Source organism: Natator depressus, chromosome 3 (genome assembly GCF_965152275.1).
Source record: "Natator depressus isolate rNatDep1 chromosome 3, rNatDep2.hap1, whole genome shotgun sequence".
NCBI classification, from domain to species: Eukaryota; Metazoa; Chordata; order Testudines; family Cheloniidae; genus Natator; species Natator depressus.
The window spans coordinates 17,950,236-18,094,414 of NC_134236.1; the positions used below are offsets into that span (position 1 = coordinate 17,950,236).

Below are 144,179 nucleotides of genomic sequence, written 5' to 3' on the forward strand. Positions count from 1 at the left end.
TAAGGGAAATTCCCTTAGATTTTGAATACACTTTATTGTACGTTTTTGAATTCCGAATCCCCATCTAGGGAAAGAAGGCTGGATTATCCAGACAGATGTTAGATAATGTTGTTTAAATAACCCGTTAGCTTATGTCAATCCTTAAGAAACTGTGTGACTGTTAAACATGGGTTTTATTTTTCTTGACAAACTTACCTTTCTAAAATGCAGCTGTTGCATAAATGTATCTTCCTTGGGGCAATGTAACAAGCCTACTCTAAGCTGTGATGGCTAGCACATGACAGAGTCATGAAAAAATCATGGCACAACAGTTTTCATAGTTCACAGAAATGAAATGTGAATTTTACAGGGTATAAACTCCAGAATTGTTGACCAATTACTAATTCTGCAGGTCAATTCTATGTAGGGAAATGTCAGCAGTCACAGTTATAAGGCTTACATTTGTCATATGTGATGTAGCGCCTTTGGAGGATCTCAAAGCATTTTACAGATATAGGCTAAATCTGCACTTTAGGTATACGCAGGTAGCACTGGGGAACACAAAGGATACCCCTTTGAGTCACAATTCCCTCCTTTGCCACCCTTTGTGTGCTGGCTCTGCTACTGTGGCCAGCAAGTTGGAGCGGTACAACCAAGGCTCTGAGCATTCGAGGCCACCTGCTCCAGAAAAGGAGGGAGAGTGTAATACTGCTTACTCTTATGCATTTGGACCCAGACTGCAATCAGCCCATGTGCAGGCCAAAGGGAGTTCACACAACCCCTTTCTCCTTTGCACAGCCATGTAGTGTAAATCAGAATTGTTCCCTCCACTCCACCTTCCCAAAGGTCCTGGACCATTAATCAGTGAAAAAGCATTTTGATCCCATGCTTAACCAGGCACATGCAGCTGCTCTTGCACACTCAGATTGATGAGGGCATCGGGATCTGCTATAAAGTCCCATTCCCAGAGGACAGAAAACCCGTATTACACAATCCACCTTGCAGTGACGCTGCGGGGGAACTGGCGAGGGGCACATCTCGAGGTGGATGTGGTTATTGACAGCAGTTCAGTGTCAAAAATTTAGCACCACAGGGCAGGGTTGATGCTTTCACTAGGGCCACACCTTGGCACTGCTCTTGCATAGGGGAAGTGCTCAACTGCCCGTTTGAGACAGCTTTAGGGAACTTAGGCAGGGCTGAGAATCTTGACTGCAGTCTTATCGCACATCCTTGTGCTGGGTGTTAGGATATAGATAGTCAGGCCTGTCTGTAAAGGCCTATACTCTAAGAATTTAGGTGTATTCTTATCACCTAGCTAGTTATAGAGGTATAAAAGAAAGAATCAAAATCACTGTCTGCTGGTGTAAGGGCCTTCTCTTACTGTGACAGTCTGAGGCCCTGTTCTTAGGCTAAGCAGCAGAGGCAGCCCTAAGCTGGGAAGCGACCAGTCACATCCTCACATTCCAAACCAGTCACATTGAAATCAGGTGCTATTGGGCTGCTAGGAATACAATCCTGCCCTGATACTGCCTATCGCCTCCAGAGAAAGGGAAGGGCCTAGAAGATGTAAAAGGAAACTTAGTTTGATAGCATCCTGTCTGGCAAGAACTCACTTATCTATAGCTGGGATGTGAAATCCTCACTTCTGTATTGTTTTGTCATTATAGTTCCCACTTTGCTGTTGTTTATTTGCATGGTCTCTGTCTGGTTCTGTGATTGTTTCTGTCTGCTGTATAATTAATTTTACTGGGTGTAAACTAATTAAGGTGGTGGGATATAATTGGTTAAATAATCATGTTACAATATGTTAGAATTGGTTAGTTAAATTTCAGGAAAATGATTGGTTAAGGTATAGCTAAGCAGAACTCAAGTTTTACAATATAGTCTGCAGTCAATCAGGAAGTGTGTGTGCGTGGTGGGGGAAATGGAAACAGGGAATGGGGGTGGGGAAACTGGAATCATGTTTTGCTAAGGGGGGGAATGGGAACAGGGACATAGGTAAGGCTCTGCGTTGGGAAGGGGGACACTTAGGAAGGAAACTGGAATCATGCTTGCTGGAAGTTCACCCCAATAAACATCAAATTGTTTGCACCTTTGGACTTCGGGTATTGTTGCTCTCTGTTCATGTGAGAAGGACCAGAGAAGTACGTGGGTGAAGGAAAAAGCCCCCTAACACTGGGGATGTGCTTGTTATGTATTCCCCATTAGGTCCCTTTTCAGCAAAGCACTTAAGCACGTATTTAAATCTGTCCCTGCTCAGCAAAGTCCTGAAACACTTTGATATCAATGAGACTGAAGAAAGCCCCTGAAATGAAGCACATGCTTTGTGCTTTAGCAGCATAGGGATGGACTCCTCTGAAGTAGGATCTTTGTCCTCATTCTGAGGCCGGAGTCATTCGGCAAGCACACCACAGTGCTCTCATTACTGCAGGATCCATTTCCTGTTAGCCATTGAAGCTACAACCCATTTACAGTATCTCACACCTATCCTAAGCTCTGAGAATAAGGAGGTAATTTCAAAGAAGAACTTTCACACTGGAGGAGACTTTAAAGCAAAAATAAATTGCTGGTGGTATAAAGAATTTGCTTGACCAATACTTCTCTATTTCCCTTCTGCTACCATCCCACACCCTTGTAACAGTGACATCTCTCTCTCCACAACACAGGTTTCATCCTACAGTGCAGTCACAGGACCAAATTTGCCCTATGCACACGTGGGCCTAATTCCACTGAGGCCAAATGGAGTTGCACCCATTGATAATGGTGGTGAATCTGGCCCCTAATCCAGAACTGGGTGAATTTGTGAAATACCTTATGCCAGATTTTGCATGAAGTGTTCCTCTGATTGCAAACAATGTTGTCTTTGGCCATGAGTGTTCCTTTGATTGCAAACAATGTTGTCTTTGGCAACTCTCGTAATCCTGTGCTTAAGACATCAAAATCTGCAGCCCTGGAAACAATTGTGAAGCTACAAATTCAGCACTGTAATAATAATTTACAAACCTTTCATCCTGCCTGGCACTCAAAGTGTTTTACGGTAGTACTGATCCTGCAAGCCCTCCGAGTTTGGGCCTACCATTGTTGTCAATGGAAGATCACTGAGCGCTTACATGATGGGACCTTATATACATACACCACAGGAATGCAGCCACCTGTAGGGTGGAGTGCAGCAACCAACCATCTCTAATACATAACATACCAGTGAGAAAGGGGGAATTTTAGCTAAGGATATAAGGTAAGCCATCATGTTCTTATAAAAGTCCCATAGAGGGCCTTCAGTGTTAAACCAGAGCAAGAAACACTTAGGTTGTTAAGTCACATCTGACAGACCTCCCTGTAGTAATCATCAGGGTACTCCAGGGCTCAGAAGGTCAGCACTCTGAGCTAACCCATCTGGGGTTTGAACCTGTCATTCCAGGAAGTCTAGATAGCTCAAGCAAGAAATTTAAACTACTAAACCATCTGCCCCCTACAGGAGCAAGTAGGAGAGAGAGGGCTTGGATGTATATATGCATGCATTTGGCATCATTCAGAAAATTGGCAAAGCGAAACTATTAAGACCATGTGAAGTTTAGTGTAGTCTCATGGCTCAATTCTGTACAGTGCCGAGCACCTCCTCGTTGATGCTGACCGCCTTCAACTATCACTGAGATTAGGGGGAGCCCATCATAGGATTGGACCCTATGTGGAATATTTTTAAATTTCTTTTAGCATTAGTGGTCTCTTTAACATTCCACATCATGAACTTTCCATTCATATTAAATAGAAGGGATGCTTGTTAAAGAACACGCCAAGGCACAGTGCAGTCTGGGTGATGTCCACTTCTCTATGATTCATAGAGTATTTTTTCATTCTTTTGATGTATGGCTTGCAAAAAGACGCAGGTCCTTTCTCACATTCTTGGTTCAACATTTGCAACACATCAGTGAAGCAGAGAATATGTGTTGGAGGTGGGCTCACTAAACGAACCTGTTGTTTCTGTGGAAGAAATTTTGTATTTTCCTGAAAAGAAAAAAAACACATGTTTTGGAGCTGAAGACACAATAGCCCTGAACTGGTTGATTCCGTCTGGACTGGGGCTACATCACGGACCACAAAAACAACATGACTTGTGATTTGTATCACATGCTAACACAGATAGATTACGTTGACTTGCATTAGATTAGACTGTTTGACAGTGACCCCTGACTTCCATTAGAGAGTTCCAGATGTTGATGTAAATTCTGTTCTCCGTTATGCCTCTGCAAACCAACTGAGGCCTGGATTCTAAAGTCCGTGCCCAACGATAAACTCGTACATTCATATTCAGGTAGGTCTAGATGATCTAATTGTCCCGTCTGGCCTTAAAATATGTGAATACTTAGGTAGCTAAAGAAGTGACTCGATTTTCAACGTGCGGAGCACCCAGCAGCTCCCATAGAAAGCAATCAGGCTACTTATTGAGGGGCCTGAATACGAATGTGGGAGTATGACTTTAAACATCCATTTGGGAAAATTGCGGCCTGGCTTTTTAAAAATATCGGACAAATTCTGTTCGGTTGTCCTGATGCAATCTTTTTGGCTTCAGTAGATTCTGGCACTAGATTTTGCCCCAATATGTGGTTAAAAAGACACTTTTAAAGCATAATTGTTTGCTATCTATTAAGATCCCTCATTTGCTGCTTTCAGCCCAAACCTTTCCTCGTCTCCTCTGAGCTATAGTTGGATTAAAAAGACCACAGCTATAGGGACCAATTTATTCTGAGTTTAATTTAGAATGATACCTCCCTATGTATCAATTAATAAGTTAGCCTTAGTAAAACAGCTACCCTATGCCAACAGGTGCTGCTTTCAAGCAACAGCTCAGATCTTCTCACTCCTAGGTGGTGCAGTGTAACTCAGAACTATACTAACTGTGCCAAGTCATGAGCATAAGAATGGCCATGCTGGGTCAGACCAATGGTCCATCTAGCCCCATATCCTGTCAATGATTTTGTATCATCTACAAACTTTGCCACCTCAGTGTTTACCCTTTTTTCCAGATCATTTATGAATATGTTGAACAGCACTGGTTCCAGTACAGATCTTTGGGGGGCCCTGTTATTTACCTATCTCCACTGTTAAAACTAACGATTTATTCCTACTCTTTGTTTCCTGTCTTTTAATCAGTTACTGATCCATGAGAGGACCTTCCCTCTTATCCCATGACTGCTTACTTTGCGTAAGAGCCTTTGGTGAGGGACCTTGTCAAAGGGTTTCTCAAAGTCCAAGAACACTCTGTCCACTGGATCATCCATGTCCACATGTTTGTTGACCCGCAAAAGAATTGTAATAGATCGGTGAGGCATGATTCCCTTTACAAAAGTTGTGTTGACTTTTCCCCAACATATCGTATTCATCTATGTCTGATAATTCTGTTCTTAACTATAGTTTCAACCCATTTGCCTGGTACTGAAGTTAGGCTTACTGGCCTGTAATTGCCAGGATCACCTTTTTTAAAAATTCAATGTCACATTAGCTATCCACCATCATCTGTTGCAGAGGCTGATTTAAGCAATAGGTTACATACCACGATTAGTACTTCTGCAATTTCAGATTAGAGTTCCTTCAGAACTCTTGGGTGAATACCATCTAGTCCTGGTGAATTATTACTGTTTAATTTATCAGTTTGTTCCTATATTGACACCTGAATCTGGCACAGTTCCTCAGATTTGTCACCTAAAAAGAATGGTTTAGGTGTGGGAATCTTCCTCACATCCTCTGCAGTGAAGACCGATGCAAAGAATTCATTTAACTTGTCTGCAATGGCCTTGTCTTCCTTGAGTGCTCCTTTAGCACCTCGATTATCCAGTGGCTGTATTGACCGTTTGGCAGGCTGTTATCATGTACTTAAAAAAATTCTTGCGGTTAGTTTTCGTGTCTTTTGCTTGTTGCTCTCAAAATGTTTTTTGGTCTGCCTAATTATATTTTTACACTTGATTTGCCGGAGTTTATGCTCCTTTCCAGTTTCTTCAGTAGGGTTTGACTTCCAACTTTTTTAAAGGATGTCTTTTTGTCTCTAACCACCTCTTTTACTCTCTTGTTTACCCATGGTGACATTTTTTGGTACTCTTACTGTTTGTTTTTTTATTTGGGGTAATATATTTAATTTAAGTCTCTATTATGGTGTTTTTTAAAAGTTTCCATGCAGCTTGCAGGTATTTCACTCTTGCAACTGTTCCTTTTAATATCTGTTTAACTAACCTCCTCATTTTTGTGTAATTCCCCTTTTTGAAGTAAGATACTACTGTGGTGGTTTTCTTTGGTATTTCCCTCCTATAAGGAGGTTTAATTTAATGACATTAGGGTTGCTATTACCAAACAGTTCAGCTACATTCACCTCTTGGATCAGATACTGTGAGTCATGTAGGACTAAATCAAGAATTGCCTCTCCCCTTGTAGTCTCTAAGGTGCCACAAGTACTCCTTTTCTTTTTGCGAATACAGACTAACACGGCTGTTACTCTGAAACCTCTCCCCTTGTGAGTTCCTGGAATAGCTGCTTGAAGAAGCAGTCATTAACGGTGTCTAGAAATTTTATCTCTGCATCCCATCCTGAGGTAACACACACAGTGTGACATTATCTGATTACAATATGACCATATAGATCATTGTTGCAACCACCGTTATATATTTGCAGTAACTATTGTACAAAGTTTGTCAAGTAAGGTGTCTATGAAAAGGTTCTGATTTGCTGGTTATGATTATGCTATCTGTATGCACGCATCATTTTTGTATGTGAAGTTATAAGTATTGGCTCTATAATTGGATTTCAAATATTTGCCCCTGGGGTAACACCCATGAAGTAATTAGCCAGCACATCTTGGAGGAACTATTCAAATTGACAGGTTTCAGAGTAGCAGCCGTGTTAGTTTGTATTCGCAAAAAGAAAAGGAGTACTTGTGGCACCTTAGAGACTAACAAATTTATGTGAGCATAAGCTTTCGTGAGCTACAGCTCACTTCATCAGATGCAAAAACCTTTAACTGACAATGACCATGGAAGACGCCTCTCTACAGATAATGGAATTTCCTGCTGTGACTAGGCGAAAGGCATGAACATGTGACTTGCCCATGTGACTCCGAACTTCATCTTGTTGTTGTAATTTTCCACAGTAAGAACAATGGGATGCCCTTCACAGGGCAAAAGCCATAAAAGGCCCTGGAAACACCTCCATTTTGTCTTCAATCCTGCTTCTGACCTCTAGAGGAATTTTGCTACAAACTGAAACTCTGAACAATGGACTGAATGACCCATCCAAGCTGTGGATGTATTCCAGAGGCTTGACTTAAGCCAGCAGTTTATTCCATCACTTTTATAAGTCTAAACCAAGAACTTTGCCATTACTGTATGTGATTGATTCCTTTAACCAATTTTAACTCTCATCTTTCTTTCTTTCTTCTTATGAATAAACCTTCAGATTTTAGATACTAAAGGATTGGCACAAACGTGATTTTCGGTACAATCTAAGTTATATATTGACCTGGGTGTGTGGCTGATCCTTTGGGATCAGAAGAACCTATTATTTGATGAGACTGGTTGAAAAGACCCACTCATCTCTGAATCTAGTGTTTCTGGTGGTGATATAAGAACTGGACTGCCTGAGGAAACTGCCTTTATGTTTTCTTGTTAGCCAGTGTGGTGAAACAGGAGTTTAATTTTGTGGCTGGTTTGGCATATCTTATAAAAGAATAGCCACCAGTTTTGGGTTGTGTTTGCCCTATTCCTCAGAAGTTTGTCCTGAATTTGGCTTTCTCAGTTATGATCCACTAAGGCACGGTTACACACAGACAAATGGGAATATTGAAATCCTCAATATTATTGGGTTTTCTGTTTTTGTAGCCTCTCTAATCTCCCTGAGCACTTCACAATCACTATCACCATCCTGGTTAGGTGGTTGGTAGTACATTCCTACTGCTATACTCTTATTATTCAAGCATGGAATTTCTATCCATAGAGATTCTGTGGTACTGTTTGGTTCATTTAAAATTTTTACTATGTTTGACTCTGTTTTTTCACATATAGTGCCACTCCCCCAGCAGTGCAACCTACTCTGTCATTCCTAAATATTTTGTACCTTGGTATTACCATGTCCCATTGATTATCATCATTCCTCCAAGTTTCTGTGATGCCTGTTTCTATCAATAGCCTCATTTAATACCAGGCACTCAAGTTTACTCATCTTAGTATTTAGACTTCTTGCGTATGTACACAAGCACTTATAAAATTAGCAGTAGTTAGTTGTCGAGCTTCATGTGATGTAATTGAATGAAACTGTTTTTCATTTGACTGTTTCTCTTCAGTTTCTACCTGTATTTTATCAACTTCTATCCTCTCCTCTTATCTAGGATATAGAGCATCCCCTTTAATTAATCCTCCCCTAAGGGATGCGTCTGTCTGAACCATGTGCTTCTCTGCACCTGTCGGCTTTCCCTCAGGCCTTACTTTAAAAACTTCTCTATGACCTTTTTCATTTTACGTGCCAGCAATTGGTTTGAGTGGAGCCCATCGTTCCTGTATGGGCTCCTCCTTTCCCAAAAAGTTCTCCAGTTCCTAATAAACCTAAATTCCTTCTCCAAACAATTGAGACCCTGCAGTTCTGCCTGTCTAAGTAGCCTTATGCATAGAACTGGAAGCATTTCTGAGAATGTTTCTATGGAAGATCTGGACTTTAATCTCTTACCTAGCAGCCTAAATTTGTCCCCATTACCTTTCTCTTACTTTCCCTATGTCATTTGTACCTACCTGTTCCACAACCACTGGCTCCTCCCCAGCACTGCACATAAGTCTATCTATATGTGTTGAGAGGTCTGCAACCTTCACACCTGGCAGGCAATTCACCATGAGGTTCTCCCAGTCATCACATACCCAACTACCTATATTTCTAAAATCAAATCCCCCATTACTATTGCCTGTCTCTTCCTAATAACGGAGGTCCCCTCCCTGGGAGGGGTATCCTCGGTGTGAGAGGATACCATGGCATCATCTGGAAGGATGGTCCCAGCTACAGGATCAGTTCTCTCTTCTGCAGCTTGATGTTCTCCTTCCATAAGAATTTCATTCTCCTTAACAGCACAGACACTGTCAGACTGGGGGTGGGACTGTTCTACTGTCTCCCGCAAAGTCTCCTCTCTGTACTTCTCTGTTTCCTTAACTTCTCGAGTTCAGTCACTCTGGTTTCAAGAGCCCGTACTCGGTCTCTGAGGGCCACGAACTGCTTGAGATGACTGAGTTTTTTAGAAAAACCTAATCTAATGAATTTTTAAACAAACCTTAATAGGCCAGCTCTAGCTCCCAGTTATACTGCTGTAAATCTAGTCATTCCACTGCCTTCAGCTACTGGAAAATGGAACTACCATTTTAGAGAGAGAGACACTATTTGAAAAGGATTTGAAAGGACACAAAAATCCTGTCTGTTGTCCTTGTTATCACGTCGCCATTGTCACATACCTGTTTTGCCAAATAAGTTGTTTAGTGCTCCTGAGACTTGAGAGTTCATGGAGAACACGGGGGCAGACTCACCCAGGGACACTGACTGTAAGATAGAAACTGGTTTTAGTTAAAAGTCAGGAACATTTTCTGCAGCTACATTTTAAAAGAGACTGTGTGAACAGAATGCTGTTCAGTGGAGCACACAGGAGGCATATAAATGGGGTGTTGGGCAGGCTAGATAAAGGAGCTTTTTAAACCAGTGGTTCTCAACCAGGGGTACACATATCCCTGTGGGTTCATAGGGGTCTTCTAGGGGTTACAGCAATTCATCTAGATACTTGCCTAGCTTGACACCAGGCTACATAAAAAGTACTAGCGAAGTCAGTACAAACTAAAATTTTGTACAGACACTGACTTGTTTATACTGTTTTACATGTCATACACTGAAATGTAAGTACAATATTTATATTCCAATCAATTTATTTTACAATTATATGGTAAAATGAGAAAGTCAGCAATTTGTCAGTTACAGTGTGCTGTGACACTTTTGTATTTTTATGTTTGATTTTGTAAGCAAGTCGTTTTTAAGTGAGGTGAAGCTCGGGGGTACGCAAGACAAATCAGACTCCTGAAATGGGTACAGTAGTCTGGAAAAGTTGAGAACCACTGCTTTAAAGCAATCTATTGCAGAGGGAATAATGACGCTATTGAGGCATCCAGTAGCATTCAACCTATCAGCACAAATTAGAGCCTTCACTTCTCTCTGTGTGTGCTTTCTTGTGGCTTGCTCTGTTTGGACTGGATTGTGGTTTTAGACTGAATTTTTTTTGTGTGTGCTGTCACTCTATTATTTGTCTGGCATATTCTCCAGCCAGGAATATGTACATTTATGGTAATGATCGTGGACAAGAGAGAAGCAGACAGAGTAAACTTAAAATAAAGTACAAGACACAGCCACAAACAGCCTCTGCTTAAATAGCACATATGATATATGGGGTTAGACTACAGGACCTTTCACTCCAGACAGCACAGGGCTTCTGCCACTTGTGCTCAAGGAGAATTCCCATTAGCATGGCCAGTAACACTAAGGCTGACATCCTCTTTAGGTTTCAGAGTAGCAGCCGTGTTAGTCTGTATTCGCAAAAAGAAAAGGAGTACTTGTGGCACCTTAGAGACTAACCAATTTATTTGAGCATAAGCTTTCGTGAGCTACAGCTCACTTCATCGGATCCTCTTTAGGTCAGTCCTCAGCAGATGAGATTACCACAAGCATTTCAGCAAATCTGATTCCATCCACCAGAGGGCAGGTGGAACACAAACTATAAAACGATGTAGCTTACGAAAGCTTATGCTCAAATAAATTTGTTAGTCTCTAAGGTGCCACAAGTACTCCTTTTCTTTTTGTGAATACAGACTAACACGGCTGCTACTCTGAAACTTATAAAACAATTGGTACTTTACACAGGGGCAGGGAGAGAATGAGTTTATCTTGCTGGAGATGAAGGAAATTTCCTTTATGGAAAAGTCCCATAGAATTCTATAGGGCTGGAACCAACAGGGTTCTCCAGAAATAAAGAGGGGTTCAATAGAAATACTCTAAAAGCCTATAGAATTTAATGAGATCTCTGCAATAGATCGGTTTAAACTTTCTATAGCAGGGTCCTCATTCCCTATTAAATGTGATAGTGTTTTTATAAGGTTCGTCAGACTGAATCACTATGGAAAAAAGGGTGCAATTTAATAGATTTGAAACACAAGTTCGTAAAGTGATCAAGGAAGAAGATGAACGTGAATTAATTATTTTTAAGAAGGATGATCACACAGGGCCCGATCTGCTCTGCTTACTCTCTGCTTACTAGGGAAAACTTCCATTGAAAGAGGCCAAAATCTTGAAGGGTGCAACTTCCACTGATGTTGCTGGGCGTTTGTGTTGGCCCAATGGGGGCGTTACCTGAATAAGGAGTGAGTAGGGAGTGTATAATTTTAGTTAGGCTAGTCATTTCTGATTGGAGTGGCTCACTGGATGAGTTTCAGATCGAACACTATTATCCAGTCATAACAACAACCCAACCAGAGGCTGCAGATTAGCAGGCACCAGATGAACAATGACATATTTTCATGGAAATGTTCCCAGTCTGACAGGAGACTGACAAACGCTGTTTGCAAAGAGTCTGTAGTGAAGGTGTGTTGGTGAAGTCCTCTGTCAACCCACAGAATAAGTCCAGCACAGGCAGGCACAGCGCAAGCTTTCCTGTACTGTCTGGACAAAGTGCCTTAACCCTTTATGTGGCGGTATCAGCTCTGGGACTGCAAGTGTATTTCATCCTGGGATTCTAACGTGCCCGCCAGTAAGGGTGCTAATCTGTATCAACTGCAGCAGTGGCTTCACGACACATATAAATCATTCTTCTGTGCATAAACTCCATAGTCTCTCATAGGCCCATATTTCTATGAATTTAACCGTTTAAAAACGTCAGGGCCACAGGAACGGCCATACTGGATCAGACCCATGGTCCATCTAGCCCAGTATCCAGATGGTACAGAGAGAAGTGGAGGAAACCCTGCAGTAGGAAATTATGGGATAAATCTGCCTCCAGAGAAAGTCCCTCCTGACCCCCAATAGTCAGGGCATGTCTACATTGCATCTGGGAGTGAGCCTCCCAGCCCAGGCACACAGATTCATGCTAGTGGGGTTCTCATAGTTCTGTAGACCTCACAGCTTGGGCTGGAGCAAAGGCTCTCAAGCTTGAAGGGGAGGAGGTTGGAAGGGGTGGGCACGAGAACCTGAGCTCCAGCCTGAGCTGCACTGTCAAAGCAACATCTACACAGCTGTTTTTAGCATGCTAATGCGAGCCCCACTAACACATGCCCTTCGAAGCTGTCGTATGCCCAGAAGCATGTGGCTTTCTATCCCTTCCTGTTTGTAGTCAGTGGGCACTCCCCCCAGAATCAGGCACCCCATTTGTTTCTATGGTCCTGTGTGTGTCAATAGTAGAGCTGGTTGAAATGTTTTGAATTTCAAAAAAATCAACCAAATTTCAAAGTTTCAAAGAAATTTTGAATATAATTTTTAAAAGTAAAAATATTGATTAAATTTTCGTAACTCCATCTCCCACATTTTTGACCAACTATAGATCAAAATATTTTGAAAAAAGGGGGAGATTTAAAAAAAATAATAATTAATTTCTCCCAGCTCTTTTCTTTTTTGAGTAGTTCTAGTAAATAGGTATGAATATAAAATATGATTAATGATTAACATTGATTAAAAATACATCTGAGGCACTGCAGAGTATTAATAAAGTAACTATGAAATCCATTCTTAGAGAGGATTAACCTTTGTTTGCTGCGTACTCCATCTTGCAAATGAATATTTGTTCAGCAAGGCTTCTAATACCTGTGGTTTGCAAACAAAGTAAATCAGTAAATCCATGCAGTCAATTCAAATAATAAGCATATCTTTGTATCAGGTGTAAGACATTATCTGAATTCTTACCTTCTTGTCCCGGAGAGTTCCAAACACCAGAATGAATAATCCCTATAAAAATATGATATTTAAATATAAACAATATATGCATTTGTCCACATTCAACCACACTAGAGCATTCCCCTACACCATTTGTCTGTCTTGACTATTTAAACCATAAGCTCTTTAGGGCAGGAACCGTTTCTTGCTATATGTTTGTAAAGAACCTAGCACAATGGGGTCCTGATCTTGTTTGAGGTCTCTAGGCATTGCTGTAATATAGATAGTAATAATAGTTCAGCTCACAGAGGTGACACAAACCAACACAGGCAAGGAATTTCTAGGTTATGGATGTCATTGTGTCTTTAAATCATCCCGTTGTTCCTGGGTACTGCATGAGAAGATGGCGAGCAGTTAAATGCCCTGTTCTATAATGCAGTAGTGCTTATTCAGTGTTTCCACAATATTAACTGCCATTCTTTTCCAGGCTGTTACTGTGTGGTTAACATGTTGCTATCAAAAAGTAATATGCAAAGTGACTAGGGATGTACAATTTTGAAGACGGGGGGGAAAAAAGCATTTATTTCTCTTTTTGTTTCAGAAAAGAAATGAAATTTTGTGAAAAATTGAAATATCTGCAGTAGTTACTTGCTTATCAAAACTAAACTTGATTGACTTCTTTAAGAATGAGAAATGTATTATGTATAATTTAGTTAGCCTATAAAAAGTACTGTTTGGTATACTGATGAAATAAAGAAGTATACAGTTTATTGTTTTGATTCAGATAATAAGGACAAATACATTTAGCATTAGGGATGAGCTGCAGCTGTACACTTAGGTACTTAGGTGCATTTTTTTGCCTAGAGAAACATTTTGTTCATGTAAAATACTTATTAGTTATTATTAGAAAATATTTTGAAGGCAAGAAGGGCAGCAGTAACATTATTTTAACATTACTCTACAAATTATTTCACTGAAATGTTTCATATAACAGTTCCTTTTCAATTGTCCCCCCAAAATTGACAATTTTTCCATACCGGGCCAAAAAATGGACCCCCCCCCCAAATATCTTTTCCAAATGTTTCCTTTTCCCCCCAGACCTGCACCTTAGTGACACAATAATTCTGATAGTTATTTTCAATTTTATAAAGCATTTCACCCAGGAAACCTGAGTGGTTTACACATGTGAATTATTATTTGTTAACAGAACTGGGTAGAGAAAGGTAATTCCATTTTATGGAGAATTTGATATTTCAGAATTTGTTGGATGTTTTTCTCATCTGCAAAGAAACCAAAAATTTCAACATTCTCAGTGAAAGGGAATATGGTCCCAGCTCTAGAGCCGTCTGCCTGATGGGATGCCATGGAGCTGTAGACCCTGAAAGCCCTGGGCAGAATGAAAAGCAGAGAGAGGACTAGAACCCAGGAGTCCATACTCCCAGGTTACTTCATTAACTGTTAGAACTCATTCTGCAAGTAAAAATCTTAGCTCATGATTGGCAGAAAACAGGGTTGGTCCATTTCAGTTGTTTACTTCCCACTTATTATTATTATAAATTGATGAGCAATTATTAGTATTGCTCATCAATTTATTGTGTCTTTGATGCCTTAGACCTGGACTGCTGTCCTACAATCCCTAATTATTTGGAAGTGATAACCTGCTAAAATAACACTGGAGGAGACAGAATCTGATGGTATCTCAGGCTATGTAATAAATGGGAATACATCCTTCACCATACTGAATCTTGATCCCATGCGCAAAGTACAGCTGTTTGCGCAATTTGGGGAAAGAATTACCTCACAACTTATTGGCAGAGACCTTGGGAGTAGGGGTGTCACCTGCATCTGTGACCAGTCAGTAAGAAACACAATCTATTTCCTGTAACTTCAGGAGCATGAGCATCTTTAGTCCTTCCTGTCTTCTTTTTCTATGAGTCTGTGTTAAGTGGTCATGAAAAATAAAGCAGTGCATACATGATACTCACTTGGAAAGCATTGAGGAGAGTAAATAGTATATGGAATACTATTGAGCTGTCTTTGCTAAGGGTTGCGAGTCCAAATCCCCAGGTAAGGCCTAATAGTGGCGTCAGAGTGGCAACATTTTTGATGGCTTGAATCAAGGAGCTCCTCTCCTGCTTGCTTGGCTTCTCTCCAATGGCAGGCCTTAGTATTTTGACTAGGATTACAACCGCAATGATTGAATTCACAGCCACAATGATCAGCGCGGGTACAACGAAGGCAAGGAGAGCTTTGCTTTTCTCCCAGTTGAGCCAGCAGGCATTTTCCCTTCTGTAAGCATCATGCGGCTGAGTGACAGCTATGGTGATGACTGATATAATAAGAGGGCACCCATATCCCAAAGAGAATGCTACAGCTTTCTGGATGGTCTTGCTAGTGTCATGTAAAATGAAGACCAGGCGATAGAAGATCATGAGGCCCAGGGCAAGCATCCAGAAAAAGACACTGAGGTAGAACAAGTGGATGAAAAAGGTGGCAGCTATGCAGACATTCCCATTCACTAGCTTCTTTGTGTCTTGTAGGGAGGCAGAGACAATGAACCAGATGTCTGCAATCAGAAGAGACACAGCTATGTTCAATATACAGACGTGACGCATGTAGGAGGTTCTGTTTTTGGTCACATATTTCCATACCAGGGATTCAATTAATATGCAGATCATCAAGCTCGCTATGGAAATGCTCAGGCCGATGTAGGTAATGTAATCTAGTGGGGTTCCAGGAGCGGTCAGCTTCAGGTCGGGCGACATCAGAATTGAGAATGAAGTCAAGTGACTGCAGGTGCAAATGATATTGTCTCCTTCATCCTTCAGGTGACAACCGGTGTCATCCCATCCTCCTGCATTACCAGAGAGAGAGAAGTTCCAAAAGACACACTGGGGCTTTTCCAGGGAAGAATTGCTTTTGGCAAATGTCAGAGAGATCTGGAAGTCCGGAGGGAGCGTGCTGTTCATTGTTGTTGTCATCATCACCAAACTATTCACAACCTTACCTGTCTCGTTGGGCTTGGGCAGAATATCTTTGAGGGTTGAGAAAGCCACGGTGATGATGGTCGAGTTTGGTTTCAAGTTCTCAGTTTCATTTCTTCTAATTAGCACATTACCGCTCAGGTTTGCTGAACTGGGGAAAATAAAGTTCTTATTATAGTCCAACATACTATTTTCTGTGATAATGATACCTTGCAGCTGAAGGTTGGTGTTGGTGATAGAAGGAATGATATTATTAGCTGGCTGGAGGGACCGGGAAAATCTCTCCACTGATTTCAGTAACAGAGAACTCTTCTCTGTCTGCTGATTGTTCAGATCTTTCCAGGCAGGTATTGTGGAACTGTTGACAATAATGTCCACTGTAGAGAGGAAATTCTGTAATAAAGACAAACATCTGGTATTAATTAAGTTCTTTACGATCATTGCTACTATCAATAATAACATCTGAAATTTATCTTTCTAGCCTGGCCTCTCTCCTTTTGCCCAGTCTCAAGCAATCCCTCAGACATTTCCCCCAGGATGTCCCGTCTCCAGTCAGGGTCACTGAAAGCAGAGGTGCTCATCTTTCCTTCTAATACTGCTACACTTTTGCCTGGCTCCAGTCCTGGCTCCCAGGTTTGCATCCTCTGTGTTATCTCTGACTCCAGTCTCCCTTCTGCTCAAACATCCAGTCCATTTAGCTGGTGTAAATCAGCAAGTCTCTTGTTGAAACTTGCCATTTCTTCCAGCTAGATCTATTACTAAAAATCAGCCCTGTCCTCTCTAACTCCACTTCCTGACTATTCCTTGTTCATCTCTTGCAATTCATCTGTTTTATTGCCAATTCGTTTCCCTTGCCTGATCACAACCCCTCCACATTTATCTGCTTCATTTTTCCCGTACCTGCTCCTAACCTGTCATTCCTCAACACCCACCTCTGCCATTCACACATACTCTTCACCTCAGCTGCCTCCCCGGTTTCCATCATCTCGGTTTCACTCACGCCCCAGATAACTCATAACCTCTCTATAAACACCATAATTTATTAAAGAAACAATATCCCAAGTCCTTCCTTTATAAATCTAGGGGAACCATCTTGATTTGAGTAACTCTGTGACCATACCACTGTAACCTCTGTACTCCTCCTTTTCTCCACTATCCCTACTGTTTATCAGACTCACTTGTGTATCATGTCTAAAATGAAGACCAGAAGCTCTGTGGCAGAGACTGTCTTCTATGTTCTGTAAAGTTCCTAGCACACTTCTAGATGCTGTACAGATAATAATCTGTTGTTCCAAACATGTCACCCTTTCATGAATCCTTTCATGTAAAAGCAAAGCTCCTGGTCCTCACCTTCAAGGCCTTTCATAATCTTGCCTTCATCTGTATCTTTGTTCTTATTTCCTCTTACCTTATCACTCCCTCAACTCCTCCCTAATCCACGTACTAACCAATCAGGGAGTATATTCCCATCTGATGCAAAGGCCAAAGAGCCAATCAGCTTCTATAAGGCTTAACTGTAACTTACTGTCATTGTGTGTGGCTCTGCATCTGTTGGGATGGTTGAAACCAAATCCAGAATGGTAATTACTGCCCCCAGGTTTGCAGATGAATTGTTTATTTCTTGTTGTTCCTTTATCGTAATATTATGAAGAGTCTCAAGATATGTGGCTAGCTGTTCTGCTGGCTGGGGACCAGACACCAAAGACTAGAATGGAAATTAAACACGATGTTACATATATGCAATGCACCTTCAGTCAAGATACACAATGAGTCCATAGGGAAAGACGTGTAACTCCTGCACCGGTCTAGTTGGACGAGGAACAGGGTGACTGCAGGTGATTTCTAGAAGGGAAGACAAAGGATGCAGCAGCAGGACTGTTGTTGTATCCAATGGACAGTGCAGATTAGAAAGGGGGTTATGACAAAAGCAAAAATGGGAGTGGTCCTACCAACCGCTCAGCCAGACACCATGCTGTGGGAATTATTCCGAGCCAGGGACTAGCTGAGAGCAAGGGATGGCTTGTGCTCTGGAGCTACCTGTGAAGTGATGCCATATGTGTGGGGTGTGTCTGCAAATAGAGGGCCACTGTTATTGAGCAATGTAAAGGCTATGGCAGGACAGAGTCATGGTCACCATCCAGCCACTGAAATATGAACAGAGGGCAGGAACATGCTCATGGGAGTTGCAAGCCAACAATGCTCACTGGCAGCACTACGGTAGAACAAGAGGCAAGAAGCAAGTGTTGTGCTACTGTTGGACAGCTCTGGAGAGAGGCTTGACTTTGTCATAATTGCCCTCCTTACTTCCTGTGAAGGCTCTGTGTTGTGGTGACCCTCTCTCTGGCTGTGGAGTGCCATGAATGCTCCATTCAGAGTTAGTCATGGTATGTGTACTATATACCCTCACCTACGGCAGATAAAAGCCCTACTACTTCTAACAGCTAAGGGTTATTCACCCTTAAGGCAAGTGGTAGAAGCCTATGCTTATGGTCCCAAGGTTGGTTATGTGTGATATAGCACACACATTGTGATGATGAGCATGGGATAAAGCCTTGATTCAGGACAGCACTTAAGCACATGCTTACCTCTAAGGATGTGCTTAAGTCTCATTGACTTCAATGGGACTTAAACACATGCATACTTTTAAGCACATACTTAAGTGCTGTCCTGAGTGAGGAATGCTAGTGAGAGAGCTGGACAGTAATGTCTGCACAATAGGTAAGTATCATGCAGACTAAGCCAGTGTTTTCAGGTTGGTAACCCCTTATTCAGCATCAAATATTTGCATTACCCCCTTATATTCACTATGGAAACAAGCACAAAAAGTGTATCTACAATAACAGCGCTCAGACTCTATAATTTATTTGTGTGTGTGTTTCGAGAGGTTGTCAGAGAACAGTGGACCCTGCAAGCTAAGGGTGTGTGGAGAGTGGGGGAATGAGATTTTCTTTGCTTTAGACTGTAATAGAATTTTCAATGCCTCACAACCCTGTTCCTTCGGCTGGCTTGATAAGCACTGCAGTTACTCTGCCGCACTCATAACTCCCCGTAGCCCATGGAACAGGGGGTTTATTACCTAGCTTTAAAAGAACTTTTAATTGAACAGTTGCATTTTTCCAGTATTGAATGTCTTTTTAAATGGGTAAAGCACTTTGAGCAATAGAAACAAGTTGAAAGCACCTTCTACTCTTTATTTAAAACTACTGAAAAAACAAGAGAGGAACACGAAGTTGTTACCTCAGCACTACTGAGCAGTGTGCTTATTTGGTCAGATATGCAGCTCTTTCTAGCAACTTCCCAGTTGGTGTTGTTACACACATAGATTATAGTCCCTCTGACAGGGATGCTCGTGCCATTCACATCTTTAGAGTCTGGGCATGGTTTTATTATCTGTGCTCCTTGCTGTCCCACACCAATGCTGTTTGAGCACGTAACTTTATTTTCTGTATTAAGAAAAAGAAATAAATGGATGACAGGGAATAGAATTCTCTAATTTCTCTGTATTTTCCTTATTACAGATAATTTTCCTTCTGGATATATATATATTTATATATATATGGATATACATACGTATTTCCCTAGCATTCCTCACTGTAGTATTGTATCTGCATGCCTCACAAGCATTAATAAATGAAACCTTGCAACGCTTGAGAGGCAGAAAAGTTGTCTTATCTCCAGGATGGAAAAATCAGCATTGAGTAATTTACCCAAGGTAATTTACAAGACTCCTGTGGCAAAAATGAAAATAGAGCCAAGATCTTCAACCTAGACCTAGGACCTTAACCACAAGATCATCCTTCTTCCTAAAACAATCACACAATTTTCAAAGCACTGTGCAAGCAAGGACAAATTTATTAGCAGACATGGGCTCAGGTTTGAAATGTTTGTATCCACAGCTGACCTATCCCAACTTAAGAGGTGTTTGGATACAGCATTTTGATTTGGGTTTATCCTTAATTATAACCCACCCTTAGATATAAGTTTTGGGAAGCTGTTTGCCTGCAAAAGCATGCAAAGATTTGCTGTTGTAGTGGATAAGAATAAATCACAAGGATGGGTGAATCTCTCCAACCTTTCTTCTGAAGCCTGAACAGAAGTTTTTCTGATGTTCAGCAAGATTTGGTTTAGGACCCGATCCACTCATGTTATTAATTTATTTTATTTTCATTTTCATGTACCTCAGCACTTGTGGGTTCCAGGTGGGAGCAGAAATGGAAGAGCTAAAATTCAACAGTTCTCATAGATTTCAAGGCCAGAAGCTACAATTGTGATCATCTAGTCTGGCCTCCTGTAGAACACCGGCCACAGAACTTTCTCAAAATAATTCCTGGAGTATATCTTTTAGAAAAACATCTGATTTTCATCTAAAAATTGTCAGTGATGGAGGATCCACCAGGACACTTGCTCAGTTCTTCCAGTGGTTAATTATTCTCACGGTTAAAAATTTATACCTTATTTCCAGTCTGAATTTGTCTAGCTGCACCTTCCCGCCATTGGGTCATGTTATACTTTTCTCTGCTACATTATATTTGTACCCCATGTAGGTTCTGATAGACTGTAATCAAGTCACCCCTTAGCCTTCTCTTTGTTAAACTAAATAGATTGAGCTTCTGGAATCTGTCCAGAACTATAAGGCATGTGTTACAATCCCTCAATCATTCTCATGGCTCTTCTCTGAACCCTCTCCAATTTATCAACATCCTTCCTGAATAGTGGACACCAGAACCGGACTCAGTATTCCAGCAGCTGTTGCACCAGTGCCAAATACAGAGGTAAAATAATCTCTCTACTCCTACTCATGAGTCCCCTGTTTATGCATTCAAGGATTGCATTAACCCTTTTGGCTACAGCGTTTCACTGGGAGCTCATGTTCAGCTGATTATCCACTGTGACTGCACACATCTTTTTCAGAGTCACTGCTTGCCATCATGCAAACTTGGCCTACATTCTTTGTTGCAAGATGACATTTAGCCATGTTAAAATGCACATTGTTTGCTTGTGCCCAGTTTACCAAGAGATCCAGATCACGAGTCTATATCAGTGACCTGTCCTCTTCATTATTTACCACTCCCCAATTTTTGTGTCAGCTGCAAACTTTACTGGTGATGAAGTATTTCTAGCTCAAATGAAAGTAGGGAGTACCAAAAATCTTATGGAAAAACACATCTTTTGAATTTCCAGCCCAATTTTGCAGACTCCTGAAAGTTTAGAAGGTTTGAATAATCATCCAAGCCCCCAATTTTTAAAATTTGTCTGGGGAGGAGAACATCTCTGAATATGTGTTTGTACAACATCTAGCTGATGATGGTGTCTAAATGCTACCAGAACACAAACCATAAATAGTAATAAGGGCTTGATTGTGAACCCCTTACTCGCACTGGGAAGCAGTTACTCTCACAAATAGTCTCATTGACTTTGATAGGATCACTTGTGTGAGTAACTATTCACCAGTGTGAGTCAGTGTTCACAGTCGTCCTCGAAAGCTGTTTAAATACGTGCTATATTAACAGAAGAAGAGGGGACTGAAATTTCTACTGTAATGCACAGGTTTAGTGGTAGGCAGTGCAGCTACAGCTGATCAAACAATGGAATTTCCATCCCAGGGGAAAGTCCATATGTCAACATTGTTTACATTCCAAATGAGAATAAAAATTCAAAATATCAAAACTTTCTGTCAAACAAAAAATTGCATAAAAACTCGATTTGGAAATGTTGAAAGTTTAATTTCAGGTTAACATTAATCTGTGTCTGCCTGACCTGCTGCGAGCTGTAATTTTGGTATCTCAAGTCACCATTCTCCTGTATGGGGTGGGCTCCTAGGCCAGACTACATTTCCTAAGTGTGTCCTTCTGGGTGAGCTGCTGTGGTGCATCATGGGAGTCCCATGACCATGATGCACCATGGGTGATGTAGTCTAGCTAGGGAGTCCAGCCTGTGGGGAATATTGGGGACATGAAGCACCAGAGCTATAATTCCTATGAGGCACCAAGGCAGCTCAGATGGCTGCAGAGATCAATGTCAAACTGAGCCAAAACAAAACACCTTGTTTTGGTTTTCAAAATTTCAGCAAAATTGACATTTTCTTATGACAACCATATTTTCTATCAAAAACCATTTAGATAGAAAATTACCAACCAGATTTAACCAAAGCATATGCTGCTGCATTTAAGCAACCTCACTGATAGGTTTCAGAGTAACAGCCGTGTTAGTCTGTATTCGCAAAAAGAAAAGGAGTACTTGTGGCACCTTAGAGACCAACCAATTTATTTGAGCATGAGCTTTCGTGAGCTACCGCTCACTTCATCAGATGCATACTGTGGAAAATACAGAAGACGTTTTTATACACACAAACCTCATTGATACAATACATGTCCTTTGATTTGGCAAATACGTCAGGATTATACATTCAATTGCTGTATATAATTACCAAGATTTCTTCTTACCTGATATAATACTTAGGCTCATAGTTTCACTTTCAACCTTATCTTGAATGCGGTTAACAAAGGTACAATATGCTGTGACATCCGACTGCAGGTTGCAGCTTTCTGTGTAATTGTATGTGTAGCACACTTGGTTTCCTTGTGTTTTTCTCACTACAAAGAAAGGTTTTAGGTGTGTTAATGTAATCATGGGCAGCAGGTATTGAAGGCCAGTGGAGGCTAAGCCTCCCCTAACCCAGGCCGTGGCCCCACCCATGCTCCATCCCGAGACCCTGATCTCACCTCCCCTTCTCCCCTGAAGCTGGCGGGGGTTCAGTTCCAGCTGGTGGCCTGGAGCTCGGGGATCAGGCTGGTGGCCAAGGGCAGTGGTGGCCAGAGATGGCTCGAGCCAGCCCGGGGGTTGGGCCAGCTGGGGCTCCTCCGGCCCCATGTGGGGGTGGTGGCATGTGTGTGGTCAGGGCTCTGGCAGGTGGGGCTTCGGGCAGAAAGGGCAGGGCCTGGGGACTAGCCTCCCTGAAGGGGGGGGCAGGTTCACCCACTTCCCGTGAATGCAATAGTTTGGTTCTGTAGCTAGAGTAGAACAGGAAGTGCTTGTGAAAACCTCCTTTCTCAGCCTCTTAAAGAACGGCTCTCTCAGCCCTTCTAGGGATAGTCTCCTACTGTTCGAGCTCATGATCTTCTGCTGCTTTTGCTCATTCCTTGCTACCTTCTTATGCTGTCTCTTCTGTCTACAGACTGAGACATATAGTTTAAGCATCCTTCTGGGCTTCCACTATGAGAGCAACTTTCCCCCAAAGTCCTTTATGGTGCAGCAACAGTGGCAGGGGTAGCCACTTTCATGCACCTCTTTCATTTCTGCTCTCCCTGCTTCTGCTGAAGCCTTTCAGTTTAGGTTAGGATTTTTAACTCTTCATCTGGTGACTCTCAGGTTCTGCACTGTTCTCAGTTTATCTTTCAGTCATCCCAAGAGTCTTCAACAGTAACCTCTCCTGTGTTGTTCTCTGCATCCTACTCACAAGCCTAATGATCCCCCACCCACAGTCTCCTCCTGCCTTACACGCCCTCCCAGAAACCTCAGGCCAGCACATTGTATCCTTTAGTAGTCTTCTAGCCAAGGAAGGTTAGATGCAATTCCCCTCAGAGCCTATCCACAGCGATGTTAAATTAATCTAAATGTCAGTCTCCAATAACTGATTAGCTGAATTGCTGAGGGTGTATGTAATTTCTGGGAATATTTTTAGTCAAATTAATTAAACCTTTGACTTTATTACATTTCTGTTCTTGCTTATTTTAGCTACAAGCAGAGTACAAATTCATGGCAATTGCTGACTGATGCAAAGAGAATGCTCTGTATCTGCATAATTAGATGGTTATTCCTCTCTCTTTTCTAATCTCATGATATTTGTTAATTTTTTGAGCCACTCGGGAACTTCGACTGTACACAATGTGCTAAATAATTGGTAGAATGTATAACTGCACTAAATTCAAAGACCTAGAACCACAGACATTTACACTGGAAAAGTTCTTTTGTCCATATGCTTGGTGAATATGGGATAATTCCTTACATTGTGTTCTTGAAAGTTTTGTCCCATTTGGTTTGGTTTGTGGAGTTTTCACCGCTTTGAGAGGCTGTTCCATCGTCTAGTAGACATTACTAACAGGAAATGTTTCCTCTTACTCATCTTAAATATGCTTTTGCTTAGTTTCATAGCTATTACCCCTACACACTTGAGCCACCCTTAACGATGTCTCTTTCCTTGGAGTTTACGCATTTTAAATGCTTGGGAATGGCTATCATATCAACCATATCATAGCTATGCATCCAGTTACATGGACCCACATGAAAAATATGATCCTAAATTTTGAATGTAAAATAAAATAAATGGCTAGAAAATGTTGGCAAACTGATGAAACCTGATATGAAAGTCACTGGTAGAGAGTAAAGACAGAATCCCAGCGAGTACCTGTAGGACAGGGGTCAGCACGTCCCTATGGCCCGCCGCTTCCCGCAGCTCCCCGTGGCCAGGAACGGTGAACCACGGCCACTGGGAGCTGCGGCGGGGGGGCAGGGCCTGTGGACAGTCTGTGTAAACAAAATGTCTCGTGGCCCACCAGCGGATTACCCTGATGAGCTGCGTGCCAAAGGTTGCCGATTCCTGTTGTAGGACTTTAACATAACCACATTTTTGATCTGATCCTACACTCATGGAAGTAAACGGCAAAACTTCCATTAACTCCAATAGAATCAGGGTCAGACCTTTTAAGACTAAATTATGAGAATGTGCGACCTGCACTATGGCATGAACAGAGAGATCTTGGGTTCAAAATGGTGACAATCCCAAATTAGACATGATGTAATGATTAAGGGGAACAAAGCACAAGGATAAGAAGAGCCCAGATTACAGTAATGAGACTGCACATTTTAAAAAAATACTTATAATTATTTGCTCACTAATTGTGGGCATCATAGAAGAAATGAATCTTAAGGGGGGATGTCCACAATTATCCACACATTCAATACTATTTTCAGAGTAAAGTGTCAACTTCCTTACCACCCTTAAATTCCATTTGTCGGACTGTGAACGTAACATCATAGTTTTCCATTCCGTCTATGCAGCACTTTAGGACCTGAGAAACATTGCATCGGATAAATCCTTGAATGGGATCCCGTACAATATTCTGCTTCAGAGGCAGAGGAACAATCTCAACTGTTGTACTAGCAGAACTTGGCAAAAACTTCTGAAAGAACGTGCAAGTATAGGTGCCTGAAAGCAATGAAACAAAACTAGGCCTCAGTTGAAAGCCACGGAATGCAGACTGTGATGTGATGAATGGTAAAATAGCTGTATTACATTTTTATGAATATGGTATGTCTCTGTGTGGTTGTTTATGGAGGCTTACTTGCTATGGAGATAGATCAAAATGGATTGCTAAACACACCGAGCAGGAAAGGTAAAACAACGACCCAGATCAGGAGCATCCCTGCAAGCACTCAAGCACAACAGCCAGGTTAGTAGATGCCTACTGGATTGTGCACTGCCCAAAACAAAGCTGGAGAAGGAGCTGGTGGTGCTCCCTTTATATGCAACAGCTGGAGTACTCACGAAGGATGTGAAAGACAGATTCTAATCCCCACTCTGCCTGCTTTGGAGGAGGAACTTGGACCCAGGTCTCCTACTTCTCAGTTGAGCATCCTAACCTCTGGGGTTGGTTCTCTCCATCTCTCTTCTTGAAGCTGTTCCACTTTGTATGAAATACTTAAATATTAATTGTGCCGGAGACAGACCATGAGACTGACGATATAGCCTGCTGGTTAAGGCACCCACTTGGGAGATGCCAAGTTCTAGCCCCTGGTCTATTGATTTCAATGGGAACCACTTGTGTGATCAAAGGTGTGCATGTGTTTAAGTGTCTTGCAGGATGGGGACTTAGGTGAAGTTCTAATTTTCAAATGATTGGTAATGTCACCTATCTTGTCATTCTGACTGAAACACACAGTGATGTGACGCCTTCACTTACCATTCCAGGCCTGAGTGGCAGCCTTCACTGTGAGCACGGACCTCGCATTGCTTGGGGATTCCAAGTTACAGAGGTATAGCCCAGAGTCTATAATTTGAGACTGGATTTGCCAGGTGACATTATTGCAATTGCTCACTTTGCTGGTGCATGTTAGAGAAAAATTGTGTCCCTGAGAAACTTGAGCTTTTGTGTTTGAAGATATTTCTACATTTGCTGAAAAATATAAGATAAATGACACATTATTGTTATTTGTCATTTGCATGTGGCCCAATAGGTAGGCAGGGTGCCATATGGAGAGAACAGAGACACAGTCCCTGCCCAAGGCACTTACACTCAGCTATGTGCAATCAGATTCTATCAGCATTCTGCGAAGGCTCCTTACCTACTCGTAAATACGTCACTTTGATGGCTTTACTTCTGAGGGCGCCATGCCCTGTGCTCACATCACACGTGTACGTTATCTCAGGGTCAGACTTGTTTGGGCACTGAGACTGATTGGCTTGGAGAGTGTACTCAGTACAGTTTGGAGTGAAACTGACGGTTCCTGTATTGAAATAAACAATCCCAGAGCTGTCAGTCTACCTCAACCACAAGTAAAGCCTGTAGATACAGGACTTGTCCTACCTATGCAAACCCTAGGTGTAGGCACAAGTTTTGACAGTGAGACATTTTAAACTCACCCACCCTGAAGTCCACATTCAGCCTTTACTTGGGCAAAACTCACAGTGGCCTCGTAAGGACTTCAGGATTGGGCCAAAGTGCCCATATGGAGGTGGCTCTTAATACTTGCCAATTACCTAAGACACCCATTGGCCCAGTTCTACAATCCTTACTCATGCTGAGCAGCACATACTCCCATGAGTAATCCCACTGAGTCCAATAGCACTGTTTGGGTGAGTGAGGACAAGTCACTGTGAATAACGGTTTCAGATTCAGGCCTCAGAGAAGTATTTGGAGTCAGATAATCTCAGTATTGGCAGATTCAAGGTGTTTCTTACAGTAAGCAGTGGAAAGTACAAAGAGATACTGCAAATATTAAACTCATCTATTTATCTTAGGGGAAACTAACATTTTTAAGGGCCACCCTGTAACTGTATTTTCGATGTCAAGAGAGGAGGGTTAGACATAATGGGGAAAATTTACCAAAACTGCCTATCTAAATCACATCCACAGAATCTGAGTGCGCATCTATTGTGCAGGCAAAACTCCTGGTCGAAATCCTGACCCCACAGAAGTCAAAGGCAAAAGTCCCATTGACTTCAGTGGGCCAGGATTTCACTCTGTATGTCTGAGTAATTCACAAGTGCATAAATCCCTGGGTCCAAGTGCAATTCTTTGAGGAGGTCAACAAGCATGTGGACAAGGGGATCCAGTGGATATAGTGTATTTAGATTTTCAGAAAGCCTTCGACAAGGCTATTAAGCAAAGTAAGCAGTCATGAGGTAAGAGGGAAGGTCCTCTCATGGATTTGGAACTGGTTAAAAGATAGGAAACAAAGGGTAGGAATAAATGGTCAGTTTTCAGAATGGAGAGAGGTAAATAGTGGTGTCCCCCTGGGGTCTGTACTGGGCCCAGTCTTATTCAACATATTCATAAATGATCTGGAAAAAGGGGTAAACAGTGAGGTGGCAAAATTTGCAGATGATACAAAACTACTCAAGATAGTTAAGTCCCAGGCAGACTGCAAAAAGCTACAAAAGGATCTCTCAAAACTGGGTGACTGGGCAACAAAATGGCAGATGAACTTTCATGTTGATAAATGCAAAGTAAAACTTCGGAAAACATAATCCCAACTATACATATAAAATGATAGGGTCTAAATTAGCTGTTACCATTCAAGAAAGAGATCTTGGAATCACTGTGGATAGTTCTCTGAAAATATCCACTCAATGTGCAGCGGCAGTCAAAAAAGCAGTCAGAATGTTGGGAATCATTAAGAAAGGGATGGATAATAAGACAGAATATATCATATTGCCTCTATATAAATCTATGGTATGCCCACATCTTGAATAGTGCATGGAGATGTGGTCACCCCATCTCAAAAAAGATACATTGGAATTGGAAAAGGTTCAGAAAATGGCAACCAACAATGAGTAGGGGTATGGACCGTCTGCCATATGAGAGATAAATAACACTGGGACTTTTCAGCTTGGAAAAAAGACGACTAAGGGAAGAGATGATAGATGTCTATAAAATCATGACTGGTATGGAGAAAGTAAATAAGAAAGTGTTATTTACTCCTTCTCATAACACAAGAACTAGGGGTCACCAAATGAAATTAATAGGCAGCAGGTTTAAAACAAACAAAAGGAAGTATTTTTTCATACAATACATAGTCAACCTGTGGAACTCCTTGCCAGAGGATGTTGTGAAGGCCAAGACTATAACAGGGTTCAAAAAAGAACTAGTTTAGTTCATGGAGGATAGGTCCATCAGTGGCTATTAGGCAGGATGGACAGGGATGGTGTCCCTAGTCTCTGTTTGCCAGAAGCTGGGAATGGGCGACAGGGAATGGATCACTTGATGATTACCTGTTCTGTTCATTCCCTCTGGGGCACCTGGCATTAGCCACTGTCAGAAGACAGGATACTGGGTCAGATGGACCTTTGTTCTGACCCAGTATGGACGTTCTTATGTACCTTTGTGCATTTACAGTTATTTAGTTTGCAGTCATACTTCATATTAAAGTTCCATTTCTATACAGTTAATAAAAGGCTAGTAAATGATTAATAGGTGTTTTAATAAATGGTTACTCCTTTGCTATAGGTTGTTATAGAGTCCAAAAGGGCAACTGGTTGCTTAAGACTTACAACCATTTATAACACCATCTACTGATGTGCTTATAAAAATCTATACCATGTTCTGCTGGTGTCCGTAGCATGCTTATGCTATACACGTCTATTCATTATTTATAAATCCATTCGAAATGGAACTTTAATATCAAGCATGATTCATTTTGCACAGGACAGTTCACACTTGCATGTGGGGTTTTGGCCCCAATCTTTAGCTGTGCTGCAGCTGTTTTGTGCCACACCGTTTGCTTGCCAAAGCTGAGTACACGGCCCATGGAAGGTACTCTCGGTATAAGGGTGACCCTGAAGTTGTGGACAACCAATAAAGGGACTTCTACACCTCATACCCACCTTGCTGTCAACAAAGCAGGAAAAGGGGGAGATGCACTTTCTGAAAGATGACTAGATATCAGCATGCTGCACTGATCCTGGGATAGGTTTCCAGCCCTCTGTGGCAGTTATGGGGTGGCAGAAGTTAGAGCAGCCCTCACGCGGCTCTAACAGTGCACAGCAATGGCTACAGTGGCACTAAGACAATGCAAGTGGGAACTTCATCTTGGCTTGGCATAGCACCCACTGACTTGTGGTCTAAGCATCTGGGGAGTCCCCGAGGATATGGCCCTTTTGTGCATGAAACAGCTGCATGTGCCTCTTTTTAGCTGCAAATTAGGAGGAGAGGTTTAGGAAAAAACTGGCCCATAGTACGGGAGACTGAATATTTTCTGTCTTACCCAAAATATTTGTTGCTCTATTTGGTCTCCAGTTAGTAGTAAAGGATTGTATATTTCCATCAACGCAGCAGCTCAGCGTTACTTTGGTACCGTCACATACAACTTCAGTGTCCCCTGATTGCACAACGTTTATTGGAGCTACTGTTATATTTTGTGTTTCTTTAAATGACAATGTGTAGTCCACACTGCTGCTCATGAAAACACAAGTATAAGGACCTGTAAAGGAAATGCAATATTACTGCTGAGAACTCTTTCTGCCTTAATCCCCTAAAGCAATGAAAAATAGATTCAGCTATTCACCCACTAGACCTAACCTCCCAGTCCAATCCATGTTACCTGGCTCCTTAATACTGAGCTCTAATATATCACCTCTTTTCAAAGGGCTCTCCAAACATTAACAATTTAATTTGCTATGGAACTCTAAGCTGTTACTTTTTATTATAATATAATAAATGCACTATGCTGGCAACACCATTCAGAAGCTAATTCATTAAAGAAAGTCATAGGAAAATGATGGGGGGAAAGGCGCATTTGCCCGTCTGTTTTAAATAAATAGAATCATTGCATTCTTCTTTGTTCTTTTGCCTATTGCAAACAATACACTTCCATATACAGATTTTGCAAGAGGGACACAATCGTACCAGTATCATGCTGTGTAACTCTGGTAATTTCCAGAACTGACTTTGTAATTTCTTCTATAGTTATTGTACGTATTGAATGCCGGATGCTATTCAAGATTTCATGTCCAGAATGATACCAGGTCACGTTCCCTGTATCCACCCATGTCTTACAATTCATTTTTACTGTATCCCCCTGGAAAATGTCCTCAGGGGACACAGAGAAGTTGGTTTGACCTGGAAAGGCAAAGAGAAACCTGTAGTAGTATTTATTTATTTATTTTATTACTTCAGCTGACATTTACCTAGTGCCTCCCATCTCAAAGCATTTCACAAATTATACACATTCGGTGTCAATGATATGCAGCCACCTCTGGGGTGCAGGGCATCAGCTATGCAGATGACTGGTGCATAACACGCTGCCCAACAGCAGAGTGGAAATTCTAGCCAAGAGCACTAGTGCAAACCTCAGCTCTCATTACAGGAGCTGTGAGATTTGCAATGTGCAAAGAGTGGACAGGTACTTGGGGCCTGAGATGTTGAGCAGCCTCAATTCCGATGGGCCTTGGTTTGTAACGTCTTGCCTCATTGACCCCTTGCAATGAACAATACAATGTTCAATTTATCTCTCTGGGAGAGGCTAGCTTGGGCTTCATTGCTGTGGTGACAGGGTTCTTGTTGTCAATAGGAGATGCGGTGCAGCACAGTGTAGGACAACTGGCTCGTTCATTTCCTCCATGGGAGCTGAGCTGGTCTGAAAGTCTGGTCTCAAGTGTTCAGTAGTGTTAGGCAGCTCTACAAATGGTTGTTACCGTTATTGTTTGTATTACAAACGATTGTTCACAAACTTTAAAGCAAATTCATAGCATGCATAATAGAGCTTAAATCTTACCTGTTATTTCTAATGAATCAGGGATTAACATATATGATGTATCTAGTGAGTGTTGAATGTTTCTGCTGGCATTTTTGATTTGGGAGACTGTTGCTGGGGCAGCTTTGATCTCATAGTCCACAATAACACTTCCAGCCCTAAACAGAGCCAAGAATTTAAAAAAGAGTTTTGATTCAAGAATGTACTAATACCTGGCACTTAGGTAATGTTTCCTATACTCAGCTCTGTGACCAACCCATTAACTAATGAATCTCCACAACCTCTCTGTGAGAAGTTTACAAGTTTATTTACCTTCTGCCTTCCATTGGGTGAAATTCACTCCTGTGCAGAGGGCCAGCACAAGTTGTATGGGTGAATTTGGCCCTATTTTCAGAGCTAAAAGTGCTGCACAGACATCCGCACAGGGATGAATTTCACCCACAATGCTTCATATTCACACTCATTTAGGGGAATTCCATTTGTTTGTGTTTTAGTGGGCCTGTCATACTATTATCCCAATGCTGTGTATGGATTCCAACCACAGTAACTGTGGGCCATCTCATTCCTATGCCTCGTTTTGTGTCTCCTGAAAGGGGGAAAAACAACAAGAAGAAAGAAGGGCTCACATCTTCTGAAAAAGAAAAACGACCCAAAGGCGGTTTCCTTACCTGAAACTGGTGACTCTCGCTGATACGAAGCCAGGCAAAGATTTGTAGCTAGCTGTAAACTGAAAAGGAAGAAATATATTGCGCCATGTGAACTCTCTGGACATTTTTGCTGGAAGTCATTTGTTGGTAACTGAAGAGCGGGCTTGATTTCAGCAAATAGGAACGCGGAATGTAAGCTCTGATACAGTGGGCCCGAGGCTCTTTTCACTTACTCTCTGTGATGGAGATTAGCATGAGGACAAATAATCTGACATTTTTAGTCCCCGTTATCCTGAAAGATCCCTATAACCACTTTACTGTAGATCTGCATAAATGAAGTCGATAGGAATTTTGCCATAGGTTCCCAATGGGAGCAGGAACTGGCCTTCTCTATCTGCCTTATGTGTTTATGCGGTCTGCATTACTGTCGTATCAGACTCTTTAATGTATTTATCCTCAGAGCAACCCCATGAGGTAGCAAGTGCTATTATCTCCATTGGACAGACAGGAAACTGAGGCACAGAGAAGCTAAAGGCCAGACCTTTAAAGGTATTTAGGCTCCTCAAGGTGCAGATAGGTGCCTAGTGGTCTTTCCAAAAGCACTGACGTCAATGGGAATTGGGCACCTAAGTGCTTCTGAAAATCACACCAGGTGCCTAGCTGCATTTTTAGGAGCCTAAATACCTTTAAAAAATCAGGTGCTACGTGACTTGCCCAAGGTCACACAGGCAGTCTGTGGAAGAGCAGGGACTTGAAGCCCGGTTCAGGATAGCGCCCTAATCACTGGGCCATGCTTCCTGGCCCTATACGAATAATTTGACATTCTATTAAATGCCATCACTTGGCACCAGCAACACTATACCAAGCTTTTCAGGAGGAGAAGGGAAGAGCAACTTCTCCAACTGAAACTGTAGGCCACCGTTGTAGGGAGGCTGAAGGTACCTGCCCAGACTGGAATTTGACCCGAATTAATAGTTCTACTCTTGTGAAAAGTTTCATTAGACGTTTCATTCACTGGGACCTCCATTTGATCTCTCTTCTGGAAGGTGTCACCTGTAGCAGTGCAGTGTCTCCTCGCCCCATGCCGGGGCACTGGCTCATTGCTGACTTCGGATATTTCTACACGGCAATCCGAGACATGACTGCAGCTTTGGTAGGCACGCCTGCTAGCTTTACCAGAAGCGCTGTCTTTCTAAGCTGTGGGGAGGGGGAGGGGCGGGGGTGCTCAACCCCCCGCTCTGCCCCAGCCCCTGCACTCCACCCCTTCCCACAAGCCCCCACCTGGCCCCACCTCTTCCCAGCCCCGCTTTGCCCCGTTCCGTCCCCTCCCCTGAGCGCGCCCCACTCTCACGCCTCCTTCTCCCCCCAGCGCCTCCTGCACGCCACTGAGTAGCTGACAGCAGCGGGCGAGAGGCACTGGGAGGGAGGGGGGGAGTGCTGATCAGCAGGGCCGCTGGTGGGTGGGAGGTGCTGGAGGGAGGAGCTGATCCGGGGTCTGCTGGTGTGTGCTGAGCACCCACTGTTTTTTTCCATGGATGCTCCAGCCCCAGAGCACCCTCAGAGTCGGTGCCTATGAGCTTTACCCATGCTGCCATGCCTAAAACTAGCAGCACAGAGGTGGAGACATGGGCTTCCCCGATGAGAGACCATTAACTGACTTCTATAAGCCACTAAGCAACATTCAGTCCCTGCACCAAATAAAACTCTGGATCCAAACACACCCAAACCATTGGGCTGTTTGAAATGCAAATGCGGATTTGGAGCTGAATGTTTCAAACGGCCTTTGTCTTCATAAGGGGTTGGAAGAAAGCCCTGGCTCTGAACTCTTTCAAACTTTGTGTTATTCTGGATTGGGACATTGGGACTTGGCTCTCGTCTCTGCCACTGGACCAAGCTAGGGATCATCCAAACCAGCAGAATACATCAAATGTGAAAGGCGCTGTCATCCATTACCAGTCACCATACATATGTCAAGGGCAGATAGAGTGGCTTAGCTGATAGAACACTGGACTAGGTTTCAGGAGACCTAATTTCTATTCCTAGCTCTGCTTCTGTGTGACTTCGGCCAAGACGCCTCATCTCTCTATGCTTCAGTTTCCCTATCTGTAAAATGGTCATAATGACGCTGACCTCCTTTGTGAAGTGCTCTGAGATCTACAGATGAAAAGGGCTGGATAAGAGCTAGGTTTCACTATTATTATGTCTGACCAAAGCCAGAGTATGTTCCCTGATTGCTGGTCTTTTGTACATCTTATAGATTTGTTGTGAACTCCCTTAGCATCAACCAGTGCAGTAGTGTCTTCCTTCTTTCCCACCGACCTACGAAAGATGTTCCCATCACTCATCCCACAAGCAACCCGCACTCATTTGGACATGAACAGCCCACAGATTGTATAGACAATGGTTCTGCAAATTAGATTGTTTTTAAAAGCCAAAGACGTACTGCATTTTCCAAGTCTTTTTCGTATGTCTTATACAGTTCAGAAGAGGAATTCTTGAGAGCATCCTGGAAAACTACACCAAGTCTGACTGATAATTTTAATGTGATGGTAGCAATGCCTGCAGCAAGAAAACAAAACTACTTTGAACAAGAAAATATTCACAATCAAATTCTTTCAAAGTGAGGTCTGCCCCAAACAGAACTCTGGATCCAGACACACCTGAACCTTTGGGATGTTTGAAATTCAGACCTATGGCTTGTCTACATGGGATGTTTCCGCATAGCAAGCTTGGGTGTGAAGCTACCGCACATTAGCTTGCTGTATAGCAATGTCTTGTGTGGACACTGCTACAGTGCACTGAGATGCACTTTGGCTGCTACTACGTGTAAAGCATAGTAAGTCAAAGTGTCCTCCAGGGTTTGTAGTGTGCTGTAGCAGTATACACATGAGAAGTAGGGCAAGCTGGCACACTGTAGATTTACACCTTGGCTTGCAGTACAGTAATGTCCCACATAGACACGCCCTTAGATATAGCTCCATATATCTCAAATAGCTCCTGTTTTCATAAGGGATTGAACCACACCCTGGATCTGAACATTTCCAAACTTTGGGGTTATTCTGGATCTGGAGATGAGATTGGCTTACAAATCATGAAATTAAAAAAGATTCATAAATTCATAGATATTAAGGTTAGAAGGGACCATTATGATCATCTAGTCTGACCTCCTGCACAACGCAGGCCACAGAATCTCACCCACCCACTCCTGCGAAAAACCTCTCACCTATGTCTGAGCTATTGAAGTCCTCAAGGCGTGGTTTAAAGACTTCAAGGAGCAGAGAATCCTCCAGCAAGTGACCCGTGCCCATGCTACAGAGGAAGGCGAAAAACCTCCAGGGTCTCTTCCAATCTGCCCTGGAGGAAAATTCCTTCCCGATCCCAAATGTGGCGATCAGGTGAACCCTGTGTATATGGCAAGATTCACCAGCCAGATACCAAAGAAAGAATTTTCTGTAGTAACTCAGATCCCACCCCATCTAACATCCCATCACAGGCCATTGGGCCTATTTACCATGAATATTTAAAGATCAGTTAATTGCCAAAATCATGTTATCCCATCATACCATCTCCTCCATAAACTTATTGAGTTTAATCTTAAAGCCAGATAGGTCTTTTGCCCCCATTGCTTCCCTTGGAAGGCTATTCCAGAACTTCACTCCTCTGATGGTTAGAAATGTTTGTCTAATTTCAAGTCTAAACTTTCTGATGGCCAGTTTATATCTATTTGTTCTTGTGTCCACATTGGTACTGAGCTTAAATAATTCCTCTCCCTCTCCGGTATTTATCCCTCTGATATATTTATAGATAAACATTGGGTTCTTCTTGTTTGCCTTCTGGGTTTTTTGAGCATTTAGGGCACACTCTGGTCTCATTTTCAAGCTTTCCTCTGTAACCACAAGGACTACAAATTTACTTTTTGTAATGAAAGCTGACATTACCACATAATCACCTGCTGCAAGAAGCTGGAACTATAAGAAAAACACTAAATAGCCTAAAAAGAATGAAGAGTCCTTGTGCACCTTAGAGACTAGCAAATTTATTTGGGCATAAGCTTTCGTGGGATATAACCCACTTCATGCCCAAATAAATGTGTTAGTCTAAGGTGCCACAAGAAGTCCTTGTTTTTTTTACTGATACAGACTAACATGGCTACCCCTCTAAAATCTGTCACTAAAGAGCTTGAGATTCATGATAAAATCATGAGTGTTGGCAAGATTGCACCATGATCTGAATGGGGCCACTTGGATCAAGATGGAGCTTTGCATGCTGGGAGATGTAATTCGCAGGAAACACTTTCCTATTAAAAATAACAGCTACAGTAGGCCCCAAAGTATTGTGCTTGGTCCATGAGTCACATTTTAGCCAGCCCCACTGATGTGTAAAGATCACTCTCTCTCCTGATTAAATTTCATACCATATGCTACTAAGTGCAACTTACCTGCAGGCTGAAGCTGACAATAGGGTCCTTGAGAAGGCAACTCTGTGATACAGTCACAGATCTCCTCTTGTGTTGGGACGGTACCAGGACAGATTGACTTGGCAGTGCACACTGCAGCTGGCCATCCGTACCCACTTTCACAAGAACAATGGGTCTCATTATTACTGATGAGACTGCATACTAGTATAAAATAGAAAGTCTGTGGTAATGATGCATTATTCATAATATTTTTCACAATATTTTCCCCTTAAGTATATTTACCCTACTGGATGTGTATGCGAAAGTTTATACAATATGCTGTGCATCTTAGATGTTCACTAGCAAGATAGAAGCCTGAGTATCTGATGCCCTGAGAATCCTGTTATATGAATCATGAGCAGCTAAATAAGAGGTGGTGATACTCTCATTAGGGGCTAAGTTTGATTCATTACTCTAAGGGCTTGTCTATACTACCCGCTGGATTGGTGGGCAGCGATCGATCCAGCAGGGGTCGATTTATCGCGTCTAGTCTAGACATGATAAATTGACCGCCGAGCACTCTCCTGTTGACTCCGGTACTCCACCGGAGCGAGAGGCGCAGGCGGAGTCGACGGGAGAGCGTTAGCTCTCGACTCACTGCAGTGAAGACACCACGATGAGTTGACCTAAGAACATCGACTTCAGCTACGTTATTGACGTGGCTGAATTTGCATAACTTAGATCACTCCTCCCCTCTAGTGTAGACCAGGCCTAAGAGTTTTCTTTTAAATATAGAGCATGGACTGAAAATTACCCTGTTCCAATCTCTTGGGTTTGTTGTGTTTAGTCTTGGATCAGTGTGTTGAAATAGCCCTGCTGATCTATGATAGCAAGGATAGTTTTGCAGTCAGAGATTTCATAAACTACTGGGCTAAAAGCAAACACCGCATAGCATCAAAACTGGTTTCAATAACGTGTTGTAGTGTTTGTTTCGAGTGAGATATTGAACCATAAAATGACCCCATTCTGATTGCTATCTTGAACTTTAGAATGCAAAGTCATTTCAAAGGGCACTATCAGAAAAATGCTGTTGACACATATACTTCATATCATCTAAAATCTTAAGTCCTAGTTTTCAAACAGCATAAACCCATTTTCTTACTGTTTATGAGACACTGGCTGCTAAATCAAAGTTAACTTTCAATGACATAGCATGAAGTATTGACAAAATGTTTTGAATAAACTAGCTCACAGACAAGAAACACTTGGCAAGATGAACACACGTGTTTAGAACCAGTACGCACATCCTTCCACTGCTCCTGGATCAGCGATTTAAATAAAAAAAAAACAGGTCCTGAACTATTGTAAATACATGTGGTGTTTTATATTGTTTCATATTTTAACTATTCAGAATACTATATAGCTGCAATTTTGTATAACAACCAGTGGGAAAATAAAGGTTCTTCAATTCTTTGCCCTTTAATAATGTCCTTTGGAATTACATCGGAAAGAAAATTAGCCCATGAAGTGTGTGTCCACATGCTAGGGTCAAAGCATAGCCTCTTAGAGTGATTTACATTCCAAATGTCATTAGAGGGAAGTAAACACTTTGAAAATCAGCGCTGCAGCTTCCTGAAACATAAAAGTAAATCAGACTGCTATTATTATTGTGGTAATAAAGCCATAGTAGAACGTTTTAGCAGAGGGTTTCTCAGGCTCCCTCCCTTCCTTCGGCACAGAGAAGCATTCAGGCCTCTCCTAATATCAGTGTTTTGTAAGAAGGAGAGGTGTGGAATGCAAAGACCAGAAAGTGCTGTTATCTATGAATTTTTCTGTCTTGCTGGGTCCTTCCCCTCCGTAGGTAACAGAGACAGCTCTGGATTTGTAAGCCAGGCTCTGTCCCCCTCTAGTGGCACCTAGCCCTGCTAGAGATTGATGAGTCTGCTACAGCCTTAGCTAGCTAAGAGCCATATGGCTTTTAGTTCATGCAGTAGAGGCTCATATACTAAGCTTCAAAGGTCTCAGGTTTAATCCTGCCCGCTGACAAGTGGAGTCTGTCGGCATTACGTGTTCACTGATCGCTATGTGAAAATGTGAAGGCAATCGAATTATTGACAAGCCACTGCATCGTGCAGGACATCAAAAGAGTGACCTACTCACCTGTAGTAATATTGAGGCTTGAAATGTTCATTGCTGCATCTGAGGTGTTTATTATGACTGGAAAACTAAGATTCTTGAAATAATCTTTGACGGATTCCAAGAGAGATGAATCTGTAGAAATGATCTCAATGTCAACCTTGTATTCCACAGGAGAAAAGCCAAGTGCAGCCACTGAAAAGAAAAAGGATGGATGTGTTAGGGTTTATGATAATAACTGAAAGACTTCCAGACTAGCACCTGTGCTGTCTATTCAACAAGAGCTAATGAGAGGTTTCACCGAGCCAAGAGCCAGGGTGGCAGCTGGGCTTCAGGCAAGGAGCTACATGAAGAGCTCTCAGTCCCCCCACACTGCCTCTCTTCAGTTGGTGGACGCGCTCCTGATGTGGACACGCCCACCAAAATGAGGAGGGGAATGTGGATATCAATTAATTAGTGTGGTGGCTGAAAGTCAAGCGAACATAGGTCGACTTAGGGCTGTAGCGTAGACATGCCCTTAGTGTGCAGTGGAGATATACACCAAGTGACCAAGGATAGAAAAGGGAGGTGGCATAAGCCATTCCTCAGGGGAGGAGCTACATAGTAAAATGTGTTCAGACACTTTCACCTTTGATTGGCCACAGGTTTGCACCACAATGATTCACATGCTTGATCATTGCCACTCGCTATGTCTAGGAATGACCCAAGAGAACTGTTCCCCTGCTACCTACAGGAAACCTGCTCTAACGCCAGTGTTAACATACCCTGTCGCTTCTGCCTGTGCAGGTCTGTTGGGATGTTCTCTTCTGTTCCATATTTGCTGCCAGGCTGAAAAAAGAAGGCAGTTGTATGAGCTTTATTTTATTTTATTTATTATACCTGAGCTGGTGAAAACTGAGAGGACAATTGAACTCTGCCAGTTTGCACCAGCTAAGAGTTTGGTCCATCATCTTTTGTACATGCTTACACAGGTCAAAAGCAGCCAGTGATTTCATGCTAATGCACTTACATCTCCTTATTTTCTTCTTGTTATTACTGATTACTTGTACACTCCCCATAAGTGTGTCCCAGGGTGAAATTCACTCCTCTGCAGAGGCCCAGCACAAGGCCTCTAAGATGCTTGAGTCCAAAGACTTTATACATACATACTTTATAGAATGGATATATGGAAATTATCCCTGTCTCAAAGAGTTCACAATCTAATTTTAAACGTGACATGACCAATGACAGTACCACACAATCGGGGGGATGGGGCAAGGAGTGACAAGGGTTACAGTAATAAGATCATGCTGTTACTCACTATGTGATTATATTGAAGGTTCCATTCATTTTACTCTCATGATAATTTAACCCATTTTTTGTAGGTAATCATTGTAGGTAGATCATTTTTGGTCATCATGATTTCTGATAGCAAAGTAATACTGTGTATTAAAAGGTCAATGTGAGTAGGCTTGCTCCTGCTCTCATTAAAATTGATGGCAAAACTCATTGGCCTCACTACAAGGAGGACTGGGCTCATAATTATATGTGCACTATCAATTGAAATGTTTATTAAAGGGATATTGCAACTATGAGCAACCGTGCAAGAGTTGTTGTTTTGTAACCTGAGAGCCTCCAGACTGTCAGACAATGAGAGACAACCAACACACAGAATCCCATCTCGTTTTGATTACAGTTCAGCTCAAACCAGCTCCTGTCCATCACCTGGAAGCTTTGTGAAAGCAGAACACTAGGGAAGGCTGTACCCACACTCTAGGGACAAAATTGGGTGAAAGATGTCAACTTAGGGTTACAGAACTTCAAAATAAGCCTCCCCACTTATTTTTCTAAGGTTCTTCTATGGTTCTGGTATCTGAGCACCTCCCAGTCTTTAATGGATTTCTCCTTACAACAGCCCATGAGGTACCAGCATTTTACCAGTGGGGAGCTGAGGCACAGAGACGCTAAGTGACTTAAACAAGGTCACACTGGAAGCCTCCGGTAGAGTAGGCAATTGAATACAGGGTCGCCAAAGTCCCAGGCTAGTGTCCTAACCACTGCACCATCCTACCTCTTGCCACTTTAACATTTGGCCATGAGAGTTTGAAACGCATACAGTCATTTGTCTAAGCTGCTAGGGGAGCATGTGGATCGAGCAAGAAGACGCTGCCTATGAGGTCCTCCCACCCGAGTCTCCCTTGGGCTATGGATTCAGAAGATGGGTTAGGACTGACCCTGCTGTAGGACCTTTGAGGCCTGGTCTACACTACAGAGTTAGGGCAATGTAAGGTAGCCTACGCTGACCTAATAATGTCAGTGTCTACACTACAAGGTCCCTCCTGCCATCGTAACTTGCCTGCTATGTCAACTGAGGGCTGATCTACACTACACAGGTCAACATAAGGCAGTTTATGTCGACCTAATTAGTTCAGTGTCTACATTACAGCCTTGCTCCTGCCCATGTAAGTGCCCTCCTACACTGACATAATAACTCCACCTCCATGAGGCGTAAGCCTTATGTTGGTGTAGTTAGGGTGATGCAGTGTCTGTTAGACACTGTGTCCCTTACATTGGCTGTTGGCTGTCTTGTCAATTTCACGGTGGGAGCCCCACTGGTTTCTCCACCCCCCCCAACCCCCCCCCCCCCGCCAGCTGGGCAGCCTTGTCAATTTCATGGCTCACCAAGCTGTGAAATTGCTGATGCTGCCCTGCTCCCCAGGGAGAAGGCGGGGTGGGAGGAGCCAGAGCAGCTGGACCATGCTTTCTGGGGGTGAGAAGCCCCGGGTGGCTTTCCCCACTCCCAGCAGGGAATGGGGAGTGGAAGGGAGGCAGCCCACTGGGAGCCTGGGAGCCTGTGGGGCTGCAGGGCTCCTGGCAGGGAGCTGCCAACAGAGCTGAGAGACCCACCTCTCAGCTCCACACACTGCCCCTCTTAGGTCAGCGGAAGCGCCCCGGTGAGGATGCGCACCACTGACCCAAGGAGGGCAGTGTGGACATGCACCACGGCAGTAATTACTGCTGTGGCTTTAAGTCAACCTAATATAGGTCAACTTACATTTCTAGTGTAGACGTACCCTTAATAACTCCACCTCTGTAAGAGGCATAGCGGCACAGAAGCTAGCAAACAGAGCTGTAAACAGGGGAGTTTCAGTGGGAATTTGTAAGGGGAGTTTGTCTTGTGGTGCTTGTTTGGGGTTTGAGTTTGCTGTGGGTGGTGGTGTTTTGGTGTGGTTTGTGTTTCCCAGATTAACAGGATTTAGGTGGGAAGGCTATGACAGATACAGAGGCAGAAGTGGGAGTGACTCATGTAGTGGAAGACACAATGAAGATGACTGGATGTGGAAGCTGTGGTATGTACATGATCCTGGAGGGGGTACCTGGTAAGAGTTTTGTCTGCATGAAATGCCGTCTGATAGAGCTGATGGAGGAAAAGATCCGAAGTTTGGAAATGCAGGTGCAAAGTCTGGTTGAGTTTAGAAAGGGGTTTGAGCAGATTATGGAGCAAAGACATGAGGTTTCGGAAGGGAAAAGCTCAGACTTGCAGATGGAAGCAGGACTGAGGAATTCTGAGGGGAGACTGGGTGAGGAAAGTGGTCAGTGGAAGCATGTGACTAAAAGAACCATGCAGAGGAAAAGACGGGCTAGTGAAGGAGAAATAGAGCTTAAGAATAGGTTTGCAGAGTTGGAAAATGAAGAAGGGGCTCAGCAGGTAGTCACTGAAGGTGGAAGGGCAAGAAAGACGAGAAGAGCGGCTAGTCCTATAGGAAAAGGGGAAGAGTCAATGGAGACTACACCAAATATGAACCCCAGAAGGATACAGGATGGGTTGAGAGGATTACAAGGGAGAATAGGAATGGAAAGAACTTGCAGCCAGAGGGAACAGGGGATAGACTGGAGAATAGCACCGTCACCAGGAAAAGGCAAGTCTATATGATCGGGGACTCTTTGTTGAGAAGAATAGACAGGCTTGTAACCAGAGCTGATCCAGAGAATAGAAGGGTGTGCTGTCTTCCAGGTGCTAAGATACGGGATGTAGACCTGAGGTTGAAAAGGATCCTAAAGGGAGCAGGAAAGAATCCCCTAATTATCCTTCATGTCGGAACAAATGATACGGCTAGATTCTCGCTGGAAAGTATTAAGGGAGACTATGCTAGGCTGGGGAAGACGCTTAAGGAAATAGAGGCTCAGGTGATCTTTAGTGGGATTCTGCCTGTTCCTAGAGAAGGGCAACAAAGGCGTGACAAGATTATGACTATCAACAGATGGCTTAGGCAGTGGTGCTATAAGGAGGGCTTTGGGATGTATGGCCACTGGGAGGCATTCATGGACAGAGGACAGTTCTCTCGGGATGGACTTCATCTGAGTAGGGAAGGAAGTAGACTTCTAGGATGGAGGCTGGCACAACTGATTAAGAGAGATTTAAACTAGGAATTTGGGGGAGATGGTTGGGAGATGTCCAGGTAATCTCCATGCCGGATTTTAGCATTGTGAGGGAAGAAAACGAAGTAAGAAAGGATACAGCCGTGGGTAGGAGAATGTATATAAGGAGGAAGGGCAGTGTGGCTAGCAGTCTAATAGGTTATACTGGCTGTAGAATGACCGTGCCTAATAGGGTACAGAATGTGAGGGAGGCCAAACAGCAAAAATTAAGATGTTTGTACACCAATGCGAGGAGCCTAGGTAACAAAATGGAGGAACTAGAGCTACTGGTGCAGGAAGTGAAACCAGATATTATAGGGATAACAGAAACATGGTGGAATAGTAGTCATGACTGGACTACAGGTATTGAAGGGTATGTGCTGTTTAGGAAAGACTGAAATAAAGGTAAAGGTGGTGGAGTAGCATTGTATATCAGTGATGAGGTAGAATGTAAAGAAATAAGAAGCGATGGAATGGATAAGACAGAGTCCGTCTGGGTAAAAATTACATTGGGGAAGAAAACTATTAGAGCCTCCCCTGGGATAGTGCTTGGGGTGTGCTATAGACCGCCAGGATCTAATTTGGATATGGATAGAGCCCTCTTTAATGTTTTTAATGAAGTAAATACTAATGGAAACTGTGTGATCATGGGAGACTTTAACTTCCCAGATGGAGGACAAGTGCTAGTAATAAAAATAGGGCTCAGATTTTCCTAGATGCAACAGCTGATGGATTCCTTCATCAAGTAGTTGCTGAACCGACTAGAGGGGATGCCATTTTAGATTTGGTTTTGGTGAGTAGTGAAGACCTGATAGAAGAAATGGTTGTAGGGGACAATCTTGGTTCGAGCGATCATGAGCTAATTCAGTTCAAACTGAACGGAAGGATTAACAAAAATAAATCTGCAACTAGGGTTTTTGATTTCAAAAGGGCTGACTTTCAAAAATTAAGGAAATTCATTAGGGAAGTGGACTGGACTGAAGAATTTATGGATCTAAAGGCAGAGGAGGCCTCCATGTCTAGTTGGCAGCCGGTGTCAAGTGGAGTGCCCCAGAGGTCGGTCCTGGGGCCAGTTTTGTTCAATATCTTCATAAATGATCTGGAGGATGGTGTGGATTGCACTCTCAGCAAATTTGCGGATGATACTAAACTGGGAGGAGTGGTAGATACGCTGGAGGGCAGAGATAGGATACAGAGGGACCTAGACAAATTGGAGGATTGGGCCAAAAGAAACCTGATGAGGTTCAATAAGGATAAGTGCAGGGTCCTGCACTTAGGACGGAAGAACCCAATGCACAGCTACAGACTAGGGACCGAATGGCTAGGCAGCAGTTCTGCGGAAAAGGACCTAGGGGTTACAGTGGACGAGAAGCTGGATATGAGTCAGCAGTGTGCCCTTGTTGCCAAGAAGGCCAATGGCATTTTGGGATGTATAAGTAGGGGCATAGCGAGCAGATCGAGGGATGTGATCGTTCCCCTCTATTCGACATTGGTGAGGCCTCATCTGGAGTACTGTGTCCAGTTTTGGGCCCCACACTACAAGAAGGATGTGGATAAATTGGAGAGAGTCCAGCGAAGGGCAACAAAAATGATTAGGGGTCTGGAACACATGACTTATGAGGAGAGGCTGAGGGAACTGGGATTGTTTAGTCTGCAGAAGAGAAGAATGAGGGGGGATTTGATAGCTGCTTTCAACTACCTGAGAGGTGGTTCCAGAGAGGATGGTTCTAGACTATTCTCAGTGGTAGAAGAGGACAGGACAAGGAGTAATGGTCTCAAGTTGCAGTGGGGGAGGTTTCGGTTGGATATTAGGAAAAACTTTTTCACGAGGAGGGTGGTGAAACACTGGAATGCGTTACCTAGGGAGGTGGTAGAATCTCCTTCCTTGGAAGTTTTTAAGGTCAGGCTTGACAAAGCCTTGGCTGGGATGATTTGATTGAGGATTGGTCCTGCTTTGAGCAGGGGGTTGGACTAGATGACCTCCTGAGGTCCCTTCCAACCCTGATATTCTATGATTCTATGATTACTTTAAATCAAAGCTGCAGAAGCTATCAGAAGCCTGCATCCCAAGAAAGGGGAAAAAATTCATAGGCAGGAGTTGTAGACCAAGCTGGATGAGCAAGCATCTCAGAGAGGTGATTAAGAGAAAGCATACAGGGAGTGGAAGATGGGAGGGATCAACAAGGAAAGCTATCTTATTGAGGTCAGAACATGGAGGGATAAAGTGAGACAGGCTAAAAGTCAAGTAGAGTTGGACCTTGCAAAGGGAATTAAAACCAATAGTAAAAGGTTCTATAGCCATCTAAATAAGAAGAAAACAAAGAAAGAAGAAGTGGGACCGCTAAACACTGAGGATGGAGTGGAGGTCAAGGATAATCTAGGCATGGCCCAATATCTAAACAAATACTTTGCCTCAGTCTTTAATAAGGCTAAAGAGGATCTTAGGGATAATGGTAGCATGACAAATGGGAATGAGGATATGGAGGTAGATATTACCATATCTGAGGTAGAAGCGAAACTCGAACAGTTTAATGGGACTAAATCGGGGGGCCCAGATAATCTTCATCCAAGAATATTAAAGGAATTGGCACATGAAATTGCAAGCCCATTAGCAAGAATTTTTAATGAATCTGTAAACTCAGGGGTTGTACTGTATGATTGGAGAATTGCTAACATAGTTCCTATTTTTAAGAAAGGGAAAAAAAGAGATCCGGGTAATTATAGGCCTGTTAGTTTGACATCTGTAGTATGCAAGGTCTTAGAAAAATTTTTTGAAGGAGAAGGTAGTTAAGGACATTGAGGTCAATGGTAAATGGGACAAAATACAACATGGTTTTACAAAAGGTAGATCGTGCCAGACCAACCTGATTTCCTTCTTTGAGAAAGTAACAGATTTTTTAGACAAAGGAAACGCAGTGGATCTAATTTACCTAGACTTCAGTAAGGCATTTGATACTGTGCCACATAGGGAATTATTAGTTAAATTGGAAAAGATGGGGATCAATAGGAAAATTGAAAGGTGGATAAGGAATTGGTTAAAAGGGAGACTACAGCTGGTCCCACTGAAAGGTGAACTGTCAGGCTGGAGGGAGGTTACCAATGGAGTTCCTCAGGGATCGGTTTTGGGACCAATCTTATTTAATCTTTTTATTACTGACCTTGGCACAAAAAGTGGGAGTGTGCTAATAAAGTTTGCGGATGATACAAAGCTGGGAGGTATTGCCAATTTAGAGAAGGACCGCGAAATCATACAGGAAGATTTGGATGACCTTGTAAACTGGAGTAATAGTAATAGGATGAAATTTAATAGTGAGAAGTGTAGGGTCATGCATTTAGGGATTAATAACAAGAATTTTAGTTATAAGCTGGGGACGCATTAATTAGAAGTAACAGAGGAGGAGAAGGACCTTGGAGTATTGGTTGATCATAGGATGACTATGAGCCGCCAATGTGATATGACCGTGAAAAAAGCTAATGCAGTCTTGGGATGCATCAGGCGAGGTATTTGCAGTAGAGATAAGGAGGTGTTAGTACTGTTATACAAGGCACTGGTGAGACCTCACCTGGAATACTGTGTGCAGTTCTGGTCTCCTATGTTTAAGAAGGATGAATTCAAACTGGAACAGGTACAGAGAAGGGCTACTAGGATGATCCGAGAAATGGAAAACCTGTCTCATGAAAGGAGACTCAAGGAGCTTGGCTTGTTTAGCCTAACTAAAAGAAGGTTGAAGGGAGATATGATTGCTCTCTATAAATATATCAGAGGGATAAATACTAGGGAGGGAGAGGAATTATTTAAGATCAGTACCAATGTGGACACAAGAACAAATGGATATAAACTGGTCATTGGGAAGTTTAGAGAAATTAGACAAAGGTTTCTAACCATCAGAGGAGTGAAGTTTTGGAATAGCCTTCCAAGGGAAGCAGTGGGGGCAAAAGACCTATCTGGCTTTAAGATTAAACTCAATAAGTTTATGGAGGAGATGGTATGATGGGATAACATGATTTTGGTGATTAACTGATCTTTAACTATTCATGGTAAATAGGCCCAATGGCCTGTGACGGGATGTTAGATGGGGTCGGATCTGAGTTACTACAGAAAATTTTTTCCTGGGTATCTGGCTGTTGAATCTTGCCCATATGCTCAGGGTTTAGCTGATTGTCATATTTGGGGTCGGGAAGGAATTTTCCTCCAGGGCAGATTGGAAGAGGCCCTGGAGGTTTTTCACCTTCCTCTGTAGCATGGGCCATGGGTCACTTGCTGGAGGATTCTCTGCTCCTTGAAGTCTTTAAACCACGATTTGAGGACTTCAGTAGCTCAGACATAGGTGAGAGGTTTTTCACAGGAGTGGGTGGGTGAGATTCTGTGGCCTGCGTTATGCAGGAGGTCAGACTAGATGATTATAATGGTCCCTTCTGACCTTAGTATCTATGAATCTATGTTGATATAGCTAGGTCGATGCAGTGGCAGAATAGACACTGTGTTGCTTGCGTCGACTTAAGTGGTCTCCAGGAGGCAACCCACAATGACCCACTGTGACTGCTCTGGTTGCTATTTTCAACTCCTCTGCCCAGCAGCTAGGTACACAGGAACAAGCTCCTCCCCCCTTACAGGACTGCTAATTTTTTAATTTTCATTTCCTGTTTGGTCAGTGTGGAGAGCTCACCTAGCAACTGCCCAACTGAGCATACCAGGCCCATGCTCCAAATGCACTCCAGCCTACAGTACACAGGAGGTGGTGGATCGCCCGGGTCTGTGGGGAGAAGAGCCTGAGCAGACACAGCTCAGATCTAGCTGTAGGAATGTGGACATTTACAAGCAGATCTCTTGGGTCGTAGGGGGAGAAGGGCTACTAGGGCTACTCGCAGCAGTGCCGAGTGAAAGCCAAGGAGCTGCGTCAGGCCAGAGGAGACCAGCACTGAGCACCCAGAGGCCGCAATTCAGCAGCATGCAGCATCTCCAGTGCGAGCCCCCTCCCGCCACCCGCCCATGCTGCTGGGGGACAGAGACTCATCTGGCTCTGGCAAGGGAGTGGGGCCGAGTGGATGGAGCCGGGGCGGGGAGTCTGGACTCCTGTGTTCTCTCCCTAGCTCTGGGAGGGGAGTGGGGTGTAGGGGGCTTGTGGGGGGGAGGTATATCATTCAGAGATCATAGAAAGAGGTGCATTTGCAAGGTTACATTACTTCACTCACAACATGGTTCAGACCAGGGTGCTAAAAACACAGTGGCAGGCACAACACAGGAAAGCAGCATACATCTCTGAGGGGTCATTATTAAAACAGTCTTTCAAAGCCTTCCTGAGCCGTATAGCTCCCTGCTGAGTTCTTCTTATAGCCCTGGTATCTGTCTGCTCAAAATCAGCAGACAGCTGATCCACTTCCACCCTTCATGCGGCAGAAACTTCTCTCCCTTTGTTTCACAGATATTATGAAGCATGCAGCAGGCAACTATAACCATGAGAATATCTTTTTTCACTGAGGTCTAACCTAGTGAGTAGACAGCTCCAGCGCCCCTTCAAACGGCCAAAGGCACATCAACCATCATTCTGCACCTGCTGAGCTGATTGTTGAAGTGCTTCTTGCTGCTGTGTAGGTGTCTGGTGTCCAGCTTCATGAGCCACGGGAGTAAGGGATAGGCTGGTTCTCTCAGGATCACTATGGGCATTTCAACCTTTCCAGTGGTGATTTTTGTGGTCCGGAAAGAAAATCTCTGCTTGCAGATTTCTGAACAGGACTGTGTTTTTAAAGATATGCGCATCACGCACCTTCCCGGCCCATTCCATGTTGATGTTGGTAAAAACATCCCCAGTGAGCCACCAGTGCTTGCAACACCATAGAAAAGTATTCCTTTCTGTTTTTGTATTCTGTGGCAAGGTGGTCTGGTGCCAAGATAGGGCTATGCATGTCCTCTATCGCCCCACTGCAGTTAAGTAACCCCATTGCAGCAAAACCATCCAGTATCTCCTGCACATTGCCCAGAGTCAGAGTCCTTCTTAGAATCATAGAATCATAGAATGATTGCAGAAGGCAATCGTAGCAGAAGGCAATCAATGGTCCTGCAGACTTGGATCATAGCAACCCCAAAGGTGGACTTCCCAACTCCAAATTGATTCACAACTCAACGGTAGCAGTCTGGTGTTGCCAGCTTCCACATAGCGATCACCACTCGCTTCTCCACTATCAATGCAACTCTTATTTTGGTGTCGCTGCACTGAAGGACTAAGGAGAGCTCCTCACAAAGTTGCTGGAAAGTGGCTTAGTGCATACAAAAGTTCTGCAGCCACTGCTCATCAGCCCATACCTGGATAATGATGCGATCCCACCAGTCAGTGCTTGTTTCTCAGGACCAGAAACAGCACTCCACCCTGTTCATCTGCTCTGCGACTGCCAACAGCAACCAGGAATTGTTTGTTTCCATGACTTCCAGCTACTTGAAAGGAAATTGCCATATTCCAAGCAGCAGCTCCTCTGGTTGTTCTGGAAATACTGCAGGATCAGGTGTGTTGTGTTCACCATGCTCACCACAGTGGTGCAGAGCTGTGCAGGATCCATGCTTGTCTAGAGATGGCAGATACATGGCTATGCTAGGCTTTTGAAAACAGGCATGAAATATTATGGGATGTAGAGAAAACTGCATCATGGGACGTTCACGCCATGTTCCCAGTCACCCCTGAGAGAATGTTTTGCCCCCATGAGGCACTGCAAGCCCTTCCCATAACACCCGGTACTAGATTCTGGCAAGTTGCACCGTGGGATAGCTACCCATGATGTACTTCTCTCTGCATTGATGGAAGTGCTACTAGTGAGGACACACTCTGCTGACACAAGAAGTATAGAGTGGACATAGGGTATGTCTACACTATGAAATTAGGTCGATTTTATAGAAGTCAATTTTTAGAAACTGATTTTATACAGTCGATTGTGTATATCCACACTAAGTGCATTAAGTCGGCGGAGTGCGTCCTCACTACCGTGGGTAGCATCGACTTACAGAGCGGTCCACTGTGGGTAGCTATCCGACAGTTCCTGCAGTCTCCGCTGCCCATTGGAATTCTGGGTTAAGCTCCCAATGCCTGATGGGGCAAAAAGATTGTCGCTGGTGGTTTTGGGTACATGTCATCAGGCCCCCCTCCCTCCCTCCATGAAAGCAATGGCAGACAATTGTTTTGTGTCTTTTTTCCTGGGTTACCTGTGCAGACACTATACCACGACAAGCATGGAGCCTGCTCAGCTCACCGTCACCGTACATCTCCTGCATGCTGCAGATGCGGTACTGCATTGCTACACAGCAGCAGCTCCTTACCTTCATGACGGACGGTACAGTAGGACTGATAGCCGTCGTACATCTCCTGGGTGCTCCTGGCAGACCTTGGTGAGGTCGATCAGGGGGCCTGGACAGACATGGCATTCTCCTCTTAGAGCACCAATGGGAGCCAGAGACTCCAGGTCATTCTCTTGGAGATTTAGTCCTTCCTGGAATATCATGCGAGCTGGAGGCTTCTGCCTCAGGCTGCTCTCCCAGCCAGCAGCATCGCGCCGTCGCACCTACTCCAGCCTATCCCTTGCTCCCATGGCTCATGAAGCCTGGACAGTAGTAAGGAGCAGTTCAACTATAGGCTGAGCAAGTGCAGAATGGTGGTAGAATGTGCCTTTGGACGTTTAAAAGCTCGCTGGCGCTGTTTGCTGACTAGGTCAGACCTCAGCGCAACCAACATTCCCATTGCTATTGCTGCTTGCTGGGTGCTCCATAATATCTGTGAGAGTAAGGGGGAGACATTTATGGCGGGGTGGGAGATTGAGACAAATTGCCTGGCATCCAATTTTGAGCAGCCAGACACCAGGGTGATTAGAAGAGCACAGCAAGGCATGCTGTGCATCAGAGAGGCTTTGAAAACCAGTTTCATGACTGACCAGGCTTCAGTGTGACAGTTGTGTGTTTGTCCTTGATGCAAACCAGACCCCTTTGTTGATTTTAATTCCCTGTAAGCCAACCACCCTCCCCTCTTTGAAATAAACTAACTATTGTTTTGAAACCATGCATTCTTTATTAATTAAAAAAAATGAGATAACAGACAAGGTAGCCTGCATGGGGTGGGGGAGGAGGGAAGGACAAGGCCACATTGCTTATTGTAGCCACACTAAAAATAAAACTGTTTGAATGACAGACTTCTGTTGATTGGGCCATCCTCTGGAGTGGAGTGGCTGGGTGCCTGGAGCCTCCCCCTCCATGTTCTTGAACATCTGGGTAACCAGACTATGGAACATGGGGAGGAGGGTAGGTGGTTATGCAGTGGGGGTCTGTGCTCTTGTTGGCTTTCCTGCAGCTCCAATGGACGCTTCATCATGTCTGTTTGCTCCCCCAACGGACACTTCATCGTGTCTGTTTGCTCCCCCATTAGGCTCAACATCGCATCCTGCCTCCGCTCTTCGTGCTCACTTAATTCTTTCCTGGCCTCTGCAACTGAATGCCTCCATGCATTAAGCTGTGTCCTATCAGTGCAGGAGGACTGCATGAGCTCGGAAAACATGTCATCGCGAGTGCGTTTTTTTCACCTTCTAATCTGCGATAACCTAAGGGACGGTGATGATAGGGGGAGTGTAGAAACATTTTATGCTCTACGATTCTGGGGGGACTTCATGGTCACCTGTGCTGCTGAGTTGGCCATGCTGACCAAACAGGAAATGAAATTCAAAAGTTCCCGGGCCTTTTCTTTTGTAGCTGGCTGGTGCATCAGAGTTCAAAGTGCTGTCCAGTGCAGCCACAATGGAGCACTCCGGGATAGCTCCTGGGGCCAATACTGTCAATTTGCGTCCGCACTACCCCAAATTCAACCCAGCAAGGTCGATTTTAGAGCTACTCCCCTCGTCGGGGAGGATTACAGAAGTCGATTTTAAGAGCCCTTTAGGTCGACGGAATGGGGTTGGTTGTGTGGATGCAGTCATTTTTAAATTGACCTAACACAGCTAAATTCAACCTAACCCTGTAGTGTAGACCAGGCCCTAACTACTGTGGTGGCTGTATGTCGACTTAAGTCGATGTAATTTTGTAATGTAGACATGCCCTGAAACAGGAATGCCAGCCAAGGTCTGAGGAGCCCAGTGGGGGACAGGGAGAGGGAACTGGAGCTGAGGATATGGGCACTTAGCTGAATTTTTTTAAAACCTTGGGGTCTAGTTTCCCCCACTGAATAGCAGGAGTGCAGGGTTTTATCAGCTCTCTCTGGATCCCCCTCAGGGGAAGGACTGGTAGCATCCCAGTCAATTGAAAACTCTTTGCTTCAGTTTAGGTAGAAGATCAGCCACCTATTTCTCAGGCCATCACTAGCATGCTTTAGACAGGGGCATGATGGCACAAGGGACACAGAGTAGCCGAGTTCATGCAGGGGTCTGCCAAGTAGAGTACAGCATGTGTTATTTTTATATCAACCCTAGAATGCACTGGCACCGTTCCTAGTGATGGGCAAAAAAACACAAGTGGCAACACAGAGGCAGGAAGTTTGCATCTTTGCCAGTTTGTGGAACTTAATTCAAACCTTTATTTACAGTGCTGGTGAATAGCTTGGCACCCCTTAAGACACCTCATCACACAAAGGAACCATATGGTGTGTGATTAGAGCTGCTTCCTCCTCAGATTACATCAGTCCTGATTGTAAAGATTCCCAATGCATATTTTGCTGCACAAATAGGGATGCAAGCCTTTCTCCTGGCCAAATTTCAGCTTGAACAGTTACATGATGCTTACAAGTATCAGAGAGGTAGCCATGTTAGTCTGGATCTGTAAAAGTGACAGAGTCCTGTGGCACCTTATAGACTAACAGATGTATTAGAGCATAAGCTTTCATGGGTGAATACCCACTTCGTCGGATGCATGTAGTGGAAATTTCCAGAGGCAGGTATAAATATGCAAGCAAGAATCAGGCTAGGGATAATGAGGTTAGTTCAATCAGGGAGGATGAGGCCCTCTTCTAGCAGTTGAGGTGTGAACACCAAGGGAGGAGAAACTGCTTTTGAGCTTTTGATGCTTACCTAAGTCCACTTCCTCCCTTAGTTTGAAGCTGTAGAAAGAAGTCTTAAGTTCCTCTCCTAAATGATTGTGGTTTTGCTGTTCACTGTTAAACAACTGCCACGTTGCACCAAGAAGTGGCTGCAATTCAGGAACTGGTGAAGTTGGCTTGTTTGCAAAGCATTTTGGGACCCTTCTGGATTGCAGATGCTATATAAATATTAGGTGTGGTGTATTGAAAAGTGGGTAAAAATTGCAAGCTGTCACATTAAATCCTAAAGGGTTGCCTGGTCCTACTTGCCCCTAAGGAAAGTGTGTGATCTATGTCCTCTGCAGAAAGCCAGCCTAGAGCAAGGTGCGGTGAGTTGGGCCTCTCTGCTTTAGGGAGCAGGTGGCTTTGTCTCTCTCTGTTTTGAGGTTCTTGTCTTAGGGTTCTGGATTCTAAAAAGTAAAGCAGTGTTACATCACAACCTTCCTGAAAGAGCACTTTATGGTTTTTATCTATCTTTTTTGTGTGTATGCTGTGAACATAACCTAGGATATCAGATATTTTTGTTCAACATACGCTCTCCGCCCAAAGCACTGTGGTTAAGGAACAGCTTGCAAAAACAAAACAAAAAGAGATACTTTCTCCCTCTTAGTCATCAGCTGTAGGAAGTGATGTGCTGGTGGAACCAGAGAGCTGATGCTTTTAGCTCCTGATCTTGGACAACCTATTAACTCAGTAAAGCCGCTAGAACAGAAGGGGGGGAAAATCACTCCTCATCACACTAAGGTAATCAGGTTTAGTGTGGGGAAATACATAGAGTTCAGGGGGAGAAAATCAATGCCCCAACCCAGTCCACCAACAGCTGTCTATGATAACCCCTCTATGCAGAGATTCCCAAACACTAGGTCCAGCCATTGGCTCCTCCTCTGTCTTGTTCCTCTAGGTTCCTCTCTGCTCCATTGTATTCAGGACTGGTGCAAAGTCCATCTCAGTGGTACAAAGGGGGTGGAGAGGTCAGTCTCTCTCTCTCTCTCTCCTTAAAACTGCTCCAGTGAAGAACAAACCCTCTCTCTAGGCACTCTTTCTCCGAAACACAGTGGGAATGGCAGGTTCCCATTGCACATAGGTGATCTGGAAGTTACAGGCCAACACAAGGGGCTTCTGTGCCCTGTGTGTGGTGCTGAATCAGATGAGGATCTGCACAAGAATGTGTGCTGCGGAGTGTATGTGTGTGTGTGTGGGTCTATTGGCCGAGAACCCTACAGCGGGGTCACAACTGGCCACAACTACTTCTCCCTGTGGGCTATCTTCATCTTATTATTTATTTCTAGTGCAACTGTATGTTGAGGCCCCACTGGAGATCCCATTGTTCCAGGCCCTGTAGATACACAGACAGAGCAAAAGGCAGCATCTGCCTTAAAGAGCTTATAGTCTAAAGAAAGGAAGTATTATGTGGTCTAATCATTAGCATACTGGATTGGCAGACATGGGTTATAGTCCTTCTCCCTACCCTGACCAGTTGTGGGACCTGGGGCAAGTCATTTCACTTCACTGTTTCTCCTCCCACCCTTTGTCTTGTCTATTTAGACTGTAAGCCCTTCGGGGAAGGGGCTGCCTGCTACCATGTGTATGTCCAACACCTAGCACACTGGGGGCCTGTAGGTGCTGCCATAATAAATATTATCCCTATTCGCCAGGTGGGAAATGAGACACAGTAAAAAGACATTTTGCACAGGAAGATGATGGAAGAGGTGAAAATTGAACCCAGATCTGAGTCCCAGCTCTGTTTTAAACAGGAGACACCATTATCATAGCAGCTGATGCTTATGTCCAGAGATTGCCCCAGCGCCTGCTTTCAGGGTACCAGGAACCGGATTTTTGTCCACACAACTATTGACATAATTCCCACCCAAGCATAGCTCACGGGGCGAGCATTTAAACCAAGCTATCTACGCCACTGATAGCCTAACATGGTAAGAAGGTAGGAAATATGACATCTTGCTCAGTTTACACTGAATGTGTTGAGTTAGGGCTTCACTTACTGGTCGCAGTGGGTTATTTCTGCAGTCATTGGAGCAGGCCATTTAGCTGTCTATGCATTTATAAAGGATGGCTACATTGCAAAATCTAGCAGCTCCTCAAGTTGTTCTCATTTGACCCCGTGGACAGGGCACTATAGGAGACCTATGTTCAGATCCTGGGTCTCCTGGCTGACCTTGGGCAAGTCTTTATGGGGATAATGACACTGATCTCCTTTGAGGCAGATGGAAGGAAAAGTGCTATATAAGAGTTAGGCGTTATTATAAACCAACTGAAAACCACCATAAAAGTTACTTACTGAGTGATGGATGAATGGATCAAAATTAAGTTCAAAATTAACTTCCATCGAAGCGTGGGTAGATGTGGTGACAATTAGAAGTAGGAAGCAGAAGACTTTAATGCCCAGGGACAGCATTTCACCCAATACTTTATTGCAGAACCTGAATGAAAAATACAGCAAAAGGTTAGGAATTTTTCTATCTCCTACCACATGACTTTGTCCTTCAACTCCCTTTCCCAGGGTATCCTAGCCCTAAAAGTCTCCCCAGCCTTTTTTGTGCTTGTAGTATTTCTCCCTAAAATGTGCCCAGCTCTGAGAGCTCTGCTTCCTGCCAAGGGAGAGAAAGTCAATCCTTTCATTGTTGTTATGCATACTGGGGAGCACTTAGAGGTGCTGTTCAGGGATTGGCAGGTGCTGTACACAATGGATAAAGGAAAAAATGGTCCCTGCCCCAAAGAGGTTACAGTCCCAGGACAAGACGGAACGTCTGGTTTTTACCAGCAAAGTGCTATGAGTGCCATTCTCATGATCAGCATAGCAGTTACTAGCTTGTTGAGACAATGTGGTCTCATGGCTAGAGAAGTTGAGTGGGACTCAGGACTGCTGGGTTCTATTTCTGACTCTGCTGTGCACCCTTGTCTGAGTCACCTCACCTCTTGTTTTGCTTCTGTTTCATCTGCCACTCTTTGGATATGTTTATACTACCCGCCGGATTGGTGGGCAGCGATCAGTCCAGTGGGGGTCGATTTATCATGTCTAGTCTAGACGCGATAAATCGACCGCCGAGTGCTCTCCCATCGACTCCTGTACTCCACCACCACGAGAGGTGCAGCCAGAGTTGACCAGAGAGAGGCAGCAGTCAACTCACCGCAGTGAAGACACCGCGGTGAGTAGGTGTAAATATGTCGACTTCAGCTACGTTATTCACGTAGCTGAAGTTGCGTAACTTAGATCGATTTCCCCCCACCCCCGAGTTTAGACCAGGCCAAGTTTTGTTTATTTAGACTGTAAGTTCTTCAGGACAGAGACTGTTTCTTACTCTGTGTGTGTATGTGTATGTGTTTGTACAGCACCTCGCACAATGGAGCCTCTAAGCATTACTGTAATAACAACAATAATGTTCAGGAACAGTGAGGAGTTTCAAAAAGGTCTCAGCTTCAAGCTAGAGTTTATATTCACCCTTATGTAAAGGATGAACATAAGGCCAATGCACCACTTTCAACGTGGTATGTGTCCGGATCTTCTTCCTAGACAAGGAGGAAATGAGCCAGCTTTCCTAGAGAAGTCATTTGTAAAATAGAGAAGGACGGCATTGTGAGGGGCAGGAACAAAACTCACTCCCAGTATAAAGGGACAGGATGTGAATGAAGATACAACAATTAAAACCCAGCAATTTTTCAGATTTCTAACACCAAGTTTGTTGGGTTCATTTAATCAAAGAATTGGAAAAACGTCGAGGAATTTTTTTTTGTACAAACGTTTGTTTCCTTCTAAAGGCTCTTTTCATGGGGGTGGGGGGAAAGCTTTTCTATGAAAAAAATGAGCAGCTTATTTTCTTGCTTACACCAGTTTACATCTATATGAACTCCACTGACTTCAATGGCCTTACTCCTGCTCTACACTGGAGTAAGCAAGAGGAGAATCAGTGTAATCGTAATGAGTTTGGAGCTATTGGGCCAAATTCTGCTCTTTTGTTGTTGTTGTTTACTGTTTGCATTACTGTTGTACCTATGAAGCCCAGTCAGGGACCAGGGACCCATTGTGCAAAGTCCTGTACAAACACAGAAAAAAAGACAGTCCCTGTTCCAAGGGACCTACTATCTAAGTATAAGAAAAGAGACAACAAATACACCTCTACCCCGATATAATGTGACCTGATATAACACGAATCCGGATATAATGCGGTAAAGCAGCGCTCGGGGGGGGGGGGCAAGGGCTGCGCGCTCCGGTGGATCAAAGCAAGTTTGATATAACATGGTTTCACCTATAACGCGGTAAGATTTTTTTGGCTCCCGAGGACCACGTTATATCAGGGTAGAGGTGTAGATAGACCCTGATGGGGGAGCCCAAGGAAACAATGACAGGCAGTGATCTCTGCACACCAGCAGCCTAGCTGTTGTTAGCATCATGGCAAAAGAGATTTTTGAGGAGAGAATTAAGGGTGGATAATGAGGTCGCTTTGCAAACGTTTACGGGGCGCCTCTCCCAAGTGCGAGGGTCAGTGTGGGAGAAAGTACGAAGGCACTTGTTTGATAATTTAATAAGTGGGCAATGGACATGGTCTCAAGTTGCAATGGGGGAGGTTTAGATTGGATATTAGGAAAAACTTTTTCACTAAGAGGGTGGTGAAACACTGGAATGCGTTACCTAGGGAGGTGGTAGAATCTCCTTCCTTAGAGGTTTTTAAGGTCAGGCTTGACAAAGCCCTGGCTGGGATGATTTAACTGGGAATTGGTCCTGCTTCGAGCAGGGGGTTGGACTAGATGACCTTCTGGGGTCCCTTCCAACCCTGATATTCTATGATTCTATGATTCTATGACATTGGCATCATGGGCCAATTGGCAGCAGGAGCTGACATTTCCATAGCAAATGAGAGATGGTAGGTAGGTTAAGGATAAGCTGTGAGGGGGGGCCCTGAAAGCGAAGTCAAGTAGCTTATGTCGGACCCAATAGAAAAGGCCAACCAGCAGAAGGATGCAAAGAGAGGGGAGACACGGTCAAAGTGTCAGGCTACAAAAATGATCCTTGTAGCAGCCTTCTGAGTGGATGTGAGAGGGGCAAGATTGCATTTGTCAAGGCCAGAGGGAAGGATGTGGCACTAATTGCAGTGTCAGATGACGAGAGCCTGGAGGACAGTTTGAGCTGTGTGGATGTATAGAAAAGGCTGTATCTTGATGGTGTTCTGCAGAAAGAAGATTTAGACGTAGCCTGGTATCATGACAGAGATCTGAGCTGAAGATGTGGCCCAGGTGATGGGCCTGAATGACAGGCAGGATGGTGGTGCTGTCCATAGGGCTTGAGAAAGGAGGATGAGGGAGGGTTTGGGGAGAAAGATTACAAGCTCTGTTTTAGCCATGTTGAGCTTGAACTGACATCCAGGAGGAGAAGTCAGCGAGACAGGCTGAGGCTTTAGTTTAGACAGAAGGAGGCAGGCCTGCAGTACAGAGGTAGATCTGTGAGTTGTCAGCACAGAGAGGGCAGTTCAATTTGTGTGTGTGGATGACACTGCTCAGGGATAAGCTATAGATGGAGAAGAGAAGGGACCAAGGGCAGAGCCCTGAGGAATCCCTGCAGAAAGCTGGAGGTGGGGATAAGGAGGATCCTCTGAAGCATTTGATGAAGGAGTGATTAGAGAGGTAAGCAGAGAACCAGGAGAGGACTGAGCCACAAAAGCCAAAGGAGAACAAGATTTCAAGAATAAGACCATGGCTGGCTGTGTTGAAGTGGCTGACAGGTCAAGGAGGATGAGGGTGGAGAACGAGTTCTGAGATTTAGCTAGGAAGAGGTCATTACAGCCTTTGGTGAGAGTGGTTTCAGTGGAGTGCTAGGGTTAACAGCTGCGTTAGAGAGGGTCTAAGATGGAACTGGAGGAGAACTCCAGACAGTGATTGTACGTAGTGCAGTCCATGAGCTTAGAGATAGAAGGGAGATGGGGAAGAGGTTGATGAGGCAAATGGGGGCCAAGGGAGGTTAAGATGGGAGAACTACAGCATGTTTGTATGGGGAGGGGAAAAGCCAGGGGAGAATGAGAGGTTCGGAAAAGAGTATGGGAGCGGATGCGAGTGGGCATGGGGGAGACCAGGAGACAGGATGGGGTCACAGGGGCACATGGACAGATTACAGTAGGAGAGCAGCCAAGAAACTTCTGTGTCTGTGACAGGGAAGAAGGAGGAGAGAGTTGTAGAAGGCGAAGGGGGAAGGTGGGCAAGTGAGGGGAGGGGGAGATTGTGTCCTGTTTTGCCCATTTTCTCTTGGAACAAATTGGCGAGATCCTGTGTGGAGAGAAAGTGGAGGCAGGAAGAGCAGAGGGTTTGAGGAGTGAGTCAAAGGTGGTAAAAAGGCAGCTGGGATTGCAGGCATGAGATCTGATTAAGGAGGAGAAGTGGACTTGTTTAGCTAGGAAGACAGCAGAACTGAAGGAGGAGAGAATGAATTTGTAGTGTAGGAAGTCAGGCTGGTCATGGGATTTCTGCTTCAGATGCTCCTCGGTGTGAGGGCAGGAGCATAGGAAATGGATGCTGGAGGAGAGCCAGTCACATTGATGTAAATCCAGAGTAACTCCACTGGAACAGCTCATAATGGGGTTACTTTGGTAAAACAGAGGTGGTGCCAGTGATGCTCAACTATATGGACCCACTTGCCATTCTGTCCTATGGATGGCGAGGAGCTGCTCTCCCGAGTGGATCCTTCTTCCCAGACCCCATGGAAATCCTTAATGCACAGCCCAGTGCCTCATGCTGTGCACCAATACCAGGATTTAAAGCCGCATCCCTCACACCAAGCCGGAACCTCCGTTCAATGCTGATTCCAGGGGAAGAGTGCCCCCTGCTGACTAACACACCCCACTACATGAAATGTTCGGAAGGTGTTTGGACTCTCCCATCCCGCTGTCAGGCCCACCACACCCTGTGGCTGCAGGCCAGACAAATCCACATGGAAACATCTGCACTCTTTATAGTACTTTATGAAAGACACTCTGTAGTCTGCATGCAGATTCTATGAGTCCATACTCCCAAACTCTTTGAGGTCTATGAAGTATAGGGGAAATGTACGCTGTTAACTGTAGGCACATTCATAAATCCTCAAAACATAGAAGAGAAGAATATTTATTATTACTACTAATAATAATACTTAATGATTTGTATTGTTTTGGCACGCAGTGGTCAGGGCTCCATGTGATATATAAACATATAACAAAGAGCCATCCCATGCTCTGAAGAGCTTACAGTCGAAACAAACCACAGGTGGATAAAGCAAACAGATGGTGAGAGGAAACAATGAACCAATACTGATCATCATGAAAAATAGCGGTCGCTCTGAGCATAGACAGTGCCTTGTGAAATTTTGCATTCCCCATTGCTCCATTCACAATCTTGTGTGCAACTGCAAACACTCTGGGTCAGATTCTTTCCCCAAATACATCATCAGGGCAGCCACATAACTAAGAGCAAGTGTCCCATTAGCTGTATCTTTAGTAGGGGCCTTTAGTAGCTTGCCAAAGGAGACATGCGTTAATTGTGTTGCATCTGAAGAAGTGGGTTTTTTACCCACGAAAGCTTATGCCCAAATAAATCTGTTAGTCTTTAAGGTGCAACCAGACTCCTTGATGTTTTTGTGGAAACAGACTAACACAGCTACCCCTCTGCTACTAATTGTGTTATTATTCAAATATAAATATTTATTTATGTATTAGGTAAACAGTGAGGTGTACATTTTAATTATACAGTATATCTAAACAGGTTTCTAAATTTATCTTTTAATTAAACAAATTGTTTCAGTGCAGGATGGTACAAAGAGCTTTCATACGCTTTCTTGCTTGCATATGAAAGTGTAGTAAGAAATTATTAGAAAGATTATTTTCCTGCTTAACAAGCGCATTGTTTTGATATTCTCTATTATAATGTTTCCTTCCAATACATTACATTTTATAGCATGCCATTAATAACCATAGATCTAAAATTCCCGGGATTACACCAAATCTGAAATTAAGCAAAAATTAAGGCAATGGTATACAAGCAAGTTAATAGCGCTATTGGTTATCACAGCAAAAGTTGCCTGTCACATCATATCTTTTGTGCTGGGATAGCATGAAATGAAACTTAGCACAAAAGTATTATTTCTGCAAAACATGAAGCTTCTCTCTCAAGCAGCCTGTTGGGTCTGTGGTAATGCCTCTGTAGGTTTGTGTTTCAAGGTAGCTTTTAAGTGATCTCAGCAGTGATGGTGTTTTATATGTACATTATAAAAAAACAGTGGATAGAGGTAATAAAACTTTTCTGAGCCACTGTGTCAGCATGACACTTATCGTGAAAGAGACTAATGCCCTTGGAGACTGAGAGCATGATGGGAGAACATAGTAAACTTCAGTAATTTCTTTCTTTCTTCTTTCCCCTACCCCAGACATTCCCTGACCCCCAGAATTGTTTAGATCTAACTCTGCTTAGTCTTGCCCCAAAGGCAATTAAAACAAGGTCTAAACAATCTCTAACCCCTTTAATTTTGGGTTCCCTAGTCCTTCCTACTTCCTCTCACAAACTTTCTTTCTGTGTTTCTCGCATTGTGAAGGCAGGCAACTAAAGTCCTAACAGAGTTGGGCAGAAAGTGATTTCCTGAACAAAATTTCTGCAAAACCAAAAAGTTGCGTCTGTCAGAATTTCCAGCAAAACATGGCAGCTGTTCACTGCAAAACCGGGAACTAGAAACATGAGCTCCTTTTTGATTTTCAGCAACCAACACTGATAATCCAACAACACATCCAACATTTTCAAGAAAAGCCAGACAGTTTCCACCCATTAGAACAAACCCCCAATTTTAGGTTGAAAAAATTTTTGGTGGGAAATATTCAACCAGCCCTCACTCCAAGGTTGATGCAGATGCCTTGGCTGGAAAGGTGTCTGTACTCTTTCATCCGCACCATCTGTAAGCTGCAACAGCTCATAAAGCAAGAAAGACCCAACGTTGCTGCCAGCTCTGTCTCCTGCACTACAGCATAGAGGTTTGCTGTCAAGTCACTGGCTGAAAACAAATTTGGCTTGAGGATACAAAATAACCGTAGAAATCATACACCAGGGAACCAACCTGAGCTGGGAGAGGATAGTCTGACTTTCCATGAGCTGAGAGCCGCTCTTCTTCATTCCCAACCTCGGAGAGTTTGTCAGAAGCGTCGCTGAGTCTTTAAAGTGCCTCTTACAAACCCAGCCTAATGATTCTTTCAGATGAAAAGGCTGTAAATGAAACCCAGGTGTGTAATCTGCTTTACCTGTCCGGTTTTCCCTGGGGAAAGCTCCCTGAATTCCACTCACGCTTCCACTAGCTGTCTGCCTGCTCCCAATGCAGGATGTTCAATGAACTGGCCGGGTTGTCATTACTGCATGGAGCATGGCTGGGGTTTGTGGCTGGGACTCCTTTCGAAGCAACCTGAGTGGCACTGTTATAGTAGAGAACACACCAGGCATTTTAAGGCGTTGTTTCCTGGTACCTCTTACCAAGTAACTATTATTTTTTTCCCTACACGTGACCCAAGTCTCCAGCCCCTTTTCTGCACATTGCTCCAGCAAGTGGCCTAACTTGTTCTGCCAGCATTAGTCATACTGTTTGTTTGGATTAAACAGTGTCATGAAAGTGGTAACTAATCTGACAAACATGAGGGCTGGCCAGCTGCCCTTGGGTGCTCTTCTTTATGAAATTGCAATGGAATGATATTTACCACCTTTGATTTAATCGCCATGGGGAAAGAATATGGAAGTTACTCTGATATGCCAGCAGGCCGGTTGCTTTTCAGAGATTCACAGAGTTCGAGCAGCCCCATATGTAACAGGAATATTTACAGGTACATGATACATAACAGCAGAATTGCAGGCTGCGATGCACTACTGTCAGCAAAGCCTATGTTTAACAATGGCCTAACCCCAGCCTTCCCAGGGGCTCATGCTTTTAGGGAACAGGTTGCCAGGTGCTTACAAAGCTCTGCCTAATGTACACACAAAATGCAACTTTGTAACTGGACTCCAAGTTCATTTCATAAGCACCTGTGAAAAAAACTGCACCATTAAATCCAATGTCAAAGCATTGGGTACGTACTCAACAGGAGATGCCAGGGCTGGTGGCCAGTCACGCCTCCTAATCAGACTGCTAAGTGGTTTTTTCCTTGCCTCATTCATAATTTACAGTCACACCGCCGGAGGCTGTTATCATGCCAGCTTTTACAACTTCAGAGAGATCTGGCTGGGTCACTATTTGGATGGGGGAAGCCAACAGAAATTTCATGCGCTGCAGGAAGGGTTGTTAATGAGTCAGTAGGTGATAACCTGGTCTCTGAGTCAGCTGGTATTATTTGTAAGCATTTCTGTAACAGTCACAGGGCCAAGGATTATAACTGGTCGTGCTGGGTGCTGCACAAACACAGATAAAGTGACAGTCTCAGCCTTAGAGAGCGTAAACTGAAAAAGTGCAAGCACAGAGGAAAGGCGGGGGCTGCGACATACCAGCAAGTGAGCATGGAGTGGTTTAGCCCAGCTTTGTTAGTTTCACGGTGTGCTGGTGTTGGGAATTAATAGTGAACGGAATGCTCAGCATGGCATTTGGGAACACAGCGCTGCCGACAGCCCCTACCTTCACCACTGTGCAAACCTGGGGCAGTTTCACTGTTGGGAGCAATAGTAACCTGCCCTCCATGCTCTGTGAGCCCAGTCATAAGGGTCAGGTGGGCAAATTGCAGCATGGCCGCTGTGACTGCAGGGTTGCCAGGGGCGGAGGAGGTTAAGGAACTGGTCTAGAAGGGCAGCCAAAGTGGTTGCTCGGAGAGCTGTAAGGTTGGGAATGGCTTTCCCCATGAACATTTGGGTACCATACATGGGCAAGAGGCCCCATTGCTTGCCCCCAAGGGTGGTGCGTAACGGAGGCCGAGAGAGGCTAAGCCTCCACAAACCTCATATTGCCGGGAGGGGGGGCAGTGGAGGATTTGGGGCCCCTGGAAAAATCTCCTGCTTCCTGCCGTGGCCCCAGGGCTGCAGTGGGGTCACAGAGCTTTTCTGGTCTCGGGGCTGCAGCACTGGAGCAGGGGGAAGGAGTGAGCAAGGGGCGGGGCCTCGGCGGGAAGAGGCGGAGTGAGGGCGGAACAGGGATCGGAACAGAAGCAGGGCCGTGGGGGAAGGGGCAGAATGGGGGAGGGACTCCGGGCTCGGCACTCCACTTTCTGAGGGGGAAGCAAAGGGAAGCCACAAAGGCAGTCATGCAACCCTCCCCAGCAGTATGTTTTGGGTGCCCAGGGCAGCCAGCAGAGAGGTCAATCTCTGTGAGGGAGGGGGCGGGAGTGGGGAAGACCCGGCTGGTGGCTCCTACCCTGTGCTGGGCTCAGCTGCTAGTCCCGGCTGGGCAGGGGAGGATGGGACTTCCTCTTCCCCTGCACGGCATCCAGGGCCGGGTCAGACCCAGCCCCAGATTTCTCCCCCAGCTGCAGGAAGCTCTTCAAAGTCCCCCACCACCATCATCCCCGCATGCTTCCTGCACCCATCGTTCCTCAGCTGCAGGGGGAGGGATCCCCGTACAGGGAGCTGCTCCTGCATCTGCTCAATCCCCATGCATCCAATCATAGAATCATAGAATATCAGGGTTGGAAGGGACCTCAGGAGGTCATCTAGTCCAACCCCCTGCTCAAAGCAGGACTGATCCCCAATTAAATCATCCGAGACAGGGCTTTGTCAAGCCTGACCTTAAAAACTTCGAAGGAAGGAGATTCCACCACCTCCCTAGGTAACGCATTTCAGTGTTTCACCACCCTCCTAGTGAAAAAGTTTTTCCTAATATCCAACCTAAATCTTCCCCACTGCAACTTGAGACCATTACTCCTTGTTCTGTCATCTGGTACCACTGAGAACAGTCTAGAGCCATCCTCTTTGGAACCCCCTTTCAGGTAGTTGAAAGCAGCTATCAAATCCCCCCTCATTCTTCTCTTCCGTAGACTAAACATCCCCAGTTCCCTCAGCCTCTCCTCATAACTCATGTGTTCCAGTCCCCTAATCATTTTTGTTGCCCTCCGCTGGACTCTTTCCAATTTTTCCACATCCTTCTTGTAGTGTGGGGCCCAAAACTGGACACAGTACTCCAGATGAGGCCTCACCAGTGTCGAATAGAGGGGAACGATCACGTCCCTCGATCTGCTGGCAATGCCCCTACTTATACAGCCCAAAATGCCATTGGCCTTCTTGGCAACAAGGGCACACTGTTGACTCATATCCAGCTTCTCGTCCACTGTAGCCCCTAGGTCCTTTTCTGCAGAACTGCTGCCGAGCCATTCGGTCCCTAGTCTGTAGCGGTGCATTGGATTCTTCCGTCCTAAGTGCAGGACTCTGCACTTGTCCTTGTTGAATCTCATCAGATTTCTTTTCGCCCAATCCTCCAATTTGTCTAGGTCCCTCTGTATCCTATCCCTACCCTTCAGCATATCTACCTCTCCTCCCAGTTTAGTGTCATCTGCAAACTTGCTGAGGGTGCAATCCACACCATCCTCCAGATCATTTATGAAGATATTGAACAAAACTGGCCCCAGGACCGACCCTTGGGGCACTCCGCTTGATACCGGCTGCCAACTAGACATGGAGCCATTGATCACTACCCGTTGAGCCCGACAATCTAGCCAGCTTTCTATCCACCTTATAGTCCATTCATCCAGCCCATACTTCTTTAACTTGCTGGCAAGAATACTGTGGGAGACAGTGTCAAAAGCTTTGCTAAAGTCAAGGAACAACACGTCCACTGCTTTCCTTTCATCCACAGAGCCAGTTATCTCATCATAGAAGGCAATTAGATTAGTCAGGCATGACTTGCCCTTGGTGAATCCATGCTGACTGTTCCTGATCACTTTTCTCATACTCAGCCCCTCCCATCGTGCCTCACCTCCCCCTGCACTGAGGCACCCCGTCCAATAAGCTCCACTCCCCTTGCACCTGGACCACCCTGACAAGCCACCCACACCCAGATCCCAACCCCACTGAGCCCCAACCAGCTGAACCTGGATCCCCACTCCACTGAGCCCCACTCCCCCAGCATCTGGAATCCCCACTGAGCTCCCCCCCCCAGACTCCGTCCTGCTAAGCTCTATCCCCCCCCACACACACGTGGTGCATCTGCCACAGAGGGGCATGGCCCTGGGGTGTTTCTCAGGCAGGCCTGGTCCTTGCACTGTGTCAGGGTTGGGTGCAGCATCACCACTGAGTCTGTGTCCCGGGGCGGGAGGAGCTGCACAGTGATCTCCCACCTCTGTGCAGCCAGTGGCCTGTGCTCCCCAATGCCATGCTAGAGCCTCCACATTTATTTGACTAATAAATTTTGCAAAATTTTGCAGAATTTTAAAATATTGTGAGCAGAATTTTTATTATTTTTTTGGTGCAGAATGCCTCAGGAGTACTCCATGCAGTCCTTGCGCCCAGAAGAATGCAAGAACTATGATTGTGATGGGCCCTTACATGGAGGTTGTATGGCGAGCGACTGTTTCATGCACCTCTCCAAGTACACCCCACATCCCCACAGTGGATCATCATAATCTGATAAAGTGAGGGGGATAGCCCACTGACTCACCCTACTCCTTCTTCCTCACTGAGAACACTTCAATCTCCCTGGACACTCAAAAACAGACTCCAACAAGAAACTGCAGAACTGGAATTAATTTGCAAACTGGACACCATCAAATTAGGCCTGAATAAAGACTGGGAGCAGATGGGTTACTAAAAAAAGTAATTTTCCCTCTGCTGAGACTCACACCTTCTTGTCAACTGTTGGAAATGGGCCACCTTGATTGCATTCGCCTTGTTAGCACTACAAAAGTAATTTTCCCTCCCTTGGTATTCACCCCTTCTTGTCAACTGTTGAAAATAGGCCACTTCCACCTTAATTGAATTGGCTCGTTATCACTGACCCCCCCACTTGGTAAGGCAACTCTCATCTTTTCATGGGCTAGAATATATATTCTGCTTACTGTTTTTTTCACTCCATGCATCTGATGAAGTGGGTTTTAGCCCACGAAAGCTTATGCCCAAATAAATTTCTTAGTTTCTAACCTGCCACAAGGACTCCTCGTTGTTTTTAGTGTTGTCTGAGTAGCCCTGGAATATTATGAGCTCATTCCTACAAGCGCCGCGTGCCCTCATCTCCCATCAGCCTCAATAGGGATTGCCAGCATTCTGCACCTACGCCAGCAGTCTCAGCTATGCGAACAGTGGCCAATGTTCTGATTTCAATGAGGCTGTCCATTCATTATCGGAGATGCCCATCACCACGTATCTGGGCCCCTCTCGGCTACCATGCTTCTTGCCCCTGGCAGTTATTGAGCTATTTTCCCTCTCAGACACCTATGGGGAAAAGTCTATGGTGCCAGCACCTGAGGGGAAAGAAAAGCAGGGAGAAAGGAATTAGGAGAAGCTGGAGACGTAAGGCCAGATTTTTAAAGGCATGGCGGTACCTAAACATGCAGATAGGCACCTACAAGGTTTTTCAACAATGCCTCTGTACCTAACTCTCCAAGAAATTGAAAAATTAAAATAATCACACTAGGCGCCTAAATGCCTTTAAAATCTGGCCCTTACTACACAAAGGGTTGTGATGGGGGAGAGGGGGTGGGGGAGGGCAAAAAATTTTAGCTGAAGCTGAAGCTTTTCTCTTGCCTAAAAATGCAGGTTTGGGTTGACTGCAACATTTCACGCACAGGTGCCAGATTGGGGAAATTGGCTTAGTTAAAAACTAACACACCAAAAGTTTTCGAAATATCAGAATGACCCAGTCTGATGTTTCTAAAATGAAATGTTTTGATTTTCCAGGCTAGCGTCATAAGGGGACGTAGGCACCCTCCACAAAAGCAACGAGGTGAAAAGAGTGGATCCCCTCTTATCGTCAATAACACTGCAGTTAGGACACTCAGGGGATGTGGGAGATCCCGGTTCAAGTCTGTGCCCTAGAGTGTGGGTTTAACCCTTTGTCTCCCACATTCCAGCTGAATGCCCTAACCACCAGGCTCTTGGGTACAAGGAGCACATGGGCATCACTTCCTCCTTAATTTCCTTTCTTTTTCTTTTTTTTTTTTTAAGCTAAAAATGCCTGAAATTGACATTACATGTTTCATTTTGGAACGAATGAACCCTTACTTTTGTGCTGAAATGAATTTTGTTCCTACTTTCTGAGTCACTGAAAAAAGAAGGCCTTGTGGCACCTTAGAGACTAACAAATTTATTTGAGCATAAGCTTTCGTGAGCTACAGCTCACTTCATGCTCAAATAAATTTGTTAGTGTCTAAGGCACCACAAGTCCTCCTTTTCTTTTTGCAGATACAGACTAACACGGCTGCTACTCTGAAACCTGAAAAATTTTAAAAAATGTTAGTTTGGGGTTGACCCAAAACTTTTTTTTTTAAAAGTAAAGTTTGGACTTGCCCGTGAACTGAAACATCGGTTAGTCGCTCAGCGCTTGCTGTAACTGGCCATTGGATATAGAGATCGGATTTACAGCTGGTGTAATTCTGCATAGCCCATTTGGTGTCAGTGGAGGTACACTAGGATCTGGCCCAAGGTCTTTAAATCTACCAGCATCAACTTTGCATTTGTTCTAAGAGACCAGATTTCCGGAGCCGAAAGCCATAATTTAAGTGCTAACTTTCTTTAGTTGTCCACAGTTCTTTCCTGTCTGCCAATATGGAGTGGCTTTGCCTCCATGCTATTATTCATTGCCCAAAACATGACTTTTGACAGGGGTAGAATATGACTGGTGAGCAGATGTTTGTTTCAAACAGAAAACACACAATGACCATAAGAAACACACGCCCATGTACAACAATAATTCATGGGAGAATTTGCTGCAAGGGTAGGTGGGGGAAATTGCACTGACTTTAGATAACGCATCTCAGTGAGACTAACATAATATAAACAAATATTAATCAAGGATTCCAGACTCAACCACTTGATGATAAGGATTCAGGGGGTAAAAAACAGGCTGTGACTCACTTTTCTGCTCTGACTTTTTGCAAATGAGCACACGGGATCTGATTATGACTCTAAAAGAAAAGGAGTACTTGTGGCACCTTAGAGACTAACCAATTATTCCAGTGTTATGCCAGTGTAATGACAGTTGCCTGCACAGCCCTGTAGTGCAATGCTGTGGCGAAAAGGGCTAATGCGATCCTTGGATGTACAGAAAGGGGACAGTCAAGTAGAATCATAGAATATTAGGGTTGGAAGGGACCTCAGGAGGTCATCTAGTCCAACCCCCTGCTCAAAGCAGGACCGATCCCCAACTAAATCATCCCAGCCAGGGCTTTGTCAAGCCTGACCTTAAAAACCTCTAAGGATGGAGATTCCACCACCTCCCTAGGTAACCCAAGTAGGGAAGTGATCTTTGCCTCTGAACATATCATGGATAAGCCGCTAGTGTGTCCAGCTCTGGTGTCCACAATTCAAGAAGGATGTGGAAATACTAAAGAAAGTTCAAAGGAGGGCCACAATAATGACCCGGGGGCTGGAAAACAAGGCTTATCATGTGAGGCTTAAGGAGTTTAAGCCATTCAGCTCATCAGTGAGAAGCCTGAGATGTGACTTGATCACTGTATGTAGGTCCTTACACATAGAAAAGAGATCTGATAGCAGGGCCAGGGTGGGGTGGCAGAGGAGGAGAGCGTCTCAACCTTGTTGACAAAGGCATAACAAGATCCAGTGGCTGGAAGCTGAAGTTAAATAAATTCAACCTTGAAATAAGACAGTTTCTTAGCAGTGGGAGCAATTAAACATTTGAACAAGGAGGAACTGAAGTCATCATCATTTGGAGGTGTTAAGATGAGATTAGATATCATTTACTTTAATGCAGTTTCTGGAAGAAATTCAACAGCCTGTGTGCATGGGCTAGGATAGGAGGGGGTTTGGGCTGGATTTGTTTTCACCTCCATCTAAAGCACCAGAGCCTCCCCAGTTGGAGTTGTGACGCTGGTCAGGGTGGGCCAGTGCTCTGTGGTGGTACAGAGAATTCTCTTTCTAGATGCTTGGCTGGTGCATCTTGCTCACATGCTCAGGGTCTGACAGATTGCCAGCAGTCTGAACGAATTTCCACACAGGTCAGATTGGCAGGGACCTTAGGGTTTTTTTCACCTTTCTCTGCAGCATGGAGCATAGTTCTTCTGCTGCGATCATCTGGGCATAGCTCACCTAAACAATTCCCAGGCATTGCAGGGATTATGGACACTGACAACACCTCAGTCTCTCCCTGTGGCACAGAATAGTTTTGTCTCTGGAGGTCTGAAATGCTTTAGTCTATCGAAAGTCATTGGACTTAATAGGCATGTACCTGTGTAAAATGTAATGGCCTGTGAAGTCAGATTACACGACGTAAGGCTGCTTCTGTCCTTAAACCCTGTGGAACTATAAATTATTTAGTTATTTAGTTAATTATGCCAGTGGAACAGCAGCAATTTAGACAACGGACTTAGTTTGAGAAGTTATGCTGTCATAAACCTAGTGGTGAATCAGGCCCCAATGTTTTAAGAATATGCATGGTGAGTATTAAACAAGACCATGATGACCATGCATGGTGCTGCCCAGACCCAGTATTCATAGTGCTACTCAGCAGGGACAGGCAGTTGAATTTGCCTAATTCTCAACTCAGCATGAACGCTGTGGCTTAGAAAGTTTCTCTTCAACTTGCATATGGAGCTGGGTAGGAAATGATTTTAGAGATTTTTGCAAAAATTTCCCATTCCAGATCAGGCAAAAAAGTCAAATTCATAAAAATGTTAGTGAGCCGATAACGAAAAAAAACAGCAGTCAGATTGGGGCCATTAAACCATTTCATTTTGCTGTCAAAACGTTTTGTTTTGATAATTTTTTTAACTATAAATTAGTTTTCTTAAATTTCTAAACTAAAAAAGTAGTTTTGACCCAAAACCCAACACTTTTTCATTTAGAAAATGTCAAAATTTTCCATCTAGGCAATTTTGAAGCTTTTTTCTCAATTTCTCCAAAGAGGAAATTCATCACAGTTGACCTTTTCCCACAGACCATTTTGATTTTGACAAATTGGCACTTCTGGATGAAAAAACAATAAGTTGAAAAGTTCCCAGTCAGCTCTACTTGTGAGTTATTGGGCTTATTTTCCATTGAAGGAAACTGTGAAAAAAAGAGCAGGGAGGGGAAAAAAACAAACAAAAATAAGATGAGAAATGGCAGGCATTATTCTATCCTATTTAGGTTCTTACACCTTGCCCCTCACCATGGTATCTGAACACAACGTGTTTGGGAGCGCTCTAGAAGAGCACGTCATCCTACTTTGGCACAGGCTCTTCTCTGCTGGCTATTGTGATTGGAGAGATGTAACTTTCTCTTCCCCTCCTTGTAACATTCTGGGGTTTCTAGAGGTGTTGGCTGGCCCGGCATCTCCCAGTCCTTGTGCTCAGGGAATGTAAAGACCGGGAGCATCATGGCCCACGTGCATGAGCACAAAGAAGTTTGAGAACCTATCATTCTCTCTCCCCTCATGTGCACACTGAGGGCCCTAATCTAATAACATCCACTGAAGTCAAACTTCCATTGACTTCAATGTGTGTTGGCTCATGTCCCTGTAGTGAGCCAGCCACAAGCTACTCCTACACACTGGAGTCCTAGAAAGCCCAATGACTGGATGCTTCCTGCTTGTTGAGCCTTTTTAACGATCTGTTTATTTTCCTGTTATCCCCATGGGAGGTGCTGAAATGATACAAATGCAGCTGGCTCTGGCTAGCTTTGTAGGAAGTGGCTGAATTGGCTTGATTTTTACATAACCTACTCTGAAGGGTGGAGGAGTTTCCTGCACAAAAGAGCAGCCTGTTACTCCTAGCAACCAGAATTAAAAGTCCAAAACATTGTCCAGTGCCTTCCACATACTCAAGTTCTGCCTGAAATAGTACTGATTGGATATGGTGAATAAGGTCACAGCATTTCCAATGGGTTAAGCCAAGGCTGTTGTATTCTCATGATCTTTTTATGCTATCAAAGCTGTTGGTTCCATCTTAGTCATTGGCCTTTGATACATGGTGAGCTAGTGATTCACCACTGTGTTACTGTAGTTTTATGCCCACGTAACACCACTGAGAAGAAGCCTGGTTCTGGAACATAGGGCATGTCTACACAGTATGGCAGTGAGGGCTACTGTGGTGGGATTTCTGAAGTGCACTCACATATTGGGCACTAGTTGGGCTGTGTAGACCCTGCTGGTGTGCACTAAACGTTCACCAGTGCTCTTTAACATAGTACCGTTTGAAAAGGAATGACATTGAGGAGTGCTAGGGAACATTTAGTGCACACCAACAGGGTTTCGGTGGAGCAATTAGTGCCCAGTATGTTAGTGCGTGTTAAAAATCACATTCCTGTAGTGAAAAGAAAAGGAGGACTTGTGGCACCTTAGAGACTAACCAATTTGTTTGAGCATGAGCTTTCGTGAGCTACAGCATCTGATGAAGTGACTGTAGCTCACGAAAGCTCATGCTCAAATAAATTGGTTAGTCTCTAAGGTGCCACAAGTACTCCTTTTCTTTTTGCGAATACAGACTAACACGGCTGCTACTCTGATTCCTGTAGTGCACATTACTGCACCACGTAGACAAGCCCCCAGGCTCCCGTGGAGTAAAAGTGCAGGAGTTTAAAAGGCAACATCTTTGTGTGAAGACCACCATCTTGGCCATCACACCATTGACCCAGGCACCTCCAGAGCTAAAAGCATGAGCTGCTTCAGCTGTACCTGGGGCTAGACCAATTCATGACCTCTGTGGATTGGGGATCTCTAACACACACTCACCAGTGGGTTACATTTGCTCTTTGTAAAGGGTTTGAGTCAGCAGAGTCCTTGGAATCTGAACGGAGCAAGCCAATGACATTACTCTGTTGTAAAACTGGAATAACACAGTAGTGACCGAACTGCTCATTTCATTTATGTGGGGCTAGATCTCCTGCTGGTGCAAAGGGATATCACTCCAGTCAGGCTGCCTGCTGCTAAGACTGGTGCAACTCCACCTGTGTTAGTGATATTGGGAGCCCTAGCACAGACATCTGGCTGTAGGCACTACTTAAAGCCTGGTGGCAATTAGACCGGCTATGAGCAGGATTAGAGATCAGGGTGCTTAAAACAGTTCTGGGAGCCAGTAGTCCATCAACACTAGGGGTCCTAGCATTGCCCATCACTTTGACCATCTCAACCCTCTCTTTGCATCCCTCCACTGGCTCCCCCTCCTCCAGCACATCAAACATAAGCTGCTTGTCTTCATTTTAAGGCCCCTCATGACTAGGGTTCTACCAAATTCACAGCTGTAAAAAATGGACTGTGAAATCTGGTCTCCCCTGTGAAATCTGGTGGTTTGGGGGCTTTTACCCTATATACTATGAGGTAAAGTATACAAAAGTACTAGGGCTGTCAGGCAATTAAAAAACTTAATCATGATTAATCACAGTTTTAATCATACTGTTAAACTATATTCAAATACTATTTATTTAAATATTTTGGGGTTTTCTATATTTTCAAATATAGGGTCAGAGCTGGGGGCTCCAGCGCCCATCGGGGCGAGGGCCTCCAGCCACTCTCGGGATTTAGGGCATGGGGCTCCAGCCCCTCTGCCACCCAGGAAGCTGAGGACTGCTCCAGCCCCTCTGCCACCTCCAGAGCTGGGGCTTCCCCCACCTCCCTGCTGCCAATACCTCCTGCCCCACCATTCGTTTTGATTTCAGTTAATCGCAGGTGTTAACTGCAATTAATTGACAGCCCTGAAAAGTACACAGCGTTTCTCAAACTCAACTCAGAAGGGGATCACAAGCCTATTGTAGGGGGGTCATGGTATTGCCACCCTTACTTCTGCGCTGCCTTCAGAGCTGCATGGCCAGAAAGTGGCAGCGGCAGGCCGGGCACCCAGCTCTGAAGACGCAAGGGTGGCATAGTGGGGGGGGGGGTCATCACTTTTTGGGGGACGGTTGTCACAGCCTGAAATATTTTCAAAGGGGATCCCAGCAAAAAAAAAAGTTTGAGAACCCCTGATTTAGCAGACTCCCTTATCCAGGGCGACTTACAAATGTAAGTGCAGTAGTAATATGCTGTATGATCACATCTGTGCAATTTGCTATTTATGCCATGACTAACTCACGAGAAATGTGTGATTGCTCTGTCATTTAAGTAGATCCCAACTCACGACCTATCCCCACCCTAGTTACCATCTCTTATTCTCTACTGAGAGGTCAGCTCCCGCCTCTGATCGGCAGGACCGGCTCTAGGCACCAGCAAAGCAAGCTTGGGGTGGCACAATTCCAGGGGCGGCATTCCGGCCATTTTTTTTTTGATTGGGCAGTTTGAGGTGGCAATCTTTTTCCTTGGGCCGGCAAAAAACCTAGAGCCAGCCCTGTCCCTATCCACTTGTAGAATTTTCAGCCAAACACCATTGTGCTTTCTCCCAGGCTGCCCTTCACGCGCCGCATAAACAGCTGCAAAGCTAGTGCATTATCCTCCTCCGAAAGCCTCCTTAAAACTCTCCTTTGCTGGGATTCCTCTAAAAACTTGACACCAGTCAGGCTGCTGCTGTGTTGAGACCCAGCCTCTCATGCTGACCAAGAGTGTCCAATTGTTTCCTTGTCCCCCATGGGTCACCAGCTGTTGTCTCTTGTCTTATACTTAGATTGTAATGTCCTTGGATCAGGGGCCATCGTCTTCTTCAGTGTTAGTACAGCACATAGCACAATGGGACTGGGGCTCCTAAGTGCTACAGTAATCATGATAATTAAGGCTACGTTTTAGTCATGGGTATTTTTAGTAAAAGTCACGGACAGGTCACGGGCAGTAAACAAAAATTCATGACCCATGACCTGTCCGTGACTTGTACTATATACCCCTGATTAAATCTTGAGGACGAGGATGGCCCAGGGGTGCCGCCGGTGCTCAGGAGGGGCAGCCCAGGGATGCTGCAGAGACTGGGGGGGCAGCCCAGGACCTCTGCTGGTGTGGTAGGGGCAGGCAGTGGCGCGCAGCCCGGGACCCCCGCTGGTGCTGGGAGGTGGGGCATTGGCAGGTCTGGCAGGCTCCCTACCTGTCTCTGCGCCTCCCCGGAAGTGGTGACATCCCACTCCCTCAGCTGCTAGGCAGAGGCGTGACCAGGCAGCTCTGCGCACTGCCTCTGCCAAGAGCGCCGGCTCCACAGCTCCCATTGGCCACAGTTCCCAGGCAGAGCTGCCTGGCCACTCCTCCGCCTAGGAGCTGAGGGGGGGGATGTCGCCCCTTCCGGGGAGCCCCCCAGGGTACGTGCCACCCAGAGCCCACCTCACCCCGTCCCGTGCCCCAACCCACTGCTCTCTCTCACACCCAAACTCCTGCTGCTGCTGCTGGGTGTGGGTGAGGGGGACAACAGAATGGTGGCCCAAGACTGCCCCAGTAGCAGCCGGTGCACTGGCCCAGGGGCTGCCTGAGCTGCTCAGGCAACCCCCGGACCAGGTGCACAGGCCACTGCAGAAGTCACGGAGGTCACGGAAAGTCACAGATTCCATGATTTCCGTGACCTCTGTGACAAACTTGGAGCCTTAATGATAATTAATAATAGCTAACACAGGTGGAGCTCAGCCAGTGTCACCAAGAGTGGGACATCGTTGATACAGTTCCCTAATCATGATTCTTTCCTGTATTACAGATGCATGTGAAGGCTCCACGCTGAGATCAGGACCATGGCGTGTTAGGCGCTGTAAAAACACACAGTAAGAGACAGTCCCTTCCCCAAAGAGCTAAGACAGGACGGATGGGAAAGAAAGCATTATTGGCCCCATTTCACAGAAGGGGAACTGAGGCGCACAGGGATTCCTGACTTGCCCAAGGTCACCCAGGAAGGTTGTGGGAGAGCCAGGAATGGAATCCAAATCTCTGGCATCATAGTCCAATGGCTTAACCCCAAGACCCTCCTTCGCCCCGGAAAGACATGTACGCCAATTTCAGAAGCAAGAGAGAGCTGTATGAAGAGCCTGTAATAAAGCATGTAGGGAAGCTTTGTGAAATATTATTATTGTATTTAGTGCCATAGGAATGAGATAAAGCAGGAACTCCAGTAAAGCCTTTCCTTTCTATTTTAACAATGGGAGGAAGCCCTGCTTTATACGAGGAATTTCTCAGGGTACTAAATTGGACACTAGAATTCCACTCTATTAAACTTCTCTGGCAGGATTTTAAGATAAGTGCTTTGCAGTAACATTTAAATGAGGATCAATGGAGCTCAGACATTGCCGGGCTTCAGCAAACCCAACGTGCCACAAGATCTTCTCCGGTCTTGAAGCTCTGGATATGTTCGAGTGGTTAAGCAGAATTGTCCTTCCCTGAACAGAGAAGTTTTAGCACCAGGGGCAGACTGGGAAATAAGATCTGTTCCTGGCACCTGTCTTGCACCCCTACCACCTTCCATAGCCCTCTTATAAGATGATTGACAGGTCTGGCAACGTCATCTGCAACTAGAAAAATTAAGCAAAACCATCCAGCTAGCCAGAGGTTCTGTGGAGAAGGTACTTATACAGCCCTCCCCAGCAAAGGAACAGAGCACCTCCCAAACAGGAATTCATTCATCTTCCCACCACCAGCTATGTGTGCCAGGAAGGAAACTTTATTGTGGTAAAGAAAGGGGAGCTGAGGCAAAGAAAGGGAAAATGACATGCCCAAGGGCGCCCAGGAAATCTGTGGCAGAGGCAAAAATGGAACCTGGCTCTCCTGAGTCACAGCTCAGGGCTTTCATCACCAGCCCATCCACTGAGTGGTCTGGTGCAGCTGCACTAGTGGCAGAAGGGAGGACAGGAGGCCCTTTTACCCCATCTGCCTCCATCATGCAGTACGTTGCTGTCATAAATATAAAGGGAAGGGTAAACCCCTTTAAAATCCCTCCTGGCCAGAGGAAAACTCCTCTCACCTGTAAAGGGTTAAGAAGCTAAAGGTAACCTCGCTGGCACCTGACCAAAATGACCAATGAGGAGACAAGATACTTTCAAAAGCTGGGAGGAGGGAGAGAAACAGAAGGTCTCTGTCTGTCTATATGCTGCTTTTGCCGGACATAGACCAGGAATGGAGTCTTAGAACTTTTAGTAAGTAATCTAGCTAGATATGCGTTAGATTATGATTTCTTTAAATGGCTGAGAAAAGAATTGTGCTGAATAGAATAACTATTTCTGTCTGTGTATCTTTTTTGTAACTTAAGGTTTTGCCTAGAGGGATTCTCTATGTTTTGAATCTAATTACCCTGTAAGGTATCTACCATCCTGATTTTACAGAGGGGATTTCTTTACTTCTATTTACTCCTATTTCTATTAAAAGTCTTCTTGTAAGAAAACTGAAGGATTGTTCTTAAGATCCAAGGGTCTGGGTCTGTAGTCACCTAGGCAAATTGGTGAGGCTTTTTACCAAACCTTGTCCAGGAAGTGGGGTGCAAGGTTTTGGGAAGTATTTTGGGGGGAAAGACGTGTCCAAACAGCTCTTTGCCAGTAACCAGTATTTGTTTGGTGGTGGTAGCGGCCAATCCAAGGACAAAGGGTGGAATATTTTGTACCTTGGGGAAGTTTTTGACCTAAGCTGGTAAAGATAAGCTTAGGAGGTTTTCATGCAGGTCCCCACATCTGTACCCTAGCGTTCAGAGTGGGGGAGGAACCTTGACATGGTGGCAGAGTGGTGGGATTAACCTGAAATCATTTTGAGATCCAGTTGAGATTTTTTGAACTAGAAATACAGATTTTAAAAAGGAAATGTTTTTTCCTTTGGAAAGGAAGTCTAGAAAGCAGCTGAAACTGAAAGCAGCTTGTTTTTTCTCTGCTTTGTGGCCAAGCAGAGACAAAAGGGGATTATCTTTGTGAATTGCAGGTTTTCTTTGCCTGGAGGCAGGGTACTTAACTCCTGCAGGGAAATTCACAGTCTTCCAACCCAGAGGTTTTTTTTTCCCCTAAAAGTAAACGGGGGGTGGGGGGTGTTCTACCCATTTGCCTGGAGACGAAAGTGGCAGGGTTTTGTTGTTTGTTTTGTTTTTTTTTTTTTTAGGATTTTGATTTTTTACAAGGAGCACAAGTTTGAAAAGGATTTTTTTTTTCCTTTAGGCTGCTGGTAAGCAGGTTTCCAAGTAGTTGGAGGTTTTTTGCTTTGATTTGGGCCCAGAGCAGAGACAAGGGAATTGTCTTTTTCTGTAGGCTGACAATCACTATCAGAGAATAGGTATTCTATTCCAGCACAGCAAAATTTTACAGCCAAGTTTTGTTTGTTTATTTCTAAACCTCGGGTGTAAAGTTAGTTAAAAACAGAGAGGTTAGAATGACAAAATCCACGGCTTGACAAAAGCTGGAATTAGCCAGATTTCAGGCTGAGGAAAAACAAAGGGAACATGAAAGACAGATAGAACTCATGCGGCTGAAGAAGGAGGAGAAGGAAAAAGAAAGGGAGGTAGTGAAAGAGGCAGAACAACACCAAGCGGCTGCTCACAGGAGAGCTATGGAGGCAAGGGCCAAAGAAATGGAGGAGAAGGAAAAAGAGAGGAAGCATGTGGAGGAGATGGAGAAGATAAAGGCTCAGCAGAATATACCAACAAACCCTAGCAATCCTTCTCCAGGTACCACTCCCCATCCCAGAAAGTTCCCCACCTACAAGGCAGGAGATGATACTGAGGCCTTCCTAGAAAACTTCGAAAGGGCCTGCCTTGGGTACAACATCTCTACTGACCAATACATGGTAGAGCTGAGGCCGCAGCTCAGTGGACCCTTAGCTGAGGTGGCAGCTGAAATGCCTAAAGAACACATGAACAAGTATGAACTGTTTAAATCCAAGGCGAGAGTCAGAATGGGGATAACACCCGAGCAGTCTCGTCGGAGGTTCAGAGCCCTAAAGTGGAAACCAGACATGTCATTTACCCGACATGCCTACCACATTGTGAAACATTGGGATGCCTGGACATCAGGAGCAAGTGTTGAATCTCCAGTAAATTTGCCCTTCCTAATGCAAATGGAACAATTCTTAGAGGGTGTTCCTGAGGAAATAGAAAGATACATCCTAGATGGGAAGCCCAAAACTGTAATCGAGGCAGGAGAGATTGGAGCCAGATGGGTGGAGGTGGCCGAGAAGAAGAAAACTGGTCGCAGTGGGAACGGAAACCAGAAGGGACAACCCCAGACCACACCTTATGACCGGGGGCTGCCCAAAGCCCCCCATACCTCCCAAAGAACCCTCCAGACCCCTTATCGTCCCACCACCCCGTTCTCCAGCAACCCACCTTGCCCAATAACCTGTCAGCTGGACGATGGTTTAAATGTAATGAGCTGGGGCATGTAAAGGCCAACTGCCCCAAGAACCCCAACAGATTACAGTTCATTGCACCGGGATCAAACCAGAGGTCCACAGGCCCAGATACCTCCCAGATACCCTTGGAGCGGAGGGAAACTGTGAGTGTGGGCGGGAAGAAGATCACCACGTGGAGGGACACCGGAGCACAAGTGTCAGCTATCCATGCTTCCTTAGTGGACCCCAATTTAATCAACCCAGAGATCCAAGTGACAATTAAACCCTTCAAGTCCAACTCATTCAATTTGCCTACAGCCAAGTTGCCTGTCCAGTACTAGGGCTGGTCAGGAACATGGACTTTTGCAGTCTATGATGATTATCCCATCCCCATGCTGTTGGGGGAAGACTTGGCCAATCATGTGAAGCGGGCCAAGAGGGAGGGAATGGTCACCCGTAGCCAGGCTAAACAAGCCATGAGGCCTAGCTCTATTCTGGAAACTTCTATCAGGACCCAGTCAGAGGTGATGGACCCGGACCCCAGGCCAATGTCTGCAACAGCAGTAGTGGATCCAGTCCCAGAAACCCAGACGGAACCAATCCCAGAACCGGAACCAGCCAAACAACCAACACCAGACCCATTGCCAGCACTGAATCCAGTACTTGCAACCTCAACACCAGAGTGCCCCACCGAACCTGAACCGGCAGCAGCCGATAACCCTACACAAGAGGCTCAGCCGGAGCCTGAATCCCAACATAGTGCACCAGCGGAAAGCCGTTCACAGTCAACGGAAACAGCCCTATCCCCTACATCGCTTCCAGAGGGACCAAGCATAGGTCCACAAACCAATGAGGAACTGATGTCTCCAGCATCAAGGGAACAGTTCCAGACCGAACAGGAAGCAGATGAAAGCCTCCAGAAAGTTTGGACGGTGGCACGGAGCAACCCACCACCTCTCAGCTCTTCTAATTGATCCAGGTTTGTTGTAGAAAGAGGACTTTTATACAAGGAAACTCTTTCTGGTGGACACCAGGAAGACTGGCATCCTCAGAGACAGTTGGTAGTTCCAACTAAATACCGGGCCAAACTCTTGAGCTTAGCCCACAATCACCCTAGTGGCCATGCTGGGGTGAACAGGACCAAAGACCATTTGGGGGGGTCATTCCACTGGGAAGGAATGGGCAAGGATGTTTCTACCTATGTCCGATCTTGTGAAGTATGCCAAAGAGTGGGAAAACCCCAAGACCAGGTCAAAGCCCCTCTCCAGCCACTCCCCATCATTGAAGTTCCATTTCAGTGAGTAGCTGTGGATATTCTGGGTCCTTTTCCGAAAAAGACACCCAGAGGAAAGCAGTACATACTGACTTTCATGGATTTTGCCACCCGATGGCCGGAAGCAGTAGCTCTAAGCAACACCAGGGCTAAAAGTGTGTGCCAGGCACTAGCAGACATTTTTGCCAGGGTAGGTTGGCCCTCCGACATCCTCACAGATGCAGGAACTAATTTCCTGGCAGGAAAACCTTTGGGAAGCTCATGGGGTAAATCACTTGGTTGCCACTCCTTACCACCATCAAACAAATGGCATGGTGGAGAAGTTTAATGGAACTTTAGGGGCCATGCTACGTAAATTCATAAATGAGCACTCCAATGATTGGGACCTAGTGTTGCAGCAGTTGCTCTTTGCCTACAGAGCTGTACCACACCTCAGTTTAGGGTTTTCCCCGTTTGAACTTGTATATGGCCGTGAGGTTAAGGGGCCATTGCAGTTGGTGAAGCAGCAATGGGAGGGATTTACACCTTCTCCAGGAACTAACATTCTGGACTTTGTAACCAACCTACAAAACACCCTCTGAACCTCTTTAGCCCTTGCTAGAGAAAACTTACAGGATGCTCAAAAAGAGCAAAAAGCCTGGTATGATAAATATGCCAGAGAGTGTTCCTTCAAAGTAGGAGACCAGGTCATGGTCTTAAAGGTGCTCCAGGCCCATAAAATGGAAGCATCGTGGGAAGGGCCATTCACAGTCCAGGAGTGCCTGGGAGCTGTTAATTATCTCATAGCATTCCCCACCTCCAACTGAAAGCCTAAGGTGTACCATATTAATTCTCTAAAGCCCTTTTATTCCAGAGAATTAAAGGTTTGTCAGTTTACAGCCCAGGGAGGAGACGACGCTGAGTGGCCTGAAGGTGTCCACTACGAAGGGAAAAGTGCTAGTGGTGTGGAAGAGGTGAACCTCTCCATGACCCTTGGGCATATGCAGCGACAGCAGATCAAGGAGCTGTGCACTAGGTACGTGCCAACGTTCTCAGCCACCCCAGGACTGACTGAACGGGCATACCACTCCATTGACACAGGTAATGCTCACCCAATTAGAGTCCAACCTTACCGGGTGTCTCCTCAAGCTAAAACTGCTATAGAACGGGAGATCCAGGATATGTTACAGATGAGTGTAATCCGCCCCTCTGGAAGTGCATGGGCATCTCCAGTGGTTTTAGTTCCCAAACCAGATGGGGAAATACGTTTTTGCGTGGACTACCGTAAGCTAAATGCTGTAACTCGCCCAGACAACTATCCAATGCCACGCACAGATGAACTATTGGAGAAACTGGGACGGGCCCAGTTCATCTCTACCTTGGACTTAACCAAAAGGGTACTGGCAGGTACCACTAGATGAATCTGCCAAGGAAAGGTCAGCCTTCACCACACATCTCGGGCTTTATGAATTTAATGTACTCCCTTTCGGGCTGCGAAATGCACCCGCCACCTTCCAAAGACTTGTAGATGGTCTCCTAGCGGGATTAGGAGAATATGCAGTCGCCTACCTTGATGATGTGGCCATATTTTCGGATTCCTGGGCAGACCACCTGGAACATCTACAAAAAGTCCTTGAGCGCATAAGGGAGGCAGGACTAACTGTTAAGGCTAAGAAGTGTCAAATAGGCCTAAACAGAGTGACTTACCTTGGACACCAGGTGGGTCAAGGAACTATCAGCCCCCTACAGGCCAAAGTGGATGCTATCCAAACGTGGCCTGTCCCAAAGTCAAAGAAACAGGTTCAATCCCTCTTAGGCTTGGCCGGTTATTACAGACGATTTGTACCGCAATACAGCCAAATCGCCGCCCCACTGACAGACCTAACCAAAAAGAAACAGCCAAATGCTGTTCAGTGGACCGAAAACTGTCAGAAGGCCTTTAACAAGCTTAAAGCGACACTCATGTCTGACGCTGTACTAAGGGCCCCCAACTTTGACAAACCATTCCTAGTAACCACAGATGCGTCCGAGCGTGGTATGGGAGCAGTTTTAATGCAGAAAGGACCTGATCAAGAATTCCACCCTGTAGTGTTTCTCAGCAAAAAACTATCTGAGAGGGAAAGCAACTGGTCAGTCGGTGAAAAAGAATGTTACGCCATTGTCTATGCTCTGGAAAAGCTACGCCCCTATGTTTGGGGACGGTGTTTCCACCTGCAAACCGACCATGCTGCACTGAAGTGGCTTCACACGTCAAAGAAAATAACAAAAAACTTCTTCGGTGGAGTTTAGCTCTCCAAGATTTTGATTTCGACATCCAACACATCTCAGGAGCTTCTAACAAAGTGGCTGATGCACTCTCCCGTGAAAGTTTCCCAGAATCAACTCCTTAAAATCGTCCTTGAGATGTGGAAAATATTGTTAGTCTTTATGTACTTGGTAGTATATTTAGAGATGCATGTGTCTTATTAACTCTGTTTTTCCTAGAGCTCCAGGAAGAAATCCCAGCCAGTGTTTCACCCTAGCTGAGATTTGGGGGGCGTGTCATAAATATAAAGGGAAGGGTAAACCCCTTTAAAATCCCTCCTGGCCAGAGGAAAACTCCTCTCACCTGTAAAGGGTTAAGAAGCTAAAGGTAACCTCGCTGGCACCTGACCAAAATGACCAATGAGGAGACAAGATACTTTCAAAAGCTGGGAGGAGGGAGAGAAACAGAAGGTCTCTGTCTGTCTATATGCTGCTTTTGCCGGGCATAGACCAGGAATGGAGTCTTAGAACTTTTAGTAAGTAATCTAGCTAGGTATGCGTTAGATTATGATTTCTTTAAATGGCTGAGAAAAGAATTGTGCTGAATAGAATAACTATTTCTGTCTGTGTATCTTTTTTGTAACTTAAGGTTTTGCCTAGAGGGATTCTCTATGTTTTGAATCTAATTACCCTGTAAGGTATCTACCATCCTGATTTTACAGAGGGGATTTCTTTACTTCTATTTACTCCTATTTCTATTAAAAGTCTTCTTGTAAGAAAACTGAAGGATTGTTCATTGTTCTTAAGATCCAAGGGTCTGGGTCTGTAGTCACCTAGGCAAATTGGTGAGGCTTTTTACCAAACCTTGTCCAGGAAGTGGGGTGCAAGGTTTTGGGAAGTATTTTGGGGGGAAAGACGTGTCCAAACAGCTCTTCCCCAGTAACCAGTATTTGTCTGGTGGTGGTAGTAGAGGCCAATCCAGGGACAAAGGGTGGAATATTTTGTACCTTGGGGAAGTTTTTGACCTAAGCTGGTAAAGATAAGCTTAGGAGGTTTTCATGCAGGTCCCCACATCTGTACCCTAGCATTCAGAGTGGGGGAGGAACCTTGACAGTTGCCAATTTGGGTGCAGCACGCAGGGATGTGGAGCTAGTTGGTGCTGCTGGCAGTGGTTACCAGCTCAGAGGGGCGTACTAGCTCAGGGGCAAGGCAATGGCCCTTGTTCTCTCCTGCACATCAGCTGGCAGCTGCAAGCATGCAGTGGTGGGGACCGCACTTTTTGAAAGGTATAGCAAGACTTGCTTCTTCCCCCGCTTCCTCAGGGCCCCGGAGAGTGCATCCCTCTAGTGCCATGGCTGGGACATGACTTAGCACAAAGGTGTTTGCAAAAAGAGCAGGCGTCTTCTTGAGGTTCTTCCCCTCCCTCCCCGCAGCAGTTCCAGTTACTGCCCGGTGAGACAGGAAAGAGGCAAAGAATAAGCAGCACAGAGCTGTTGTGTCAGAGCTGGTGTTCGTCACCTCTGCGGGGAGCTAGGTTAGCAGAAGGGAAGACACAGGGTCTTGTGGTGAAGCACTAGATGGGGGTGCAGGGCACCTATATTCAATTCTCAGCTCCACCACAGCCTCCTTGCAGGACCGTGGGCAGGCGACCTACTCTCTCGGTGTCCCTCAGTTCCCCATCCGAAATGGGGGTACTGGGACGTCCCCACCTCACAGGGTGTGCCGGGAGGATAATCCCTCAACGTTTGGACGCCCACAAACTGTGATGCTGCAGGGGCCATATAAGCACCGGACTGACAGGAACTCAATGCGCTACAGCTTCAGTGCCACACAGAGCCGAACGGGAGAATGCTGAGAACTGCCAGCTCCAGGTGACCTTTGAGCTCCACCTAACAGGAACGTTAATTAATATACTAAAGTGAAACAGGGAAGCAACAAGCTGAACCTGGGAGTGGAAGAAACCACTTCTCCTTATTCAACAGCAGCCCAGCACGACTCTGGGATCTAGCCCTCCAGCTGGTAAGATGGTGGCTGTGATGGGCCGGGGGAAGGCTTCGAGGAGGAATTAGTTACAGACGTTGGCAGGTCAGCTGTAGCTCAAACAGAAGCGATGGGCTTGATGCAGAGATAACTGGGTGAGGTTCTATGGCCTGTGCTATACAGAAGGTCACACCAGATGATCATAACTGGCCCTTATATCTATGTGCTGAGGTCTCCTAAGGCCAAGGAATTACCTTCATCATAGAATCATAAAATATCAGGGTTGGAAGGGACCTCAGGAGGTCATCTAGTCCAACCCCCTGCTCAAAGCAGGACTGATCCCCAATTAAATCATCCCAGCCAGGGCTTTGTCAAGCCTGACCTTAAAAACTTCTAAGGAAGGAGATTCCACCACCTCCCTAGGTAACGCATTCCAGTGTTTCACCACCCTCCTAGTGAAAAAGTTTTTCCTAATATGCAACCTAAATCTCCCCCACTGCAACTTGAGACCATTACTCCTTGTTCTGTCATCTGCTACCACTGAGAACAGTCTAGAGCCATCCTCTTTGGAACCCCCTTTCAGGTAGTTGAAAGCAGCTATCAAATCCCCCCTCATTCTTCTCTTCCGTAGACTAAACATCCCCAGTTCCCTCAGCCTCTCCTCATAACTCATGTGTTCCAGTCCCCTAATCATTTTTGTTGCCCTCCGCTGGACTCTTTCCAATTTTTCCACATCCTTCTTGTAGTGTGGGGCCCAAAACTGGACACAGTACTCCAGATGAGGCCTCACCAATGTCGAATAGAGAGGAATGATCACGTCCCTCTATCTCCTGGCAATGCCCCTACTTATACAGCCCAAAATGCCATTGGCCTTCTTGGCAACAAGGGCACACTGTTGACTCATATCCAGCTTATCATCCACTGTAACCCCTAGGTCCTATTCTGCAGAACTGCTGCTGAGCCATTCGGTCCCTAGTCTGTAGCGGTGCATTGGATTCTTCCGTCCTAAGTGCAGGACTCTGCACTTGTCCTTGTTGAACCTCATCATAGATTCATAGATATTTAGGTCAGAAGGGACCATTATGATTATCTAGTCTGACCTCCTGCGCAACGCAGGCCACAGAATTTCACCCACCACTCCTGCAAAAAACCTCACACCTATATCTGTGCTATTAGAAGTCCTCAAATCGTAGTTTAAAGACTTCAAGGAGCAGAGAATCCTCCAGCCAATGACCCGTGCCCCATGCTACACAGGAAGGCGAAAAAACTCCAGGGCCTCTTCCAATCTGCCCTGGAGGAAAATTCCTTCCCGACCCCAAATATGACAATCAGCTAAACCCTGAGCATATGGGCAAGATTCATCAGCCAGATACCCAGGAAAGAATTTTCTGTAGTAACTCAGATCCAACCCCATCTAACATCCCGTCACAGGCCATTGGGCCTATTTACCATGAATAGTTAAAGATCAATTAATCACCAAAATCATGTTATCCCATCATACCATCTCCTCCATAAACTTATCGAGTTTAATCTTAAAGCCAGATAGATCTTTTGCCCCCACTGCTTCCCTTGGAAGGCTATTCCAAAACTTCACTCCTCTGATGGTTAGAAACTTTTGTCTAATTTCTAGTCTAAATTTCCTGATGGCCAGTTTATACCCATTTGTTCTTGTGTCCACATTGGTACTGAGCTTAAATAATTCCTCTCCCTCTCCAGTATTTATCCCTCTGATATATTTATAGAGAGCAATCATATCTCCCCTCAACCTTTTTTTAGTTAGGCTAAACAAGCCAAGCTCCTCGAGTCTCCTTTCACAAGACAAGTTTTTCATTCCTCGGATCATCCTAGTAGCCATTCTCTGTACCTGTTCCAGTTTGAATTTATCCTTCTTAAACATGGGAGACCAGAACTGCACACGGTATTCCAGGTGAGGACTCACCAGTGCCTTGTATAACAGCACTAAAACCTCCTTATCCCTACTGGAAATACCTCTCCTGGTGCATCCCAAGACCGCATTAGCTTTTTTCACAGCCAGATCACATTGGCGGCTCATAGTCATCCTATGATCAACCAATACTCCAAGGTCCTTTTCCTCCTCTGTTACGTCTAATTGATGCGTCCCTAGCTTATAACTAAAATTCTTGTTATTAATCCCTAAATGCATGACCCTACACTTCTCACTATTAAATTTCATCCTATTACTATTACTCCAGTTTACAAGGTCATCCAGATCCCCCTGTAGGATATCCCTGTCCTTCTCTAAATTGGCAATACCTCCCAGCTTTGTATTATCCGCAAACTTTATTAGCACACTCCCACTTTTTGTGCCAAGGTCAGTAATAAAAAGATTAAATAAGATTGGTCCCAAAACTGATCCTTGAGGAACTCCACTGGTAACCTCCCTCCAGCCTGACAGTTCACCTTTCAGTAGGACCCGTTGTAGTCTCCCTTTTAACCAATTCCTTATCCACCTTTCAATTTTCCTATTGATCCCCATCTTATCCAATTTAACTAATAATTCCCCATGTGGCACTGTATCAAACACCTTACTAAAATCTAGGTAAATTAGATCCACTGCGTTTCCTTTGTCTAAAAAATCTGTTACTTTCTCAAAGAAGGAAATCAGGTTGGTCTGGCACGATCTACCTTTTGTAAAACCATGTTGTATTTTGTCCCATTTACCATTGACCTCAATGTCCTTAACTACCTTCTCCTTCAAAAAATTTTTCTAAGACCTTGCATACTACAGATGTCAAACTAACAGGCCTATAATTACCCGGATCCCTTTTTTTCCCTTTCTTAAAAATAGGAACTATGTTAGCAATTCTCCAATCATACAGTACAACCCCTGAGTTTACAGATTCATTAAAAATTCTTGCTAATGGGCTTGCAATTTCATGTGCCAATTCCTTTAATATTCTTGGATGAAGATTATCTGGGCCCCCCGATTTAGTCCCATTAAACTGTTCGAGTTTCGCTTCTACCTCAGATATGGTAATATCTACCTCCATATCCTCATTCCCATTTGTCATGCTACCATTATCCCTAAGATCCTCTTTAGCCTTATTAAAGACTGAGGCAAAGTATTTGTTTAGATATTGGGCCATGCCTAGATTATCCTTGACCTCCACTCCATCCTCAGTGTTTAGCGGTCCCACTTCTTCTTTCTTTGTTTTCTTCTTATTTAGATGGCTATAGAACCTTTTACTATTGGTTTTAATTCCCTTTGCAAGGTCCAACTCTACTTGACTTTTAGCCTGTCTCACTTTATCCCTCCATGTTCTGACCTCAATAAGATAGCTTTCCTTGTTGATCCCTCCCATCTTCCACTCCCTGTATGCTTTCTCTTAATCACCTCTCTGAGATGCTTGCTCATCCAGCTTGGTCTACAACTCCTGCCTATGAATTTTTTCCCCTTTCTTGGGATGCAGGCTTTCGATAGCTTCTGCAGCTTTGATTTGAAATAATCCCAGGCCTCCTCTACCTTTAGATCTATAAATTCTTCAATCCAATCCACTTCCCTAACTAATTTCCTTAATTTTTGAAAGTCAGCCCTTTTGAAATCAAAAACCCTAGTTGCAGATTTATTTTTGTTAATCCTTCCATTCAGTTTGAACTGAATTAGCTCATGATCACTTGAGCCAAGACTATCCCCTACAACCATTTCTTCTATGAGGTCCTCACTACTCACCAAAACCAAATCTAAAATCTCAGATTTCTTTTGGCCCAATCCTCCAATTTGTCGAGGTCCCTCTGTATCCTATCCCTACCCTTCAGCATATCTACCTCTCCTCCCAGTTTAGTGTCATCTGCAAACTTGCTGAGGGTGCAATCCACACCATCCTCCAGATCATTTATGAAGATATTGAACAAAACCGGCCCTAGGACCGACCCTTGGGGCACTCCACTTGATATCGGCTGCCAACTAGACATGGAGCCATTGATCACTACCCATTGAGCCCGACAATCTAGCCAGCTTTCTATCTACCTTATAGTCCATTTTAATTATGCACTGCAAAGAGAAATATAGTTCCAGATACTGGTGTGGCTTTGACTGAAATGATTCACATCCATGTTCCCTCATTACAATCCCGCCTTACTCACAGCACGCCAGAGATGTCATCCACAGGCAGAGATGCTGGGGCCGCTTTTCTCACTCTAGGTGAATGGGTTAAAGAGTACAGAGACTCTAGTAAAGCTTCAGGCTTTTTAACAATCAGAGGAAGCTCTGCCTTGATTGAGGAATTTCCCACGCCTCTAGTTCAGACATTAGAAAACTGATCTTTTCATCTAGGAAGAGATAAAACAATAAGCAAATGTAAGGGGACCAGGGTAAACATATTTATTTACAGCTCAGCCATTTCAAGAAGGGGGTTTTTATTTGTTATCAAAATCACAGGAGCCAAACTCAGGGGATAAGATCTGGGGAAGTTTGATAACAACAAATGCCAGATTCACAGTAAGTTGTACTCCTAGGATCAGGTCCTCTGCTAAATCAGCTTTGCTCCATCCACTTCAATGGAGCTTCATTGTTTTGCACCAGCTGATGATCTGGCCCTAATTTCTTCATTTCACTTTTCATTCAAGGATTGGTACAAAACATTGCAAGATAATGGAAGTGAACAAAATGTTGAAAAAGTTTCTTGGTAAGCAGGAAATCTGTGGATTGAAAAATGCACCTTCTAGGGTATAATAGCAACAGATAACTCGTGAGAAAAAGAAACTCTAGCCTTCCACAAATTAATACTGATCTCCTTTATAGTTCTCACCCACTGCTTTCCATAGTTACAGACTTGTTTTTCCTGACAAAACAATGATAAAAACAGAATTCATAATAATATTTTTCATTTATATAGCACCTTTCTTCCCAAAATTGAAACGCTCTTTACAAACATACCTGAACATTATTGTCTTGCTGATGGGGAAACTGAAGCACAGAGGTGAAGTGACATGCCCAGGGTCACATAGCAGCCCAGTAGCAGAACCAGGAATAAAATCCATGTCTTTTGACTCCCAGTCCCCTGGGCTAACCACTAGATAATGCTGCCGCATAAATGTAATAGCGCTTGGAGGGTTTCATCTTTGCTAAATCAATGCTTACATGAGATTACAGTGTTGGAGTCAGGATCATCAGATCCTTCCACAAGGTGCATGTCAAAGGAAGGTGATCTACCCTGAAAGCATCTGTGCTTTCCCACTGACTCACAATTTGACACTGATGACAAGCCAACACAGGATGACGGCTGCTTTTCCAGGATACAAATTAACGGCAGATAAACGAGTTACTAAAAACCCAGAGAGAGTAGAAAAAGTGAAGGAAAATAAAGATAACTGTGAAACCCAAAGGACGTCCCATGCTAAGGTCTCCTGTGCTGCACTTTGTATCCAAGGTCCTGCGTATCCAAGGTCCTTTAAAACCCTGCTTGGTCTAATGTGAAAGTGGCAGAGCCAGACTGCAAGAGATCATGCTTAAAATAAATGATTATGGCATAATCTGAATGGAATATGTCACATTTATCTACACTGCAAACCCCAGCCGAAGGAGAGATTTAGCAAGGGGAACGTTATTTTGTCATCACCAGGCTGAACAATCAAGTTCTTTTTATAGTTCTTGCAATTTCTCAGAGGTTGATAAGTAACTGTAGGAACATGTTTAATTTTGTTTTCTACATAAAACCGGTGCCTCCTTAATACAGCACCTCCTATCATCTCTAATGCACTGAATTTTATCTAGCTTAGTCATAGTTTCAGTTAAAACCTACCCAAAAGGACATAGCAGAAGGTTACTTAGTTTAGTCCCCACTGCCACAAGCTGAAAATATCATGCTGGGAGCTGTCATCTTATCACCTTAAAATGAAACATTTCTTTTGACAATTATGCTAGTGTAAATCTGCACAGGGTCCCATGGACTCTGACTGAGTTATTCTAGGTTTGCACCATGAGCTTAGAGTCAGGCCCTGAAAACTTTCCTGATTCAAATGATTTCACGGCATGAGGGGGAATGACTGTTGTTACAGTCAACATGCTTAGTCCTTACCTGAAGGAAAGCAAGTGCCTGGCTTCTCTGAGCAATCTTTCTCCTGCAATGGGTAGGACACTTCCTGGCCAAGTGTGAGCTTCAGTCTCAATCTCTGTCCTTTGTTTTCCCAAAGAATCCTCTATAGCTCAGTGACATCAGGAAGACACACCTGTTTTTTAACCATTTGGGAAAAATAGTAGAACAGCCTGAGAGCAAGTTTCAGAGACACAGACAGAGTGAGAAAAAGCCTTTAGATTTAAGTGAACAAACCAAACTAACATCCAACAAAGATCCCAACTTCCACTTTCTGTTGCCAATAAGGATCTATCCTATCATTCACATTTCAGGGTGGAACGCCAGTAAATACCACATGGAACTGAATGGCTCTCTGCCATATGGGCAGGGCCGATTTCCCCCCCAGTCTCAGTTCTCACAGTGTCTAGAGAGCAGAGGTGTGTTGCCTTCTCCTGCTGCTGTTGGTCTGAAACACTAAGCTAGCATTTGGCTAGGAGAGAGGGAGAAAGCCCAGGGAAATGTAAGAGTGAAAACCTTTTCCATGGGATTTCCTGTGCTTGGGGGAAAGTGAGGTGGTGTGTGGGGCAGGAGGGGGAGTTGCCTATGGAAGTGATGGAGAGTTTAATTTCAACACAAGGCAAACCCTATTTTACCTGTTGCTTCATTTTTTGACAGTTTGTAGCGCTGAAAGTTTTTGGAAAATGTAGGGGACAATTTCCTGGTGCAAGTGCTGGAGGAACCAACTAGGGGCAGAGCTCTTCTTGACCTGCTGCTCACAAACCAGGAAGAATTATTAGGGGAAGCAAAAGTGGATGGGAACCTGGGAGGCAGTGACCATCGGATGGTCGAGTTCAGGATCCTGACACAAGGAGGAAAGGAAAGCAGCAGAATCATAGAATCATAGAATCATAGAATATCAGGGTTGGAAGGGACCCCAGAAGGTCATCTAGTCCAACCCCTGCTCGAAGCAGGACCAATTCCCAGTTAAATCATCCCAGCCAGGGCTTTGTCAAGCCTGACCTTAAAAACCTCTAAGGAAGGAGGTTCTACCACCTCCCTAGGTAACGCATTCCAGTGTTTCACCACCCTCTTAGTGAAAAAGTTTTTCCTAATATCCAATCTAAACCTCCCCCATTGCAACTTGAGACCATTACTCCTCGTTCTGTCATCTGCTACCATTGAGAACAGTCTAGAGCCATCCTCTTTGGAACCCCCTTTCAGGTAGTTGAAAGCAGCTATCAAATCCCCCCTCATTCTTCTCTTCTGCAGACTAAACAATCCCAGCTCCCTCAGCCTCTCTTCATAAGTCATGTGCTCTAGACCCCTAATCATTTTTGTTGCCCTTCGCTGGACTCTCTCCAATTTATCCACATCCTTCTTGTAGTGTGGGGCCCAAAACTGGACACAGTACTCCAGATGAGGCCTCACCAGTGTCGAATAGAGGGGAACGATCACATCCCTCGATCTGCTGGCTATGCCCCTACTTATACATCCCAAAATGCCATTGGCCTTCTTGGCAACAAGGGCACACTGTTGACTCATATCCAGCTTCTCGTCCACTGTCACCCCTAGGTCCTTTTCCGCAGAACTGCTGCCTAGCCATTCGGTCCCTAGTCTGTAGCGGTGCATTGGATTCTTCCATCCTAAGTGCAGGACCCTGCACTTATCCTTATTGAACCTCATCAGATTTCTTTTGGCCCAATCCTCCAATTTGTCTAGGTCCTTCTGTATCCTATCCCTCCCCTCCAGCGTATCTACCACTCCTCCCAGTTTAGTATCATCTGCAAATTTGCTGAGAGTGCAATCCACACCATCCTCCAGATCATTTATGAAGATATTGAACAAAACCGGCCCCAGGACCGACCCCTGGGGCACTCCACTTGACACCGGCTGCCAACTAGACATGGAGCCATTGATCACTACCCGTTGAGCCCGACAATCTAGCCAGCTTTCTACCCACCTTATAGTGCATTCATCCAGCCCATACTTCTTTAACTTGCTGACAAGAATACTGTGGGAGACCGTGTCAAAAGCTTTGCTAAAGTCAAGAAACAATACATCCACTGCTTTCCCTTCATCCACAGAACCAGTAATCTCATCATAAAAGGCGATTAGATTAGTCAGGCATGACCTTCCCTTGGTGAATCCATGCTGACTGTTCCTGATCACTTTCCTCTCATGTAAGTGCTTCAGGATTGATTCTTTGAGGACCTGCTCCATGATTTTTCCAGGGACTGAGGTGAGGCTGACTGGCCTGTAGTTCCCAGGATCCTCCTTCTTCCCTTTTTTAAAGATTGGCACTACATTAGCCTTTTTCCAGTCCTCCGGGACTTCCCCCGTTCGCCACGAGTTTTCAAAGATAATGGCCAAGGGCTCTGCAATCACAGCCGCCAATTCCTTCAGCACTCTCGGATGTAACTCGTCCGGCCCCATGGACTTGTGCACGTCCAGCTTTTCTAAATAGTCCCTAACCACCTCTATCTCCACAGAGGGCTGGCCATCTCTTCCCCATTCTGTGATGCCCAGCGCAGCAGTCTGGGAGCTGACCTTGTTAGTGAAAACAGAGGCAAAAAAAGCATTGAGTACATTAGCTTTTTCCACATCCTCTGTCACTAGGTTGCCTCCCTCATTCAGTAAGGGGCCCACACTTTCCTACGGATACGGACCCTGGACTTCAGAAAAGCAGACTTTGACTCCCTCAGGGAACTGATGGGCAAGATGGGCAAGATCCCCTGGGAGAATAACATGAGGGGGAAAGGAGTCCAGGAGAGCTGGCTTTATTTTAAAGAATCCTTATTGAGGTTACAGTGAAATCCTTGCTGATCTTAAGCAGAAAAAAGAAGCTTACAAGAAGTGGAAGATAGGACAAATGACCAGGGAGGGCTACAAAAATACTGCTCAGGCATACAGGAGTGAAATCAGGAAGGCCAAATCACACTTGGAGTTGCAGGTAGCAAGAGACGTTAAGAGTAATAAGAAGGGTTTCTTCAGGTATGTTGGCAACAAGAAGAAAGTCAAGGAAAGTGTGGGCCCCTTATTGAATGAGGGAGACAACCTAGTGACAGAGGATGTGGAAAAAGCTGATGTACTCAATACTTTTTTTGCCTCTGTCTTCACGAATAAGGTCAGCTCCCAGACTACTGCACTGGGCAGCACAGCATGGGGAGGAGGTGACCAGCCCTCTGTGGAGAAAGAAGTGGTACGGGACTATTTAGAAAAGCTGGACGTGCACAAGTCCATGGGGCCAGATGCGTTGCATCCGAGATTGCTAAAGGAGTTGGCGGATGTGATTGCGGAGCCATTGGCCATTATCTTTGAAAACTCATGGTGATCGGGGGAAGTCCCGGACGACTGGAAAAAGGCTAATGTAGTGCCCATCTTTAAAAAAGGGAAGAAGGAGGATCCTGGGAACTACAGGCCAGTCAGCCTCACCTCAGTCCCCGGAAAAATCATGGAGCAGGTCCTCAAGGAATCAATTCTGAAGCACTTAGAGGAGAGGAAAGTGATCAGGAACAGTCAGCATGGATTCACCAAGGGCAAGTCATGCCTGACTAATCTAATTGCCTTCTATGACGAGATAACTGGCTCTGTGGATGAAGGGAAAGCAGTGGACGTGTTGTTCCTTGACTTTAGCAAAGCTTTTGACACTGTCTCCCACAGTATTCTTGCCAGCAAGTTAAAGAAGTATGGGCTGAATGAATGGACTATAAGGTGGATAGAAAGCTGGCTAGATTGTCAGGCTCAACGGGTAGTGATCAATGGCTCCATGTCTAGTTGGCAGCCGGTATCAAGCGGAGTGCCCCAAGGGTCGGTCCTGGGGCCGGTTTTGTTCAATATCTTCATAAATGATCTGGAGGATGGTGTGGATTGCACCCTCAGCAAGTTTGCAGATGACACTAAACTTGGAGGAGAGGTAGATACGCTGAAGGGTAGGGATAGGATACAGAGGGACCTAGACAAATTGGAGGATTGGGCCAAAAGAAATCTGATGAGGTTCAACAAGGACAAGTGCAGAGTCCTGCACTTAGGACGGAAGAATCCAATGCACCGCTACAGACTGGGAACCGAATGGCTCAGCAGCAGTTCTGCAGAAAAGGACCTAGGGGTTACAGTGGACGAGAAGCTGGATATGAGTCAACAGTGTGCCCTTGTTGCCAAGAAAACCAATGGCATTTTGGGCTGTATAAGTAGGGGCATTGCCAGCAGATCGAGGGACGTGATCGTTCCCCTCTATTCGACATTGGTGAATGTCCATCGAGGAGGGCTTCATGTCATGCAAAGGCTGCTATGAACACAACTTTGTCCTTCAGATTGTCATCCACACGGCCAGGAGGGCATGGAGGCAGTATGCAGTAAGGTGGCTCGACCTGGCTAATGCTTTTGGATCAATGCCCCCGCCAGCACATTTTTGCCATGCTGCAAGAGTACAGGATGTCTGGAAACTTCCTCCTACTGGTCGGGGAACTGTATGAAGGCTGCACCACCGCCATCCTCTCCATGGAAGGAGAGACATCTGAAATTCCTAGGCTTGAAGCAAGGCTGTCCCCTCAGCCCCATCATTTTCAACTTAGCCATGGAGCTTCTCATTTGAGCTATCTCCAGTGGTCTAGGCGATTTTGACCTGTACAGCAATAGAGTGAATATCCTGGCCTATGCAGATGATCTGGACCTGATCGCAGACAACCCTGAGAATCTCCAACAAATGCTCGATATCACCAGCCAGGCTGCCAACTGGACGGGACTCTGCTTCAATGCCAGGAAGTGCGCATCCCTGCATATCGATGGCAGTAGAAGTGACTCGGTCCAGATGGTGCTGTTTCAGATCCAGGATGGTCCCATAATTTTCCTTGAGTGTGGACAAGCATACCAACATCTCAGCACACCGACAGGTTTCCGCATCCAGCAGACACCTGAGGATACCATTGAGGAGATCCTATGAGATGTGGCCAGGATCAACTCCTCCGTACTGGCACCATGGCAGAAGATCAATGCCTTGAATACCTTCCTGATCCCCTGTATCTCATTCGTCCTGAGGGGATCTGCCATGGTGAAGGTACCTCTGATCAAGGCAGACACCACCATCAGGCAGCTAGTGAAGAAGTGGATGTTTCTTCCCCTGACAGCCAGCAATGAACTGATGTACATCTCACACAGGCAGGGCAGCACCAACGTCCCTCGTACGGGTGATCTGTGCGACGTTGCAGTGATCACTCACGCCTTATGCTTTCTGATGCTCTCAAACGCTATGGTGAGGAACATCATGGAGAGTGCTATGCATGATGTAATCAGGAAGTGAATCGACAGGACCACTCCAACCAAGATGTCGCCACCTACCTGAGCGGCTCCCTTAGCCTGTCCAGATTGAGGGGGGTCACCGTCAACTGAACTAAACTTGGCAAGTAGAGGATTTGGATGCCAGATCCCAGTGGAGGAGAAAGAGGGTAGGGGAGAGCTGGCTGTATTTTAAAGAATTCTTATTGAGATTGCAGGAACAAACCATCCCGATGTGTAGAAAGAATAGTAAATATGGCAGGCAACCAGCTTGGCTTAACAGTGAAATCCTTGCTGATCTTAAACACAAAAAAGAAGCTTACAAGAAGTGGAAGATAGGACAAATGACCAGGGAGGAGTATAAAAATATTGCTCAGGCATGCACGAGTGAAATCAGGAAGGCCAAATCACACTTGGAGTTGCAGGTAGGAAGGGATGTTAAGAGTAACAAGAAGGGTTTCTTCAGGTATGTTAGCAACAAGAAGAAGATCAAGGAAAGTGTGGGCCCCTTACTGAATGAGGGAAGCAATCTAGTGACAGAGGATGTGGAAAAAGCTAATGCACTCAATGCTTTTTTTGCTTCTGTCTTCACGAACAAGGTCAGCTCCCAGACTACTGCACTGGGCAGCACAGCATGGGGAGGAGGTGACCAGCCCTCTGTGGAGAAAGAAGTGGTTCAGGACTATTTAAAAAAGCTGGACGAGCATAAGTCCATGGGGCCAGATGCGTTGCATCCGAGAGTGCTAAAGGAGTTGACTGATGTGATTGCAGAGCCATTGGCCATTATCTTTGAAAACTCATGGTGATCTGGGGAAGTCCCGGATGACTGGAAAAAGGCTAATGTAGTGCCCATCTTTAAAAAAGGGAAGAAGGAGGATCCGGGGAACTACAGGCCAGTCAACCTCACCTCAGTCCCTGGAAAAATCATGGAGCAGGTCCTCAAGGAATTAATTTTGAAGCACTTCAAGGAGAGTAAAGTGATCAGGAACAGTTATCATGGATTCACCAAGGGCAAGTCATGCCTGACCAACCTAATTGCCTTCTGTGATGAGATAACTGGCTCTGTGGATGAGGGGAAAGCATTGGAGGTGTTATTCCTTGATTTTAGCAAAGCTTTTGATACGGTCTCCCACAGTATTCTTGCCAAGAGAATCACCATTGACAAAGTTTGCAGATGACACAAAAAGTGTGGGGGTGATGATTGATAATGAAGAGGAAATGTCACTGTTTCAGAGTGATCTGTATTGCTTGCTAAACTTGCCACAAGCAAACAATATACATTTTAATATGGCTAAATGTATACATCTAGGAATAAAGAATGTAGTTTTTACATACAGGATGGGGAACTCTAACTTGGGAAGCAGTGACTCTGAAAAAGATTTGGGAGATGTGGTGGACAATCAGCTGAACATGAGCTCCCAGTGTGACGCTGTGGCCAGAAGAGCTAATGCGATCCTTGGATGCATAAACAGGAAATCTCATGTAGAGAGGTTATTTTACCTTTATATTTGGCACTGGTGTGACCACTGCTGGAATACTATGTCCAGTTCTGGTGCCCAGAATTAAAGAAAGACATTGATAAATTGCAGAGGGTTCAGAGAAGAGCCATGAGAATGATTAAAGAAAGCATGCCTTAAAGTGACAGACTCCAGGAGCTAAATCTATTTAGCTTAACAAAGAGAAGGTTAGGGGGTGACTTGGTTACAGTTGATAAGTATCTACATGGGGAACAAATCATTAATAATGGGCTTTTCAGTCTAGAAGAGAAAGGTCTAACACCATCCAATGGCTGGAAGTTGAAGCTAGACAAATTCAGACAGGAAATAAGTTGTACATTTTTAATAGTGAGAATAATTAACCATTGGAACAATTTACCAAGGGTTGTGGTGGATTCTCCATCACTCACAACTTTTAGATCAAGACTGGATGTTTTAAAGATCTGCTCTGGGAATTATTCTGGGGCAGTTCTGTGGCCTGTGTTATAAAGGAGATCAGACTAGATGATCACAATGGTATCTTGTGGCCTTGGAATCTATGAATTGTGTATGAAATACTCAAATATTCATTGGGGCAGAGAGAGTATTAGAGTGACTCTATAGGCTGGTGGTTAAGGCACTCATCTGGGCAACCCCACCTCTAGTCCCTGCTCCAATGAATATGAGGTACAAGGAGGAGCACCTAGTTTGGGAATTGTGCTGGGGCTTAGGTAAGTTAAATTCCAACTAGTTCAGTGTTATCAGGACCTAGGTACTTTTGTGCATTCCCCTGGGCAGAAATTTAGGGGACTTTACCTGTGGAAATGTGGGCACCTACAGGATTATGCAGCAGGTGAGGGCCTTTTTGAGGATCTAAATTTTGGACTCAAGCAACGAAAGTGGCAGTATGGGACCTAAATCCCATTTTTGGATCTAGCCCTTAGGATTCTAAGTCCCATTGGCTTTCAATGATTTAAGCACATTTGAAAATGTTGCCCATGGCAAAGGATGCCAAAAAACTTTGCAAATATTTACAGGAGTACTTTAATCACTAAAATGCAGCCACATCTTTGGATGCAACACAGCTGTTTAACAGCACCCAGCAACACTCCAAGTTTCAAAAATGAAGTTTAACGCTAGGGCTAAGCAGCTGGACTCTGCAGGAGCTGCAAAGGCCCAGATACCTTGCTTTTTGGCTGAACGTGAATAATCCCAGATATCTCAGTATCTGTGCTCATGAGCTTCAAGAATTGGAATAACAGCTAGCCAAAGACTCAAAAAAGTAAGAGCAAAAAAATTGCTAAGTACATCAGAAATGGGAAGCCTGCTAAAAAACCTGTGGAGCCACTGGACGATTGAGATGCTAAAGGAGCACTCAAGGGGGATAAGGACATTGTGGAGAAGATATTTTTTGCATCAGTCTTCACTGCAGAGGATGTGAGGGAGATTCCCACACCTGAGCCATTCTTTTTAAGTGGCAAATCTGAGGAACTGTCCCAGATTGTGGAGGTTTTGGAACAAATTGATAAATTAAACAGTAATAATTTACCAGGACCAGATGGTATTCACCCAAGAGTTCTGAAGGAACTCAAATGTGAAATTGCAGAACTACTAACTGTGGTATGTGACCTATCACTTAAATCAGCTTCTACAGCAGATGACTGGAAGATAGCTAATGTAACAGCAAATATTTAAAAAGGCTCCACAATAGGGAAAAAGCTAATGTACTCAATGCTTTTTTTGCCTTCACGAACAAGGTTTGCCTTCAATGTCTTCACGAACAAGGTCAGCTCCCAGACTACTGCACTGGGCAGCACAGCATGGGGAGGAGGTGACCAGCCCTCTGTGAAGGAAGAAGTAGTTAAGGACTACTTAGAAAAGCTGGACGTCCACAAGTCCATGGGGCCGGATGCGCTGCATCTGAGGGTTCTAAAGGAGTTGACGGATGTGATTTCAGAGCCACTGGCCATTATCTTTGAAAACTCATGGCGATCGGGGGAAGTCCCGGACGACTGGAAAAAGGCTAATGCAGTGCTCATCTTTAAAAAAGGGAAGAAGGAGGATCCTGGGAACTACAGGCCAGTCAGCCCCACCTCAGTCCCCGGAAAAATCATGGAGCAGGTCCTCAAGGAATCAATTCTGAAGCACTTAGAGGAGAGGAAAGTGATCAGGAACAGTCAGCATGGATTCACCAAGGGCAAGTCATGCCTGACTAATCTAATTGCCTTCTTTGACGAGATAACTGGTTCTGTGGATGAAGGGAAAGCAGTGGACATGTTGTTCCTTGACTTTAGCAAAGCTTTTGACACTGTCTCCCACAGTATTCTTGCCAGCAAGTTAAAGAAGTATGGGCTGAATGAATGGACTATAAGGTGGATAGAAAGCTGGCTAGATTGTCAGGCTCAACGGGTAGTGATCAATGGCTCCATGTCTAGTTGGCAGCCGGTATCAAGCGGAGTGCCCCAAGGGTCAGTCCTGGGGCCGGTTTTGTTCAATATCTTCATAAATGATCTGGAGGATGGTGTGGATTGCACCCTCAGCAAGTTTGCAGATGACACTAAACTGGGAGGAGAGGTAGATATGCTGAAGGGTAGGGATAGGATACAGAGGGACCTAGACAAATTGGAGGATTGGGCCAAAAGAAATCTGATGAGGTTCAACAAGGACAAGTGCAGAGTCCTGCACTTAGGATGGAAGAATCCAATGCACCGCTACAGACTGGGGACCGAATGGCTCGGCAGCAGTTCTGCAGAAAAGGACCTAGGGGTTACAGTGGACGAGAAGCTGGATATGAGTCAACAGTGTGCCCTTGTTGCCAAGAAGACCAATGGCATTTTGGCATGTATAAGTAGGGGCATTGCCAGCAGATCGAGGGACGTGATTGTTCCCCTCTATTCGACATTGGTGAGGCCTCATCTGGAGTACTGTGTCCAGTTTTGGGCCCCACACTACAAGAAGGATGTGGAAAAATTGGAAAGAGTCCAGTGGAGGGCAACAAAAATGATTAGGGGACTGGAACACATGAGTTATGAGGAGAGGCTGAGGGAACTGGGGATGTTTAGTCTGCGGAAGAAAAGAATGAGGGGGGATTTGATGGCTGTTTTCAACTACCTGAAAGGGGGTTCCAAAGAGGATGGCTCTAGACTGTTCTCAGTGGTAGCAGATGACAGAACAAGGAGTAATGGTCTCAAGTTGCAGTGGGGGAGGTTTAGGTTGGATATTAGGAAAAACTTTTTCACTAGGAGGGTGGTGAAACACTGGAATGCGTTACCTAGGGAGGTGGTGGAATCTCCTTCCTTAGAGGTTTTTAAGGTCAGGCTTGACAAAGCCCTGGCTGAGATGATTTAGTTGGGAATTGGTCCTGCTTTGAGCAGGGGGTGGACTAGATGACCTCCTGAGGTCCCTTCCAACCCTGATATTCTATGATTCTATGATTCTATGGTTGCCAACTTTCTAATTGCGCAAAACCGAACACCCCTGCCCTACCCCCTGGCCCGCACCTTCCTCAAGGTCGGCCCCTGCCCTGCCTCCTCTCCGAGGCCCCCCACCCTCACTCACTTTCACTGGGCTGGGGCAGGGGTTGGGGTGCAGGAGAGGGGTGAGGGCTTCGGCTGGGGGTGTGGGCTCTTGGGTGGGGATGAGGGATTTGGGATGCAGGAGAGGCTCCAGGCTGGGGCAGACAATTGGGGTGTGGGGTTGGGGGTATGGGCTCTGGGGTGGAGCCAGGAATGAGGGGTTTGGGATGCAGGAGGGGTCTCAGGGCTGGGGCAGGGTGTTGGCATGTGGGTGGGGTCCGGGCTCTGGGAGGGAGTTTGGGTACAGGAAGGGACTCCGGGCAGGACGGGGTGTGAGGTGCGGGGTCATGGTGATGCTTACCATGGCTCCTAGGAGGGACCAACAGGTCCCTGTGGAGCCTAGGCACATGGGGAGCCAGGGAGGCTCCATGCGCTGCCCTTGCACCTGCAGGTGTCCCCCCTGCAGCTCCCATTGATCGCAGTGCCTGGGCAATGGGAGCTGTGGAGCTGGCACTTGGGCAGGGGTAGCACAAGTAGCCTCCCTGGCCGCCAATGTGCGTAGGGGTCACAGGGACCTGGCAGCCGCTTCTGGGAGCCACGTGGAACCAGGGCAGTTAGGGAGCCTGCCTTAGCCCCGGGACCCCGCTGTGCTGCTGACCGGACTTTTAATGGCCCTGTGAGCAGTGCCAACCAGATCCACCAGCGTCCCTTTTCAACTAGGTGTTCCGGTTGAAAACCAGACGCCTGGCAACCCTACTCCACAGGTGATCCTGGCAATTGCAAGCCAATAAGCCTAACTTCAGTACCAGGCAAATTGGTTGAAACTACAGTAAAGAACAGAATTATCAGACATATAGATGAACACAATTTGTTGGGGAAGAGTCAACATGTTTTTTGTAAAGGGAAATCATGCCTCACCAATCTATTAGAATTCTTTGAAAGGGTCAACAAGCATGTGGACAAGGGTGATCAAGTGGATATAGTGTACTTAGATTTTCAGGAAGCCTTTGACAAGGTCCCTCATCAAAGGCTCTTAAGCAAAATAAGCAGTCATGGGATAAAAGGGAAGGTCCTCTCATGGGTTGGTAACTGGTTAAAATATAGGAAACAAAGAGTAGGGATAAATGATCAGTTTTCAGAATAGAGAGGAGTCTATACTGGGACCAGTACTGTTCAACATATTCATAAGTGATCTGGAAAAAGGGGTAAGTACTGCGATGGCAAAATTTTCAGATGGTACAAAACTATTCAGCATAGTTAAGCCCAAAGCTGACTGCAAAGAATCGCAAAAGGATCTCACAAAACTGGGTGACTGAGCAACTGGGCAACAAAATGGCAGATGAAATTCAATGTTGATAAGTGCAAAGCAATGCATATTGGAAAACATAATCCCAACTATACATATAAAATGACGGTAGGCCCACATCTTGCATACTGCATGCAGATCTGGTTGCCCCCATCTCAAAAAAGATATGTTGGAACTGGAAAAGGTACATAAAAGGGCAACAGAAATTATTAGGTGTATGGAACGGCTTCTGTATGAGGAGAGATTAATAAGACTGGGACTCCTCAGCTTGGAAAAGAGATGACTAAGGGGGGATATGATTGAGGGGTCTATAAATTCATGACTGGTGAGGAGGAAGTAAATAAGGAACTGTTATTTACTCCTTCTCATTACGCAAGAATTAGGGGTCACCAAATGAAATTAATAGGCAGCAGGTTTAAAACAAACAAAAGGAAGTATTTCTTCACACAATGCACAGTCAACCTGTGGAACTCTTTGCCAGAGGATGTTGTGAAGGCCAAGACTATAAAAGGGTTAGGGTTAGGGTTCAAAAAAGAACTAGATAAATACATGGAGGATAGGTCCATCAATGGCTTTTAGCCAGAATGGGCAGGGATGGTGTCCCTAGCCTCTGTTTGTCAGAAGCTGGGAATGGGCGACAGGGGTTGGATCACTGGATGTACCTGTTCTGTTCATTCCCTCCGGGGCACCTGGCATTGGCCACTGTCGGAAGACAGGACACTGGGCTAGATGGACCATTGGTCTGACCCTGTATGGCCGTTCTTACGTTCTTACATGCAGAGCTGGATTAACCTGTTGTGGGCCCCCATGGAGGCAGTGTAGCATGGCGCGGGGAGTTCAGTCCCCAGAGCGAGGGATCAGCCAGAGGCAACGGGGCATGGCATGGCAGGAGTGGCCCTGCTCCACCCAATGCGAGGACACTATTTACAAACCGTCAGTTGCCAGATGCACAGTGGTCCACCCAGCCCTGTGCTGTCAGCATGTCCCTTCCCCTCGGGGTTGGGCCTATTCCACACCACACAGCCCCCAACACCCACAACTCCCTATGGCCAGCGCCCCCCCACCCCCGACCCACTATGCCCAGCGCCCCCGCCAGACCCACCCACAAATGCACAGCGCCCTGCACAACACCACGCCTGCCCACAGCCCCACCACAACTGCCCAGCACCCCCCACAGAACCCCCACTCCCTAGTGCCCCAACACACACAGATCTTCCCTGCCCCCTCACAGCCCCGCAGCACCCCCCAGACTCTCCACAGACCCACTCCCCAAGCCCTGCCTCCCAGCCACACTCACCGGCCCTGCTGGGAGGTGACTGCGCCTGCCAGACTGAGCTGGCAATGCAGCCAGGGCTGGTCCCAGGGCCGGGAATCATTCCGGTTCCTCGGAAGTGGCGCAATCAGCCAGGCCAGGGTCCCTCAAGACACACTTGCCTGGAGGGGCCCATCCAAGCCTGTCCCCCGACACACATACACACCTAGCTGAGACTGGCCGGGCTTCTGCACCAATCCCAGGCAGCTCAGCTCCGGGGAGACAGGTGGGGCGGCACAGGCCGCGGGAAGCAGAGACTGCCCGGAGCCGGAGGGGCACTGGGGTCCAGCCAGCAGGCAGAGAGGAGCTGGGGGGGTGGGGCCGAGGAGGCAGAAGGCAGGCAGGCCAAGAGGAGCAAATGGTGGGCTGGGGGAGCCAGCAGGATCTCGGGGCACAGTGCAAGCGGAGAAGGCCGGGGCCCCTTCTGAGCATGGGCCCGGCTCCATGGAGCCACTGGAGCCATTGCAAACCCGGGACTGCTTACATGTCGTGTTAACTATGTACACCACAGGTACACACTACAGAAGAGAGATAGGGCTTGTCTACACGAAGACTGAGTGAACTGCAAGCGGCGATGTGAATCTGCACCACACTAGCTTGACGCACACTAACTGGCCACGTGAACCTTGCTACTGTGCATTAAAGGTTCTGCCATGTGCTTGGATGTTCCGCGGGGGGCATGGATGAGTGTTCACATTGCACTCCCCGTCAGTACCAGCCCCGGCCAGGGAAGCTAATGATCTAACCAGCGGAGCAAATTCGATGATAAATCCTTGTCACGTGCCACCTGAGGCACATTGCACATATACTAAGAAGAAGAAATGTGTGGTAAGCTAGTGTGCTGTAGATTCACACTGTAGCTTGCCATGCACTAAGTAATGATGTGGACAGACAGGCCCTTAGCTACACATCTGTGTATCCATTTACATTCCAGAGTGTAGAACTGCTGAAGGTAACAAGTCCTGCTCCTGTTGGAGTCATTTACTTCCTTAAGAGCAGGATGCACTTTGAATGCCCTCCCCAGGCAGCATTGCAAAGGGTCAGGTAAGGCTCAGCTCAATAACTAGCTTGGATATCTCAATAAGTTTAATAAAAATATGATCTGTCTTCAGCAGGCCTGTCAGCACCAGCATCTACCAGGACCCAAACCAACCCATTGGTATGCAGCGATACTGGTTTTACTCCCTTCATGGGAACAACAGCTTTGTTACTGAAGCAAGTCCCATCAGGTTCCAAACCATTTCCTGTGGGTAGCAGAGTAGCAATAAGTTAAACCACAAAAGCTTGCACTGAAAGAAGTATCTCGGAGGGAATTATTCAAAGCTCTTGAGCATGCCAAATTGGCTGTATTGTTATGATTTATAAAATCGGGGGGGTGCTTTAAACCCCAGTAACAATAATCCCTTTTATTGGAGTACCTCCATACCTTACAAAGTCAATTAAGTACCATGATCCTCATTTTACATATGGGGAAACTGAGGCACAGAGCGGTGACGTAAGATGCTCAAGGTACCACAGTGGGCCTCCATGAGAGCTCAGAATAGAACCTTTGCCTGTGGAGGATAGGTCAACACCTCCATTCACTTAACAACCTGTCTCCTTGAGGTTTCAGGAGAGATTGGACACAAGGGAGGGAGAAGGTTTGGCAGCTGGTAATGGAACAGGCACTCAAGCAGAGGCTCCTTTGTGAGAACAGTAGTATCGTGCAAATCTCATTGGGCAGGAAATAGCACAACAGCCTCTCACACGGTATTCTGACACTTTTGGCCCCAGCCACCACCAGGAAGGGCAAAGAGAAGCAAAAACGAAAAGTAAATATCATTTCAATATTTAACACCTGCAGTTTAGTTGGCAAGACTGGACTGGGTTAGAGAGTAAAGTCAGAGGTGACCTACAGAGGAAAAAACATATCGGGCTGGTATTCTTTCTTCTTTATTATGCTGTATGTAAAATGCTGGAAATGTAGAGGATCAGGCCTAATCCTGCAAACACATACAGATGCGCTTAACTTTATGCACAGGAGTAATTCCACGGAAATCTATGGGACTGCTCACGGGAGTACAGTTAAGCATATGCATAAGGGTTTGCAGGATCAGGGCCATTGGCGTTAAAGTCAGTAGGGCAGATCCTCAATTGATGTAAATGATCATAGCTCCATGGATTCTAATTGAGCTACGACTGCTTGCACCAGCTGAGGCTCTGCCCCAGTGAGTCCCAGTGCAGGTGCAGCACTCCACGGGCAGGCTACCCCTCGTAGGATTACAGTCTGTGTGCTTTCGAAGGTTATCTTTCTTCCTTGTTTGTTACAATAGAAATTCTGATCTTGCCTTCCCTGGAAGACTCTACAGATGACTGGCAATCTGGCAGGATTATAGAAAATCCACTTATAGTACAGATAGAGGTGGAAAGGTCCCACTGCACATCCACAAAGCCCTCCAAGAAAAAAGGGAATGAACGACTTGACAATCCTGATATCATACCACATTAGTGTATCCTGAAATATATAGTCTATGGGCTGTATCACTGTGAGGTCAGTTATTACTGAACCAGAGCATGTGGCAATTTTACTAGTGCAAGACCGGGCTTTCTAGCTTCATAATTAGCAAAAAACATTTTTTTTAAATCATCAATAAGGTGCCATGTACAATGAAATAAAAATCACTGCTGTCAGCTTGGGGTGGGGGGAATTGTGCTGAACAGGATCAGTTGACATGGGGAATGAGTGCTAAAAACATTGCTGGATCTACCTGAAAAGAGGTTTCGGGACTCTCGAAACACGAGGCTTGATTCTTCTCTCATTGGCACCAATTTCACACCAGTGTAATTCCATGGGAGTCCACGGACTCACTCCTCGTTTACACACTAGTGCAAGTGAGAGCAGAATCAGGTCCATTGACTTCACTTATGCTCAGGATGGGAGTGGGTGGAGTTAAGGGAGTGGCCACTCCCCTTTGACCCCAGTGACTGGTATGAACACCCATCAGAGCCTGCATCCCCCCCGGCAGAGAGGAGGGCTGCACAAGGACAGGAGCTGCATAGCTCTAGCTTTCTGTTAAATACCTGGCACTGCCCAGAGGTGTCATGAGTCACCTTCAAATGGAACTGATCTAGATTTAGCTTCACCCAAGCCACCTTCTTCTAGGGGGCCAGACTGTGCCAATTAGGGTATGTCTACACTGCCATTAGACCCCCAGGGCTGGCCTGTGCCCACTGACTCAGGTTTACAGGGCTTGGGCTAAGGACTCTGATGTGGGAGAGTCCCAGAGCTCAGGCTGCAGCCTGAGTCTGAACATCTACACCACAATTAAACAGCCCCGGAGCCTGAGCCCTGCAAGCCCAAGTCGGCTGGCACACGCCAGCAGCGGGTGTCAGACTGCAGCACAGACATTACCCTTGGAGTGGTTGGTGGAGAGTCTGGGAGGTGTGAGAGGCTGAGATTCCTTGTGCCCTTCGGACACACATGGGTCAATCGAGAACCAGCTCAGAACAAATGGTGTTTCCTCCTTTCTCCCACTGCCCCTGAAATGTGTCTATTTCCTCTACATGTTATTTACCAACTGCCCTTCCTGATAGGGGAACTGCTGAGGTATATTTCTTTATGAAACCATTATTTTTATTACTGACCTTTGTCTGAAACAGGCTCTTCACCGAATTTTCCCGCCCCTTCCCACTTCTTCATCATGAGTGCATGCTGTTTTGTTCTAGTAGGTTTGCTCCTGTCCTGGATAATGGTGCTAGGGGCAGAGGTGCCGACTCAGATGGAGAGGAGAGGTTAGGAATGTAGCACTGAGTTGTTTGGTTTGCAAAAATCCTAGCCAACTTGGCAAAGCCTCGTTCATTTCCCGTTGAGATGAAGCACGTAATCTTTCACAGTCTGTTTACAAGCCAGCTCCTTCACCTGGGGCACTTACTGGAAGGAATTTATCACCTTGATCTCTACATAATTAAAAGAATTTGTGCCCGACCCCCGCTTTAGATTCCAGACACTCTCAACAATCTCCAACAATTCCCCCAGTTGCCTCCCCCTCTCTCCCCAGACTGGAGGGGTGTTAACAGGCCACTTTACCTTGAGTGGTCCCTTGAAATGAGTTAACTACTTATGCTAAACAATCTGTCCCACCTTGTATTTAGCTGTGACACCGTGAGGGCAGATCTACTCTTCCAAGGCTGCAGCTGAGCCACTGTAGCACTTCAGGGCAGGTCTACAGGATGGGGTGAAGTCGATCTAAGTTATGCAACTCTAGCTATGTGAATAACGTAGCTGAAGTCGACGTACCTTAAGTTGACTTAATGCAGTGCCTACACCGCACTAGGTCGACCAGAGAGTTTCTCCCGTCAACTTACCTTATGCTTCTCGTTCCGGTGGAGTACCGAGTTGATGGGAGAGCGATCGGCGGTCGATTTAGTAGGTCTTCACTAGACCTGCTAAATCAACCCCTGGTGGATCGATCACCATGTGTCGATCCCCCGGTAAGTGGAGGGAAGCCCTTAGTGAAGACACTACTCTGCCGACCGGAGAGCTTCTCCCATCAGCGTAGTTAATACCGTACTGAGAGAGGTGGTAGCTGTGTTGAGGTAAGAAGCCCTCCCAACGACATAGTGCCGTCTACCCCAGGGCTTAGGTTGATATAACTGCATCACTCAGGGGTATGGATTTTTCACACCCCCTGAGTGACATAGTTCTACGGATGTAAGCTTATAGTGTACACGTGGCCTGCAAATGTTCCCCAGACCTGAAGAAGAGCTCTGTATAAGCTCGAAAGCTTGTCTCACTCACTAGCAGAAGTTACCTCACCCGCCTTGTCTCTCTAATATCCCAGGACCAACACAGCTACAACAACTTGCATACTCCCTGGTAACGGCACTTCGTACTTGGCAGTTTGATTTAGCAGTGTCTGGGACTCAGCCACTGGGATTCCCAGCATCAGCAGTTCCCACTGACTTTGCTGGGCACTTACAGAGCTCAGCACCTGACAGGATTGGGTCCTTTGCATTATCACCAACCCCAAGGGCTAGATTCACAAAAGGACTCAGGCACCTGACTGCCACTTTGGAGGCCTAAATCCCAGAATCACAACCCCTGTCCTCAGCTGGCCCTTGCTTGGCCCTTAAATTTTTACTGTAAAAGTTCCCTAGGTGCCTATATTCCTGCCTCTGAGCTTGCACACTGCAGCCCCAGGCTGGGCATCTGGATGCCAAAGCCCCAGAGCAATGCACAAACTTGGGGAAGGGAGAAGTTTCTCTGCTCAATTTGCCTGCAGGGCCTGATCCAGTGCACGTGCTCGGCTTTTTACACTGGAAAAAAGAGAAAGGTTAAAAAAAAAAAAGTGAAAACCCCACTTTTCATACTTTTAAAAATGTTTTTCAGTGGGAAGAAGTTGTAAAACAGTAAGAACTGGTGTGTAAATAGGGTTTTTCCTGCTTTCATTTTTTTAAACCTTTCTCCCCAATTTCCCCAGTGTAAAAATTGGGGCAAGAGTTTAAAAAAAGGAGAAAAAAGTGTGTATGGGGGGGGGGGGGAGGAGGAGGCAGGACCCTAACCAAATCCAAAAGCTGAAAAAAGAAAAAAGAGACTTTTTTTGGTTTCCAAAAACTGAATCAAAACACTGTTTTAAGTTGCAATGAATCAAATAAATGTGTTTTGTTTCAAAATGTTGATTCAAAAAGAAAAAAAATCATTTTTAATTTTTCCATTTGAAATCAACAGTTTTCCTCCAGAAAACTGTATGATGCTGGCAGACCAAGTGCCAGTCCTTGCCAAGGCTGTAAGTGTCAGCTGAGCACTGACAAATTCATAGCTGGAAACCAGGCCAGCTCACCTGTATGTTAGCATTGTTCAAGAAAGGTATTAGACTTATACGAATGTGTTCAGTGTTTATGACTCTATGGAATGCTTGTCAATTGCTGCACGCATCAATTTCACTTGTAATGTTTGTATCCCATGCTATAAAGTGATATGTAAATTGTGCTTTATAACTGCAAAAATACTTGCTCTGAAACTGTCAACCTGTCAGGAGGAATAGTCCACCACCCATCAAGAAGAACTATCAAAACTAAATGGACCTTTGATACAAAGACTTGGTTAATGGCCCTCTCACGCCCATAAAGGTGCTACGTGCAAGAAAGCTTATCTCCTTCAACTTGAATTCTGAAAGAAGGAAATAAAAATAGCTGACATTTCATCTCTTTGGACTGTCACAGGGCTGGAGCTAGGAAACAGAGATCCCCGAGTCAACCTGGGTTAGCCCTAAGAGACATTCAGTGCTGACAGATTGCTACAACTCTGGCACCATTTAGAGCCATAGACTGTAACTCATTTGTGTACATATGTTTGCCTGCTTTAACCTGTAAATAACTCTCTCATTTCTTTTTCCAAGTTAATTTTATTAATTTACTATAGAATTGGCTGCAAGTGTTGTCTTTGATGTGAGATCTGAGGTACAAATTGACCTGAGATAAGTGACTGTCTCTTGGGGCTGGAAGCAACCTAAGTCTTTTGTGATCTTTGGTGTATAGCAACCAGCTATCACTAAATTCAGCTTGCCTGGGTGGCAAGGTAGACCAGAGTGCCCAAGGGTACTGTCTGTGATTCCATGGCAAAACTGTTATTGTGCTTGAAGAATTCACACTTGTTACTAGTTTGATGAAATCTAATTACAGAACATACAATCCATTTCAGGTCGCTGCCCTGCCTTTTTGACAGTCTTCCCTGAAGTTGGCATTCATGGCTGTGGCCACTCCAGCCAGCGTGAGAAACTGATTGTGACAAAACCACATTTTCCAACCAGAAAGTTTCTTGTGTGAAAAATTGTATACCAGGTCTACAACACTGGGACAAAATCCAAGCCCCCTGAAATTAATGGCAAAACTCCATTTGACTTCAGTGGGCTAGGATTTGATGTCAGGTGTAGCAGAGATGGCATTCCAGTGAGTGACCCTTGTGCACTTCTCAGTCCTGTCCATGTATGCCTGGGCACTCAGCATCTGCATTTAGTTTCCTAAAGCATCTGCACTCTTCCAAGGGAACAAAAGGGAGTTAGCAGAGAAACGATTGTTGGGAAAGAAAAAGGGAACTGCTCTGGGATTCAGTATAACTAAGGCTACAATTTTGTCATGGAGGTCATGGAAGTCACGGAATCCGTGACTTCCAAAGACCTCCGTGACTTCAGCCTGCTGCAGCTGGGAGCTGTAGGGTCCCGCCAACCCTGCAGCTCCCAGCCACCACGGGGGGATCTAGCAGCGCCCTGGCTGATGCAGGCAGCAGGGGACTCCTAGCCACCATGGGCGGCAGGTGGTGGGACCCTGCAGCTCCCGCCATGTCATCCTGTTCAGAAACCATTCATCCATCTAAGCAAAACAATTTGCCATTTTGAAACAAAATTCTGTTTCCTTTTTGAAACGTTGATTGAAAAGGTGAGGTTTTGTTGTGATTCATCCAAGTGGAATTTTGTTGTTGCTACTGAAATCCCATGGAAAATCTCTGTTTTGACAAAACTGCATTTTCCAACGGGACCATCTTCCAGTGAAAACATTTTGACCAGCTCCGCTGCTGCCATCTGAAATGTGTGTCTGGTGGGGGCGACACTGAGCAACATGATCAGACTCTGTCTGCAGCAGTGAGTAGAGATCAGGTTGTATTGAAACAACGAGGAGTCCGGTGGCACCTTAAAGACTAACAGAGTTATTTGAGCATAAGTTTTCATGGGTTAAAAAACCCACTTCTTCAGATGCCTGGAGATGCAGATGTACTCAACGCTTTTTTTGCCTCTGTCTTCACAAACAAGGTCAGCTCCCAGACTACTGCACTGGGCAGCACAGCATGGGGAGGAGGTGACCAGCCCTCTGTGAAGGAAGAAGTGGTTCGGGACTATTTAGAAAAGCTGGATGAGCACAAGTCCATGGGGCCAGATGCGCTGCATCCGAGAGTGCTAAAGGAGTTGACGGATGTGATTGCAGAGCCATTGGCCATTATCTTTGAAAACTCATGGTGATCCGGGGAAGTCCCGGACGACTGGAAAAAGGCTAATGTAGTGCCCATCTTTAAAAAAGGGAAGAAGGAGGATCCTGGGAACTACAGGCCAGTCAGCCTCACCTCAGTCCCTGGAAAAATCATGGAGCAGGTCCTCAAGGAATCAATTCTGAAGCACTTAGAGGAGAGGAAAGTGATCAGGAACAGTCAGCATGGATTCACCAAGGGCAAGTCATGCCTGACTAATCTAATTGCCTTCTATGATGAGATAACTGGCTCTGTGGATGAGGGGAAAGCGGTGGACGTGTTGTTCCTTGACTTTAGCAAAGCTTTCGACACGGTCTCCCACAGTATTCTTGCCAGCAAGTTAAAGAAGTATGGGCTGGATGAATGGACGATAAGGTGGATAGAAAGTTGGCTAGATTGTCGGGCTCAACGGGTAGTGATCAATGGCTCCATGTCTAGTTGGCAGCCGGTATCAAGCGGAGTGCCCCAAGGGTCGGTCCTGGGGCCGGTTTTGTTCAATATCTTCATTAATGACCTGGAGGATGGCCTGGACTGCACCCTCAGCAAGTTTGCAGATGACACTAAACTGGGAGGAGAGGTAGATATGCTGAAGGGTAGGGATAGGATACAGAGGGACCTAGACAAATTAGGGGATTGGGCCAAAAGAAATCTGATGAGGTTCAACAAGGACAAGTGCAGAGTCCTGCACTTAGGACGGAAGAACCCCATGCACTGCTACAGACTGGGGACCGAATGGCTCGGCAGCAGTTCTGCAGAAAAGGACCTAGGGGTTACAGTGGATGAGAAGCTGGATATGAGTCAACAGTGTGCCCTTGTTGCCAAGAAGGCCAATGGCATTTTGTGATGTATATGTAGGGGCATTGCCAGCAGATAGAGGGACGTGATCGTTCCCCTCTATTCGACATTGGTGAGGCCTCATCTGGAGTACTGTGTCCAGTTTTGGCCCCACACTACAAGAAGGATGTGGAAAAATTGGAAAGAGTCCAGCGGAGGGCAACAAAAATGATTAGGGGACTGGAACACATGTGTTATGAGGAGAGGCTGAGGGAACTGGGGATGTTTAGTCTGCGGAAGAGAAGAATGAGGGGGGATTTGATAGCTGCTTTCAACTACCTGAAAGGGGGTTCCAAAGATGATGGATCTAGACTGTTCTCAGCGGTAGCTGATGACAGAACAAGGAGTAATGGTCTCAAGTTGCAGTGGGGGAGGTTTAGGTTGGATATTAGGAAAAACTTTTTCACTAGGAGGGTGGTGAAACACTGGAATGCGTTACCTAGGGAGTTGGTGGAATCTCCGTCCTTAGAAGTTTTTAAGGTCAGGCTTGACAAAGCCCTGGCTGGGATGATTTAGTTGGGGACTGGTCCTGCTTTGAGCAGGGGGTTGGACTAGATGACCTCCTGAGGTCCCTTCCAACCCTGATATTCTATGATTCTATGATCTCCATGCATCTGAAGAAGTGGGGTTTTTACCCATGAAAGCTTATGCCCAAATAAATCTGTTAGTCTTTAAGGTGCCACCGGACTCCTCATTGTTTTTGTGAATACAGACTAACACAGCAACCCCTCTGATACTTGACACCAGGCTGTACTGGAATCAAAGCAAGCCAGGCAAATTTTCCTTTGCTCTCCTTGAAGTGTTTCTGTTGTTTTCTTAACATGGTGCTGCTGGAGGCAGTATCTGGGGGCGCTGCTGGAGGGGGGAGACACCAGGGGCTCGGGGCACCCGGGGCCAGTGGCACCGGCTGCCAGGGGCCACGGACCACGGCTGCTCTGGCCAGCCAGCCGCCTGGGGACCGCTGCCGGGGCTAGCAGACCACGGCTGCTCCAGCCGTCCCGGGATTGCTGTCTGGGGCCGCTCCAGCAGCAGCTGGTGTGGCTGTCCCCGGGGCCCCCTGAGCAGCTGACCCAGGACGCAGCTGCTTGGGTGGCCCTAGGCTCAACCACACTGGCCTCTGCAGAAGTCAGAGATTGCGGAAGGTCATGGAATCTGTGAGTTCCTCGATCTCCATGACAGACACGGGGCCCTAATCATAATTAAATACAGTGCCAGCCATTCTGAAGTGGGCAGAACTCTGAATGTTCTTACACTGCAAAACTTGAACGGAATAGGAAACTAATTCAAGTGGACAGCAGTTTTTGTCAGTATTCAAGAATAGAGCTGCTCAGAAAATGGGGATTGTGGAAAATCTCAATGAAAACAAATGTTCAACAGAAAATTTTAACTATTTGTCAAAAATCCAAAAACTCAAAAAACAACATTTTTGGCTGAAAACTAAAAAATGTTGACAGAAAAAATTTCCATTTTCCAACACAAAAAAATCAAAAAATTTTGAGGAAAGCAGAATCATAGACTTTAAGGCCAGAAGGGACCATCATGATCATCTAGTCTGACCTCCTGCACATTGCAGGCCACAGAACCTCACCCACCCACTCCTGTAATAGACACGTAACCTCTGAGTGAGTTACTGAAGGCCTCAAATCATGATTTAAAGACTTCAAGTTACAGAGAATCTACAGAGAATCTTGGTCCCTAGTCTGCTACAGACTGGGGCCTAGTGGCTAGGCAGCAGTTCTTCAGAAAGGGACCTAGGGGTTACAGTGGACGAGAAGCTGGATATGATTCAACAGTGTGCCCTTGTTGCCAAGAAGGCTAACAGCATTTGGGCTGTATAAGTAGGAGCATTGCCAGCAGATCGAGGGACGTGATCATTCCCCTCTATTTGGCATTGGTGAAGCCTCATCTGGAGTACTGTGTCCAGTTTTGGCCCCACACTACAAGAAGGATGTGGAAAAATTGGAAAGAGTCCAGCGGAGGGCAACAAAAATGATTAGGGAGCTGGAGCACATGACTTATGAGGAGAGGCTGAGGGAACTGGGATTGTTTAGTCTGCAGAAGACAAGAATGAGGGGCGATTTGATAGGTGCTTTCAACTACCTTAAAGGGGGTTCCAAAGACAATGGATCTAGACTGTTCTCAGTGGTAGCAGATGACAGAACAAGGAGTAATGGTCTCAAGTTGCAGTGGAGGAGGTTTAGGTTGGATATTAGGAAAAAACTTTTTCACTAGGAGGGTGGTGAAGCACTGGAATGGTTTACCTAGGGAGGTGATGGAATCTCCTTCCTTAGAGGTTTTTAAGGTGAGGCTTGACAAAGCCCTGGCTGGGATAATTTAGTTGGGGATTGGTCCTGCTCTGAGCAGGGGGCTGGACTAGATGACCCCCTGAGGTCCCTTCCAACCCTGATATTCTATGATTCTATTATTCTAATCCACCATTTACACTAGTTTAAACCTGCTAGTGATCCATGGCCCATGCTGCAGAGGAAGGTGAAAAACCCGCAGGGTCTCTGCCAATCTTACCTGGCAGAAAATTCCTTCCCCAACCCCAAATATGGCGATCAGTTAGATCCTGAGCATGTGGGTAAGACCCAGTAGCCAGACACCTGGGAAAGAATTCTCGGCAGTAACTCAGAACCCTCCCCATCTAGTGTTCCATCACTGGTTGTTGGAGATATTTGCTTCTGTTGTTTCATCAAAAATCCAATTTTCTCTTAAAAATAATTTCAACAATTTTTTTTTAATCCAGCTTTATTTAGTTACCCAGGATAGGCAGGGATGGTGTCCCTAACCTCTGTTTACCAGAAGCTGAGAATGGGTGACAGGGGATGGATCACTTGATGATTCCCTGTTCCGTTCATTCCTGCTGAAGCACCCGGCATTGGCCACTGTCGGAAGACGGGACACTGGGCTAGATGGATCTTTGGTCTGACCCCGTCTGGCCGGTCTTAGGTTCTTATGTAATGAGTTGCAAAGGAGGAAATTTGCTCTGGTTTGCAAGTTCCCCACAGGTTTAAGCAGGCATCAGACTCCTGACACTATTGTACTGCAGATACCATGAAGAGTGCAAACACCACTTTGATGTTGGAAGCTCATACAATTATTTTAATTCAGTTTTGCATACAGCTGCTGATCTACCAGTTAAAGGAAAATTAATCCTACTAAATCCTCTGCTTTGTTGCTTTCATTACTGTGTATATCTTTTGCTTCCCTCTTCCTTCTGTGTTTAGAGAATACTGTCATTTTTGTTATGTAACCAAACTGATTTCCTTGTATTGGAAACAAATCTTCATTGTAGATACATGTCTGGAATTAACTTGGTTGGAACGAGCTACAGGGTCAGTCATGGAGATTGTAGCACTCATTAAAACCCAGTGAAGTCTTCTTTTATTATTAAAAGGAAGTATTTGTATCGTAATAAGCATCTGATTTGCTCTGTTCTGTAGAAAAAAGTTCATTCCTATGTGACCAGGTGCCACTCTGTACCATTGGCATATGTGGCATCATTTTAAGGTCAGGTTTATACCACAAAGTTGTGCTGGCACAGATACATTGGCTAACAGTGTGGAAAAAAAGCACACCCCTGACATTGCTATGCTGGCAAAACACCCCCTAGAGATACCTGGAAACAAAATTAATCAGATTGTTTTGAATTGATTGAAACTTTTGTTCAACCCAAAACAAAATTTGTGTTTGGTTTTTCATTTTGGGGAGGAAAAATGGTCACTTTGGGTTGACCTGAAACAATTTGGGGGGGATTTTTTTGGTTGGCCACCAAACTGAAAAAAAAAACAAGAAAAAACCCCCCACCATTTGCCCAATTCTAAGTGCGAGCTCTTATTCAAATGAGCAAACTCCAAGGGACTATGTGCAAGAGCTCATTGGCATGAGCTGCACAATCTTGTCTGTATTATTTGTACAACACTACCACTGCACATGGGGGACATACAGCTGAATCGATCAGACAGGCCCCTGCCTCGGAGACCTTGCAGTAAAAATGATAGGGCGGAGATAGGGGGGTAGGCTCCAGAGGGGGTAGCTCTTACATAAACTGAAGATACAGCTAGGCCACCTCTACGCTACGGGCGCTACAGAGGCACAGCCATGCTGCTATAGCACCAAAGCATAAAAATTTCCTATGGCAATGGAAGGGGTTTATACACACACACACACCCACACACACACACACAGAGTGAATGAAGAACAAAGCTAGACTCCATCTGTGCAGAGATCCCCCTGGCAGCAGAATCAGCTGTGGAAGAGGGTGGGGGATTTTCACAGGCCATCCAGGGGTGGGGATGGGCAACGCTGGTGCAGCTGGTAATCTAGTTCTCCAAGAGCTCACTGCATGGCAGCACACAGTGGGCAGCGGGTAATGGGAATGGGTGAGCTGCGGGAGGGGCAAGGGCAGGGCCACAAATCCCACCGCAGAAATCTTCAGGTTCTCCTTCTACGTAGGAGTGTGCAGAGGCGTCGGCCACCATGAGGCCGCACCATGGAGCAGCTCCCCAGCCATTCTGTGACTTTGGGGGAAGGGATTCTGCCTCGTTTCGGCAATGCCCAGCTTGGACAGTATAGGGTGTGTCTGGCCCTGGATGTCTGTTGGAAGAAAATCTGGTATTTAATTTTTGATGCGGAGCCAAAATATGTCCAATATCTAGCACATTGGCCTTCTTCTGACCTAAGGAAGCCAGAACATCCCTTAAAGGAAATTCCCTCTGCCAAGTGGGACTGCAGCCACCTCACGGGTTTCCTTTGATTGTCCCCATCCATGAAGCTTTCAGCCAATTTGGCTCTTTCATCTGATGCTCCTTTAACATATTCATATATATATGCAAATCAGCATAACGAGCATCAGAAACAAGCTAGCTATCGTACAGAACACGGAATAAGTAATACAGAGTCATCATCAGTGTATTCAGGCTACATTTCCAGTAGCAAAGGTAACAAGCGACTCACACATTAATCACTACAAAGGTTTTTTTTTCTCCTGCTGATAATAGCTCATCTTAATTAGCCTCTTACAGTTTGTATGGTAACTTCCACCTTCTCTGTATGTATGTATGTATGTATGTGTATATATATATATATATATATATATGTATATCTCTATCTATATCTTCTTACTATATGTTCCATTCTATGCATCCGATGAAGTGGGCTGTAGCCCACGAAAGCTTATGCTCTAATAACATGTGTTAGGCTCCAAGATGCCACAAGTACTCCTTGTTCTTTTAGCAAGGAAATAGTGGCCATTTCCTGCAATGTGGATTTCTAAAGCCATTTCCGCTGCACTGGATTAAATGGTGCGGGTTGACTGGGGGGAGTCACTTCACTGCTCTGTGCTGCAGTGTCCCCATCTGTACAATGGGGATAATGATACTGAGCTTGTAAGGTCTGAGGCCTTTTGCTGCAGTCATATTAGGAGAGCAGCAGCCATGAGCCAAGAAGCAGAAAGTCCCATCCTCAGATTCCTTCTAAATTATATCAAAACAATGTAATACCGGGCTGTTAAGAAGACGCTCCACCTAATAGTCTCCACCCTCACCAGATAAGCAAGGAATCTCTTAAGATGTTTAAAGAAAACTTTGTTTGATGGCATGCCGTCTGGCACGGAATCACTTATCAACAGTTGTGCTTGTAAAATCTCTACTTCTATTGTTTTGCCTTTATTGTGCCTGCTTCTCTATTGTTTATCTGTATGGTCTCTGTCTGGTTCTTTGATCATTAGTTATGCAAATCAACTAAGGTGGTGGGGTATGATTGGTTGAAGAATTATTTTACAATATGTTAGGATTGGTCAAAGAATGCTTTTGTAATATTTTAGTAAAATGATTGGTTAAGATATAGCTAAGCAGGACTCAAATTTCACTATCTACACTGGGGTCCAAAATGGAGACCCAATGGGGGGAAAAGAAGAATAATAAGAAGGAAAGACCTGAAGGAAGAAGAACTCAACCCTCAAGACACAGCCTAAAATCAGAACTGCTAAGAATCCTCTGCATGACCGTGATGTGCAGCAACCAGAACCCAGAAGAGACCAACCTTCCCTGGCCAACAGGGAAAGTTCGCCTGTGTGATCAGGATTGATGAGCTTAGCACTGTATGCTCAGTGTGTGTATTTTGCTTTGTAATTATTAATAAATAAAGGATAAGGATATTACTGTGTAAGGCTCTTTCACTGGTAAAAAGATCCTGCAAACCTATAGAAGAGTACACCCTGAGCCCACGGAAGGGTAAGGGTGGGTAGTTAAATGAACCAGATTACATCCTGAGCCCTAGGAATTGGGTATGGGTGGCCCTGAGCCCTAGGAACTGGGAAAGGGTGGGGGTGTCTAAATCAACCAGGTTACGCCTTGAGCCCTAGAAACTGGGTAAAGGTGGGTGCCCTGGAGTGTGTGGGTAACAACCTTTGTAAAGTGCTTTGAGGTCTGGTGATACTAAGCACTGGATAAGAGCTAGGGTTTTTATTATTACTCCTTGGGGGAGTCAGCATGATAACCTGTCACATGACCTGGGTAGAGGCTGAGCAAGCCATGACTCTGGACAAGTGCCACTACAGAAGGAGTGTTGTAAAGGGCACACGAGCTGGTGCAGTGCTCTCCTTCTAGCTCCAGCTAGCGAGGATGTCAGACATTGCCAGCGGCTGTGTATCATACTAGATGTGCTAGAAAAACAGGAAACAATTGTCACACTCATTTGCAGGAAAAGTTTGTCTCCTTCCTCCCCACCCCCAATCGAAACGTTATGAAATTTGATTTTTTTTCCCCCAGCAGCTCTAGCACCCATGAGTTCACCTTTTTTCCCTTTTTTGTAGCCATAAAGGAACTGAGCAGGATACTTTCCGCTGCTGCTAATTGCCTCCTTTCACCGTCTGCAGTGCACAGAGGCCTCTGCTCCATTGTTTCCTTCTTTTGGAAAGCTTTATTCTTGCACGTGAATATGGGTCACAAAATGGGCACATTTGTTATGAGAGTGCTCTGTGTCTGTTCAGTTGTCAAGAGTTAATAGATAAAGTGCCAGCAAATGCCACTCAAGAATATGTAACATAGTGCCTGGGTTTTGTAGGACCCATAAAACTTGTCATGCACTGCAAATGGCTTCCTGTATGCAGCTCTCTACATCAGTTCCCAGTGATGGTTTGGATGATGTTTTTCAGTGGGAAAATACTTTTATTCTGCAGAGCCACACTTGCTGCTAAGAGTTTGTGATTAGTCAAAAAACCACTTGCTGAGCAATGTTGAATAGCAAACATTAGAAAAACCCATGTTTATGGGCAATTCATGAATGGACTAAAAGAACAAATAAGTTCTCTGCAACAAATACTTTCAGAGATTCAGAAGCCTGTGATCTGGCCTCTTACATTGTTACACAGATAAAACTACACAGGATCGTTTCAGGGGACAAGACAAGCTGTCACGTTTATTAAAATAACACAATTTGATTTAAGACTAATATCTAGTATCTATACACACACACACACACACACACACAATGTTCTGCAGCTGCTGGATAGTTACCAGTCCGGACCGTAGCTTGAGTTTGTGGCTTGATTTCACAGCTTGGGATCATAGCTCATGGTGGCTAACTGGCCAGGAAAGCCAGGCACGAGGAAGGGTTGGGTCTCTGTCGGGCACGCACCAATGCTCCTTGATGCTGGAAGCAGAACGTTACCCAAAGTCTTCCATCTCACCCATCTTTTTTATAGGTTTTTAGTTTGAATCCAAAGTCTATAGGTTTTGCTGTGTCATGCTGCCTCTGGGTTCGGTGTGATTGATCACCCGTCAATTGCAGACATGACTTTCAGCCTGGAACCTGACTTTGATCTTCCTTCCATTGTACTTTTGTTGTTCTTTTCTTTTTAGGGTGGACCCTTCTTACTTGGTTAGGGCTGTTGTCTGCATCTTCAGCCGTTGGTGTTTGAACTTTATTTCATCAGGACAGGCTGGCGCTGGAGGTTAATTCCATTATCCATACATACCTCATTCACACATCTAAACTAAACTAATCAGGTTACGGCAGGGTTTTGCAAAAATGAAGGTTGCAGCAAGCTTTTACAAAATGGAGTGAACATTTCAAAATGGAGTTTGGGACAAGTTAAAATGGAGTTTGAGTTACAATATGGACAAGCATAAGGAATGAGAAACAGGGAGCAGAAGTTACAATAGTGAAGCAGTGTGAATTTCAGTGATTTAGGCAGCAATTGGATTGAAAGTGAAACTTACAAGGGCAGCTGCTTGAACAGCTGTGGTTCTTAACAAGCAGCTTAACTGTCAATTAGTCAGTTATTGGGGTACCTGGTTTTATGAATGAATGAAGTTTCATAAGTTATATTAATAAAATGAACAATTGCAAATCAGTTCTACAACATGGCACAGGCCCTAGAATTTCCATCAGAGATTCCATCACTGAGCCCAAAAATTTGTGATTGAGCAAGAGCATTTCTTGCAGCAAGACATTCAGTCCTGATTAAAGAATCCACCTAAACATTTACCACATCCCTTGGAAGCCTGCTCCAATGGTTGGTGACCCTCACTATTAATCATTTGCATCTTATTTCCAGTTGGAACTTTGCGGATTTCAATATGGCCAGCTCCAGCACCAATACAATAGTCATGTTGTTCCTATTTTGTCTCCTATTTCATGTTTACACCTGTTCATGATGTTTAATATTGTTAGAGTAACACTTGCATATGGGTAAGACTTCAACAGAGCTACACCTAGGATGAATTTGAGCCACGGAGGGTCTGTCTGCACTGTAATTAGAACCCATGGCTGGCTCTTGCCAGCTGATTCGGGCTTACGGGGCTCAGGCTAAGAGGTTGTTTAATTGCAGTGAAGGTGTTCCCTCTTGGGACTCACAGGGTCCTAGAGCCCCCGGTCCAACCCGAGCCTGAACATCTCCACTGCAATTAAACAGCCCCTTAGCCTGAGCTCCATGAGCCTGAGTCAGCTGGCACAGGCCAGCTGTGCATTTTTAATTGCAGGGTAGACAGACCCCCAAGTCCCCCTTTCTTGGGCATATCTGAAATTGGTTTTAGAACCACCTGCTGGAAAGGTGTGCATTCTTGGAATTACGTTGCACCATTGTGAGTAGAAAACAGGAGTAGTAGTCTTCCAAGCTCCACCCACAAACCAGATTCCACCCGCTTGAGACGTCAGAGTTAGACACCATTCACACTAGATGCTGAAGATCTTTCAATGATCCTCCTCCCCCTCTTTTTTGATACTCGTTTTGATCAGCAGAGAAATCGTTATAATCACTAGTGGGCATCTGAGTTAACAACCTCTCTGAGATGAAAAGGGGTAGTTCTCCGCTCTCACAGACTCTTTATATATTTACTGATGACTGTCTGCAAACTCAGGGCTTGTCTACACATGAACACTCAGGAAAATTAATCCAAATTATATAAAGGTGTGAATTAAAAGTGGGTTTGTTATACTGCATTAAAGCCTTCATTTGACTTCACTTAATGCACTTTAATTCTGAATGAGAGTGTCCACACAGGGGCTTAATCCAGTTTAACTAACCCACTTGAAATTCACACTTTAAACTTTATACCTTTTGGTAATTTGAATTAACTTTCTTGAGTGTCCCCATATAGCCGAGCCCTTAATCAGACATCACTGCATCAATAGCACTGGCTTAATGTTTTGAAGGTTTTCTTGGCATTAAGACTAGAGAATTACTTTAAATAATAAAAAAAAATGCTTAGATTCTGGAGCAGAAAAAGCAGGTCAAGCTATGCCACACTCTGCTGTCAACTGAAGCTGTCTCATAACCCTGTTTATTCAGATGTAGAATACCATAGGACCTATTTAAGCAACTGCTATGTTGACGTGCACAGACGAGATCTAAACAACTGGCACTGCCCGTAAAATAAGCAGGCAACTCTACTTACTGGCACTTGGAAATACATCCAGGAAGCTGGCATTGTTTACAGCACCGAAAAATGAATCATTATGTTCTTATGGCTCCAGCCTCTTTTGATAAGTGGAACAGTAATATGGGCTGTTTCCAATTATTTTAGCACAAGTAAAAAGTCTGATTTTTGCTCGGTAATGAATTTCAGGTCTTTGGTTGGAATTGCTATTCTGCATTCATGTGCTCTTGCACATTGGCTATTTGAAGGGTGGTTCTGCTCTGATTTTGTGGCTTTGCAGTATTGGCACTGTGGCCTTTCATGTGTATTGCCTCTTACTGGCTTCAGAGAAACATCTGCTCAGTTCACAAGTTCCAAGAAGTTTTTTTTGTCTAATTGCCAGCCCTGTAAACTCTGTCTGGAATTCTGAAATGACCTGAGTCGTTCTGGACTCTCAATAAAACACTGAACATATCTAAAAGCAAATGTGAGCAGAGTGAGCCTGTCAATTACAGTTTCATAAATATTCCGAGTTAAATGATGGATCAAGAGGGACAGAGAAAAATCACTAAATATTTAAGTGTACGTTTTCAAAAAAATGGTGGGTAATATGCACCTAATTTGCACATGACATTGCTGCAATTTCAGTAAGGGTGTGTGCAAGTGGCCTGATTACACATCTACCTGCTTAATGACACGTGCAGACACAAATTTCACGTGCAACGGTCATAACTGGGTGTACAAAGGAGTATGATTGTCCTAATTATGCAGGTTCCAGTGCTCTGTCTAGTTACATTTCAAAACAAAGGGACTTCCACTACTCCATTTGGGATACTATTCCCATGTTTAACATGGTGTCCCCAAGCCTTGGTTTGTTGCACCAATGTCTAGGTGGTGGGAATACGGGTGTGTGACTTTTGTCGGGGTTGCTCCAGCTGTCTGCACAGATGCTATGGCCGCTCCTTCGGCACCTGAGACCCAGGAGCGGAATGGGACCAGGTGACTCTTGGTCCATGAAGCGAGACAAAGGCTGGAGGAGGAGCAACAGGCAGAGCAGGGGCCAGGCAGCTGGAAGCAGGTAAGTCTTGGCTGGCTTGGGGCGCAGCGGGAGGACCAGAGCCCTGGCTCTCGGCTCCCCTCCCCACAAGAGAGACTTGGCTGAAAGTCATTGGTTTCTGTGCTAACAAGTTCTGTTCTACGCTGTGTTTCTGTCGACTAATAAACCTTCTGCTTTACCAGCTGGCTGAGAGTCATGTCTGACTGCGGAGTTGGGGTGTGGGGCCCTCTGGCTTCCACAGGAGCTCCGCCCTGGTGGACTCGCTGTGGGACGTGCACGGTGTGGAAAGGGATGCTGAATGCTCCGAGGTCAGACCCAGGAAGGTCGAAGCTCTGTAAGCTTCTTGCCCTGGAGACAGTCTGCTCACAAAGAGGAGGCTCCCCCAGTGTGAGCTGAGCAGCACTCATTGGTGGTCCACAAAGAGCTGGCTGTCCACATGCTGCTGGCTCCTCTTTGCTTTCAATTGCAACATCCACCACAAACAGCTAAAATTAAATGTTTTGCATATTCCTCTTCCACATAGTGTCATTTTCCTATGGTGCTACAAACGGAAGGCGGGCCACATGATTGCAAAGAGGAGGCACGGTGGGGCTCATGCTGTGGTGAAACCACCAGTTCCTCGCTCTGCCATGGACTTGGTGTGCGACCTCAGGCAAGTCACTTAGGGTTGGTCTACTCTGCCTTTAGACACCTGCGGCTGGCTTGTGCCAGCTGACTTGGAATCGTGGGCCTCGGGCTAAGAGGCTGTTTAATTGGGGTGTAGATGTTTGGGCATGGGCTGCAGCCCGAGCTCTGGGACACTCCCACTTTGCAGGGTCCTAGAACCCAGACTCCAGCCTGAACCCAAACATCTGCACCTAATCTGTCTGTGCCTCAGGTTCCCAGTCTGTGAAATGGAGTAATAGTACTTCCCTTCTTCCGCCCTTGGTCTGTCTTGTCTATTCAGATTCTTGGCTCTTTGGGGAAAAGACTGTTTCTCACTAGGAATATGTCCAGTTATAGCACAATTATGATTCATCAGGTTTATTACAGTAGTGCCTAGGTGCAAGGAATTTGTGCAGCCTGTAATTGAATGAGTACAGCTTCCCGCTATTGGTCGTTGCCCACCAGAGGCTGCCCATGCTGGCTATATAAGAACTCAGCAAGTACCAGTCAGTATCTGCTCAATGCAACAGCTGCCTGGCTCCTTACCGCTAGCTGCTATGTTGTGCTCTCAGAATAAAGCCCGATGTAGCTTCAGCTGAACCTGAGTCTGTAATGAGGGTTATGTGGCTCAACGGCACAAGGGGCCATCTGAGGTCAGGACCCCATTGTGCCAGGCACTGCACGAACATAGAATAAGAGACAGACCCTGGCCCAAATTACTTACAATCTATACAGACAAGACAGACATAAAGTGGGGGGAAGCAGAGAGACCAGTGTTGGCAGCGAATGGCCAAGTGAGTTGTGCAATTTTTTTTTTCTTTTTTTGCTTTTGTCTGGCTATATAACTTCTTTCAGTGTGGTTATGTTAGGAGGGGATTAGCTAGCTGGAAAGACAAAAGCAGGGAGAGGGCTGGAGACCATGGGGGAGCGGAGTGGAGGTGTTTGCACAAAACAGCCAGTGAGCACTAGGGAGAGGAGGTTCACAGATTCATAGATACCACGACCAGAAGCAACTTCAGTGATCTAATCTGACCTCCTGGATAACACAGGCCATAGAACCTCCCGAGATTAATTTTCCAGAGCAGATCTGTTAGAAAAACATCCAGTCTTGATTTAAAAATTGTCAGTGATGGAGAATCCACCACCTCCCTTGGGAAATTGTTCCAATAGTTAAAAATTTACACCTTACTTCCAGTCTGAATTTGTCTAGCTTCAACTTCCAGCCATTATCTTGTGACAGCTTCCTCCGTTCAGCATGCAGAGTGCAGAAAGGAGACCCACTCTCTCACTCAGGAGTTGTGGGCACTACTATAATGCCGTAGTAAGCAGTGATCATAATAAATAGGCCATTGCTCTGCTATGGTGTAATCTGCACTATGGAACATTTTGAGAATGACCTGGTCTAATAGCTCTCACTGGTGCAAATGTCTCTAATGCAGACAGGACTTGAATGTCTTCTGTGTTGTATCTATTTGGGGAGAGATCCTTGACTCCCCTCTGACTGCTAGGGGCTGCCAAAAAGGTGGCCTGGACAACTATTAAGAAAATCCCTGCATGGTTCTGAGACCATTTAGTTGTGTAGAGAATATCAGGGGTGTGACTGAAGTGCATTCTGGGACATCCCAGCTACTGGAGTGGCCCCTTGGGGGCTGTTGCACCTGGGTGCAACTTTAAACAGCCCTGAGGTCACTCTAAATTGCACTGAGGGCTTAAACGGCCCCAGGATTGGAGTGAGGGAGTGTAAAGGAGGCAAAGGTGGGCCTTTCCTCCTTCTCATGTTCTGTGCTAAACACACCCAAGCCAGAACCCAAAATCTGGCCACCTGTGTTTATGTTTTCATTAGAATCTCTCTCCCCAATCTGAGCACCTGTTTTCCCATAATCTCTCTCTCTCTCTCTCTCTCCCTTCCCCCTCTGTCTACTCTCTGCTGTTTTCCCACAACTTTGCCATTGTATTATTCCACCTCTTGCTCCCTTTTTCCACAACTGTGCATGAGCAGAATGTAAATTCCATAACTTCCAAGTTGATCATTGGACAATGTGATACTTTAGTGCCTTCAGAATTAAGGGGGCATCTTTATATATGTTTTAACCAAGCTGATGCCCATGTTTGATCCATGTCCTATAGGCAGGAGGGGACACCTAGTGGTACAAATGTACTATGCTAGAAAACGATAAACATGGATCCCCATTTGCAGCTATTGGCTAGTAGAGCGTTCTGAGTTCCATCTATTTTCACACTCACTGCAGTCGAGTCTACAACGCAAGTCAGTACGTATTACAGTTCAGAGAGAAGCTAAAATCCCCGGGCAAGTCTGCAAAAGAGAACTTGTTGAAGGCACAACACGACAGGAGAAGAACTAGAACAAGGGTGCCTACGTAACCCACACACCTCCTGGGGTGTTCTGTCCCATTTAGTGGCAACGAGACCTCTTAGAGAGATTAATGAGTTTGCTCTACAGGGTTAGCTAACAGCCAGTTGGCTTTCAGCTCATACTGTAGCTGCTCATGGACTAAGCTCGGAGGTCCCAGGTTCGATCCTGCCTGCTGACAACAGGGGTCTGTCGGTGTTACACCTGTATCTGAGAATTCCAACAGGGGGACCAAGAACTTCTCCTACTACCTCTCTAGAGTGCTGCATGGTTACAAAAAATTGGATCGGCAGCCGATCTGCATCCACAAGAATCAACTTCTATCCAAACCCTAATCCACACTCCATCTCTTATCTGTATCCGCATCCATGCCATACCAGCACACTATCTCACTGTGCCTCTCTGTGTCTATCTGTGTGCGTGTGTACAGTATAAGAAAGCTATATGGCTTAATAAATGCACACACTATTATTATCTTATTATACAACAGGCATCAGAACAAACAGCCTTTTACACACAAAATAATAAAATAAATGTCTCAAGTCAATGCTTAAAAAAAATCACAAAAATCATAAAATAAAGAAGTCTGCTACCTAATTGGCTTGTGACTTATAAAGTCACCACACTTAACGCTCAGCAGTCCCAGGTTTTTGCACCAGACCTTTGGCTTAGGGCTGGTTTTCCCCTGTAGCAAGTCGTGTGTTGAAGAAATGAGCAGTGTGTTTCCATCCAGATTCCTGCCCTTATCCCAACAGCTGGGATGTCTGGGGCTGAGAAGGGAGCCTTTGCCTCCTTGTCCTGTAACTATCAGTCTCCCTGCTCAGGTTTGCAATATTCCAGTGAGTTAAAGCCCCAATGAGGTCTCAATCAAACAAGCCGTGAGCTGCATGTGGTGCAATGTGTTACCGATGATGTTGAGGGGAGAAAAGGCCTTGAGTACTAATGCCATGGTGTCCCTTGCCTCTGTTTGCCAGAAGCTGGGAGTGGGCGACAGGGGATGGATCACTGGATGATGACCTGTTCTGTTCATTCCCTCTGGGACACCTGGTATTGGCCACTGTTGGAAGACGGGATACTGGGCTAGATGGACCTTGGTCTGACCCAGTATGGCCGTTCTTCCTCTAGCAGGCTCCGCGGGTTTTTTAATTGATCACAGAGCCCCCCAGCCTAGGTTAGGGGATTATCTGTATTGCCCAGTATGTTGCTGATAAGGAGGTAACTGAAGCCAATGATACTTTAAATTGTCCAGCTAGTGCAAGGGACAGTGAGTCTGTTCTCCCTGTGGAAGCATGCAAGGGGAATACTACTGCAGGGTGACAGTGCCGAGCAGGTCATCCTCCTAGGAAGGCTTTTGGGGGGAAGGGGAACGAGTAGCAACACGTGCTCTGTGACTCCAGCTCAATTTCCCCACCTGGGCACAGGACTGGGGTGCAGGAGAGGGGTGCACGTGCTTTCCAGCTGCCCAGACAGGACTTGCCAGGACTGAGCTCCAGCACTCTTTCAATACAAATTAAGCACTTCAGGGCTACATGGAGATCCCTCTCCAGGGCATTTCATTTCCCTTAGGCAGACGCGGTGCAGTTGCTCCATTAAAAGGGTTTCTAGGTTGTATGTTCCCGGTTGCAGAGCTGTGTCAAGATACAGTGAGCGTCACATAAGGAGAGGTTTGTACTTCCACCTTCTCTGGAAGTAGGATCTCAAAGGCAGGGAAGCAGCTGTCTGCAACTATAGCTTCCTGACTGCGGAAGCCACTGCCTCCCTCTCCAACTGTCCTGATATGGCACTAATGGAGTCGGGAGAGATTTCCTAAATTACTTGGCTGCTTAAACTGCGGTGATCGGAGCATGAATCATAGAATCATAGAATCATAGAATATCAGGGTTGGAAGGGACCCCAGAAGGTCATCTAGTCCAACCCCCTGCTCGAAGCAGGACCAATTCCCAGTTAAATCATCCCAGCCAGGGCTTTGTCAAGCCTGACCTTAAAAACCTCTAAGGAAGGAGATTCTACCACCTCCCTAGGTAACGCATTCCAGTGTTTCACCACCCTCTTAGTGAAAAAGTTTTTCCTAATATCCAATCTAAACCTCCCCCATTGCAACTTGAGACCATTACTCCTCGTTCTGTCATCTGCTACCATTGAGAACAGTCTAGAGCCATCCTCTTTGGAACCCCCTTTCAGGTAGTTGAAAGCAGCTATCAAATCCCCCCTCATTCTTCTCTTCTGCAGACTAAACAATCCCAGCTCCCTCAGCCTCTCTTCATAAGTCATGTGCTCTAGACCCCTAATCATTTTTGTTGCCCTTCGCTGGACTCTCTCCAATTTATCCACATCCTTCTTGGAGTGTGGGGCCCAAAACTGGACACAGTACTCCAGATGAGGCCTCACCAGTGTCGAATAGAGGGGAACGATCACATCCCTCGATCTGCTCGCTATGCCCCTACATATACATCCCAAAATGCCATTGGCCTTCTTGGCAACAAGGGCACACTGTTGACTCATATCCAGCTTCTCGTCCACTGTCACCCCTAGGTCCTTTTCCGCAGAACTGCTGCCTAGCCATTCGGTCCCTAGTCTGTAGCGGTGCATTGGATTCTTCCATCCTAAGTGCAGGACCCTGCACTTATCCTTATTGAACCTCATCAGATTTCTTTTGGCCCAATCCTCCAATTTGTCTAGGTCCTTCTGTATCCTATCCCTCCCCTCCAGCGTATCTACCACTCCTCCCAGTTTAGTATCATCTGCAAATTTGCTGAGAGTGCAATCCACACCATCCTCCAGATCATTTATGAAGATATTGAACAAAACCGGCCCCAGGACCGACCCCTGGGGCACTCCACTTGACACCGGCTGCCAACTAGACATGGAGCCATTGATCACTACCCGTTGAGCCCGACAATCTAGCCAGCTTTCTACCCACCTTATAGTGCATTCATCTAGCCCATACTTCCTTAACTAGTAGTATAAGGGCCCTACCATCAATCAAACCCTGACCCCGCCCCTTGACCCCTTAGCCCCGCCCCCTTGACCCCTCAGCCCCGCCCCTTGACCTCTTAGCCCCGCCCACCGGAAGTCCCGCCCCATGGGTTATTACTTCCGGGGTCAAGGCTGCCACATGACCGGAAGCAAGGTGTGTCATGTGACACCCACCCCACCCCTTGACCCCTTTAACCCCCCCTTGACCTCTGCCCCCCACCCCCACCCCACCGGAAGTCCTGCCCCATGGGGTATTACTTCCAGGGTCAAGGCTGCCACGTGACCGGAAGCAAGGTATGTCATGTGAACCCTCTAACAACTCCTCCCACTGCCCTCTACCAATCAGGATGGGTTTCGCCCCGTAGGACTTCCCCCCCAAGAGGAGCTTTGACCAATCAGGGCGAGTTCCGGAGCGGGGTGTCCTCTCCGGAAGTGGGTCTTGTGACCCCTCTAACAACTCCTCCCCCCCCCCCTACCAATCAGGATGGGTTTTGCCCCGTAGGACCTCCCAGAGAGGAGCTTTGACCAATCAGGGTGAGTTCCGGGGTGGGGGTGTCCTCTCTGGAAGTGGGTCTTGTGACCCCTCTAACAACTCCTCCCCCCACCCCGCTACCAATCAGGAGGGGTTTTGTTCCGATAGGACCAAGAGGAGATTTGACCAATTAGGATGAGTTCCGGGGGCGGGGTGACCCGTCCGGAAATGATTCGTGTGACCCCTCTAACAACTCCTCCCACCAACCTCTACCAATCAGGCCGGCCCGAGAGCAGATTTGACCAAAATAGGGCAGGTTCTGGGATGGGGTGAACCACCCAGAAGAGGGGCGTATGACCCCTCTGCCAATCAGAGCGCAGCACCATCACCCCATAAGGCCCAGCGTCGGGCAGAAGAGGCTGTCTTTTACCAAGAGCGCGTGTTTTAGAAATCGTGGAAACATGGACTCCTTCACCACCCCCGTGAGAACTTCAGACTTTGTTTTAGCCCCGAAGGCCTTTGGACTTGTATGGAGAAAGTGCTACATCAGCGAGAGTTCCGAGGAGGACCCTTTGGCCCAGCCGTTGATGGACACACCGGAAACCGACCCCGAAACCCGGCTGCTTGTGAGGCCCCACGATGAGCGTGATGGCCTCTTGTTGTCCACCCCCCGAGAGGTGGAAGGTGATCGCGGCTTGGGGAAGTCACTAGTGGACAAGATGAACGCTCAGGTAAATGAATGCTTAAGAAGTGACGGTCGGGATGGGGTTGTAACGGGGCTAGGAACCAGGGATTGTGTAAATCAAAAACCGAGCAGTGGGGTGCTTACGCTGTTTCTTTTTTGAAAAAAATCTCTCAACAGCTCGATGATGCCTTTCTGGAGGCCTTTGAGAACTTACACATCGGTAGCCCTGTGGGAGTAAATGTATCATGCGTCAGCTGTTTTTGCTCATGTCTGAGACACAGATCTCAAGAGGAAAAGGACAAAATGGAAGAATGAACCAGCACAGACACCCTCATGTTAGGAGTCATGGCGTCCATTTTTACAGGCGGTTGTAAAAGGTTGTGTTAAACCAGGCGATTAATAAAACTTATTTAAACGTGTTAATATGAATGTTGTCCCCCACCCACACTTGTGTTAGTAAAAGATGGTACCAGTAACAGTCATGTCTCCACAGGCGGCTCTGTTAAAGAAAATATATTACACCCCCGGGGAAGTTGGGAGCTTTGGCGGGGTGAACCCTCTTTTTCAAGTGGCCAAAAAGCATAGTAAAACTTTAAATAGAAGACAAGTAACAGCTTGGCTTTCAGACCAGGATGCTTATACTTTACACAAACCGGCTCGAATACGTTTTAAAAGAAACAAGACCATTGTTTCAGATGTGGATGCGCAATGGCAGGCAGATTTGGTGGATATGCACCAGTTCTCCAAACAGAACAGCAATTTTAAGTACATCTTAACAGTGGTAGACATTCTATCCAAATATGCCTGGGCCTTAGGCCTAAGGGACAAGACGAGTGGTGAGGTATGCAAGGCCTTTAAAGCTATTTTTAGCGAAGGGCGTGTGCCTCAAAAATTACAAACCGATCGGGGGAAAGAATTTTTAAACAAACCCTTAAGCAGATTGTTAAAACGGCATGGCATTCACCATTTTGTTACTAATAATGAAGTCAAAGCAGGGGTTGTGGAGCGGTTTAACAGAACTTTAAAAACTAGGATGTGGAGATATTTTACAGCCCATAACACCTTTCGCTACATCGATGTGTTACCTGACTTTATAAAGAGTTACAACCAGAGCTTTCACAGAACTATACATACCAGACCCGCTGATGTTAACCCTTCAAATTCTCTGAAGGTATGGAAAATGGTTTATGGAGATGATTTTAAAATAAAACCGGTTGTTGCCCCTTTTCGAAAAGGCGACCACGTGAGACTATCTAAAACCAAAGGAGCTTTCGAAAAAGGTTATGAACAGACATTTACCGATGAGATATTCATAGTGGATGAAGGCTTAACCAGGGGTCACAGACCTGTATACCGATTAAAAGACTACGAGGGTGAGACAGTTACTGGATCTTTTTACCCTGAAGAATTACAAAAAGTAAACCCCAAACGAGACAGGATTTACAGGGTTGAAAAAGTTCTAGCGGAGAAAGGAAAAGGGAGAAAAAAGCAACTACTGGTAAAATGGTTGGGGTGGCCTGATAAGTTTAACAGCTGGGTGAAAGCTTCTCAACTCTGTGACATTTAGACGCAAACAACAAACAAACAAAAGTTATTCTTCCCCGCAAAGTCAGAGAAGATGAGCGACGGCGGGTTTTACATTACTTTGCCCAGCAACGCCAGCGCTGCAGTTTTTCCCCAAAACACCAGCTCGAACTTTACAATACGGCTAATTAAGCCCTTGGATCTCCGGGGTGCCTGGGAGGTGGGGTTAGTGGAAATACAATACCCGCACAGCTGGAACACTATCAACGAAGACACCCCTTTTGAAGTCACCTTTGGAGATATGGCATGGAGTTTCATCCTACGACGAGGTTATTACGCGTCCATACCCGAATTACTGGATCATATGAACAGTATCATAGCTCGTCACCCCGGACCGCCTGAGATGGTCATGAACTATGACCCTGTGGGTAGAAAAATTAGACTTAAATCCGCCGCTTTTACTTATATGTTTTCTACCAGCGGGGAGCTAGCTAACATTCTGGGCTTGGGCCCCAAACACAGCGTCCAAAAATTCCCTTTCTCGGCAGACATTACAGGGGGTTTTAATTCCTTGTATCTGTACACGGATATCGTAGAACATCAGTTTGTGGGGGATTTTTCTGTTCCCCTGTTACGTTGTGTCCCCGTCCAAGGAAGGAACAACGAGTTTGTCACCATCACCTACGATAAACCTCATTACGTCCCTATCAGTAAACACCACATCGACACAATTACCATTGAAATAAAGACAGATCAGAACAAAAGCGTCTCATTTCGCTTTGGCAAGGTGATCATCAAGCTACACCTGCGCCCCCGGAGAGAGCGAGTTTTCTAAAAAAGCAAAACAGTATTATGGCGATCCTAAAAAATTACGGCGACCCCAACGTCTACAGAAACTATTACAAAGCCCAGGCGGGATACGCCCTTCCTGGATATCATGGGGCCCCCGTGATGTATGGGGCAGGCGTGGGTGGAATATTCCGTAGCCTCTTTCGAAAAGCCGTACCGCTTTTGAGGAGGGGGCTAGAGATTATTAAACCCCACGTAAAAACCGCCGCTCAAAACATAGCTAAAGACGTGGTAGGTCACGTCTCCCGCGCTGTTCTGGAGAAGGTGGGGAACACAGCTTCACAGGAAGGATCGGGGCTGATGTACATTAAAAGGAGGAAGAAGAGAAAGAGAAATGCGTCATACCCGCGACGCGCAGGTCCCCCGAAACCCTTTAAAAGAAGGGCTTTGACCCTCAGGGTCGGCCATAAGCGAAAGTCCAAGAGGAAGCCTGGGCGAAAGAGGAAACACTCGCCGGCTGATACGAGAGATATATTTTAATCAACATGGCTTTAGTTCACTGCGGGTCTGAAGAATGCACCAAATCCGAACTAGACTTGTTCCAAATAGCCCCTACGCAGACCAGCATTGAGAAAAGCATCTACATCGAGGTGCCACCTCTGTCGGCCGTTACGGAGTCTGCCCCCATTGACTTCTTTATAGCAGGGAATGGCTTAGATTATATGGATTTAAACAACACACTGCTGTACCTGTGTTGCAAGATTGTAAAAGGAGACGGAACTGAACTCAACACGGGTGCCGAGGTGGGCCTGGTGAATTACCCAGTGGCCTCTATTTTTAGTCAGCTGGATGTCACGCTCGGAGACCGTCTTGTAAGCCAAAGCAACAACTGTTACCCTTACAGGGCCTTTATAGAATCGGTGCTCAATTACAGCAACGACACCCTCGCCACGCAATTTTCCGCTGGCCTCTTTTACAAAGACACTGCCGGACAACAGGAAGACACAGACTTGGATGGCGAGAATCTAGGGTTTGTGAGGCGTGCAAAGCTGACCGCTCAAAGCAGAACAGTAGAGCCTCTGGGTCATCTACACAGCGACCTGTTTTTTCAAGAAAAACTATTGTTGAACGGAGTGGATGTGAAAATTAAACTGACGCGCAGTAAAGATCCTTTCTGTTTAATGGGCAGCGGAACCGAAGGCTTTAAACTGCGCATTCTATCAGCATCCCTTTTTGTGAAGAAAGTACGTGTGGCCCCGAGCGTTCGTCTGGGGCACGCCGAGGCCCTGCTTACCGCTAATGCCAAATACCCCGTGGACCGTGTGGGAATGAAAGTGTTTAGCATCCCTGCGGGCAGCAGGGTCAGTAACCAGGAGAACCTGTTCTTGGGACAGTTGCCCAAAATGCTTGTCCTGGGGTTCGTGGATAACGATGCCTTTAGCGGAAGTTACGCTAAAAATCCCTTTCATTTTAAGCATTACGATATTAATTTTGTGGCCTTGTATGTGGATGGTGAGCAGATACCGACCAAGCCTCTGCAACCAGACTTCGAGGCAGGACGCTGCGTGAGAGAATACATGAATCTGGTACAGACGGCCGGTAAACACATGAAAGATCGTTCTCTGTTAATCGACCGTGAGGAGTTTGCACAGGGTTACACCATGTTTGCCTTTGACCTGTCCCCTGACCAGGAATGCGCCGATCACTATTCCCTGATTAAAACCGGGAACCTGAGAGCAGAAATTCGTTTTGGGAAGGCTTTAACCATTACCGTCAATATGATCGTGTATGGGGTTTTTGACAACGTCATAGAGATAAATCAGAGGAGAAATGTTCTGTTTGACTACATGTGAACATGGACACCGTGCAGCTCTCACGTGTCTTATCAACAGACCCTTACACGAAAAAGAATTTCTTAGACGTGTTTCCCTGCGATTGGCTCCCTGGCGGCAAGCTGTCTCAGAGACCCCTAGGTTTGGTGGTCAACACACATCCACACAGCCGACCGGGTGAACACTGGCTTGCCGTGTATCTGGTGGAGCGTAACCTTGGAGAGTTTTTTGACTCATACGGGCATCCCCCGAACAGTGTGTTCTTTCCTAAAAGCATTATGAAATTTTTAAACAAAAATGCCACAGACATTGTGTTTCACAACAGACAATTACAAGACCCCAGCTCCGTTGCCTGCGGCTATCACTGCGTGTTTTTCTTACACCATCGTAGCAAGGGTTTATCTTTTGACCGGATTTTAAAATTGTATTCTAATGACTTAGTGCAAAACGACCGGATGGTGATGAATTTTGTAAAAAATAAATTTAAATACTTGGCCATGCCTAGCCTTGCTCAAAGCATGTTTCAACAAGCCCAGACATGCGTATCTTGCAACGATTTTCATAGTCATGTTACCCAATAAAGCACCCCAGGTGGGGAGTTTAAAGACAATCGATGTTTGGCGTGGTTTTTTAAAAAAAAAAACAAAACACAATGACCCAATTCAGAAATGTTTTATTTAAAGCAAAACATTACCAGTTTTAAAAAAAAAAATAGAACGTGAAAAAGATCACAAACTGAGCCATTCGGCTCTTTTAGCCAATTTTCGTTTTTTAGATGGCAAAAAAGGGGTCACTGTTTCTTGGTCCACACCGGTGTCGGCGATTGAGGCCTTGAGGCGTTCCAAAAGATCTCTGTTGGTCGCGTTGCCCATGATGGAAGATGGCATGTTCAGTTCCGCCATGGCATTCATAAACACATCCCATCCTTTAGGTACATGTCTGCTAGGAACAGAGCGCGTCTGGGTGATGGCCCTGACTAAGTCGAGCATGTTAGAACCATTAACCACAGAGCCTTTGTACACAAAAGACCCTTTATCGGTCCATGAAGAAATGTTTTTATCTTGGCCCAGCTTATTTAGCAATACTGATGCATTTTTCTTATAACGCTTATTCACGTTATCCAACACCTCCTGAGCAACAGAGTCTGAGGTCTTTGGTGTTTCGGAGGGTTTGGCAGTCACACTCTGTTCCTGTTCTGGTAGAAACAGACTTAGTTTTCCTTTGTCCACATCGCTCTGCTTCACGTACGTTAGGTACCTTTGAAGCACGGTGCTGTAAAGTTTAGCCTTTTCATATTCACCTAAGTCAGTTCTTTGAAGAACAGATTTCATTTCAGCATCCAGTAAGCGAGTTGCAGTCGTTCTGATATTTTCCTCTGCCGGAGGGGGAGCACTTAATTGCTCCAACTGCCGGCTGGGCACCAGGTACATTTTTTCTGCATACTCCATTATCGATTAGTTAAAAGCCCCGTTATCAGAGGGATAGCAAAACTTAACAGGGGTCCTATAAACCCCCCAGACTGCTTCACCAGACGCTTCTTTCTTTTAAGTGAAACCCTTTTATTACACAAAGTTTTTATAAGCGTGTGTTTCTTTTTCAGCACACGTACTTGCTTCGGTGTTAAAGGTACGTTTCCTTTTAAGGTGTTGAGCGCTATTTCTGAGATGGCTGCTACTAGATCGTCAGAGGCCGAGCACAGTATAGCCCTCCTTTGCTGTGGGGACGATTTGCTAAGTAATTTTAAAAGGCCCAGGTTTCTTTTCACGCAGCTAGACATGTTTTCAGTCAGCAACCCCGGCTGCTAAAAAGGGACCTGCCAATAATTCATCTCTTTTTATACAGGGCTGTTGTTCTTTTTAAAGTATAAACTGCCGGCCAGTCTGGAGGGAAAAGACCAGTTCTTAGCCTATAAGCTTCTGGTGTGGAAGCATTTAAATCCACCACCAGGTAGCCATAAGGCCTTTTGGTAGCATCCTCAAAAGCTTCTAGAAAGAACTGAGCTTTGCCGGGGTACATTTGCCGAGCGAGTGTAGCAATTTGTAATCTGTCCCTGGGGTTTTTGAACAGAACCATGTATTTTGTGTTTAGGTTAATAGTGCGACTCTTTTTTCCCTGGCAAAATACGTTCTGAACTATATACATAATGCTCAGGTTCCTGTGATGCACGTACTTGGTAAAGGCTTTCTCGATTTCATCGCTTTCACAAGCGGAGTTCATCAGATCGTCTATGATAATCATGTTCACTTTATTGGTAGGAAACAAACGGTCATCGTCAAAAGCATCAGGCAGACCCTCCACAAAATTGATAAAGGGGTATTTACAGAGCAGTTCTTTATACAAGGGTTGCCAACAACTGTAACACCACACAATATTCTCAGGCGTAACAGACAATGTTTGTTTGGCATTATCCAATACATTTTTTATAAAGTAACTTTTCCCGCAGTTGCTAGGCCCCGCGAGAATTGCAGAAAAGGGGTGTCTCCACCTCGTATCCATTTTTCAAAAACCGTAGGGCAGGGTTTTAAACCCTTCTCCTAGGACCCTCTTGTTGTAAACGACTTTCTGTGTTTTTTTAAGGGTTTTTGTCTCTATTTGCCACTGATTTTTGTTTCTTACAATAGAGGGTTGCTGCACCTCTATCTTTTTTGAGGGGTTCTCTCGCAGACCCGTGCAATAGTCCAGGACTAGATCTTTCAAACTGTCAAAGTTGATCTTTTCACAGTTTGCTACGTTCAGGGTAATACCTTTGACCTTCATACAAGCCTTTCCTCCCGACAGTTTGTACCCGTATGTTTTTGGGCCTGCCGACACAAACTCGGTGATGTGTTGATCTGGTGGGATCTCGCTCGTGAGGTCCCCTAAATAATCCCCCAGAGGGGGATTCCAGGCCCCCTCCCTTTTCACAAATATCACAGAGTCAGTGTCGTGGTACAGGCACCGCTCTTGCAATCCGTCTAGGAGGTTGAAAAGTTCTAAGCGGGCACAAGCGGTGGTGAAACAGGCTATGAAAACATTGGTATTGCCAGAGACAGAATAACGGTCTTTTGCGTGCTTCCAAGATACGCACGCTGTTTCATCGTCGATAAACTCACAGGATGAAACCTCGTAGTTGGGGGAAAATAGGTACTGAAAGAGTTCGTCAGGGTCTCTCACGATGCTGGTATTGGGTAGGTTGGTTCTTTGGCCGAATTTACCCCACAGAGAATTTAAAAACAGTTTAGCAATTTGGCGTTTAGCGGGGTTTAGCCTGATCTCGTGTCGGCGTAAAAGCACGCCTTCTTTCTGGTAGAAATCGTTAACATACTTATTTTGTTTGTCTTCGTCTGTGCACCAGCTGGGATACCCTGAAGCCTCTTGTTTCTGGCGGAGGTGTAATTTTATGTACTCCGAAAAGAGTTTATCAGATTTTTCATTAAAATGCCAGATTTCATAGATTTTAGCCACCACGTACCCCTTCGCTATGGCTGCGTTCAATTCCACAGTGCACCAAGTCCCCAGGATGGCCCTCTCCTCGTCAGTGTGGGTGCACGTCTCCTGCTGCACGGTTTCCGCGCAGGTTCGGCATAGCGGGAACATAAGCTTGCCGCCCACTCTGACAGGTAACAATGGGAAAAAGAGGCCTCGTGGGGGGTACACTTTAACTTTTGCAATTCCAAAATAATTTGCAAGGGGTCCAAATTTGTCATAAACTATATCGGGGTGCCCGATAGGGTAGTCTTTCGTTTTGTTTACAAAAGGGTATAAGCTGGTAAAATCATAATAGTGGATTTCTTCCCCGGGCTTAGGTTTATAATATAGACGGATGGCGTTCGTCCTCCCCCCAAAAAGAGCATCCCTAGGCATGAGAGGCTGGGGTAACTGGGCTCGGTTTAAAAAGCTCGCAAGCTCCCTGTCTGTTTCTTTCATCACCACCCACTCGTGCTCCCAAAGAGTCCTCACTACAAAACCAAGCCGTTTTAGATAGTCGGTCTTGAGCTGCGTCTTGTAATAAAGAAACCCAAAAGTTGTCCCCGTCATAGGATTTTGTGCTTTTTCACAATGACAGGCGACACAGCCGTGAAAAAAACACCCATTAAACTCAAAGGCTGTGTGTACCCCGTCAATATTGGCATAACCGTCTAAAAAGTAGGGGCCTACCTGTAGTTCCCCACCCTGTAAAGCGTGCCGTATTTGTATATGTTCTTTTTGAGAGATATACAACAGCCACTGGATAGATGGGGTCGAATATCTCTTTTTCTGTCTGTGATAGTTGTCTGGAGGGAGAAGAGCTACCGTGTTAGGCTCCAAAAACATAAACCTGTACATAGCCATGCAGACGGATGCCAGCGTTATGTACCGGAACGGATCTATACACAGTTTTATCTCAGTGAATTTACCGGGTTCTCTCTCTACTAGATCGACCTTCTCCGTCATATTCATAATTTCTTTTCTGTATAGGATACAAGCCTGTCTCAAAATTTTTACATCCTGCTGGCAGTAATACGCAAGCTCTTTCTGCAGGTCGAAAGTCTCAGAGCTGTGGTCTTGATACCAGTCGAGAAACTCTGCTTTTTCCCTGGGCATCATGCTTTCTACACCGTAGTGCTCCACACCGGGCATAGGCCCCACATAATTTTGATTTTCTAAAGTGTTAAAAAAATGTGGAAAATACCCTTTGCAACCTTCAAACCCCATCGCCTGTGGGAGCTTGCTAAGCTTCATGGGCAAGAAGTTTAAAGAGTCTATAAAACGAATGCCAAGGGCCTTAACTTCCACACACATTAGTTTACTGCCCTGAGTGATCAGTTCTATGCACATCTTTTCCTTCAGTAACTGTCTAACGCAGAAATACGCATCATAACCTTTGGAATTGTGTGCTAGGAACGTGTAGTCCCGGAACTCTTTGCCAATAAAGGTCTTAACAAACATAGAAAGACATTCGTCACCCTTAAATTCCCAGGATTTTTCCGGCTTTAGGGACATTGCAAAAATATAATTGGGAGTGTGCAACCCAGTCTCCTGCATGCATTCAAAATCATAAAAAATATACTTTTCTGATGATTTGGGCTTTCTAAGGCTGTCCATAAAACAGAGGTGAATGTCTACATCTCCAACGATCAAACCCTGACACTGCTTACAGCGCCTCCCTTTACACCTGTGCTGCTTGTCCACGTACGCCTGACACTTACCGCACAAAGTTTTAGACAGGCATTCAACTTGGTTTTTTGACGCACAGTTGACATGTCTGTCTAAACACTCTTTGGACCGACAATACAGTTTACAGCTAGGACACCTCAGCTGCACACCCATGTTGTCAGAGCATGTTGCGCTCAAGCAGAGGCGGCAACGATGCCTGCAAGAATGGTCGTGACTGTACACCGTGTGGCAAAACTCACAGTAATTTTTTGCTCCGAACAACTTTTTCACATCCAGAACCCCATAGTAATGTTCATTGTGCAACAGGATGAAATAAGTCTTAGGGTACACGGGGCCCCCCGTTCTAAAAAAACCCCAGCCACCTTTCACCGCATACAGCACCACCTGTATGTTAACTCCTAAATGCTGTTCAAACTTTGCTACATCAGTGAGCAGAACCTTTTTTTGATCTGACCACCCCAGTTTCTCGTGCAACTTTCTCGCCTCTGCTAACAATTCTGCATCTGTAGGTTTATGACCGGCCATGACAGCCAAGAGCCCTCCCGCAAAACATAGATTGGAACCGGTGTAAGTCAGGTCTACTAAACATTGTCTCTTTTTATGAATAATCTGACTACTAAGGATAGAATTTAAAACTCTTCGAGCGCCCCCACCCCTATTTTTTACAACTGTCACAACAAGGCGCAACGTCCCATCGAAATGCAATTCTCTATTGCTCTGAAGCAGCTTTGAGGTCTGGTTCAAGAAATCCTCAGCGGACAGCTCATCCCTAGTTCTTCTGACTGAAAACAAAGGGTTAGTTAAACGACGGCTCTCTAAACGTAACTGTATGTAATCATCAGGGCCTACCCTACCATTAACATCATCAAGAACTAGCTGTATCCCTCTGTGAATGGCTTCAACAGCCTGTTGAGCTGAATTTATTTGCTCAAGATGGACAAAACGAAACTCCTCACAATACACCGACCCCCCCAAATCTAGGTAATTCACGTTGCCAACTTCTCACTCTCTCCATATACACCTCTGCATTTTCAGGGTTACTTGGGGGTTCCTCTACGGAACCATCAGTGGCATCTTCTACATCCGATACTAATTGAGAGTCAGACTCTGAGACGCCTCCGTGAGGGGCATTGGGAGTCGATGGGACTCCGTCTAGAGAGCACTCTGGGGAATTTTCTAAACCAGAGTCTGATTTCGCCTCCCCATTTTCAGACATGCCAGTTTGAGAGCCTCTGGTAGGGGGCATCTCTTTTTGTTTTTTTTCCCTCATTACCTCTTTAGCCCTTTTTAAAATTTTTACAGCGACCCTGGCCTGGAATTTTTTGGCAGCCATCTGTTTATCCCCCAAGCGCCGTCCGCCCTCTTGTTTACACACGAGCTGATGTGCACCCTTGAGGGTACCCCTTTCCACACCTAGTCATGCCTGATCAGAGCCACCCTTTCCAGCCCCCCTTTCTTTTAGGCCCCCTGAGGATTCAGCGTCCATCAGTTTTCTGAACAAAGCGTCGTATTTTTTCCAAATCTTTTTAGAATGCCGTAGTTTTAGACTCCCCGAAGATACAGCGTCCATCAGTTTTCTGAATGAAGCATCAAACTCTTCCCAAATACTAGAATATGGGGGATCTTTGTCAGTCCTTAGTTTTTTATTCACAACCCCTAGAGTGCCTGCTCTGGGTTTGTGAATGTGTGTGTTTCTGCACACATTCAGAGCCCCTAGAGTGCCTACTCCGGGTTTGTGAATGTGGACGTTTTCGCTCACAGTTTTCTCAGGGCTTGGTGCGGCGGTGGCCACTGAGGAACTGGAGTTGTGTTTGCATGGTTGCAATACCTTGGCATCGCAGGTGTTTTCAATCCTTGGTTTTTTATTCACAATCCCTAGAGCGCCTGTTCCGGGTTTGTGAATGTGGGCGTTTTCGCTCACAGTTTTCTCAGGGCTTGGCGTGGCGGTGGCCGCTGAGGAACTGGAGTTGTCTTTGCATGGATGTTTTTTACCAGAGTGTTTTGTTTTGTCCTTGGGTTTGACGTAAATGAGGTTTGGACTGGGCTGATGCTTCATCTGCACTCTTGTGCTGTTTTGCGTTGTTAAAGGTCTCAAAGCAGATTCCTGGTTCTTTGGTGGTTCTCGGGGAGGGGTCCTTGTAGCTCCCACTACAGCCTTGTCAGAAGGGCTGCATATGCCTGCTTGGGGCAGGAGGGGGGAAAAAAAAGCATTTTACAAAAATGTAACTTTGCCAGCTTTCTCACCCACACCTATGTATGTACTTAAAATACAAAACCTCATAAATTAACCAGACTAATAAGCAAAATATATTTACCCGGCTTCATCCATCCATCTGTCACTGATACTTGTGAATTTTTCTTTTCAATTGTCTCTTTCCTTTTTCTTTTGAGCATTTTTACCCGCTCAAGTTTTGACCGTGCTGTAAAGCAAACAACATTCTAATGAAACACATGAAACTGTCTAGTAAACTTTAAAATAAAATAAAATAATATCCATTAGAGTGTTTTTTCTATTTAAAAAAGTCATAGCTTTAAAACAAAATAATCCATTTCAGGCTGTACAACAATCACAGGTTTTGAGTTTATTTCTACCACTTTGAAAACAACCCCCACAAATATTTTTTTTTTTAAAATACATCTCATTTTGCAAAGTAAAAACCCTGTTAATTGGAAACACACCATCACCATCAGTTTGTAGACATATACTTTTTAAAAACCGCCTATGTTTTACACACACACACACACACACACACACACACACACACACACACACACACACACAGAGTTTAAAACACTGTTCGCAACAAAATACTTTTCAATAAACCCACATGCTTTTAAAAAGATCCCTGGTTGTTCTGGCCCCCGCCCTGCCCCAGCCATGTGTGCTTGGGGTCTTTGGGGTAAGAAAAACAAGCCAAAATGTTAGTTAGTATTAGCTCCCAAATCCCTATTCAACCTATGTAATACCTGAAGTTATTAAGCACAACTACAGTTAAAAATGGTTTTTACCTTGGCCTGGTGATGAACTGCAACTTAAAGTTACTGGCTCCATGCTAAACAGATCACACTGCAATACAGATATGCACCATTATTTACTAAGATAGCATGGCCAAAAAATGGCATTATATAATATATATATATATTTTCAGAGTTAAAAAAAAAAACCAGGGAACATACCTCCACTTGCAGCCCAGCAGCAATTCAAGAGAGTTTCTGTTGAAAGAGACAGTCTCCAAGCTACCTGAGGTTTTTTTTTTTTTTTTTACACCATCCTAACTCTTTTGTTTCAAAATAGTTAGCAGGTTGATTGGATCACACCTCCCTAGCATTCCCTTTTGTGATCGGGGGTGGGGAATAAGTTTTTCTGCACAATTGGGCTGCTTTTCTTTTTTTTTCTTTTTTAAGTTCAAATACTTTTTGTTCCCCCCACCCTGTAGGGCCTTCTTACAGTAACCATTTCAAGTGAGGGGCCCTTTGCAGATATCAATGAATGTCTTGGGGCTTGTTCTTGTTTTTAAAAACATGTTCTTTCATGCTTAAAGTTTGGTGGGACGTGGGGGGGGGGGTGATTTCTAGAAAAAGTGCCCCGTGGCCTTCAACCAACTCCTGGGCCATATTTAAACTGGCCTATAGTGTTCCACCAACTCCAGGGGTTATATTTAAACTGCCCAATAGCATCTGCAAACTCCTGAGGTTTTATTTCATTTCATATTAATCAGAACTCACCATCCTCACCCACCCACCTCCCTTACTATGGGTGCACCCCCATCAAAATTAACCCTATGGCAACAAGGGTGAGTAATCACAGTCACCCTGGCTATTCAGTGAGGGGGTGGGGGGGTGGTTAAACCCGTTCAGTTCAACAGAATAAGTCAACTCTATTGTACTCAACCACATGTCTGAACCATCCCCGTTTGTTTTATTGTAAACACATTTTTAGGGTATTTTTCCCCCTCCAACAACATACATTTCAGCTTTTTTTTTTTTTTGCTGTAAATGGGTCTCTCTTACACAAAAGACACAAGAGCTAGGTTCTCACAAACAATTTTTTTATTTATTTAAAAGACATACAGCTCCTTCAAAACAAACCAAGATGCTCCATTAAAAAAAGAAAGAAAGAAAAAAAGACTTTAAGCTCCCTTAAGGGCCAGAGACCTTTTAACAGAAATACAAATAGTCACAAAGCCCTTTTCAATAGATTTTTTTTTTAAATTTACAGCTACCAAGTTTTATATCGCATGTTTGGCACCTCACCATTTTCTAACTTAATCCTTTTAGATTTCTTACAAATAGCCTTTTTCTTAAGCAGGGTTCTGTAACTTTTTGTGCGGACCAGACGGTCAATATAACGCTCTAAGCAGGCATCTTCCGGTTTGGTCATTTTCTTTAAAACATGGTCAGGGTCTCCACTGAATTGCACAGCATTTATTAAGGTCACCCCTTGTGCTAAATGTTCTTGGGTTAGGCATAGACATTGCATAGCATAACCTATGGCAATCACAGTGTTTAATAAGCTTTCCAAACACAGCTCAGCACACAGGCCCCGGAGCTTGCAGTTTATATCCACTGAAGTCCAAGTCACACAGTCATGGTGCCGCTGGCCTGGTGCATCCTATGACACAGCCCTCACAATCTTCAAAAAGCTTTTCCCTAAGACAGTGATTAAGAACAGAATAAACAGCAATGCGTACAATAGTCCGCATGACTTTGTTACGCTCACGACGTGGCACTGGCTCAGTCAGTTCCATGCCAAGCCTCCTCCTAAACTCCTCATAGCCATCATCCTCGGAGTCCTCTTCAACATTTTGTATTGGCGTTGAGCAAAAACAAGGTGGGCCCGGTTCATCTTCGCTGCTTGGTGCAACGCTGTGCAGAGTCTCCGGGTCCTCTAGAAAGGCATCATTG

At 45.3% G+C, this 144,179-nt stretch overlaps 1 protein-coding gene across 1 annotated transcript; it reads right to left on the reverse strand.

The window, feature by feature from the left end:
* Positions 1-3,380: 3,380 nt before the first annotated feature.
* ADGRF5 (adhesion G protein-coupled receptor F5) lies at positions 3,381-90,528 on the reverse strand. Its single transcript, XM_074946785.1, has 22 exons — positions 90,480-90,528; positions 90,219-90,369; positions 54,753-54,894; positions 38,789-38,852; positions 38,049-38,219; positions 35,931-36,110; positions 33,936-34,051; positions 31,514-31,572; positions 30,867-31,003; positions 29,999-30,211; positions 29,358-29,573; positions 26,217-26,378; positions 25,835-26,047; positions 24,868-25,080; positions 22,319-22,468; positions 19,113-19,318; positions 17,401-17,580; positions 14,877-16,268; positions 12,922-12,963; positions 12,763-12,822; positions 9,447-9,531; positions 3,381-3,981 (listed from the first exon to the last, which is right to left on the reverse strand). The coding sequence occupies exons 3-22, from the start codon at positions 54,867-54,869 to the stop codon at positions 3,902-3,904; spliced, it is 4,056 nt and encodes a 1,351-aa protein (XP_074802886.1). The 5' UTR covers positions 54,870-54,894; positions 90,219-90,369; positions 90,480-90,528; the 3' UTR covers positions 3,381-3,901.
* Positions 90,529-144,179: the final 53,651 nt, after the last annotated feature.

Excerpts from the sequence above, each read along its gene's own strand:
- ADGRF5 (XM_074946785.1), bottom strand. The coding sequence starts at position 54,869 with ATGCTGTCCCTGGGCATTAAAGTCTTCTGCTTCCTACTTCTAATTGTC. Across the intron at positions 36,111-38,048 it reads AAGCCTCAATATTACTACAG|TATGCAGTCTCATCAGTAAT; the intron begins GTGAGTAGGTCA and ends ATTTTATACTAG. Across the intron at positions 25,081-25,834 it reads TGCCACTCAGGCCTGGAATG|GCACCTATACTTGCACGTTC; the intron begins GTAAGTGAAGGC and ends CATTGCTTTCAG.